This window comes from Euphorbia lathyris, chromosome 9 (assembly GCF_963576675.1).
Source record: "Euphorbia lathyris chromosome 9, ddEupLath1.1, whole genome shotgun sequence".
Classification (NCBI taxonomy): Eukaryota; Viridiplantae; Streptophyta; class Magnoliopsida; order Malpighiales; family Euphorbiaceae; genus Euphorbia; species Euphorbia lathyris.
Window position 1 is genome coordinate 30,311,321 of NC_088918.1, and position 144,179 is coordinate 30,455,499.

General features: G+C 37.2%; 5 protein-coding genes, 1 non-coding gene and 1 pseudogene across 10 annotated transcripts; 4 read left to right on the top strand and 3 right to left on the bottom strand.

The window, feature by feature from the left end:
- Positions 1-1,574: 1,574 nt before the first annotated feature.
- LOC136205931 (probable leucine-rich repeat receptor-like protein kinase At5g63930) lies at positions 1,575-5,600 on the top strand. The gene is made up of 2 exons (XM_065996792.1): positions 1,575-4,916; positions 5,000-5,600. Exons 1-2 carry the CDS (start codon positions 2,003-2,005, stop codon positions 5,434-5,436), a joined length of 3,351 nt encoding a protein of 1,116 aa, XP_065852864.1. The 5' UTR covers positions 1,575-2,002; the 3' UTR covers positions 5,437-5,600.
- A 1,442-nt stretch (positions 5,601-7,042) lies between these two features.
- On the top strand, positions 7,043-11,870 carry LOC136207319 (AP2/ERF and B3 domain-containing transcription factor RAV1-like; annotated as a pseudogene).
- Positions 11,871-17,552: 5,682 nt separating this feature from the next.
- Positions 17,553-17,659, bottom strand: LOC136207715 (small nucleolar RNA R71). Its single transcript, XR_010676844.1, has one exon. It is a non-coding gene; the product is annotated as a small nucleolar RNA R71 (small nucleolar RNA).
- Positions 17,660-34,721: 17,062 nt separating this feature from the next.
- On the top strand, positions 34,722-46,519 carry LOC136206637 (probable UDP-N-acetylglucosamine--peptide N-acetylglucosaminyltransferase SEC). 2 transcript variants are annotated; one of them, XM_065997780.1, is made up of 27 exons: positions 34,723-35,135; positions 36,564-36,709; positions 36,865-36,963; positions 37,082-37,132; positions 37,915-38,031; positions 38,184-38,240; positions 38,708-38,827; positions 39,238-39,300; positions 39,392-39,470; positions 42,100-42,209; positions 42,309-42,362; positions 42,483-42,550; positions 42,659-42,761; positions 42,881-43,083; positions 43,294-43,390; positions 43,540-43,611; positions 43,715-43,791; positions 43,871-44,072; positions 44,161-44,328; positions 44,467-44,577; positions 44,666-44,752; positions 44,865-44,992; positions 45,090-45,172; positions 45,354-45,459; positions 45,559-45,705; positions 45,986-46,106; positions 46,205-46,519. In XM_065997780.1, the coding sequence occupies exons 1-27, from the start codon at positions 35,000-35,002 to the stop codon at positions 46,316-46,318; spliced, it is 2,919 nt and encodes a 972-aa protein (XP_065853852.1). In that variant the 5' UTR covers positions 34,723-34,999; the 3' UTR covers positions 46,319-46,519. The 2 variants fall into 2 exon arrangements, 1 of the variants encoding a protein (XP_065853852.1); XR_010676353.1 differs by lacking the exons at positions 45,559-45,705; positions 45,986-46,106; positions 46,205-46,519 and having other exon boundaries at positions 34,722-35,135; positions 44,865-45,010; positions 45,354-45,369.
- A 21,941-nt stretch (positions 46,520-68,460) lies between these two features.
- LOC136205500 (pentatricopeptide repeat-containing protein At5g18390, mitochondrial) lies at positions 68,461-84,135 on the top strand. Of its 4 annotated transcripts, none has more exons than XM_065996112.1 (2): positions 68,461-70,221; positions 83,856-84,135. In XM_065996112.1, the coding sequence occupies exon 1, from the start codon at positions 68,759-68,761 to the stop codon at positions 70,094-70,096; it is 1,338 nt and encodes a 445-aa protein (XP_065852184.1). In that variant the 5' UTR covers positions 68,461-68,758; the 3' UTR covers positions 70,097-70,221; positions 83,856-84,135. The 4 variants fall into 4 exon arrangements, with proteins under 4 accessions (XP_065852184.1, XP_065852185.1, XP_065852186.1 ...); XM_065996113.1 differs by having other exon boundaries at positions 83,917-84,135; XM_065996114.1 differs by having other exon boundaries at positions 83,922-84,135.
- A 1,112-nt stretch (positions 84,136-85,247) lies between these two features.
- LOC136205501 (germin-like protein subfamily 1 member 13) lies at positions 85,248-86,317 on the bottom strand. The gene is made up of 2 exons (XM_065996116.1): positions 86,113-86,317; positions 85,248-85,993 (listed from the first exon to the last, which is right to left on the bottom strand). Exons 1-2 carry the CDS (start codon positions 86,234-86,236, stop codon positions 85,446-85,448), a joined length of 672 nt encoding a protein of 223 aa, XP_065852188.1. The 5' UTR covers positions 86,237-86,317; the 3' UTR covers positions 85,248-85,445.
- A 25,019-nt stretch (positions 86,318-111,336) lies between these two features.
- Positions 111,337-112,389, bottom strand: LOC136205156 (germin-like protein subfamily 1 member 13). The gene is made up of 2 exons (XM_065995646.1): positions 112,184-112,389; positions 111,337-112,074 (listed from the first exon to the last, which is right to left on the bottom strand). Exons 1-2 carry the CDS (start codon positions 112,305-112,307, stop codon positions 111,527-111,529), a joined length of 672 nt encoding a protein of 223 aa, XP_065851718.1. The 5' UTR covers positions 112,308-112,389; the 3' UTR covers positions 111,337-111,526.
- Positions 112,390-144,179: the final 31,790 nt, after the last annotated feature.

Consider the following 144,179-nt stretch of genomic DNA (forward strand, 5'->3'; position numbering starts at 1 on the left):
AATTGCAATAGATATTGAGTCTATTGACACACTTGTTTGTTCCTCGTCCTACATTAGCCTTGCTCTTCTGTTACATTAGCGATACATATTGCACAAAATCCAATTTTCCACGAGCGAACCAAACACGTTAACATTGACTGCCATGTCATTCGAGAAAGAGTTGCTTTAGACTTAATCCGCTTAACGCCCATTCCCACTACACTGTAAATTGATGTTGTCTTTATACTAAAGCACAACATTCACCACAATTTCAATATATGGTTTCCAAACTTGGCTTGTTCAACTTGTTCCTTGCCAAGTTTAAGGGAGGGTAAAGACATATCTACATTTTCACTTTTCACTAATTTACCTTTTTATTAATCCACCTCATATAACAAACTTCACGTGCACCACTCTCCTTGAAATGCCATGTTAGCCTCATTCATTTTGTCCTTTATATTACTCATATTTTTCTTTCCTCTTGGTTGTAACCGTTTTATTGTAAACAAATATATATTTTGTATGCTTTGCCCTTTGGAATCAATGAAAAAGAACTAAGTTCTCTCTCCATTCATTTATTGGGTCACTTTTTCAAGACCCCTCTTTGGCAACCCACTGCAGGACTAAAATTAGACCCTTTAATCTTAAATTTTGGCTCTAGAGTCAGTAGTTGGAACTGGCTTAAGTGATCGTCCACTAGGGACAGGAGAGTCGGACATACGTCCTTCGTGAAGGGAGTCAGATGTCTCCATAGAAGGAAACTCTATGGGCTACAAGAGAACTCATAATGTTTGCCCGTTCTAGGGCGAGGTTTGAACATAAGGAGACCCTCATGAATGGAATACTGACAGATGCATTGACGAGACGCTTTAAAGGGGGATAGACCCCTTTAGTAGGAGTTGGCTGGCCGAGACTTGGGGAAAGTCGAGGTGCCTCACATGGTTTTAACCTGGCTCGGACCTGACCCCGTGACATTTGGTATTGGATTTAGGGAATTAGAGCATCTCCAATAGCCTCTTAAGTTGGCTCTTAAGTTAAAATTTGAGGATTGAGAATAAAAAATGAGCTTCAACAGTCTCTTAGTGGCTCCTCAAATCACTGAGAGCTTCTCCATCATCTCTATTAATAGAGAGCCTCTCTCCACCTCTTAGTGCCTCCTAACTTCATTTTTTATTTATAATTTATTATTGAGCAATCTCTCTCCTCACACTATTGGTAAATATAACAATAAACAATAATTTAATAATAAAATAATAAATAAGGAGTGCATATAAGGAGTATTGTTGAACATGATATATCTTAGTCACTCGTAAACAACTAAGAGTCAATTATTTATATTATTTTTAGAGAGTATACTAAAAGTCTCTTGAAAATGCTCTTAATCATATCATTTTAAATAAGTTTACGAGGCTTAAAAAGACATTCTCGTTAAATTTAAGAGTCAAATCATTTTTTTTTTTTTAACAAAATGTAGCAAGTTCAATCAAATGATATGTATTAACAAAAAAAAAAAAAAAAGATAAAATAACTTCTGAACATTTAGAAAAAAAAAAAAAAAAAGAAAGAAAGTCTTAGAAGCACTAAATAATGCAGAAATGGAGTAAGGTAGGAGAAAGAATTCCCATGCTTTGTCGGCCATATCTGTTGCTTTTCTCTATATCATCATCCGTATATGATAATATTATATGTTGTTTTAACTCACACATTGCATATCCATTCAATTGAAGTCAAGTAGGAGTTTTCTTAATCATTGCATAGATGACAGAATTGAAACCCTCACTTTCTTATTATTCTTTCAGATGATAAGAGGTAGTTGACATTTGTCATTTACCCATTTCTCAAAATCTCACTCTTTTCTGTGTTTTCCTAATTATATATGCCTTTCAGCTCTTCATTCTCTCTATATGGATATTCAATTCCTTTTCTTCACTTGCCTTCCTTTTCCCTTCTCTCTTGGTATGTAAAAGCCCTTTCCTTTCCTTTCTTTCTTGCTTCTGGTTTATGAATTTTCTAGTTTATAGATATGGGGTCAATCTCATATGGGTTATTTATTCTTGTTTTTCTCCTTTTGATTCATCAATGTTTGGGTGTTAACACAGAGGGTCAATTCCTTTTAGACATAAAAAGCAAATTCATTCATGGCTCTAATCATCTCAGTGATTGGAACCCTAATGATTCTACTCCTTGTGAGTGGACAGGTGTGAATTGCACCTATGATTATTATAATCCAGTGGTTTATTCTCTTAATCTCAGCTTTAAGAATCTTTCTGGCTCTTTATCTCCTAGTATAGGTGGATTGGTTGGATTGATTTATCTTGATCTTTCTTTTAATGGCTTGTCTAAAAATATCCCTAGTGAAATTGGGAATTGTTCTAATCTTCAAATTCTTCGTCTCAACAATAACCTACTTGAAGGTCAGATTCCTGTTGAATTAGTTAAACTTTCCTCTTTGACAATTTTCAATATCTCCAACAATAGAATTTCAGGCCCTTTCCCTGAAAACATTGGTGATCTTTTGTCTTTGTCTCAGTTAATTTGTTACAGTAATAACATCACTGGTTCATTGCCTGCTTCTTTTGGGAACCTGAAAAACTTGACTACTTTTAGGGCTGGGCAGAATTTGATATCAGGAAGCTTCCCTCCTGAGATTGGTGGTTGTGAGAAGTTGCAGGTTCTTGGTCTTGCTCAGAATCAATTGAGTGGAGAGATTCCGAGAGAGCTCGGAATGCTGAAGAATTTGCAGGATATAGTCCTATGGGGTAATCTGCTTTCGGGTTCTATACCGAAAGAGCTAAGCAATTGTACTAATTTGGTGACTCTTGCACTCTATGATAACAATCTTTTTGGGCCTATACCGAAAGAGCTTGGAGACCTTGTGTTTCTGCAGAAGTTATACCTCTACAGGAATCACTTGAATGGAAGCATCCCAAAAGAGATTGGGAATCTGTCTTCTGCTATAGAGATTGATTTCTCTGAGAACATGTTGACTGGAGAGATACCAATCGAATTGGCGAAGATAACCGGACTGCATTTGCTTTATCTTTTCGAAAACAAGCTAACCGGTGTGATCCCAGATGAGCTGACTACTTTGTCAAACTTGACAAGGGTTGATCTCTCAATTAACAATCTCACAGGTACAATTCCTGTTGGATTCCAGTACTTAAAGCAGTTAATCATGTTGCAGCTCTTCAACAACTCGTTGTTCGGTAGCATTCCTCAAGGCCTTGGTGTCTATGGAAAGCTATGGGTAGTTGATTTGTCAAATAACTACCTAACTGGAAACATTCCACCTCATCTTTGCAGAAATGAGTACCTGTTTTTCCTGAACATGGGATCAAATAACCTCACAGGTTATATCCCGACGAGTGTTGTTAACTGCAAGACATTGGCACAGCTATACCTTGCAGAAAATGACCTTATGGGGAACTTTCCAACTGATTTGTGTAAGCTTGTGAATCTATCTAGTCTTGATTTGGAGCAAAACAAGTTTACTGGTCCAATTCCTCCTGAGATTGGATATTGCGGCGGTTTGAAAAGGTTGCATCTTTCGGGTAACTACTTCATTGGTGAATTGCCAAGACAGATTGGTAAACTTTCTCAATTGGTGATCTTTAACGTCTCGTCGAATCTGCTAACTGGAACAATCCCACCTGAGGTCTTCAGCTGCAAGATGCTGCAAAGGCTAGATCTCAGCCGGAACAATTTTGTAGGTGTTCTGCCAAGTGAGATAGGAGGCCTTTACCAATTAGAGCTTCTCAAGCTCTCAGACAATCGGATTTCGGGTGTCATACCTCCGGAGGTAGGCAACTTAAGTCGCCTAACTGAGCTACAAATGGGAGGCAACCTATTTTCGGGTTCCATCCCAGCTGAGTTAGGTGAACTTTCGAGCTTGCAGATTGCATTAAACCTCAGCTACAACAATCTTTCTGGATCAATACCTGAGGAGCTTGGGAATCTTGTGTTACTAGAGTTCCTTTTTCTAGACAACAACCATCTGAGTGGTGAAATTCCAGGCTCTTTAACGAACCTTTCGAGTTTACTCGGATGCAACTTCTCTTACAATGACTTGAGTGGTCCTTTGCCTTCCTTGCCACTCTTTCTTAACACAGCCAACACCAGCTTTCTAGGAAACCAAGGGATTTGTGGTGGACCTCTAGTTAATTGCACTCAATCTCCATCATTTTATCCGTCTTCAGATACAGAAGTTCGAAGAGACCGCTTAGGTAAAATCATTGCTATAATTGCAGCTGTTATTGGCGGGGTTTCGCTCATTTTAATTGCAGTTATTATATACTTCATGAGACGTCCGGTTGAAATAGGTGGTCCATTGCAAGACAGGCCATTCTCCTGTCCAGTTTCGGATATTTACTTTTCTCCAAGGGAAGGTTTCACTTTCCAGGACCTGGTTTCAGCTACCAAAGGCTTCGATGACAGCTTCGTGATAGGAAGAGGAGCTTGTGGAACGGTTTATAGAGCAGTCTTGCCATGTGGTCGCACCATTGCAGTTAAAAGACTAGCATCTAACCGGGAAGGCAGCACCATTGACAATAGCTTCCGGGCTGAAATTTTGACTCTAGGCAAGATTAGGCATCGAAACATTGTGAAGTTACACGGTTTCTGCTACCACCAGGGCTCAAATCTTCTCCTATATGAGTACATGGAGAAAGGTAGTTTGGGAGAACTGCTTCACGGAGGATCATATAGCCTCGATTGGCCTACGAGATTCAAGATCGGCCTTGGATCTGCTCAGGGCCTTGCTTATCTGCATCATGATTGCAAGCCTCGTATATTTCATCGTGACATAAAGTCCAATAACATTCTGCTTGATGACAAGTTTGAAGCTCATGTTGGAGATTTCGGGTTAGCAAAAGTGATTGACATGCCACAATCTAAATCAATGTCTGCAGTTGCTGGTTCTTATGGCTACATTGCCCCCGGTAAGCTTTTCTATAGTTCATTATAGATGCTGCATACTTATGAAATGAGCTTAGATTGTTAATCTTCATTATCTGAATGGCAGAGTATGCGTACACGATGAAAGTGACCGAAAAATGTGACATATACAGCTACGGAGTAGTCCTTCTGGAGTTGCTGACAGGCAGAATGCCAGTGCAGCCTCTAGAGCAAGGTGGTGATCTGGTAAGCTGGGTTAGAAATTACATTCAGGCTCATACATTGTCACCAGGAATGCTTGATCACCGGCTCGATCTAGAAGATGAGAATACTGTCTCTCACATGATTACTGTGATGAAAATAGCTTTACTTTGCACAAGTATGTCTCCTTTCGATCGACCAACTATGCGAGAAGCTGTTTTGATGCTTATCGAATCGAATAAACGAATAGGAAATTTCGAGTCATCCCCGAGTCATAATGCGGATTCAAGTGAAGGAGCACAGTTTGATTCATCCCCAAGTCATCATGCTAATTCAAGTGATGAACTGATTGTACATGTCTAATTAGAGCAGAGGATGGTATTTTTTAGTAGCTAATTCATCCTTAGTATAAGTTACAATAACTATATGTAGTTATCACAAACTTCATAGTATATATATTATATGTGCTTAACCCTCTATCCTCTAGAACTGCAATTCAAACCATCAACTGTAAGAAAAGTTAATGTTAATCAAGCTTGGATCTCACAGACAAATTGAAAGTGTGGTGATTCATTAAAAAAACTTTAAGCTATTGATTTTTCAAAATATAAGAACCAAACCCAATGGATCAAATGGATCATGGACACTCATATTAGCATTAGTTGTGACATGAGCTGATTACAATCTAAAACAAGAGCAGCAAAAGGAGAGCCCGAGTAACAATCTCACAATCAGTAGCAACAAGTAACATTGGATTCGTGTTCAAAATTGGATGGGTTATGGGTTATTACAACCCATCCAACCCATGAAACATACTTTTATGGGTTATAATGTGTTATGAATGTAACGAGGGTACGGAGTGGGTGGTGTTGGGGTAGAAGGTCTAAGCAAAGAGGGTGGGGCAGAAATGAAACTGAATCCCACATCGGGAAATAAGAGAGTTCAATTATCAGAAAAAGAATTTCCTAAAAATTGGTTAACAAGTGAGATTCAAACAAAGATCCTATTTCCTTTTCGTTTAAAACCTTGGCACAGATCGAAAGTAAAATTCCCTCATAAAAGTAAAAAAAAAAAAACAAAAAAAAAAAAAGACTGAGATTTATTAGTAAGTTGAGAATTTCATACATGCATATGTGTTTTAAAACCGTAAGGTCTAAGCCGTTGGATTTAAGTCAAAGCAGACAATGTTTATATGGTAATGGACTAGACTGTTATAATGAAACTCATATTTAATGGTTTATCATAAACCATCCAACAACACATGCCATGTGGTTCTCAATTTTCATTGCTCTCTACCCCTCTTCCCTATAACCGGGAAAGAATTCACGGTTCCCAATGAACGAGGAATTATTAAAATAATAGTTTTATAGAATTATAGGTAAAAAATATTATAATATTAATAAATATGGTAGTTGAAATGGAATAAAGTATTGAGTATACTTTGTAGGGACATAATTATATTAGTGAGTTGGAGAAAAAAATAAGGAGTGGGAATTGAAAATTAGAGAATTGAGAATAGGGAAGGTAAAAATGGAGAATTTGCCTTGAAGATGCTACTAGGTGGGTGTGATTTTTATCTTTACCATAAATATATGTATATTAAAAAATTTGACAATATACATTATTAAGCTAGTGTGAATTAAGAATTGTATTCTTAAATTTTATGTAAACTGTTAATTGAAGTTTTATATCCTTTTCTAAACGAGAAAATGAGAGAGAAAAAAAAGAGAAAAAACGTAATGTCAAGGATAAATATCCTTCTAATACTGAAATTGTTACAACAGATCACAATCTCAACCGGGTGATAAAGCCCAAAATCATTAATATTTATCGTATGTTATTTTTTATTTTTGAAAAGCTTATTTTGTAAAGTTTATCTTTTAGTGTTTGAAAAGTCGTAGAGCTTATCTTGTATTCTCTGTTTATAGTTTTACTATCAATGAAATACTTAAGCTTTCTCAACATCTTTATGGTATCAGAGCTTCGGTTCTCTAAACCTACTGCCACCCCCAACGCCGCTGAGTCCTCCAAACCCCTCACTAAGGTTGCTTTTCACAACTCCATTAAGCTTATCTCTATGAATTATCTTTCATGGAAGATACAAGTTGAGTCTATCATGATTGGTTATGGTTTATTCACGTTTCTTGATGGAACTCATCCCTACCCAACAATCTATGTTAATATCAGCGACTCACCTCTCCCAACCCTTCTATCGTCACTTGGGTTCGGCAAGACAAACTTATTTACGATGCCCTCATTGGTACCTTAAGCTCCACCATTGTTCCTCTCATTGCCCAAGCTTCCATATCTTCCCAGGCATGGACAATCTTAGTGAAAACATATGATAAGGTACCAAATATTGGTATAAACCAGTTGCAGAAACTGGTATAAACTATTCTGGTTCATTTTTAAGGTAAATTACATACATGGTGTACAACCTTTACCCATTTTCACACTTTGGTGTACAACCAAAAATTTATCACACTAAACTGTACAAGCTTCAAGTAACCTCCCACTAAAGTGTACAGCCGGTTTTTGTAACCGGTCAACGCTGGTCAACTATACCACGTTAGCATTTTTCATTTTAGAATTAAAAAAAGTGGGACCCACTCTTTATGGAATGACTAATATAGTCTTATTCCTTATAAAATTACTACAATACCCTCATCTTCTTCCTTCATCCCCTCTCTCCCATTTCTCTCTTTACGTTTTCTCTCTCTACATCTTCTCTCTCACTCCTCTCTCTACAAACCTAAAATTAGCCCTAATCCCTCTCTGGCTTGGGACTTTTAATGGAGAAGATGAAGCTGCCAAAGCTTATGATATTATTACGCAGAGATTCCGTGGTTGTGATGCCATTACTAATTTCAAGCCAACTACTGCTGAAACTGAGGAAGATGAGATTGAAACAACATTTTTGAACTCTCATTCCAAAGCTGAGATTGTTGATATGCTTAGGAAACATACTTATAATGATGAATTGGAGCAGAGCAAAAGAAATTACAGGATCGATGGCCAAAAGAAGTAGAATCGGAATCTCAGTGGTAATAATGTTGGCCTTTCTTCCTCCGATCGAATTCTGAAAGCGCGTGAATAGCTTTTCGAGAAATCGGTACCAAACGACGTCGGAAAACTTAATCGTCTGGTTATACTTAAATAACACGTGAGAAACACATCCCTTTACAAAGTGGAAGCACTAGTACCAAAGGAATTTTACTGAATTTCGAAGATATCACTGGCAAAGTATGTAGATTTCGGTATTCGTATTGGAATAGAAGTTAGAGTTACGTTTTAAGCAAAACCCATGTTTTGATTTCTATGTATATTATAATACCGATTGCTATATCATTAATTAATGGAAAAAACATTTGACCCCTTAATTTGCATTTAGCTTTATTTTAACATGTTAATCTCTTGATGAAAAAAAGAGAGTAGACCCCATTAATGGTAGCTTCATCTTCTTCATTAAAAGTCCCAAGCCAAAGAGGGATTAGGGCTAATTTTAGGTTTGTAGAGAGAGGAGTGAGAGAGAAATGGTAGAGAGGGGAGTGAGAGAGAAGACGTAGAGAGAAATGGGAGAGAGGGGTTGAAGGAAGAAGATGAGGGTATTTTAGTAATTTTATAAGGAATAAGGCTATATTAGTCATTCCATAAAAAGTGGGTCCCACTTTTTTATTCTAAAATGAAAAATGCTGATGTGACATAGTTGACCAATGTTGATCGGTCACAAACACCGGTTGTACACTTTAGTGGGAGGTCACCTGAAGCTTGTACAGTTTAGTGTGATAAATTTTTGGTTGTACACCAAAGTATGAAAATGGATAAAAGGTTGTACACCACGTATGTAGTTTACCCTTCATTTTTATTTTTAGGTAAGTTGTGATTTAGAAACTGGTATAAACTATTCTAGTTCAAATATATTATGATTTTTATTTTTATTTCTATTATATTAACTATTTTACATTTTTTGTTATACAAGAGTCGAGATGGAACATCAAATCTGTGGATGAAACCTATGATTGATTATGATAAGCTTGTGGGGATTTATGCTACTGGCTTGGCTAAGGGATCGAAAGGTAAGGTCCAAGAGATCAAGTCGATATAGATGAAGTTGTTAGCCAAGTTGTTGATGAATTTGGCTCTTAGTCTCAAGCTAACTGTTAAGCCCAAAATATACCTAAAATATCATCAATATTTACATCAGTTTTACTACGAGTTTATGCTGTTTATATCTATTTAGCGTACTTTTGCGTCTGAATATGTCTCTTTCATGCAAGGTACCTAAATATTTGGTAAAATCCAAATAGGAATGAAAAGAGGTCAAAAACGAAGGAAAAACCCTACAAAAGGATCAAAGACGATAAAAATCAAACGCACCGAAACGAAGACGAGGAACGAAGTCAGAGACGGAGAAAAACATCTCGTGTCGCGATCGAGAATCCTCCATTCTCGATCGCGACACGCGTCGCCTAGGCACTTCTCCCTTTCGTTTGAAGGCTGAAAAACTGTTTCTCCATTCTCGACTGAGAATTTACATTCTTGGTAAGTTCAGAAATTCAGGCAGCACAAACATACACTTGTTCGTTTTCAAAGAAACGCGTCCGTTCGATTGGATAAGAACGTCTCTTCGCAGCAGACACGTTCCTTAAACTCGACTCTTCAACATCTATAAATAAAGAGTTGATTTCAGAGTTGATATAATAATTTTTAGAGTTAAGATTTAGTACAGAATTAATGCAGAAATTCTGAGTCAAACGATTCAGAGTTAGAAGTTCGATTTTGTAAAAAGCAATATGATGTACACACATTGTTTATCAAATAATTACAAACACAGTAGCATTTAGATTTAGATTAAGATCAGTTTATATTAGTTTACATTCTGGTAGTTGACGACCCATCTCTATTCCGAAGATTCAGCGAGAAGATTAAGTAGCGGATTCGACCCACGAGCCTGACAAACTCTAACGAGGTTTGAGGAAAGGATTGACGACCCGGAACTCTCATGTTGTTTGAATGCTTCCATGTTTTTTATTCTCTGTAAACTTGTATCAAATTCATACTTCATCTAATAAAGTTCATGCAATTCAATATATATTTATGTAGCACTTCTGGTAAATGATCCGAAGTGAGTTCTGGTGTTTTCATTAAAACGTAGTTAAATTCAATATCTTTACAAGGAAACTTTGTTGAACACTTGGACAAATTCATTCTTAAGGACGATATGATCGTTAAGTCGGCTTATCGGAAATAAGTATAAATTTGGTTAAAGTAGCAATCTAACCCGACCGTATGAGGATTGTCTGCAGTTCAAAGCCCTTTAATTGAAGGAGTTTACGTTATTACATTTTTATAATTTATACAAAGTTTAAAGTTGTTTTCTTTGCTTAATGCAAACGAACACAATTATTCCCTTTAAACACTAAACGTTTCTGTTTTGTAATTCATACTCAAAACAGAATTGATTTCTAACATTCTACATATTCTAACCTAATTCTTATTCTATCAGTTTCAAAACCAATTTCAAATAACGATTATCTATTTATATAAACCTTAAGTCGTATTTAATCTACACATAAATAAGTTTTTGTTGAAAAACGTTTCCTGTGGGATTGATATCTTTTTATTACTACAAGCGAAACCGTGCACTTGCGGAAATCACTCAACACTAACACTACCCCAAGCTCTGATAGGTAATCTCTTAAACGAAAAATTTGTGACAATGATCCACTAGAGGTCAAATTTCTAAATCAATCTCAAGCTTATTAGAAGCAGAAAAAGAGAGTACATTGACTATGAATGCAATTAAAAATGCATTTATACATGATGTTGATGTTAATGAGCAAAGTAATAATAAGAGGAAGATTTGTTTCAAGTAATCTGAGCACTCCTCGGGCTCGTTGCGGAACAAGTTGTGATGGCTACATGTCTTATTGGCCAAGATTTGGCCAAACTGGATCTTGTTTATGGCATGATATATGAGTAAAAATTGATAATTGTTGGACAAAAAATTGGTCCCTCATTGTAGATGGCTGACAAACTGATTTTTTTTTTTTATGACAAACTGATGACTGTCAAAAATCAATTGAAACTTTATTATGACTTCATGGCATCTTTGTGCTTTTGCTGGAGTTGTATCAGTGATTTTTTTAGTATCCAACTTATTGGAATATTAAGTGAATTGCTATTTACTGCGCCCTAATTACTACTTATCGCCCCCGTATTAACATTTTTGCCCTTTTCATATTTTTCTTTCAAAAACTGTTAATGGTTTCTCTCTGCCAATCAAAATTGAAATTCTGAAAATAATTGATGAGATACAAATCGAGAACCCCGGAAATGGATGATTACGAGTCGGAGAAATTAGACGAGGTACAAATTTCAAGAAAATATACGTTATTTCCCACAGGCGGTCAGGGAAAATGCCTTGCCATTGGCCATGCAGTTTCCCTAACCACATGTCCAATGGCCAAGAGGCTAGAAAAAATGCATGGCCAATGGCCAGGTGTTTTTCCTGACCGCCTAAGCATATGGACATGCTAATGTGCAATATTGTCGATTATTTGACTTTTACACTTATTTTAAGTGAAGTTTTAATAATTATTATGATTTTCATTTATGATCAGGTGCCATTAGAAGATTTTGATGGTGACGAGATCGATTATAGTAGCCATTTCTGTACTAATGAGATTTTTCAGACAAGTTCAGGAGCGATCGAGTGGGCCAAAAAAGTTGCCATTAAACATGGTTTCGAGCTGATTATTGCTTCACATAAACACGGGGGAAAACAAAGCTATTGAGATGTTCTTGTGGTGAATAGTACATAGGAGTTTTGAATAGTTTGGATGCGACTTTACGAAGGAATACTAAGAGAAAATCGTTTAAGTGTAAATTCCAGCTAAAAGTCATACAATTGCAAGGTTATACTAGTTGGGGGATCATGGTTTCAGAAGGGGATTAAGGATATGCACAACCATTCATTGGTTGTTTATCGAGAGGGATATCGACACATGAGTGAACTGCGTATTAGACGATTACCGAGCCGGATACTGGTGTATTGATGCATATGTTTATCGCACATCCAGAGTCGATGGAATTACTTCGATCCTATCATTGGTACATTGGCATAGATTCAACATACAAAACGAATAAGTACAAGATGCCTTTTTTCAAAATTATTGGGATGACTCCATGTAACAACAACTTCAAGATAGCTTATGTAATTATGAAAGATGAGACTGAGTCGAGCTATCATTGGGTGATGGAAAGGCTGGGAAATTTGATTGGGTTTGATGTGCACCCGACGACTATTGTCATTGATTAGGAGTTGGGTTTAATGGGGCTGATTAGGGAGATTTTCCCAAAATCACCTCACTTGCTCTGTACTTGGCATATCAACAAGGATGTAGAAGATAGGGTGTACAGAATAATGGGAAAAGATAAGCATTATGCACAGTTATTCAGGAATGGAAAGTGGAAAAAATTATGAAAGCCCCAACTGAAGAGGAATACGAGAAAAATGTGATGCGGATAAGGGATACAATGAGACGGTATCCTCAAATTGTCTCTTATGTTGAGGGGATGTGGTTAGTTCACAATGAGACATTCATTGTTGCATGGATGAAGTATGTCCTACACTTTGGCAACAGATGTACCTGTAGAGTGAAGAGTGAACACGCCCAATTAAAGTAGTGGCTTAACTCCTCCACCGAAGCCCTTGATACAGTTTGGATGAAGGCTCATAAGGAAATTGAGTCAAGACACTGTAGAGGAGTCCTTTACTCCAGTTTTCGATTCAACTACTTGACGTGTCAAGTTTCCCACTACTGTATGAAGTTACTTAGTGAAGAGTATGAGCACATGAAAGGTTTGAGTGTGGAAGTGTATGAACTTTATAGTTGTATGTTGAGAACCACTCACCAGCTTCCTTGTGCATGCAAGATTAGAAAAGTAATAGATTCGGCAACCCCGATCAGTGTTGAATGTATCCACACATTTTGGAATACACTTCTCGTTGGTCATGTTGACACTTCTGATAACGTCAGATTTGATGATGGGTCGAAGGATCACCGGTACTTTCACTCTCTAATTGAGGAGGTCGACAAAAGCGATAAAACATTTGTGTGTAACATATCTCTTTGCATTCACGATCAACTTCACCCAGACCAAAAAAAATACAGTGAACCGGAGCTGAAAACCACAGTAAGAGGACGACCGAAGGGGAGTACATCAACCAAACATCTACGGGTAAATTACATACATGGTGTACAACGCTTGCCCTGTTTCACATTTTAGTGTACAACCTTCAATTTTGCACATAAAAGTGTACAACTTTTTGGTGACCTCCCACTAAAGTGTACAGCCGGTAATTGTGACCGGTCAACTAAAAGTCAATGCGCCACATCATCATTCTTTATCCTACCAATTTAAAAAGTGAGACTCCCTCTTTATTTAATTACTAAAATGTTATTATCTCTTATGTAATTACTAAATTGTCATTGTCTTCTTCCCCATTTTGTGCAACTTCTCTCTCTTTCCCTTTCTCTTTTAAGTCTTCTATTTCTCTCTCTAAATCCTCTGTCTTTAGAAATCAATTGATTCTGGAAGATCCTAAACAACTCAAGAGGAAACCATATTTTTCTATTGCTTGATTGATTTACGAAAATTTGTTGATACACGACACTTTCATGAATTAATATTACTTCTACCATTGTTTTCTGTAAATCTGAAAATAAGAACAACTTCCTCTTTTGTGGATTTTATAGAAAAGAATCTCAGAAAGAGTACGATGTTGTTCATGCTCGGGAAAAAGAAAAGTAAAAAAAAATAATACTAATTTAGTTATATTTCAACTCATAAACTTGCAATCATACAATAATCAAACACATATTGCTAAGGAAATAGCATAACGAACCTGCAAAATCTTTTACATCAATTAAGCTTGAAAAGATACCATCACCTTTTGAGTATTTTGCGGATGACTTTTAAAACTCAATGGAAGCAAGAGATTATTTTCTTGCTCATCCTTCTTAGAGTACTGCTTATCATTAGATTCAATTTATGTTTCATCTGCAATTATTTCTATTTCTTAAATGTTCTCATGAAGTGTATATGAAAATGGGGGTATTGGAATCAATTGATTTAGAGAGAGAAAGAGATGGTTGATTTAGAAAGAGAGAGAGGGGGGGACTTTAGAGAGAGAAAGGGAGAGAGAGGTTGCTCAAAATGAGAAAGAAGATAAGGGCAATTTAGTAATTGTATAAGGAATAATGGTATTTTAGTAATTAAATAAAGAGTGGGTTCCACTTTTTAAATTGGTAGTATAAACAATGATGATGTGACACGATGACTTTTAGTTGACCGGTCATAATTACCGGCTATACACTTTAGTGGGAAGTCACCAAAAGGTTATACACTTTTATGTGCAAAATTGAAGGTTGTACACCAAAGTGTGAAACATGGCAAACGTTGTATACCACATATGTAATTTACCCAAACATCTACTGGGTGTGTGGGAGTACCATAAGAGGGGTCGTAGACGTGCTCGATCATCCAGTTCGTCCCGAAGTTGTGGGCGTAGCTCTTCATCGGCTTCCTATAATGCTACTACAACTTGTAATATTAATTCAGTAATACACATTTACTAATAGTTTGACAATATTAACTTTAATATATTATTAATGCTATAGATGGAAGCGCATCTGATATTTTAGAATACTACCATACTGATAAAATCTCAGAATAATTAAGTCGTTTGTTGAAGGATATCTCGATATGGTAGGTGATGGTAATTGCGGATCCCGTGTTATGGCAGATCGTATATTTAGCGACCAAAATAGTTAGCAGTTAGTAAAAGCGTGCATTGCAAATGATATTCTTGCTAACTATAAACTATATGAGCCAATTTACTTTGACGGGATTGATTTGGCAGTCCAACGGATTGGGTGGGACGGTATGTCTTGTACCGTTGCACATTGGATGGTTGTTTAGGATGACTTGTATCTGATTGTTATGTTATATAATGATGTTGTATTTTTCTTCGGGTACGGGAGTGGAATGAGTTTAATGTCATGTGGTATTATGCTATCGTTGCATGCACCCTTAATTGCTACACGACCAGAAAGGGAGATTGTCATTGCTCATTTAGGTGATACGTACCGACACTATATTCGGCTTGATTTATCTACTGATTTTCCGATACCTCCTATATTGGCTCATTGATCAACATTTTATCATCATAGAGTTTCAAGATAGGACCGTTTGCATGGTACTAGGAGAGCACAATGGGATAGATTAGCTAGCATCAGGTGATTTTAGTAATATTATGATTGTTATTGTATTTGTTTTTATTAATCTTTTAATTGTTATCATCATCGTTTTTATTCATATCGTGATTGTGATCGAACTAAATAGGATTCTAACAATTACGTATTTAACATACTTAAATTCACATTATAATTCATAAAAAAGCCATAAAACTCAAAATATATAATAAAATACATAATCTATTCATAATACAATCTCAAATCATTTGGCTAAATGCCATTCATTTATAATCGCTGCCAACCGTTCCGCACAAGGAGCCACTGTTAGGCATGAAAATGACTACAATTAAACATACTATTTGTGATGAATTAAGGGTGTTTTAGGAGTAATGTTAATTAAAAGAAGGACTTATAAGTGTTTTTATGTAGATTTGAAAAGATTAAGTCGAACAGACTGTAAGCAGTCTGTTTTGCAGAAACCATGAGGAGATGAGCAACCTTTGATCCAGCGGTCAAACGCTGAGTGTCTGATGACGGATAGCGATGTGACAAGCAGCATGTGCGGCAGGAAGGAGCGGCAGGAAAGAGCGGCTAAAGTAACAAGATGACAAGAGTGTTCGACCCTTGAGTGTACAATGGTCAAAATATCTTAACCACTTCTAGTAATCCAGGATCAGTTGAACAATCTATTTTGTTTTGTAATATTTTATTAAATACTTTTGTATCGATTGCTTTTTCCTCCTATTTATAGACATAGTGGAGGGAAAGGAAAGGTACCTTTTTGAGAACTGAAGATAGAAGTTTTTGGTAGAGAGAGAAGCTCTCTAAGAAGATTATGACTCCATTGATGGAGTCCTGTAGGTACAATGCAGACTGTTCACTCGGTAGTATGAGTGAGTAGTCGTTTTGAACTGGTTCGGCCGGTTAGGGCCTGTTATGTAAGTTTTCTATTTTCTTATTTATGAATGAATGTTGATACATTATGATGTGTTTGATAACGTTTTCACTCTATTGCTGTATACATGTATGTTAGTGTTAGATGAATGATAGGGAACTGCTTTCATCTTCACGGAACTTTTTATCAAACGTCCAACCCCGAAGCAGGAATGTTAGGAGGTTGTATCAAGGGTTTTCTTTATTGAAATGTTGTTTCGATCATAATGCAAGAAAGAACCAACCTTAGGGACGCTTACGGTTGTAGTATGTCTTAGAATCTTAAGAACACACGAGAGTTGACTTAAGTGAGCATTAAAGCATAAACCTTGACTTCACTTTACGTCATTCATGAATAAATAGGATGTTTAGAGACTGAAAGTAACATGTTCCGCTTTGCCTAGCCTATTCTACCTTTTATCATTATTAAATACTCTTTTTCATAAGTTGAATAATTGACGTTGATACCATTTCACAATATTTCTCAATATAAAGAATTCCCACACCACGAACACCCTATTCTGCAAGGTTTTTCTAGTAAAACTTGGTCATCAATCCCTGTGGAGACGATACTCTATTTATCACTTTATTACTTGTATCTAGTGCACTTGCTAGAGTCTGTTCAGAGGACAACAAGTTTTTGGCACCGTTGCCGGGGATTGAAAGCAACAAGTTTATCTGAAAATTTCTGTGAAGCCAGAAGTAGTTCTCCTACTGTCTATGCGCAGAGCTGGACCACCAGTTTTTCCTATCGATCTTTAGTTAGAGAGAACGTGTAGACGAAACCAAGCGGGAGCTCGACGAGCAAGACAAAGAGAATGAAAAAGATAAAGAAGGATGGCTGGAAGAGTACCACCAGAACAACCAGTTCAACCACCTCCTGAAGGAGAAGGAGAGAACAATAATCCACCAGTCATGAGAATCAGAGATTACTCCAGACCTACCACTGAGGGACACTCGTCATGTATCATACTGCCTAACAAAGGGAACAACATGTTTGAAGTAAAAGCACCCATGATACAAATGTTGCAAGCAGTAGTGTAATTCAATGGATACCAATCGAAAGATCCAAATGGCCATATCCAGGAGTTCATTACGCTGTGCACCACTTTTAGATCAAACCGAGGAGTCTCCGATGATGTGATAAGGCTGAAGTTATTTCCTTTTTCTCTCAAAGATAAAGCAAAGATCTGGCTAAAGAACCTACAGCCAGGGACCATAGCCACGTGGGAAAAAATGGCCAGTGCTTTTCTAATGAAATACTTTCCACCTGGACAGGCCATCAAACTCAGAAATGAGGTGTCCCATTTCGTGCAAGAAGAGGATGAATCCTTGGCCGAGGCATGGGAAAGGTACAAAGAGCTATTAAGGAGGGTACCAAATCATGGCATCCCCATATGGATGCAAGTACAGAATTTTTACAATGGAGTCACCAACACTTATAAAATCCAGATTGAATCCATTGCGAATGGTAACCCAGAGGATCTTGAACCGCAAGCATTGTACGACCTGATTGAAAAAGTGGTAAGCACAAGTTATAATTGGCATTCAGCCAGGAGTGAAGGAAAAAGAATGGTAGATGGTGACATGGTTTCAAAGCTGACAACCCAAGTGGAACAACTTGTCAGGCAGATCAGTAAGATCAACGTCTCATCTATTCATAGTGAACCACCATTTAATGATATCTGCGATTTTTGTAGAGGACCTCATTTTAACATCAACTGCCCTGGAGTCAAGCAAGGAAAATGTGAGCAGGAACAATGTGACTATGCTGGATACAATCAAAGAAGCCCACCAAATCCTTACTCCAATACATACAACCCAGCTACAAGAAATCATCCAAATTTCAGATGGACTGGATAGCCAAACCAGCAGGAGCAACCTAGATACCAGCAGCAGCAAGGAGGACACTACCAGAGGCAGCCTCAACAGCACTACAAATAGCATGTTCCACCCAAGGAGGATGTAGAACAGGACATGAAGACCATGATGATGCAATTTATGAAGCAGACACAGGCTTCAGTCAAAAATTTGGAGACATAAGTTCATCAATTGGCTGCTTCATCATCAAAAGGAAAAGGAGTGATGCCAAGTAATACCGAACCAAATCCTAAAGGAGATGTCATGGCAATCACTCTACGCTCTGGTAAAGAAACTAATCCTCCTTTGATTCCTAATAAGAGTGTTGAGTGTGTAGGTAGTTCCAGAGTTAAGGAGAAAGGACAGGAACAGTCTGTTCTTGACCTAGAGAAGCCAACCGAGACAGGTCTTACATCTGACCACGATCAGGAGGAACCAGGGAAGAAGTATAATCCACCTCCTCCCTATGTACCACCTATACCCTATCCGACGAGGCTAGTAAACAAAAAGCTTGAAGAGCAAAACTCAAAAGTGCTAGACACCCTAAGAAAGTTGCATATCAACATCCCTTTCATGGAAGCACTTGCCCAGATGCCCACTTATGCAAAATTCTTGAAAGATATTCTGTCCAATAAAAAGAAATTGGAGAACATTTCGATGATCCAACTGAATAGGGATTGCTCTTCAATCCTACAGAACAAGCAGTAGCTCCCAAAAAAGCTAAAGGATCCAGGGAGTTTTTCAATACCATGTTCTATTGGCAATTTAAATATTGAAAATGCATTGTGTGACCTAGGAGCGAGTATAAACCTTATGTCATATTCTGTGTATGTTAAGCTAGGGTTAGGAGAACCACAACCAACTAGAATGTCCATCTAGTTGGCCGATAGGTCTGTATGCTACCCTAGGGGAGTTGTGGAGGATGTGTTAGTCAAAGTAGGAAAATTTATAATGCCTGTTGATTTCATAATAATGGATATTGATGAAGATTTGCATGTTCCCATTATTCTGGGTAGACCGTTCCTAGCAACAGGTAAAGCATTGATAGATGTGGGAGAGGGACAATTGTTTTTAAGAATTAATGGGGAAGAGATCATTTTTAAGATGAATGAGGCTATGAGACGAGCTAACACTAGCGATGACACATGTTATTTCTTAGATGATTTCCAAAGTCTATCTGATTCGCAGGAATAGGGACATGACACATTGGAAGCACTTTTGGGAGAAGAGGTTAATCTCTATGAAGGAACAGGATGTTCCATCGAAACAGAAGCTTCATCAATCCGTCCTAATCAAACTGTTCTCACTCATCAAGAACCTCCCAAAATACCCATTGTGCCATTATCAAAACCTGAACTAAAGCCTTTGCCATTGCACCTTGAATATGCTTTCCTAGAACCACCAAACGGAAGCCCGGTCATTATATCTTCCAAATTAACCCCTGATCAGAAAGCTCAACTCATGGAGGTGTTAAGAAGAAACAAGGATGCACTTGCGTGGAAGATGGATGACATCAAGGGGATTAGTTCAACTATGTGTGTTCATCGGATCCTGATGGAGAAAGACCACAAGCCATGTGTCCAGCCACAATGCAGATTGAACCCACACGTGAAGGAGGTCATGAGGGAAGAAGTAATCAAACTATTAAATGCAGGGATTATTTACCCTATTTCTGCCAGCGTTTGGACAAGCCCTGTTCATGTAGTTCCGAAGAAAGGGGGTACAATAGTTGTTCTAAATGAGAAAAACGAACAGGTCCCCATAAGAACTATAACTGGATGGAGAGTATGCGTGGACTACCGAAAGCTAAACGAAGCAATAAGGAAAGACCATTTTCCCTTGCCATTCATTGATCAGATGCAGGAACGACTAGCGGGCTATGCATTTTACTATTTCCTTGATGGGTACTCGGGGTACAATCAGATTGTCATCCATTCTGATGATCAAGAGAAAACAACCTTTACTTGCCCCTACGGGACTTACGCTTTCAGACGCATGCCTTTTGGGTTGTGCAATGCACCTGCTACGTTTCAAAGATGCATGATGTCTATATTTCATGATATGGTGGAGCGAACTGTGGAAATCTTCATGGATGACTTCTCCGTTTATGGAAATTCATTTGAAAGCTGTCTGAACAACCTAGAGGCCATGTTGGTACGATGTAGAAAGACAAACTTGGTTCTAAACTGGGAAAAATGCCATTTCATAGTCGCCAGAGGAATTGTGCTCGCACATCAGATCTCGGAACAGGGAATGGAGGTAGACAAGGAAAAGGTGGAAGTGATAGAGAAGCTGGTTGTTCCTGCTAATGTGGAAGATGTTAGAAGTTTCCTTGGGCATGCAGGTTTCTACCGAAGATTCATAAAAGACTTCTCAAAGATTGCACTACCGCTTTCAGCTCTGTTACATAAAGATGTGGATTTCACTTTCGGAACAGACTGTATAAAGGCATTTGAGATTTTGAAAGGCAAACTGATCAATTCACCCATTCTAGCCGCACCAAATTGGGAATTGCCCTTTGCAATGATGTGTGATGCGAGCGACACATGCGTCAGAGCTGTTCTTAGGCAAAGAATTGAGAAGAAGTTTAGACCAATCTATTATGCAAGCAAAACGATGAATGAGGCTCAGCAGAATTACACCACAACAGAGAAGGAGCTTATTGCTGTGGTATATGCTTTTGACAAATTTCGTCCATACTTGGTTTTGTCGAAAGTAGTTGTCTACACAGACCACGCTGCCTTGCGCTACCTGTTTGCAAAGAAAGATGCAAAGCCGAGGCTGATACGGTGGTTGCTCTTGCTAAAAGAATTTGACCTCGAGATCAAGGACAAAAAAGGAACAGACAATGTAGTTGCTGATCATCTATTCAGAATTTCTCATACCAATAGCCAGGAACAACCAGAAATCTTGAAGATTTTTCCAGACGAGCGCTTATATTCTCTACAAGTTACTCCATGGTTTGCTGACATTGCCAATTACCTTGCTAGTTCAATTAAACCTCACAGCTTGTCCACTAACCAAAAGAAGAAATTCTATGCTGAAATAAAATATTATTTTTGGGAAGAACCGTATCTTTTCAGGTTGTGTGCAGATCAGATCATTCGTAGATGCATCACCCAAGAGGAAGGACAGGCTGTGCTGAGCCATTGTCACGATCGAGAAGCTGGAAGACATCATAGTGCAAGCAGGACAGCAGCCAATGTGCTCCAATCAGGTTTTTTCTGGCCAACCATTTTCAAAGATGCCAATATGTTCGTAAGTACTTGTAATGAGTGCCAAAGAACAGGTAATATCTCGGCTAGGAATGCCATGCCCCTCAATAACATTGTTGTATGTGAAATATTTGATATATGGGCCATAGACTTCATGGGACCATTCCCTACGTCTTTTGGGCATAAATATATTTTGGTTGCAGTAGACTATGTAAGCAAGTGGGTGGAAGCAATCGCTAGTCCCACTAATGATGCCCATGTGGTTGTAAAATTCTTGAAAAGGCTGTTTGCCCGATTCGGTGTCCCACGAGCTATCATTAGTGACCAAGGAACCCACTTCTGCAATGCCCAGTTTGAAAAGCTGATGGGCAAGCTTGGCGTCACTCATAGAATTGCCACGCCTTATCACCCACAAATAAGTGGGCAGGTTGAGATCTCCAATAGAGAGATCAAAAGAATATTGGAGAAAACGGTGGGCAATTCTAGGAAGGACTGGGCAAACAAGCTTGACGACGCTTTGTGGGCATATAGAACTGCATACAAGACACCCATTGGAATGTCCCCATTTAGATTGTTGTATGGAAAAGCTCGTCATCTTCCAGTAGAGATGGAGCATAGAGCCTTCTGGGCATTAACTTTCCTGAATTTTGAGAAACGGGCTATGGGCGAACAAAGAAGGTTGCAACTATGTGATATGGAGGAGTTCAGGTTGTTTTCGTACGAAAACGCAGTCAATTATAAGGAGAAGACCAAGAAATGGCACGACAGGAAAATACAGGAGAAAGTCTTTCAAGAAGGACAGAGGGTCCTTTTGTACAATTCAAGGCTCAGACTGTTTCCTGGGAAGCTGAAGTCTAGATGGTCGGGACCGTATACAATAAACAAGGTGTTCTACCACAGGGCAATAGAGATTGTCAAGGATGGTCATGAACCTTTCAAGGTCAAAGGACAACGGTTAAAACCATATCTCGAGAATGATCACCAAAGGAACATTGACACGATCCACTTACAGGATCCCCCGAGCCAATAGATTCAAGAACAGGATGTTCGCTGCAAACACCAATTGTAGCAAGCAATGGGGAGTAATCTTACATTTTAGTACCCTAATTTTAATTTTTATCAAATTTTAGGTAGGATTGCTTAGTCGTGTTAAATTAACTCTGTGTTCATATGAGGGTCCGTAAAATAAAAATTTCTTTAATTGTCATCATATTTTTAAGTGCGAGCAAAAATATAAACTTTTACCCTTCCAAAAGGGTAAAGTTTTAATTTTTTCTTGTTAGAAAAAGGGGACTGAAATGATCTTGGGGGGAAAATCAATTGGTAAAAAATGTGAATCGAATCTGTGCGGATAAAGTGAACATCAAATCAAACTGTTCTTAGGCTACTTATTATACTTTGCCTATGCATCTCTCTCGGTAAAATCAAAGTGGGTGGAGTATAGTAAATTCAAAAATCAAAAAAGTAACTGTTCGCTTCCCCCAAGCGTCCTTTCGTCTATCCGCGGCTGTTGCCACAACCACTCATACAGGTGGCGTTCAGAGAAACGTCGTCATAATGACGATTCTGGCAACAGGCCGTTTCACACTTTTTCTACTTAAAGGACGTAGGCTGTATTGCGGACCCTAGTAAAAATTTTCTAAACTCTCTCTCTCACACCGTTCCCCATATTTTGTTTGATAACCATCTTTGGGTGCACATATTTAGTCTCTATCTCAGGATGAGGACTTGAGGCTCTAGAAAGCAAGTGAAAATAGAAGGCGCAAAGAAAGACAAAGCAAAAGGCAAGATGGTTGGCACAAGCACAGTTGCTTTTGTGCCCGATGAGAAACTAGTAAAGAAATTATCCCAGGTCAAAGACGCCGCCGTGCAGCAGTATTATGATGATTTAGCTCAACTGGAGTTTGGGCCTGTGAGAACGATCTGCTGGGAAACTCTGAAAAAGCTTAAACTTGCAGAGCGTGTGAAGAAGCCCATGGAAACAGGCCATTTTGGATGTTTCTTTGAGATGAAGGAGCCCGCTTACAAAGAACTCACCTTAGAGTTTCTGGCTACGTTCAAACATGATCCCGAGATCACTGACCTAGACGAAGAAGGGAAGTTCAGTTTCCGGCTTATGACCCATACCCAGCGGCCATCTTTGAACATATTTAATAGCCTGCTCGGTGCCACGGATGATGATGACTTGGAGTCGGACGGCTACAAAGGGGCTTTCACCAAAACCCCTGACGAGTTTGACCTGACGGCTTTCTAGCGCTCAATCTCTGGCCAACCAAGTTACGACGGTAGTGCCTTAAAAGCATCTAACATTAAGGACTACGCCCTCCGGTACCTGCATAAACTAGTTTCCGGCACCATCTTCGCACGAGAAAATCAAGCCACTATCCCCCACGCAGACCTGACGGCTCTATGGAGTATGATGCATGGGCACATGATGAACTTAGGGTTTTGGTTTGGGGAGAACATTAGCGCTTTTGGGAGAAAAAACTCTTCCGTCATATGCTGTGGCAGCATTGTGACACGAATAGCAGAGGCAATAGGGGTATTTAAGCCTGAAGATCGAAACAGGCTAACTGTGGTGAACCACCCGGACCAAATCGATTTAAGAAGCCTCCAAAGTATGTTGTTCGGGAAGTTGGTGAATGGAAAATGGGTATGGATGCCAGATTTCGTTGAGGCCAAAAGGGTTGAAAGTCGGAAGCGGAAGAACGGGCCTACGGTCTCAGTGTCATCAGAGTCTGAGCAAATTGAACAAGCTAAGAATCTTGGCTTTTTACCAGAAATGCGCAAAGCTCTCCAATGAAGATATCCTCTCCAAGTTCAACGCCCTGTTCGCACAGACCCAAGCTAATCGAGACCAGATCCATGCTCTGGAACATAAAAATGTTGGTCTGCAGAACGAGGTTGATATGCTGAAGCAACTTTGTGTGGAAGAACATGGGCGGGAGAGTCCCTCTGGTGCCTCAATAAAAAGTCCGGTAAGAGCAAAACCTGCTACAGAAACCAATGTCGCTGCCTCCTCGAAAGGGGATGGCACTGCTCCTGCTATGGATAGAGAGGTTGATTCCTCTCTTTCCCTGCTTGTCTGAACATTCCAATTGTTGCTATCTAAGCATCTGGTAACACTTATACACCTTCTTTTCATTTGTGTTAACTCCTTTTATATCATGTTATGATGTTTGTTTTTCCTATGCCGTTTAGTGCTAACATTAGGGACAATGTTCATTTCTAATTTGGGGGTGGGGAAATCACAATAATAATTGCAATATCTATATGCATAACATGATAAAAGAACTATACAAAGCATGACTGTAGTATGAATAATAACTTACCCTTTATGATAAAATCTTATGTTTGTCCTCAATAAATAGGATTGTTTGATGTTTGTTTCATTCTGAGAAACAAGTAGTTCTTTGTTTGTTTAGACCCTACTGTAATTCCTGAGTAAATAGTTTGTGCATATATGTTTGATATGTGTGGTGAAAATCTGGTGATATCTCTTAATTCCTAAGCATTTGAAGTTCCAAAAATTTTTAAGTTTTAAATCAACATTCGCTTGAGGGACCTTTTCGCCTTAATGCATGAAAACCCCAAATAGTGAGAACTTGAGCCTACAATTGCATGTAAAATGCATTGATTCTTTGAAGAGTGGGCTAGTACTTACTATCTTTAGGGAGAATTTGCTTTGGTATGCCCTATCGAAATGGAAAAATTTTGGACAAGCTTTGTGAAGGAAAATAGACAAGCCTAGGCGCAACGGAATTATAAAATTTTATCTATTTCCCTTTTCCAAGATCTGTTAATTGTTATTTTATATAAAGAGGAATAGAATGAAATACCTTTATGACGATCTATCTACCGTTGCAAACGAAGTGCCCAAAACTTCAAAAGAATAGAATCTGTCAACGAATCTGCCCCCTACCCGAACAGACCTTCCAGACCACCGAATGAAAATCCCAACGGTGAAAATAAGGAAGAATATGTCTAGAAGCTCCTGTCCAAAAATCGTGACGATTCGACGGTTCAATCTCCGGGAATCCGCGAAAATGTGAACTGACCTGATGTAGGAGGAGCAAAACGAATTTCTCCTTTTTGTTTGTCTTTTCTTCTTTCATGAGAACAACAAAACAAACAATACAAAAAAGAATAACTAATCAGTAATCAACCTTAATAATAGCAATCGCAATGATTGCCTCTAACAGAAATCAATACGAGATCAAAGAGAGAGTAAGAAATAATGTAGATTAGCCGAGACGAAGACGGAACGGTTCCTCCTCCTTTCTTATTGTGTTAGGCGAAATATGTAGGCTAGGGAGTCTATTTATAGACTTCTCAAAACCCTAATCCTAGTTGTGTTAGGTAATTAATTAATTAGAATCTTATTCGGAATAGGATTACTAATTAGATAATTAAATAAACACTTTATTATTATCTAAATAATAACTAATTATATCTAGATAATATTATTAATCAAATTAATAATTTAATTATTGTTAGGGATAATTAATTAGAGTTTCAATCACATAAAAACTTCTAATTAATATTATCAGATAATACTTTAATTTAATTTATAATCATAATCTAATTATAATTATTAAATCAAATTAATATCCCTATTTAATTAATGAATTTCGGCCCATATATTGTGTCTCACTAATTTACACTTTCGTCATCTGATTCCAAGTCTCATATGCGACCCATTAGGTCCTTTATTGCCACTAGCCGTATATATCATTTGAAATTAATTCATTATGATTAATTCCAACATATATATAATGGAATACCGTCGCGAGCTGTTACTAGCAGAACCTATGATATTCCCCCAGAGCAATTAAGAAGTCAGGTTGATAACTGACGTTAACCTTTCTACATTAGGTACAGTATAATACGATCCTTCATTAACTATATCCTGTCGGTCAATTCCTTATAACCATGGAACGTGTCAAGGTTACATATAACGAAGAGTCCGGTTTTACTTGTACAGGTTGAATTCACTCTAAAAGATAAGTTAAGTGAAATGTTCATTTATACTCTTAACTCTATCACCTTGCAAGGATTTCAGTCAATTCACCACAAGCGGCCATTTGGATATATCTCCCACTTATCGGGAGTGACGAATGCTCAATCTGACATTAACTATTCTGCAATTACTTTGTGTGATACCCAACCCTGCTCTCACACACCCCAGGCTCTCACCTGTTGGATCGTGCTCGCACAGAATCAAAGTATCAGACTCCATAATCCAGAATCACTAATTAACGAATGTTTGAGTCTGAGGATTAGTTATACCTACTAATACCAATGAGATGAACAATTGACACATTAGATAAATCAATCCATTCTGTTATCTCAAGTCGGGTCCCAATCCTAATGAACTCCTTCACCGGATCCATGTAACTGTCTAGATATCTGAATATCTAAAGCTTGTGAGATCAGCTTTCTGTCTCGACAGAAAACACTATTACATGCAAGTCTCAACAGTAATATGTCAACCCCTATAACATATTACTTGACTTGGGTTTACTTTAAGTCTATTGGTCTATTATAAAGTACAGTCTCACTTCATGCTTGTATGAACACTTTATAACTACTTAAATAAACTTAGGGTTACTTTCTTTATGAAAGATTTGTGCCTTTATATATAGTTACATTTTAATGCTATATATCTGATTAAACAAATGATTAAATAAATAATTTATTCATTAATATTTATATCTGTCTATAGGACATAAACCCCAACACTTTGGATGATAAAGGCACTTAGGCACCCAACTTAACCGTTAAAGACATACCCTGTGCATTGCACCCACATATTAGGAAAAACCATTTGAGCCTGCCCTTTTTGTTCGTTAACTTAGCCTTTAAACAACCACATGACCATCACTTTGTTCTAAAAAGAACCATGAATTTGCCTCATGCAAGCTGTGTTTGTTGAAATTCTAACAGGCGGAGGAAATTCGCGCGCTCAATAAGATAAATTTACTTAATTTTGGACAATGATCAGGAGGAAAACAATAAATCATTAAAAATACCTCCTATGTCATGCCACACAATCACTGTGTATGCCCAAACTTTGGAGATTGGTTGTTTAATGGTAGGCGTAAATGAGGAAATTGGGTAAAGCATTTGAAAACAAGTTGTGCAGTAAGGTATGTTAAAGACCAAGGTAGTGTGTTAGGTGCATGAGGTCAAAATTCTTACACTTAAAAAGCCATTCACTTCCACACCCTTACCTTAACCATACATTGCAACCCCGAAAGACCTTTGGACATTGCTTGAAATTTTTTGATCCATAGAAATAGGACCAATAAGCAAATTCGCACCCTATAGGTATATTTACTGAGCTGAGGAGTGAAGTTGCATTCCCTTCCTTATGGCTAAGAAGAGCCATTCGAGAGTGAGTGAAACATCCCTTCCTTAGTGAGGCAATTCAGGTAATCAGGTTGTTCAAATGAAAGTTGAGGTAAAACGTGAAGCTTTGAGGAATTTCTTGAGAAAGGATTCATGAGTTAAATCGGGTATTGTTGTCCTATGATGAGACTCTAGCAAGTGCACTAGGTACAAGTAATAAAGTGATAAGTTAAGTATCGTCTCCACAGGGATTGAGATTCAAATGTATATCAGAAATTGTTGCTAAACAGCGTGTGTGTGTCAAACAAGTTTTCTCCTTTTTAATTTGATTGTGTGATGTTGGTTTCGTAAGATGTAAGAGGGCTGATGCAGTAAGAAATAAAACAACTTGGTAATGATTTAGGAAATAGAACAGGCTCGACACTGCCGAACAGGTTGTGCAAAGCCTTACAACATTCCAATGAACACAAGATAATGCCAATGAAGCCAAAGTATCAGTTTTGACGTGAGCTTGAGTCAACTTTCGTGTGTTCTCAAGCTCCTAAGAATTACTAGAACCTTTAGCGTCCTAAAGATACGTTCTTTCTTGCATTAAGAACAAAACTGCATTTCTGATTAAGAAAACCCTTGACACAACCGTCTAACTGGTCAGCTTCGAGGTTGGGAGATTAATAGAGATATCAGTGAAGATGTAAGCAGTGTCCTAACATCCATCTAACACATGCATAAATGCCGAGGCATGAAAGTTAAATCCTCATCAATCACAGCATTGACAAAATACTAATATTCATTGAAACGATGTAAAACTTACATTACCGGCTCGGCATGGCCTTGCCCATTCAAAATAGACTACTCACTCATTCTGAGCAGTGAGTAAATCAGAGTTCTTGAAACGTTAAAAGACTCCATTAGAGCTCTCCTTCTTTCTTTCTACAGATGGCTATGCTACTTCTAAAATTACTAAAAGTTCCGAACTCCCTATCTTTCCTTTGCTACGCCTACTTAAAGGAGAAAGACATGGGCAAAAATGGTACAACCTTCGTACCTTTCCAGAAAAATAAGTCAACTAAAAACTAAGACAAAATAACTGAAATGATTAAAGATCGTTTGACCCTTGAACACTCAAGGGGTTGATACTTCATGTCATCATGCTTCTTTCGGTGATGCTGCCTCTACACTTCTCCACCCGCTGCTCTGTCTCTGCCTCTGCCACCTCTGATCTGTCGCTGTCCGTCATTGGATAATTCGGCGTTTGACCGCTGGACATAAGAAAGGCTCCACTCCTCTTTGGCCGTAGCGAAACAAGCTGTTTCCAGCGAGTTTAGCATTTATCTTTACTTATCTGCATAAAGACACTAATCAGTCCTTATTCTTTGCAATATAGCCTAAATAACACCCAAATCCCTTAAAAATATTAAGTTAAACTTAGTCAATTTCATGCCTAACAGGTATAACCACATTTTTTTTATCTTAAACTGCAAACTTCTTACCTTATTTTCTTCGGAGCGTTTTTCTTTTGTACCTCCTAAATAATCTGTATTAATCTCTTCTCCTACTTTTTGTTTATTCATCAAACTTCTCTCTTGTATCTTTTCATTCCTAAATTCTTCAAGTTCATTGTTCTATTGTTCATTTTTGTTTACTTGAGGACAAGCAAATATTTAATTTGGGGGTATTTGTTAGGCATGAAAATGACTACAATTAAACATACTATTTCTGATGAATTAAGGGTGTTTTAGGAGTAATGTTACTTAAAAGAAGGACTTATGAGTGTTTTTATGCAGATTTGAAAAGATTAAGTCAAACAGACTGTAAGCAGCCTGTTTTGCAGAAACCATGAGGAGATGAGCAACCTTTGATCCAGCGGTCAAACGCTGAGTGTCTGATGACGGATAGCGACGTGACAAGCAGCAGGTGCGGCAGGAAAGAGCGGCTAAAGTAACAAGATGATAAGAGTGTTCGACCATTGAGTGTTCAAGGGTCAAAATATCTTAACCACACTTCTAGTAATCTAGGATCAGTTGAACAATCTATTTTGTTTTGTAATATTTTATTAAGTACTTTCGTACCGATTGCTTTTTCCTCCTATTTATAGACGTAGTGGACGGAAAGGAAATGTACCTTTTTGAGAACTGAAGATAGAAGTTTTTGGTAGAGAGAAAAGCTCTCTAAGAAGATTATGACTCCATTGATGGAGTCCTGTAGGTACAATGCAGACCGTTCACTCGGTAGTATGAGTGAGTAGTCGTTTTGAACTGGTTCGGCCGGTTAGGGCCTGTTATGTAAGTTTTCTATTTTCTTATTTATGAATGAATGTTGATACATTATGATGTGTTTGATAAAGTTTTCACTCTATTGCTATATGCATGTATGTTAGTGTTAGATGAATGATAGGGAACTGCTTTCATCTTCACGGAAATTTTTATCAAACGTCCAACCCCGAAGCAGGAATGTTAGGAGGTTGTATCAAGGGTTTTCTTTATTGAAATGCTGTTTTGATCATAATGTAAGAAAGAACCAACCTTAGGGACGTTTACGGTTGTAGTATGTCTTAGAATCTTAAGAACACATGGGAGTTGACTTAAGTGAGCATTAAAGCATAAACCTTGACTTCACTTTACGTCATTCATGAATAAATAGGATGTTTAGAGACTAAAAATAACATGTTCCGCTGTGCCTAGCCTGTTCTACCTTTTATCATTATTAAATACTCTTTTTCATAAGTTGAATAATTGACGTTGATACCATTTCACAATATTTCTCAATATAAAGAATTTCCACACCACGAACACCCTATTCTGCAAGGTTTTTCTAGTAAAACTTGGTCATCAATCCCTGTGGAGACGATACTCTATTTATCACTTTATTACTTGTATCTAGTGCACTTACTAGAGTCTGTTCAGAGGACAACAACCACCTCATCCTCATTGACCCGTTTAATCACGTCGATCAAATCTTCGCACAAGTTAGCCATACGACTAACCCACTGCAAAAACCAAACAAAAACAGTTAAGCACAATATATATGATATTAATTTTCAAACATATTTGTGAACTTATATAATAATTAAAAATAACTTACAACTTCACTATTGGAGTGAGAAAGAACCACCAGTGGACGTGGCTGATGTGAGTTCAAAAGACGTGGATGTGAAAAGCGAGTGTACCACGCCGTGTAAGCATCAGCACATGCTCCTGGAAACTCAATGTGCATGTGCCGAGAGAATGTAAGCATACACGCCTCATGGAATGATTGCCAATTATCGTCGACAACCACGTGGGGATGCTCAACCCGATACCGAGAAATCCCATGCATTTACGACTCCATCACATCGTAATATCATATCCATCCCATGTAGGCAGTCCTCGGAGTGGTAGATACCAGATTCAGATCGTAAGGCAACCACATCACCTACACACGTATAAAAGTAAATTAGTATACAAGTAAATTAGTATAGTTTAAATACAATTATGTTATAACTAAATTCAATTTTACCTCTCCTCGGGTCAATCTATCAATACGGGCGCACGATGATCTCAACCAGTCATCTGGCTTATCATGCATAATAGGAGTCCACATGCGAGCTCAAAGTACATCCGCACCAACTGGCAGTCCCTCTCACTGAACTCGAAAGCACATGAAGTACTCATATATCCATGCTTGAACAAGAGTCAGACATCTAGTCATCTACTGACTATCTCCTCTGCTAGCAATACCTAGCTGACGATATAGGTATGCTAGTGCAGTTGAGCCTCATGAGTATAAAGGCACGACCTCTAACCCGTCCTTCACCTCCAGCAATCACGAGGGTCAGATCCGATCGCCACTATTATTTATAAACAAGGCGGAACCTGACATCAACCACATCCACCCGATCGCCTTAGTCTCGGTAATCCGCTTTATCGAACACATCTTAAAACTAGCAAATACTCCACCACCTCTATAACGATGACTCAGCAGCTCCTCCCTACTGACCCTCAACAGCTCCATATATGTTGTCTAAAGCTTATACGATCCCTCATCAGAATTCACCAACTGCCCCTCCACTAGAATGCGTAGAATATGCCACACATCATGCATCATGATGGTCATTTCACCAAAGGGCATGTGAAATGAGGAAGTGTCTGGCTTCCACCGCTCTACAAAAGCGTATATGAGGGGCATATCGATGTGGGAGAACATTGTTGATGGGAGGTGTGATAATCCAGATGCGTCTATCATCTACTGGACCTTTTAGGTCGACTGCTTGTACCATCTAGCCAATTTTTTTACAATCGGCCGATCTAATATGGCACATGAGGAGGCTCCCCATCTGCCCTCTCCATATCACAGCGACAACGTGCCCATTAAAGCTGGGAAACACGCTACCATCTATCGGACCGTCGGGCACCTGCTTTGTAATGAGCCATGCATCGTCCTCAGCATCCCTAGAGTGTTTGTTTCTCCCTGAAATTATATTACACATATAACATATAAATGATTGCAATGTTATAATAAAACAACTAAGGTAAACTAATAACAAAATAAAATAAAAATGTAAATTATTTACCAACTGACGACTCTCTAATAACAAAACGGTCGCCTTTCCCCTTCGTCATCTGACAAAGTGGGATCTTATCCATTTCCTCATGACCCGAGTCATGCATATTGGTCTCATCCATGTCCATGTGAATGCTGACATCATCCATATGCTCCTCACGAGCTATGTGCTCCTCCTCAGCGGCTCTAATATGTTGTCTCGGCTGCTTAGTAAGCCTCTGCTACCTCTGTGCTCTCTTTTCCTTCGAACAGAGGCAGTGATACCACGCCTAGTCATATACCGCTATCCGGAACTCCCGCCTATCTTTAAACTATGAAAATGACAAACCAATCGAATAACGTTAGTTGTTATTTACTCTCATTGAAATCCATTCCTAAACCCTAAGCAATTCGGTTATTATTTACTATAATCCGATTATTATTTACTCTAATTGAGTTGCGTTCTTATTTACTATCAATTTCACTACTTACATCAAATAATTTCACACTAATATTATATTTCTACACACTAATTGATGCAAATTAATGAAAAATAACTACAAATTTAATGCAAAAACAACAATCAGACGCTTCCCAAACTCGGTAGAGGCGTATTTTCAATTTCGGCCACCCTAAAGGGGATCGGATAGAAAATATGCTTCCCCATTGGGGAGGCGTTTTGCTGACCACCTGCCCTAACCGCATGCCTTATTGGCAAACAATTTTAACTTCCGTCTCCCATTCGAGAGATGTTATTTTGTGTTTTGGAAGCAAAAATTTGAAAAAAAGTACCATGCCAGTAATCAGTCAGTTTCCTTTGTCCGACCTCATTTTCTGACATGATTTTCGTCCCGAAATGTAATTTTGAGAGAGATTACAGAGTTGAGAGATTACGAAAGAGAGAATGAGATGTTTTGAGAAATTTATATAAAAGGGCAAAATTGTCCAATAGAGGGTGGTAACTATTAATTTCGGGGCGGTAAATAACAACACCCAATATTAATTATATTAGCTATTATATAATATCATGTTACTCTTTCAATTTACAAGTTAATTTATGTATGTGCTTGTTTTTAAAAATTTAGTACGTGTTCCAAGTATTTTTCAAATTAATTTTAATGTTTGAAAACTTAAGGGCATGTTTGGTTCAGTTGTTAGCTAATAGCTGTTGCGGTTGATGTTAGCTGTTTGCAGTTGCAGTAAGCTGTTAGCTGTTTATTATTAGCGGTTTAATTACTAGTGTTTGGTAAAATTATATTGAACAGTTGCTGTTCGGATTTAAAATGTCTAAAATGGACATGTTTTAAATTAATCAATAATGAAATTATAAAAGGGAAAATGTGAAAAAAACCCATAAAATTGCTTTTGGCTGCCAAGATTAGGGGTATAATTGCATAATTTTAGATGTTAAGGGTAAGATTGCTCATAGCTACAAATGTAGGAGTATTTTTTGCACCTTATCCTATTATAAAATAAAAAATGTGTTACGCAAATTAATAAAAATAATCTATATAAAAAATAAAAAATTTATTGAACGCAATAAAACTTTGTTCTTCCGGTAATTATGTTGTAGAAATATAAATAATGTTAAAGAATAAACATGTTTTGTGGAAATAAAAAGGATAATTTTGTCAATAACATATAACTATAAACACTGTTTATGAAAAGCTCCAAATAGGAGCTTTTCGTGAAACGCTCCAAAACGCTGCAGTTTCCAGAGAAAATGCTAAACGCTGCGGTTATATAAACCTAACCAAACGCTATATTTCCTGCGGTTTGGGGTGAAACGCTAAACGCTCCTCCGAAAAGCTGAAACAAACACCCTCTAAGTTTGTTCATATATTATTGTTAAATCTATTTAAATTTGAATAAAGATAATATAATAAAGTGTATTAATTTATCTCGATTCCTATCATACTTACTAAACATGGAATTATTATTTTATTTTTATCCTTATCCCAACCTTTTATCATTATCCCATTACTTTCAAATACCAAACGTGGAATGAAATAATACGTAATATTAATTTGTAAGCATATGGAAAAAAAAAAAATTGTTTGCTTCTCCTATCCTTTATAAAGTCAACCGACAAATATTATAAGCCATGCTATCCTGAATCCTCCTCACTTGCCTTTTCTTTTTCTTAACATCGTCTCAAAGACAATAACTATAGAGAAGATAAAATTGGTTAAAAAAAAAAAAGATAAAATAGATTTGGTCAAAAAAAAATAAAATAAAAAAGAAGATAAAATAGATAATCACATAAAAAAATATTTTTAATTTACTAAGAATTTATAAATAGGGTAAAAAAAAGAAAAGGGAAAGAATTCTAAGAGAAAAAGACAAAAGAGACAGCTCATTAAAGAAGCTAAACATAGATACGTGTCAGGAGGAAACGAATCTCTAGAATCCAAAAACCATCAACAACCAGATCATCTCCGTACACTTCAACGGTCCAGATTTCTCCTCACCTTTCTCCACCTCATATAATTTACGCTTTGTTTCCTTCCAGTCCTAACTAAACAACAAATCTTCCATTTTTCTATTCAAAGTTCATATAAAAAAAAAAAAACACGAAGCAGCAAAATCTCGAAAGAAACCTTAATTGTAATCAAGTTAGGGTTTTTCTTAATCGAGGACACTGCTTCTTTTTTCTTCTAGAATTTCCCAGTGGTGATTTCGTTTCTTACGCGTTTGGATCTGATCTGGGATTGTGTTCGTTTCATGACTAGCCTTCGGCCAGGAAGTGGTTGATTCTGTGGAGTTTGATTGTTTTACGAGATCAAGATGATTTCGTTGCAGAACGGACCACGGGGTCAGCTCGGAATCGGTAGGGAGGATGCTGGCTTTCAGGTGAAGCTTGAGCCTTCGTCGTCTTCGTTGAGTCTCGTGTCATTTAAGGGCCATGATTCTCATCAAGAAGGTAAGTTTGAAGCCGATCATCTTTATTTATTTAATTATCTGATGCGTATCATGGTGTTCTCATTTTAAGGTTATTGTTTTACTAGATTTAGGAATATTGAGGATTGTTTTTTTTTTTTTTTTTTTTTTTTTCTAGTTGGGCTTACTCTTTTTTTTTTCCTGAAAAAAATAAATTACCTGCCCGTTGTTTGGTTTGATTTAAATAGTCCAAACTTCGGGGTTTAGATCCTTTTTCTTCTTCCCAGACTTTCGAAGTGTTGGTTGGTTGGTTTAGGTACCAGTCTGAAAATACAATCATGTGTAGAGTAAAATTTTGGATCGTGATTGTTTTCTTCCCCAATTACGTTAGAACTTTTGGGCTTCAGGTTGGTGGCGTAAGGAATCTCTCTCTCTCCCCCAGGGTAATTTGGGGCGGAGGTAGCTCAAGTGCTGATGTGTATGCAGCTGACGTTATACATTTGGTTATGGAAATGAAACTTTGGCTCGATGTCAATGAGTAGTCTTAATTGAAGTTATAAACTTTTATTTCACTAACATGTGTTCTCAACATCTTTGTGGTGATTTCTTTTTCCCAATGAGTTGAGCCTTTGAATTTGGACTTCTAAACTGCATTTTTTTAATATAATAAAATAGCTCTACAATCCTTACTATCTTTTTATGTTGATAAAGTATGATATCTCTAATTTACTTGATTGGAGGAAATGCATGATGCAAATTATAATTGCACTTGGTCTGGATTGTTTCTCATTTGGGTGCTACGAGAATAGTGGATCTATGTTGCATGGAAACTGAAATGGAAATGGATACTGGGAAACGTAATTTCTGAAAAACATAGGAAACGGAAACGTGGGGGAAACGTGTAAATATTAAGAATATAGGGACATATTTATAAATATTAAAATATAATAATACATTGAAAAAAACAAGACTGAAGAACAAGAGGAAGAAAGTCCAAGATCAACCGAGATTCAAGAGACAAAGATTATAGGAGAAAGAAATATGGGCAAGTTCTGTAAATTGAAGGATACAAGGAAGTAATTATCTCTTAAATAGGAAGTTTCAATTTCCTAATCTTAGATTGAATAGGAATTGCAAAATAGAAAGTTTGAATTTCCATAATTTTAATTGAAATAGGTAGGAAAACCGTTTAAAATTTGAGACGCCTTTTATATTTTGGGTAGTTACGGAAACGTGCCCGAAAAATTTTGTATAAGTTTCCTGAGAGTTGTGGGAAACGCATGTCATGAAGAGTTTCCGTGCTTCATAGTAGTGGATATATTTTACTGATGTTGTCCATTTTTGATCGGATGAAAAAAACTATTATTTACTGTTTCATACTAGACAGGCTGGACTATGCAATAATAAAAAATGGTGTATATTTATCAATTAAAAGAATCACGGAATGATGTGATTCAATCTTATAATGCAGTTGATGAAGACATGCATTTGGCCCTGTCTCATCAGATGTACAAGGCTGGGAATTATAAACAAGCACTAGAACATAGCAATGCTGTTTATGACAGGAGTCCATTGCGTACTGATAACCTTCTTCTGCTGGGTGCTATTTATTACCAGGTTTTCTTTAGTTGTCTCAAAAACTTGATACTTCTACTGTATAGTAATTCGTAATATTTTCACTTCAGATACTTGTCCCATTTTAATTGTTTGAATAACTTGAAATATTCTAATTTGATTTTTTTTTTTCTTTTTTTTTTTGTGTGCCTTTGTAGTTGCATGATTATGATATGTGCATTGCAAAAAATGAAGAAGCTCTACGGTTTGAGCCACATTTTGCTGAGTGTTATGGAAATATGGCAAATGCTTGGAAGGTATTACTATCTATAACAATGCCTTTGAGCCTTGATTAAGTGATTTTTTAACTTTTCACCTTAGTGAAACTGTTAAATGCTATTGGTACTGACTGTTTATTTATTTCATTTAATGCAGGAAAAGGGTGATATTGATCTTGCAATTCGTTACTATTTGATTGCGATTGAGGTATGTATGCAGATGTGCGTCTTATGTTATTAGGAAGTGTCTTCCCTAAGCCTCCAGAGAAGTTTATCCTCTTCCTTGTCAACCATAATTCTGATGTATGCAGAGGAGATTCGTTGTCAACGGACCTTGTTTTTATCATGATAAGCTGGTGTTAGTTCCTTCATGTTGATATGCTATCTATATTTTATTGGCCATAGAACTATAGAAGCCCAACTGGCAAATACACTGTTGATTATGTGATGTTCTTTGTTAACCCAATGGTATTTTAGGTTCCCTATGTGCCAGAAACATTAATTGTAGAAAACTATTGCAGTAGTTGCCTAAGATTAAGAAAGGAGAACTGTGGACCTCATCAAATAAATATTAAGAAACATATTGAATATAATTCCTGCTAAATGAGAGCTTCCCCTTTTATTTTGGATGGGGTTTATTTGTGAGAAGAGAGCAGTAGAAGAAAGTTACTAGAAGCACCTTATTGTAACCTGTGATTTATTGTTAATATTGGATAAGCAACAACTTTGTTTGCAGAGCCATTTCTTTTAGAGCACACACTACCGAGCCACAACTTTTGGGGCCAATTGCTAAACATAGGTTTATAATTTTAGCCCTACAGATTCAGACATTGGAAGTGTAGATTTAATGATATTACCATCAAGTTTCCTCAGATAAATCATGTTGTATAATAGATAAGCAATTTATGTTAATTGTTATTCTCTGTTGCTGTAATTGCACTTCTAACCCTTCTCTGAGATGTTACAAACTTTCTTTACTGATAATTGCAGCTTCGACCTAACTTCGCTGATGCTTGGTCAAATCTGGCTAGTGCCTACATGCGAAAAGGAAGGCTTAATGAGGCAGCTCAATGCTGTAGACAAGCACTGGCACTGAATCCTCTATTGGTATTTTTGCTTTATCTTGCTCATTTATTGATTATTGAGTTTTCGATCACTTAAATTGATCCAAGCTAAAAAAGTAAAAAGAACAAATATATCTTTTTCTTTTCAAGGTTTGAATGAAATTAGTTAGTGATGGCTTATGACAATGCATGTAGGTTGATGCTCATAGCAATCTTGGGAACCTAATGAAGGCACAAGGGATGGTGCAAGATGTAAGTACCAATAAATGAATGCCATGTCTATTTAGCGAATGCGAATACTATGTAGAGTTCATTATGGTGCTGATTGGTTTTCAGCTACCTTGCCCCATGCAAATTGGTAGGCTTAGGATACTGGCGGATCACTTCCCTTCCAATCATGGTTGAAGGAGTGGTCCATAAGAATATCTGGCTCTGCAGTTAGAGTTTATCTACTACTAGATTCACCTGGCCCAGACCTTCTCCTTTCTGAACAATGGAAGGAAGACATTCTTTCGATATATATAGAGTTTTGTAGTGTGCGTCTCTCCTTTTCCAGTGAAGTTACTGATTTACATAATTCATGTGTGGAACTGTGTCTAAAATCACAGTTCGATACAGATATCAAGTTGTTATCTACAGGCCAGGGCTCAGATGATGGTTGGTCTTGTTGTAACTTCCATGTGCAACCTCCAAATTGTCAGAACTAACCTTTTGTGCAGGCATACAGTTGTTACCTTGAGGCTTTACGCATACAACCCACATTTGCTATTGCATGGTCAAATCTTGCTGGTCTCTTTTTGGAGTCTGGTGATCTTAATAGAGCTCTTCAGTATTATAAGGTATGCTTAATTTGATTGTGTTATTGTTTTTCTGTGCCCTTATTTTTTCTGTCCCAGCCATGTTAAAAATAAGTTTCAATCATATTTAGCTGTCCAATTCCATCATTTTTATGATTTAATATATGCTGCAACTTTGTCTTCGATAAAGTGCTATTCTTTCATGACCCGGTATCAAATCTGATATTCATTAACGTCCTAGAGATTGCTCACAATTTAACTCTTAAGAGAAAGGACACCGATCGGTATGCTTTCATCTGGATTTTTTTAGTTCAGCATGTTATTATTTTCTTGTTCTGTTACAGGAGGTTTCGTGGAAGGAAGTTTTCATAGTCATAATTTGTTATTGCTTGCACTTTCCAATGAATTTGTTGTGAATATTTCTGAACTTCGTTTCATCATGGAACTTCCAGGAAGCTGTAAAACTCAAGCCTACATTTCCTGATGCCTACCTAAACCTTGGAAATGTTTATAGGGTAAGCTGTCACAGCTTTGGTCCATCTGGTAGTATAGCGGCATCTTGTTGTATTATAGAAAAATGAGATTGTTCCTTTTCCTGTTTCCCAGGCTCTGGGAATGCCTCAAGAGGCTATTATGTGTTATCAGAGAGCTGTTCAGACACGGCCAAACTATGCAGTAGCTTTCGGTAAGTTTCTAGCGGTGCTTAACCGCGTTTGTATTCTAAGATGTACAACATTTTTCTTAGTTATGTTGAACCAAACTAATTGCTGTTTGTAAAGTTTCTTATATTCACTTTAACATACTCTTGCTTATGTACTCTGTATACATGATATGGATAGTATTGCAGACACATACTATTTACTATGGTTTAACCTCACTTGTAGGTGTCATCATCGCACTAAACAGATTAATATGGATAGTAATACTATTTAGTAGGGTGTAACTGAAGGAAAATAGGCAAACGTTTGACAGCGGAAATATAAAAATTTTAATCTATTTCCTTTAAACCAAGATTCGTTAATCTTTATTTCATATAAAGAGGGATAGAAGGAAATACCTTTCTGAAGAACTATCTACTGTTAGTAGCGAAGTGCCCTCAACTCTAGATCCGAGTTCACGAGCACAAGACAAAAACACAAGATCAAATCAATTAGAATTCAACCAATGAATAGCAACCAAAATAGATTGCCTCTAATTAATCAACACAAGATCAAGGATAAAGTGAAAGAGATAGAATCAATTGAATGGAAGCAAGCGGTGGAAATCTCGTCCTCAACAGTGGGGGTCGAAATTTCTCTCTCCTCGGAAGGACTAGGGTTGGCTGAAATTCTCAGTAGCAGGGGGTATATATAGCCTCTCGTATCTACCCTAGTTAGATAGAATTAGGTTATTGCATAAGAGTTATATTCGGAATAATACTCTTATTATTATTATCTATGTAAATAGAAAGATAATAATAACTTATTAATAGGATAATTATTAGAAGCAATTTAATCTCAATAAACCTCCTAACTTATTTATCCTATAATTAATTTAATTCATAATTATAATCTAATTATAATTGTTTCATAATTATAATCTAATTATAATTGTCTGAAATTAAATTAATTCCTTATGTGTCCCTACACATGAAAATCGCCCCCCTCTATAATTGGGCCTTAGTGGACTCAGTTGGGCTTCCGTCAATTAATTAACATCTGTTTTTCTTTTGGGTTCCAAGTCTTATGTGTGACCCATTAGGTTCTTATTGCTTCTAGCCGTATACAACCATTAAATTAATTTCTCAAAATTACATTCAATCTTTGTATAACGGAATGAGTACGCGAACTGTGATTGGCAGATCCGAAACATTCCTCCAGAGCTATAAGAAGACAGGTTGATTCCGTCGTTGACCTTTCCGTATTAGTTAAAGTATAATTCGATCCTTTATCAACTACATCCTTGAACAGAATCTTATGACTATGGATTATGTCAAGTCACATATAGCGAGACGTTCGTTTTACTTGTACAGGCCGAGTTAACTCCAATTAGATAGGTTAAGTGAAATCTCCATTTCAAGTCTCAATCTATCACCTTGCAAGGATTTAGAGTCAATCTTCCACGAGCGATCCTTGGATGTATCTCCCATTTATCAGGAGTGACAAATGCTCAATCCAATGTTAACTATCCTGCAATTACTTCCTGTGATACCCAACGTCTGCCGTACACACCCCAGAGTCATCCCTGTTATGGATCGTGTTACAATAGGATCAAAGCATCACATTCCATAATCTAGAATCACTAATTAACATTCTTTTGAGTCTTAGGTTTACTTATACCTATTAATACCAATGAGATGAACAGGTGACAAGGATAAATCTACCCATCCTGTTATCTCAAGTCGGGCCCCCAATCCTAATGAACCCTTTCACTGGATTCATGTAACTGTCGATATCTACATATCTGAAGCTTGTGAGATCAGCTCTCTGTCTCGACAGAAAACATTGTTACATGCACGTCTTAACAGTGTTATGTCAATCCCTATTCAAAACATATCACTTGACTTGGGGTGGTTTTAAGTTTATTAGTTTATTATAATGTTTTGTCTCACTTCATGCTTGTATGAACACTTTATAATCACTTTAAATAAACTTATCTTTAAAAGTGGTTGCCTTTATACAGTTATGAAATCATATCTGATTAAAACAAATGTCATTTACAGTAGGTTTATATCCTTGAACAATTGTCTATAGGACACTAAACTCCAACAGTAACTTCACTTGTAGGTGTCATCATCACAATAAATATATAACATGGTTAGTATTGCCGACACATACTCCCTCCATTCTCAAATAAGTGTCGTTTTAGAATTTTCACACAAATTAAGAAACACAATTAATGTACACTTAAATTAATAAATTTACATGGATTAACTAAATAAAAATTCTCTCTCCTATAATGATTGGAGAAGAAACTTTGAAAGCTTAAAAAACACATAAATCAAGACAAAATTTAAATGCTTAGACCAAAAAACTATACTAAATTTTATTGAAAAACGAAAACGACACTTAAAAAAGAACAAAAACAATTATCTAAAACGACACTTATTTGAGAATGGAGGGAGTATTATTTACTAGGGTGTAACTTCAGTTGTAGGTGTCATCATCACAATAAAAATATTAACATGGAAAAAGGCTCATGAGCATGTTCAAGGTCTTTGATAGGCTTGGACTTGCTTCTTTGCTATTGAATTACTGAAACATCTCCTTTTATTTCTTATTTTTGGTTAAAAACGTTGTAGTTATGACTTGAAAATCTGGTTCAATGTGGTACAGGAAATTTGGCGAGTACACACTATGAACGAGGGCAACTGGATTTAGCAATTATTCATTATAAACAAGCAATTGCTTGTGATGGAAGATTTTTAGAGGCTTACAATAATTTGGTTGGTTTACATTTTCTTCACTTGGTGCTTCTGCTTCAGTGTTCTTATGGGTTAGAAGCAACTTATCTTTACTTCTTGATGTACTCTCCTACTTGATAGGGTAATGCACTAAAAGATATAGGCAGAGTGGATGAAGCAGTCCAATGTTATAATGTAAGTCCACATTTTATAATTGCTGTTATAATTATTTCTTTGTTAATATTCATGCCTGCTTATTAAATTGCATCTATAAAATTCCATACTTCACTCATCTCTTTCTCTGTCCGTATGTAGCAATGCTTGACATTACATCCGGGCCACCCACAGGCACTCACCAACCTTGGCAACATATATATGGAATGGTATATGATGTTGAATTTTTTATGTTATCATGAAGAATTGTCCATTTATTTTCAATTAGATATGATTCTGAATATTGAAACTTACATGGGATGGATTTGAATATGCAGGAACATGGCAGGTACTGCTGCCTCATATTATAAGGCTACATTGGCTGTCACAACTGGACTATCTGCTCCATTTAATAATCTTGCTGTTATCTATAAACAACAGGTGAGGGCATCTTTCTTCTATTTAAGTTTCTGACTAGTTCCTATATATCATGCAATTTTTTTCTCAGTATCTCAAGGCATCCTTGCTGAATTTCTTTGTGCTTGTTTTTTTCATGGCAGGGGAACTATGCAGATGCTATATCTTGTTACAATGAGGTTCTCCGCATTGATCCGCTGGCAGCCGATGGACTTGTAAACAGGGGGAACACTTACAAGGAGATTGGTAGAGTAAGCGAAGCAATTCAGGACTATATACGGGCTATCACTATTCGACCAACTATGGCTGAAGCTCATGCTAATTTGGCTTCAGCTTATAAAGACAGGTATTATGTTATTCTGGTATAGTTATCCGACTTTGTGCTATGGGGGTGATCTTAAATCTGGATTGTATGCCCCCTTTTTCTTTATGTAAGGAAGGCTAGGTATTAACTAGTAAAAAAGCTGTACCTGCTGCGATATGGAGAACTGTTCTTTTTCAGCTGTAGTATAGATTTGTATGTGTTAAATTATTAAATAGATTGTATGAAATGCAGTGGACTTGTGGAGGCTGCTGTAAAGAGCTATAGGCAGGCATTGCTTCTTCGTGCAGACTTTCCTGAAGCAACTTGCAACCTTTTGCATACATTACAGGTAATATATGCTGCATAATTCTAATTTTTGTTTTTGAATTTGAGACTAGAGTTTGTTGAAGTTGGTTTTATGAGTTCAGGAGGAATGAAGAAGTTTCATGTGGAGAAGCATTTTGTTAAACTGATGCATTTTGAGGTTTCTTTTTGCAGTGTGTGTGTAGTTGGGAGGATCGTGAGAAGATGTTCACAGAAGTTGAAGGGATTATCCGGAGGCAGATTAGTGTAAATTCTGATTTTTGCATTTTCCTTGCTTTAATTGTTAGATGTCATTGCTTATATTCTAGTTACATGCAGCTAATTTCCTCGTGTTATTTTATGATTTCAGATGTCTGTTCTTCCAAGTGTGCAGCCTTTTCATGCTATTGCATATCCCATTGATCCCATGCTAGCGCTTGAAATCAGGTTAGTTTTCATCTTGGGTTGTGATTAGTCAGTATGAGCCAAGCCTTACCATCCTCACTCTGCCTTTTTTGTCATTAAGCCGCAAGTATGCAGCTCATTGCTCCATAATTGCATCTCGTTTTGGACTTGCTCCATTCAACCATCCTGCACCAGTTCCAATTAGGCGTGATGGTGGAAGTGAGAGACTTCGGATTGGTTATGTGAGCAGTGACTTTGGCAATCATCCTTTGTCACACCTTATGGGATCTATATTTGGCATGCATAACAGAGAAAATGTCGAGGTTGGTAAATTTAGTAAATTTCTTTTGCCTCTTCTGCACATTCATTTTGCTTCCTGTGATTGGATGTTGGATCTAATTATGCATGCAGGTTTTCTGCTATGCATTGAGTCAAAATGATGGTACTGAATGGAGACAGCGAATTCAATCTGAAGCTGAGCACTTTGTTGAAGTTTCTGCCATGTCAGCAGATATGATTGCCAAACTGATCAACGAGGATAAGATACAGATTCTCATCAATCTTAATGGTTATACTAAGGTGCATATACTTGAACTTCCCCTATCTCAGGCATTTTACAGTTTTTGATGTTTTACATTGTTTGTCTATTATTATATTTATTTGTCAAGTGGGTAGTTGGGTATGTCCAATCTTCCTAACAGTATCCTGATCTTGCAGGGTGCCAGAAATGAAATATTTGCAATGCAGCCAGCACCCATACAGGTGTCATACATGGGATTTCCTGGAACCACAGGGGCAACATACATAGACTACTTGGTCACTGATGAGGTGGCCAATTGATGTGGAACTTATATTGAACTTATTTCACTATTGTTCGTGTGTCTTTGTTTCTGATACATGTGCTCTTTGCTTTCAGTTCGTGTCGCCAACACGTTATGCACATATTTATTCTGAAAAGCTTGTGCACATGCCTCATTGCTACTTTGTCAATGACTATAAGCAGGTTAGTTGTGGTAAAATTGTGAAAGGAGATTAATTTCTATTTCTTGTGGGTTTTGAATTATTCTTCTATAACTCTTCTGATGTTTGTATCTGCAACTGTTATTGTTTGTTAGAAAAATCTGGATGTCTTGGATCCGCACTGCCAACATAAGCGATCAGATTATGGTCTTCCAGAAGATAGATTTATATTTGCATGCTTTAACCAGTTGTACAAGATGGATCCTGAAATCTTTAATACATGGTACCGTAAAGAATAAAGGTGGTCCTACATTAATGTTGTGTGTGTGACGTGATTTCTTCAGGTATCTGACTGTGCTATCTCTATCTGGATGTTGTAGGTGCAACATTCTCAAACGTGTACCCAACAGTGCACTTTGGCTCCTTAAGTTCCCAGCTGCAGGGGAAATGAGACTCCGCGCATGTACGCGAATATTAGTTTCTATCAATATTGTAGAATTTACATCTTATGAAGAAATTCTTGATGTTAACTATAACAATGTTAACTGAAAAAGATGCAGTCTTTTATTTATTTATAAAAGGACCCTTTTGAGTGTGCTTTGCAGCCTGGTATCAACTCTGCATTTGCATATTTTTTTTTTCAGATGCTGTTGCACAAGGGGTGCAGCCAGAGCAAATTATTTTCACTGATGTTGCCATGAAACAAGAGCATATCAGACGTAGTGCTTTGGCAGATCTATTCCTTGACACGTAAATATTCTTTTTTTCATAATCAACTAGTGTTTGGTTTTCATTCAGAATTCAGTTGATATTGCTTTAAGTACTGATAGTTGGATTTTTCTCTTATAGGCCATTATGTAATGCGCATACTACTGGGACAGATATTCTATGGGCAGGTTTACCAATGATAACACTGCCCCTCGAGAAAATGGCTACAAGAGTTGCTGGATCCCTGTCTCTTGCCACCGGGCTTGGGGATGAGATGATTGTTAATAGGTAAGTGTTTCTCTATGCATATTGAGGGGATGCTGGCTGGTTTAACTAGTGCAAATATTGGGGTACTTGCACTTTTTGTTGAGTCAACTGCTGTAAGAGTATTTAATACATGGAATGGAACAAAAATAAGTTCATATGTAGACAGTACACAATTTACATGCTCAAACATTCACCCTCAGCTCAAACGAGACCTTCTATGCAGTGAAATAACTTTCTCTTGAACTCTGTTTAAATTTTATAAGAATATTATTATTGAGTTGTTTATTCTGCTTTGTGCTAGTATGAGGGAATACGAGGAGAAAGCAGTGTCTCTGGCATTGAATCGGCCAAAACTCCAGGCGCTCACAGATAAACTGAAGGCAGTCCGTATGACTTGCCCTCTATTTGACACCACTCGTTGGGTAAACTCATTTAAGCATTACAGTATGAGTTCATGTATGCCTTGCCTAATGAAATGCTTGTGTTGGACTTAGTTTTTTATGGCGATGCATACGTGCAGGTTCAAAATCTGGAGCGAGCGTATTTCAAAATGTGGAATATCCATTGCTCAGGCAAGCAGCCTGGCCACTTTAAGGTGACTGAGGATGATTTGGAATTCCCGTATGATAGGTAATAGAAGGGTGAGTAAGACGGCATTGTAGATAGGAGCAAGAGAGAACAATAGAAGAAGTATTTAGGGTTTAAAAAATGTTAGTGATAAAATTACTCAGATAATGCGATTGTGATGTCTTGGTCTATCATAATGTTAATACATCTGTCTCTTTAACTAACCATTATCTGGTTGGAGAATGAAATCAAAATGATTTTAATCTTACTTTTCCTTGTGATTCGATTTAAAGAGACAGTAGCTGTCTAATTATCCGACTCAGATTAGCAGTACTAATGCAAGACAGCAAGAGTAAAGATTAACACGTTTTCTTTGTTAGGGTTAGAGTTGTCATAAAGATTAACACGTTTTCTTTGTTAGGGTTAGTGTCATATAGAGCTAGAGGTGGCAATTATCGGGTTAGTGTCAAAATGAGTCAACCCTAATCCAACTCAAGAACTTTCGTGTTATGATCGTGTTAACTTAATCGGGTTACTGTCGATTTGGTGTCGTGTTTCTGGGTCACATTTTTATTATATACATGGATTAATGGTGACTTTTAAAAACATAGGAGGATATGGTATGCTAACCATAAAAAATTCTTCTAAAAGCATTTCCAACAATCACCTTAAGAGGTTATTTTTACTTTGTCAAAACAGTAAGTTAAAATTTGAAGAGAGTTAAAAAAATCAGATCCAATATTGGCTTCCCACTCTTAAATCACTATTTAGATTATATTTAGAGTGTATTAGGGGTCTTTTTCAGATTCTCTAACATGTTGAGAGGTCATGTAATTTGTTTATAGCAACATAGGAGGTTGAGTTTTATTTGCAAGTAATAATTGTGATTTTATTGTCTTGCAAAAAATGACAGAATACATAGAGGTATTAAAATAGGTCTATGGTTTTTGAAAAGTATCAATTTAAGCAATTATCGGGGTTGTGTCGTGTCAAATTTAGGTTAGTGTTAAATGAGTCAATCCTGAACCAACTCAAGAACTTTCGTGTAATAATTATGTTAATCGGGCTAGTGTTGATTTGGTGGTGTGTTTTCGGGTCACATATATTATACATGGATTAATGGAGTTTTTTAAAAACATTGGAGGATATGGTACTGTGTTTAAATATTTTATGTCTTTTGGGATTAATATGTTAAGGATAACCATAAAAAATTCTTCTTAAGAGCATCTCCAACAACTTTTGAGGAACTCTTAAGAGTATCTCCAACAACTCTTGAGGAACTCTTAAGAGTTACAGCTCCAATATCTTTTTAGTGGCTCATCAAATCACTAAGAGTCGTTTATTTTTTTATATTAACAGAACCTCTGTTTCCATTTATAGTGTTTTCTTAATTTATTTATTTTATTAATGTCTTAGTCGCTTTTAAATCATTAAGAGTCCATCATTTATATTAGAGAATGTACTAGGAGTCTTTTGGAGATTTTCTAACATGTTGATGGGTCATGTAATGTGTTCATAGTGACATAAGAGGTGAGTTTTATTTGCAAGTAATAATTGTGGTTTTATTATCTCGTAAAAAATGACAATACAACTAGGGATGGCAACGGGTAGGGTACGCGCGGGTAGTGCTAATTCCAAATCCTTATCCGTTTATTTTTTAATTACCCGTACCCGTCCCATTATCCTAATAGGTATATTTTTGCAACCCATACCCTTTTCATTTAATTCGCGGGTACCCACGGGTATCCTTACCCATTAAGAATCAATAAATAAAATAAAAAATATTACAAATTTAGCAAAAGTATAAATTTAATAAATCATTTATCTAATAATTGAACAAATTGAACCTTAATCAATAAGAATAAGTAGCTTAATGGTATCACTTAATGGTTGGTTGGGGTTTAAAATCTTAAATATTATATCTAACAAAAATAATATTTTTAATATATAAAAGAGGTACCCGATACCCTAATGGGTAATTATTTTGATCTCATATCCTTTTATACAGGGTACGAGTAGTTCCATTAGGGTCGGATAGTGTCGGGTACCTGCGGGTACTACCCGTTGCCATCTCCAAATACAACAATAAATTTAAGGAAAAGGTACTAAAATAGGTCTTTGCTTGAACCGAAGAGAGCGATGCCAACATCATTAGCTAGGAGCCTCTGATCCCGCATGATAGGTATATTGTTTTTGGGGAAATATCAATTTGGGTTTCACTTATAAAATAACAACAAATATATGTTTAACCTTAAAAAAATTACTAATTTAGGTTTTGATAACGGAACGTGATACGCCATTCACATTACTCATCTGTTAAGCTCTGATTTCTTAACGGAATAGTATGTCATGTTCCGTTATTGAAGCCTACATTGGTACTTTTTTAAATAATTAAGCTATTGGTACTATTTTTAAATATTAAACTCATTTTGATATCTTATCCCTAAATTTAAATATTTGTGTTTTTTTATATCATTTTCAGGCTAATACATCAACTCTACTCCAATTAAAAAAATTACGAGTCAATTTCGTGTCAAAACTCCAATTAAAAAAATTACGAGTCAATCTGAAAATGATACATTATTTATTAAGCTAAACTCAAACACAAAATGTGCCGAATCGTGCATATTACCTATAGAGCCTTGTTGAATCCCTTCACTTATGAGATTTCCAGAATTAAACAAGATTTGACGAGTGGATATTGCCATAAAAGAAAAAAACACCTGTAGTGATGAATATGTATTTTTATAATTTTCTAGGATGGTGCCATAAAAGAATATGGTGAACTTGAATATTTTTTCAAGTTCATTTGAGAAAAAAAAAAAAGAGGCAAAAGTAATTTTATTTTTAAACAAAGAGTAAGATTTCCTCCAACAAAGTCCTATTGTTAGATGAGTTGTTGCTAAATTATGGTAAGGTAGAGTAAATTATGGTAATGGAGTATGAAGGTATTTGTAAAGAAGGTAAGGTAAGTGACTTTTAGAAGAAGGGGTAAGGTAAAGTATATAAAGGTATTTGTAAACAAGGTAATTGTAAGTGACTTCTAAGGTAGGGTAAAGTAATTGAAGGTATTCATAAACAAGGTAGGGTAAGTGACTTCTAAAAAAAGAGAGCAGGTAATTTTTGTTAGAGTAAATTCCAAAAAAAACCTCTGTGGTTTCATGTTATTCCAAAAAAACCCTTGTAGTTTGTTAATACAAAAAAAGGACCGTGGTTTGCGCCGTTACCCGAAAAACGGAAAATGACTTAACACCGTTAAAGTGTTGACGTGGCACATGGGTAAGGTTGGAAATTCGAATTTTTTTTTTATTTTTTTCCCTCTCTCTCCTCCTTCTTCTTCCTTCTTCCTCTTCCTTCTTCTCTCCTCCTCCTCCTTCTTCTTCTTCTTCTTCTTCTTCTTCCTCCTTATTTTTCCTTTTTTTTTTCTTTTTTTTAAGTTTCCGGAAATCTGGAAATTTCCAGAAATCCGGACTGGAAAATTTCAGTGTCCGAAATTAAAAAAATAAAAGAAAAGAGGAAAAAAAAGAAAAAGGAAGAAGAAAGAAGAAGGAGAGAAGAAGGAGGAGGAGAGAGAGAGGGAAAAAAAATAAAAAAAAATCGAATTTCCAACCTTACCCCTGTGCCACGTCAGCACTTTAACGATGTTAAGTCATTTTCCGTTTTTCGGGTAACGGCGCAAACCCCAGTCCTTTTTTTTTTGTATTAACAAACCACAAGAGTTTTTTTGGAATAACATGAAACCACATGTTTTTTTTTGGAATTTACCCTTTTTGTTAGGTAACCTTTCTCTAAGGTAACTTTATATGTAATTTAGCTGATTTTTTTTTAAATTCTTGCCACGTCATAATTTTTTATATGTAGTATGTATAAACCACAATAGTTATTGATTTTGTCTGTTCAAATAAAATGAAATCTGGTTTTTTGTTCGATCAGTTGGATTAAGTATAAAAATAATAGTCTCTCCTGTTGGAGTGGTTAAGTCTTCTCTTCTGAGAAGTTTTTTCGTAGTTCTTTTAATGAGTGTCCTGAGCTGGAACTGTCGTGGGCTAGGCAACCCACGCACAGTTAGCGTATTGAAGGATCTTGTAAGGATCCATAGGCCTATGGTTACGTTTTTAATGGAAACTATGATCAAAGAAGACAAGATGAGAGCGGTTGGCAGGAAAATTGGGTATGGAGGGTTTTAAAGAAGCTGTGGAGGACTCTGGCCTAACTACAGTTAGTATGATTGGTCATCCATTCACTTGGGAGGTAGGGCGAGGTTCAGACAGGTGGATTGAAGAAAGACTAGATCGGGCTTTTGTTAATATCAGGTGGAAAGAGACCTTCGCGGAAACTAATTCGAGGAATCTTGTTACTGTCTCGTCGGATCACTCGGCAATCCTCTTGGAATGTAAGGTTTGGATACAAGGCTCTAGTATTAAATGCTTTAGATTCAAAAATGCTTGGTTACGGGAGCAAGCTTGTGCGACAATTGTGAACGAAGCGTGGAAGTCGGCCGTAGATGGCAATATTACAAAAAAAATCGATGTGTGTTCAGAGGCTCTCAAGAAGTGGAGTTCGACCTTAGAATTGAATTTCAGTCGGTTATTAAATGCCTTTCGAGTTCAGATGCAAGAGGTTAAGGGGAGACGTGAAGCTTATGGTGTGGATAGGTTCAAACAAGCTGCAAAAGCATATGCTGAGACGCTAAGGAAGCAGGAGGACTTCTGGAAACAACCGGCCAAATTGTTATGGTTACAAGATGGAGATTCTAATTCTAAATATTTCCACGCATATGCTACGGATAGAAGGAAAAAGAACAGTTTCTCACAACTTAGAGATTCGGATGGAAATTGGCGAACGAAGGGCAACGGGCTAGACGATCTGTTAGTAGATTATTTCAGCGATATTTTTACAAGCCAAGGAAACAATGATGCAGCTCTACTCCCATTTATACAAGTAAGAGTAACAAGAGAGCAGAATGATCAGCTATCTCAAAGGTTTTCTAAGGAGGAAGTAAAAGAGGCTTGTTTTTCCATGCATCCGGATAAAAGTCCGGGTCCTGACGGGCTGAATCCGGCATTTTATCAACATTTTTGGAACATAGTAGGGGATGATGTGTGCGAGGTATGTTTCTCTATTCTCGGGACTGGAAAACTCCCACAAAAGTTGAATGATACCCTGATCGTTCTTATTCCGAAGATTAGTAATCCTGAACAAGTTTCAGATTTACGGCCTATAGCACTATGCAATGTCCTACTCAAAATCCTCTCAAAAATGTTGGCGAATCGTCTCAAAGCAATCCTTCCATCCATTATCTCAAGTACTCAAAGTGCGTTTATTAAAGGAAGATTGATTTCCGATAACATTATTGTGGCCCATGAGACAATTCATAAACTCCGTGGACTAAAATATGGTAAACATGGTACGGCTGCCCTAAAACTAGATATGAGTAAAGCCTACGATAGAATCGAATGGGGTTTTCTAGAGAATATGTTACGGAAATTAGGATTCAGAGACAGATGGATTCAATGGATAATGTTGTTGGTGTCTACTGTGTCCTATATGGTAGTTCAAGATGGTAGAGAAATTGGCCCGATAATTCCAAAGAGAGGTCTGAGATAAGGAGATCCCATCTCCCCGTTCCTGTTTCTGATCTGTGCTGAGGGGCTTTCGGCACTGCTAGCTGCAAAGGAACAAGCAGGTCGAATTCACAGCTCTCAGGTATCACGTAATGCTCCTAAGGTGTCACACCTCTTCTTCGCCGATGATAGCTATTTATTCTTCCCGGCTAATGCGAATGAGGCAAAGGAGGTTCAAGCCTGTCTAAAATGTTACGAACAGGCATCAGGTCAGTGTGTCAACTTTCAGAAATCCTCCATATTTTTTAGTGGCAATACGAAGATTGATGCTAGATCAGCGGTGTGTAATGAACTTGGAGTATCTGAAGTCAATGACATGGGCTTTTATCTAGGAGCACCGATTGTTGTAGGAAGAAGCAAAATGCAAACATTTGGCTTCTTAAAAGATAGATCATGGAAACGCATTAATAATTGGAAAGAGAAATACCTGTCACGTGCCGAAAAGGAAGTCCTTATCAAATCTGTGCTTCAATCGATCCCAACCTATCTGATGAGCATCTTCCTCATGCCAAAGGAATTCTGTGACGACTTCAATAAAATGCTGAACAGGTTTTGGTGGAACTCATCAGGATCATCATCTTCTGGGCTTCATTGGAAATCTTGGGAGAACCTTTGCTGGCCTAAATCAAGCGGAGGACTCGGGTTCAGAAATACCCACCTATTCAACCTTGCCTTACTTGCAAAACAAAGTTGGAGGATATTGCAGAATCCGGATTCACTGGTGACTCAAATACTTAAGGCTTGGTATTTTCCTAACTCTGATTTTTTGCAGGCTCCTTTGGGTCATAACCCTTCCTTTGTGTGGAGGAGCATCCTGGCGGGACGTGAATTACTTGTGATGGGTCTCCGAAGGAAAATTGGGAATGGTGAAACAAACGCAATCTGGAGCTCCCCGTGGCTTCTTGATGATTCCCTCCCTCTCCCTACCAGCCCTCTCGATACCACACTGCCTACTGGTCTGGTGAAGGATCTGCTAAATGAAAATGGCGCTTGGAACCTTGATCTCATCAGTAGAATCTTTAATAGAAGGGATGTCCAATTGATCTGTTCAATTCCAGCGCGAAGGAGGCAGCGTGAGGATGACTGGTTCTGGCCTAACGAAAAGTCCGGTAATTACTCAGTAAAGAGTGGTTATCTCAAAGCACTTGGATCCCGCCCTTCTAACATGGAAAATCTCTCTATGATTAACTGGAACTTAATCTGGAATTTACAGGTGGCCCCAAAACTTAAAAACTATTTATGGAGGATCTGCACAAGCTGCTTACCGACTATGAGTAACCTGGCTTCCCGGCGAAGCTCCCTCCCAAACTGTTGTCCAATATGCAACGCTTATGGGGAAGACGATCTTCATGTGTTTATCAGCTGTCCGCAAGCCTACCGAGTGTGGCAAATCTTCTTTCAGGCCAATAGGGTATCAACGGTCACAGATCTCATCTTCTGGCTTTCAAATTGCATCGGAGGGGCGTCAGGGACGGGAAATGAAGTAGCGATGCTTTGCTGGAGTATTTGGAAAGCGCGGAACGATAAGGTTTGGAATAACAAGGAACAAACACCAGAGGAAATCCACCGTATGGCCTTATCGGAATTGCGCGACTGGAGAGAAGCTCAAATCGTCAATCTAAAACACCCCCAGCCACAGTCGGTCGTAATCGCAAAATGGAAGAAACCGTCGGAAGGAAGCTATGTGTGCAATATTGACGCAGATGTGGATGACCAGAATAAATTCAGCTCCTATGGCGGTAAGAGAGGCTCTGTCATGGATTAAGGATTTTAACCTCAGCCATGTGGAGGTCCAATCAGACTGTCTCATGGTTATTAGTTCCATACATCAGCAAAAACGTCAATTATCTTATTTATCAGATGTAGTGAATGATTGTTGTGATTTGTTAAGAGCCTTGAACTCATGTTCAGTCTCATATGTAAAACGTTCAACGAATTTAGCAGCTAATAGCTTAGCTAAGGCTGTTACATCTAGATCTGTTCGTGGTGAGTGGGCCTGTCCACCACCGATTATTTTTGACATTCTCGCTTTTGATCTTAGTTAATAAAGTTTACCTTATTTCAAAAAAAAAACCACAATAGTTTTATTTTTTTTTCATATAAATTTAATATGTGGATAAAAAAAATGTTTAATCACATATGAAGTATGTGTCACGTTTCAAAAATTGTGTTATGTGAGAAAAATTAGTGAATTAGTTATTTTCACATTTAAAATAGGTTAAATGTCAATTGTGTAAATATCTCAGAGACAAATGTTACCAAATGATATCATACAAGTGGACAAGACTATTTGTATATTTAGGAAGTTGTTATATATATGTATATAGAAGAGATCCGGTGTGATAGATTTATTTTGGTGTGACAAGCCTTATTGTATGATAAGGATCAATTTTGTAATTAATCAGATGGAGTAGCAAATTTGTAAATAAAAGGAAAGAAAAACTTATTTATTTCTTTTCTTTAAAATGCATTTTCTTCACTTTCTCAATCTTGTTTTTCAAAAATTTTTATACCGTTGGACTCGTCTTAATTAGACGGTCATTTTAAGATCCCATAAGCTCAGGTAAAAAAAATTCCGGTGAACAGAATCCGGCGATCTGTTTTTCTGTGAGAAACAAATGTCCAGAAAATTTTTAAAAATTTTCAAAAAAATGTAAAACATCATTCTGAGAAATTTTAATTCTTAACTCAAAGTGAGATTCCTTACGTTTTAGTCCCAAATCAACGGAATCCGGCGATTAGGTGGGCGTTTTCCGGTGAGAAAATAGAAAGTGCCCAAAAAATTCTCAAAACATTCCAGAAAATGTAAAACATTATTCTGAGGAACTTTAATTCTTGGGTCAAAGCAAGATTTCTTACGATTTAGTCACAATAAAAAAGTTTCTTAATTTTATCCATTTTACATGCTTCAACAATTTATTGGGTCAAAACCGTAAGGAATCTTGTTTCGAGCCAAGAATTAAAGTTTCTTAAAATGATGTTTTACATGTTTTAGATTTTTTTGATAATTTTCTGGACACTTTTTGGTCATACCTTTCAGCACTATGTGTTGGAATATTTTGTTGGAATAATATAAGTATTCTGTTGGAACAATATATGTATTCTGTTGGAAAAATTGATACACTGATTTGAAACAATTGGTACAGAGATTTATTTTGTTGGAAGAATATAAGAATTAGAATTATTTTCTAAATAATATAATTAATATAAATTTGAAGATACTATATTAAATACTAAAAAAACAAAAATGAAATTGAAGAAATAGATAATAAAATTGATTTGAAACAGTTGGTAAACTTATTTTTTTTTATGTTGGAACAATATAAGTATTATGCTGGACTGATATAACTATTTTATTGAAAAAATTGGTACACTGATTTATTCTGTTGGAACAATATAAGTATTATGTTGGAGCAAATGATACATTGATTTGGAACAATTTCGTACACTGTCGGAACAATGTAAGTAGGACAAAAAATATGTCCAGAAAATTATCAAAAAATTTCAAAACATGTAAAACATTATTTTAAGAAACTTTAATTCTTGGCTCAAAGCGAGATTGCTTACGGTTTTGATCAACAAATTGTTGAAGCAGGTAAAATAGATAAAATTAAGGAAAAAGTTTTATTGGGACTAAACCGTAAGAAATCCCACTTTGATCCAAGAATTAAAGTTTCTTAGAATAACGTTTTACATTTTCTGAAATTTTTTGAGAATTTTCAGGGTACTTTTTTTCTTACCGGAAAACGCTACCCGGATTCCGTTCACCGGAATTTTTTTTACCTGAACTTCAGGGATCTCCAATTGACCGTCTAATTTAAACGAGTCTAATAGTATAAAATTTTTCGAAAAACGAGGTTAGAAAGGTCGGGAAAATGTATTTTAAAAAAAGAAATAAAACAATTTTCTCTATCATATTTTTCCTTTTATTTACAAATTTGTCACCTTGCCATTTTCAATTATCATCAAAACTATACAGTTTTGTTATGTCACACAATAAGCTCATTGCCACACCAGAACCCCTTGTCGCACTGGATCTCACTCATATATATATATATATATATATATATATATTAGTGGTTGAATCCTATGTAACTGTACAAGAGTAAAATTAAAAGGGGGCTAGAGTATGGTTAACTCGTTCCGATGCCTAAGGTTTTTTAGAAAGATTTGAGGATGATCACAACAACAGTAAATCAAAGCTGTAATTTAAGCTTTATGAGATGAATGAAGTAGTGTACATTAAGTAACGTCTTACTCTATTTATAATGTGATCGAGTTGTAGAAGACAGTTATAAGTGGAGCATGCTACGTGTCACCTATTAATAGGCGAACGTTTGTCCGTATATTACGTCTATTGGGACACAATCAAGACCCTAAGACTTTGTCATACTGAGCATATTCATGTGCTCTCTTTCTCGAGTGGTGGTTTGGGCTTTGTAAATGCCATTGGGGTGTGTTTGTCGTTCTTCAGGACGGGCAAGCATTGGCTTGAGGAGACGTTGTACTTGCTAATTTAATGTGAGGGTTAGTTTTGATATTTTAGGGATTTTTGAAAATTAAGGGATTCATAAGGAGGTTATGCGGGCTCCTATCAATTGATTTGACCATCATTTAGTTTGCTCTTAACTGTGCAACTTCTGCCCGCTGAGTGGAGGAGTTGGAGAGAGTTGAGCCAAGCCTAGACGAGCGTTAATCTTGTTGAAGAGTTGAAGAAGGATGAGACTTGAGTGGTCGAAACTGAGACTCGAGCAACTGAAGCTGAGACTTGAGCAGCTGAAGCCGAGACTAGAGCAAAGGTAGTTACTCTTTTGGCTGCTCGGGTTCGGCAAGCTAAGGAAGCTATTTTTTTCCGAGAGCAAGAGGCTTTGGGTTGTCTTGCCCATATGGCTAACTTAGAGGGAAGGTTGCATGGTGTTGAGAAGCCTATGTCTTCTCTATCCAACATCGTGTGGCGGAAGGACGATGAGGTTTACCAATTGAAGGAGGAGGCCATCAACGGTCGTGCTAAAATTTCCTGGTTATAGGCAAACCTGAAGGAAGAGAGTAAGAACCATGTTTGGTGGGAGAAGGCTCACTCCATTGTCCAGAATCATGAACATAAGTTGGAAGGGGGCTTGCACATATAGAGTCATTCACTTGTGGATGCCTAGCAGGCTCTGGATTATGAGCTTCTACTTTCACAATCTCTCCAGTGCTCTGTATCTCAGATTGAGAAGAGGTTATTGGTTGTTGAAAAGTCTATACAGAAATTCATGAATGATATGGACTTTCGGACTTCTGCTGTAGTGGAAGTTGAGAGTGAGTTGGGTTACCGTCGTCTAAACCGATATCAAACTTTTTTCCTTCAGAGTCTGTGCGAGAAGTATCCGGATGTCGACTTCTAGTTCTAGGTGAATTTTTTCCCTTTAGCCGGCTATGAGCCGTGATGAGTTTCTTGATGCGAGTGAATTTCCTTCCCCTGAGCTTCATCATCTGACTGATGATGAACTAGACGACAATGACCTTCTTGTAGAGTAGTTTTGTTTTTCATTTTTATGTGTAAAGAAATTTTATACTTAAATATGTGGAGTACTTACATGTGTTACTCTTGTCAATGTTTGATTGAACGTGTCAAGTTTTTACTTCGATATTATTTTACTCGAATAGACATAGATGCGACCATTGGAGAGATCGAAGTCGTTTATGTGTTAAAAAAGGTGTTTATTAGAGTTTGTTCGATATGATATTACGATCGAAATCCTTATAGCATGCATAAGATTGACCTTTAATATAATCTAAGGGAACTTTAAACAATTACATTAATGCCGAAGTAAAAATAAAGAAATGATGTAATTATTATTATTTATTTTCGACTATTTGTGTAGATACTAGGGGTAGGCACGGTTCGGTTAGTCGATCCATTATAATATTTTTATACCTAACTGATTATCGATTTTTAAGACATTAAACCTTAAACTAGTCCAAGTATATCAGTTAATCGTATCAATGTTTAACTGTTATTTTCGGTTAACGATTTTTAACCATATCTTAATGGTTAATAAAAAAACAACGGGTAACCATTTTTTTTATCCAAACCTAAATATAATGGTTAACAAAAAAACAAGAGTTAATCATTTTTTTATCCAAATCTAAATATAATGGTTAACCAAAATAACGGTTAATCATATTTTTTTTATCTAAATATCTTAATCCAAATTATTGCTCAATACACATCATTTTAAATATAAAAAATTAATTCACACAACATGATTAAAGTTAATATTCAACGACAACTTAATTAGATAAATATTAATATCATAATTAATATCCAAACATAATTAAACATATAACAAGAAATTAATTTTGTTCATAGTACATATTCTTTGCTTTTTACCTTTTTAAATTTTGGGTCCTGATATTTACAGCCCCAAGGGCTGTAAATAAAACCTCACAAATTACTATATTTAGTGTTAATTTAGTTTTTCAAGATAATCTTATAATAAAATTTATTAATACTTAAAAATTAAATTATTAAATACTCATAAAAACTAGTAAACTAATTATATTTCCAATACAAATAAATGCTTTAGAATTAAGATTTTATTTTATTTTATTGAAAATATATGGAGAATTAATGCTTATATACAACCTTAAAGGTTGTATATATCATTTGCCTTAAATTTTGGATAGAAAGGTCCTATTCTTTGTTTTTTACTTTTTCAAGTTTTTGATACAGAAATTCACGCCTAAAAATCTACGACCACATATAGTTTACTCCTAACCATTTTTAAGTTTTTTTTTTTGTTTACACCTAACCATTATAATTTATATTAGTTAAATATTTTTAATTGGAACTAGGAAGAAAGTCCCAGAACAGTGAATCCCAACTAGGTTGGCACCCACAGTGACTCCAAGACCCTCGAACCTACTTTATTAAAAAAGAAAGAAAAAATAAGAGTTCGTACAAGAGAGCGAAAGAGAACCAAACTAAACGAACCAATAAACAATACGGTCATTTAGATTCTCACTAATAAACTCTAAGCAGGCCGTAGGGGGTAAGTCCCACCAACAAGGCTCATGACTTAAACACCCCAACTTATCCAGACAGTCAGCCACCTTGTTCCCTTCCCGATATATGTGCGAGATGGCCACCTGCATCTGGTCAATTTTACTCAAACAATCCTCCCAGTCCCATCTTAAAATCCATGGAACCTTCATCGAACGGGAGCGCATCATCGAAACCACGTAGACGGAGTCACTCTGTAGCCATAGGCGGAACCAACCTTTATCAAACGCGAACTGAACTGTAGCAATTGCGGCTTTTAACTCGGCCAGATGGGCAAATAGAAGCACCGAAGGGGAAGTGAAGGCCCCAATCGGTCTCCCAGAGTTATCTCGAAAAATACCGCCATAGCCCGCCGTGCCGCTCATAACCGAGGCATCAGTGTTCGTCTTGATCCACCCCTCTATCGGTCGTTGCCAGCGAACATGGAGGATTTGAGGAGATCGCAACCGCCATGGGGAAATTGATAAATTTGTAAGGACCCGATGCTCGACATAAGAATTCCACACAGTAACGTTATTTAAACCATCAGCTTGTTTAATATGAGACCACAGGAAGCGAAAAAGCCACGAAGATGGACGGATTAACACCGTCATGAATAAACTCATTCCGGATTTTCCAGATCGTCCAAATAACATAGATCACTGCGCTCTGCCATAGTGCGGTGACTTGGGAGCTGAATATCATCTGTAAGGCATCTATCACCCGATCCTGTAGTGTATCCGTGTCTGGTAACCGTCTACTAAAAAACTGCCCGATAGCCTCCCAAAGCGAATCCGCAAAACCACAAGCAACAAAAATATGATCGGGGGATTCAATGTGTGAAAAACAGAAACAGCAACGCGAGGCCAAGGTAATTCCCCTTTCATGAAGTTCCTCATGTGTCGGAAGATGTTGATGGAACACCCGCCAGACGACAAGAGAATAGGAAGGCGAGATATGAGGCTTCCATATAAGGCGAACAGGGTGAGTTCCCGGAGGAGGGAGAAGCCACCTAAAGAACAGCGCAACCGAAAAAACACCATCAGCCGCCGGCTTCCATAAGCACAGATCAGTGTTTGTTTTGCTGATTCGCGTTTCCTGAACTGCCGAGATGATCTCAGGGGGAAGCAACGGGAGATCATCCCATCTGTTTTGGTTACGGAACTGGTGAACAGCTTCAACACGCTGCATACGGTCTGCATTATTTAAACCCATGCGATTCGCCACTTTAGGAAGAATCCATTCGGTATTCCAGAAGTTGAGTTGAGAATTCTCACCAATAATCCCATTGAAATTTTTTTTGAAGCTGAACATAGGCCGATTTGATCGAACCCCAAATTGAAGAGCAAGAAATTAGCCTAGATAGACCAGCCTGGTTCAGAAAACGTGTTCGCAGGAGGTTAAAACAAAGCGACGATTCAGCCAAGACTCCCCAGGCAATTTTACCAATAAGTGCCATGTTCATGACCTCTAATTTTTTCAGACCCAGACCACCTTCAGACATTGTTTTTGTGCATAGATCCCAGGTTGGGGTGACCAATTTCCTATCTACCGTTGAACCAGACCAAATAAATTTTTTCATTTACGAGTGAGGTCCTTCAAGAGAAGCCGCGACCATTTGTAAATAATGAGCAAATGGATGATATGCTGATTACCGTTTTTACCAGCGTCAATCTTCCCGCCATTGAGAGAGCATTACCTTTCCATCTTGCGAAACCGTCTTCCGCTTTGTCAGCTAATTTCTTTAAATGAGCCATTTTAGGGGCTCCACAAAACAACAGGACCCCCAAATACATGAAAGGTAACTGACCCAAACGTATCCTTGTGGTCTCTACCAGCTGCCGACTTCTTCTAACTGTGTTATGTTTCCCCACAAATAGTTCTGATTTACTCCAACTGACTCTCTATCCAGATATGGAGCCATAACAATCAAATGCCGAAGTAATAGTCCTGACATTAGCCAGGGTCGCCCTGCAAAATAACAAGATGTCATCTGCGTATAAGAGGTGTGTGGGCATATGACAAGAGGCCGAATAAGTCATGGGCATCAGCTTTCCCTTATCCTGCAGTTGAGATAATAAATGGCTAAGGAAATCTTCCGCTAAGCTGAAGAGGATTGGAGATAATGGATCCCCTTAGTGGACACCGCGGGAACAACTAAAGTAACCAGAGACCCCTAAAGGCGTCATGATAAAGATGCGTGCAGATGACAAAATGTTTAGCACCCAGGCCCTGAATTGAAAAGAGAAACTAAAAGAGTCAAGGACCTCTAGGAGGAAATTCCCATCAATAGTATCAAAGGCCTTGGTAATATCAATCTTCATGCTCATATTTCCCCCAAAGCATTTCTTCTGAAGAGAGTTAACCCCTTCAGAGGCCACAGTAATGCATTGGTGTATGCTGCGCCCCTTTATGAATCCAAACTGATTGGGAGTCACTATTTCACTAGCCACCGGTGAGAGCCAGCCAGCCAGAAGCTTGGAGATAATTTTAAAGACAAAATTACTCATTACAATCGGTCTAAATTGTTCAATCCTCAGGCCCCCCTCCACCCTGGGATTAAGTCCATGATACTCGAGTTTAAACCCGTGGAAATCAGACCAGTATGAAAAAATCTAAGCACAGCTTTACAGACATCAGAAGCCACCATGTCCCAAAATGTTTAGAAGAACATACCAGTGAATCCGTCAGGGCCTGGAGCACTTAAAGGATTCATCGACATTACCACTTGCTTAATCTCAGTAGGAGACAGAACACGAGTGAACGACCTATTCATATCATCAGTTACCAGATGAGGAATTACCTCGTGTACCGCTGATAAATCGGCCGGATCAATACTAGGATTCGCAAATAACTGCGCGTAGAAATTCGTGATATGCTCGACCATCTCTGTTTCATCCATGCAAAGGTTTCCCTCTATCATCAAAGCCTTAATCCCAGTCGCTGACTTACGCTGAGACGCCATACGGTGAAAAAATTTGTTGTTTCTATCACCAAGTGCCAACCAGTTAATTCTGCTCTTCTCTTTAAGGAATGTTTCTTTTTGTAACAAATGGGAATCCATAAGAGTGTGTGCCTGTATCTCCTACTCATGAAATTCTGTAGTAAAGCCATTGGTAGAGATTTCCGTTGAATATTTGCCAATTTTGATTCACTAGTTGCAATATTACTATCAAGGAGACTAACAACCTCCTTATTCCACGTCCTCAAAATTGACCGAAGCCCCCTGAGCTTATGATAAATCGTTTGCATAGACCCCAAATCCGGATGAATCCCATTCCATTAGTTTAGAATAACCTCCTTGAGGCCGTGGTGGGAAATCCACATTGATTGGAACCCAAATCGAGCTTTCCCAGCTTCCTTTTGACCAAATCACACCAGCAACGGGTGGTGATCCGAATGATGGCGTGTCAAAACCATGTAATTAATCGACTAGTAGTCCGTGAATTCCCCAGAAACCAATACTCTATCCAGTATACTGTCAATTTTGGCATGAGCCTGTTTTCCATTAGTCCAAGTGTAAAATGGACCAGTAGCCTGGACTTTTCTCCATTCTCTAGTGTCATAAAAGGCCCTGAAATCTCTACACGATCGGGGAAGCAGGAGGGTTACCAGTTTTTTCATGTGCCCCAAGAACGGCGTTAAAGTCACTTACAAGCATCCACATGCCCGGGTTCGCTACCTGCAATTGATTGATCTCATTGAAAGCATAACTCTTCTATTAGCCCATATACTCCCATACACAAAACACAAATACTGTAATCTATCCTGGATTAGGCAAGTGATGAGGATGAACTGCTCGTGATAGGAATGAATGAGAACAGGATAAGTTACTGACATGTCCTTAAACAACCAAAGAGTCTTTCTTTCCCGTTGATTAGTACCTAGGAAAACCATCCCCAAACGGTCCCAAAATCTCTGGTTTATAACATCAATCTCAATCATGGGTTCCGCAAGGCAAAGAAAATCCGTTTTATGATTCTGACATAATTAGATAAAAAAAACTCTAGGTACCTGTATTGAAGATACCTCTGCAGTTCCAATATAAAGCTGTCATTTAAAACGAGCAGACATCTTACTGACCCTCTTCACACGGGTTGTCTGACTCTCGGTTGGGCTAGCACGATTCCCTCATTTTTTCTTAGAAATCATAGTCTCCCAGTTCTGATTTTCTGCTTCCATTTCGTTCGCCCAGCTGTTAATAGAGGTATTGTAAGTTCCTGCTGGCTTATCAGAGATGTGGATGTTGGAGTTGCTTAGCGACGGTGGCCTTTCCAGCACCTCATCGCCAGATTGTTCCGGATTGTTGAAGTTCATATCTGAATTGGTGCCAATTTCTTTCAGCGGTGTGTTCAGATCCTGAATAATTCTATTAGTGGCCTCAGGGACTGCTACCCAAGTTTTATCCGCCTCCCCAACGCCCTCACGACTCAGTTTGGGAGAAGCTGGCGATGTTTTCTGTATTTCCGCAGGTTTCTTAGGTTGAGGAACCTGGGGCTTCATATTTCTTTTACATTCATAGGCCATATGCCCGATGTTCGAGCATACCTTACAAAAGCTGGGAAGCTTCTCATAAACCACATCAATCCAGAATTGCTTGCCCTCCCTTTCGATTCCTAGAGTAGTCGGGAGCTCCACAACAAGATCAACATCCACTAGCATTCTTGTATACTGGCCAAAATCTCCCTCTAGCGTGGCTTTATCCAATCTAATTAGACCACCCAAACCCCTCGCAATATCAATTAATATTTGTGCATCCTAGTATTCCCAAGGTAGAGCATAGAGGAGAATCCATACATGGGCCTACGTTGTTTTTTCTGCAAACAGATCAAAATCCGCTTTCCATGGCTGGAGACGAAAGGTCCCTAGCTTGACGTTAATGATGCCTTTACTGGTCGCTGCAGCTTTCACATTTCTGGAAATTAGTATTGCCTGATAAAAACCTCTTCCAATTGAAATCAGCCTCTAGGGTTCTATTAATCCCCAAATAGCTATAAGAGTTTGTTTGAGTTCCCCAACCATCCTCGGTGCGTCACCTTTTGAAATAATTAATCGGCCAATTAAAGAGTGTTCGCACAGAGGAAGTCGTCTATCATAGGCAGCCTGAGAAATTTTGACAGAATGAATACCCCCGATATCTGAAACCGTCGCGGATGAATCTTAAATCGAGATGATGTTTTTCGCCAGTATGGAGGAGAACGAATGCTTGCCCCAATGCTTTAGAGCCGCGGTTTCCAGTGGAGGATTACATCAGAATTTTGGATTGAAGAGAACTCCGATGTCGACATGGTCATCCAAAGGAGAGAAGGAAGGGACCGACATCCTAATCGGTGGAAAGCAGAGCCGGCGATCGGTCGTGAACGAGTATCGGCGGAACTAGGTCAAAGTTACGGCGGTGGCGCTAGAAAGCGTCATTCTCCCCTTACTAGTATTCAATATTAGTTTTTAGTATTTTTTTAAAGCACATTAATTAATAAGTAAAGTAGAATGTAATATATAATAATAATAATATAAATGGCCTGTTAACCGAAACAGTTGGCTTTTGAAAATACAAAACCTAAACCTAAACCGTTACAATCAATATATATATATAAAGCTAAACCACATCCATTGGTTTGGGTATTGTTTGGTCAATTGTTTTGCCCACCTATAGCTGATAGGAAGTTAAAATAACAATTACAGTAAAAATCTTTTTTTTGAGGAGTATGAGATGGTTGGGAAGGATCTTCGTTGGTAGAAATTTCTAAGTGTGTTGTGTTCCAAGTCTGGGGGATTGGTGTGTCATCCAACTCCTTCAGCTTATATGTGTGCAAGTTTATACATTATATTATTTGGTACAAGCCTTCCCACAGAGCTCCTAGTTTGCCTTGCCTTTTTTAGATTGCGATGGCTCGATGTTGCACATTACGAGGTCATCTAAGAAGAATTTCTATGACTTGATGATGCATCTCAAGTTAATGCTGAAAGACTTACTAAAGGATAAGTGTATCACATCATTATCAAGTAATAATCTGGAGAAGTCCATGTATCGAATCCACCTGATTTATGCCACAAGTATTGATCTACTCAAATTCTAATCGTTATTTAAGTGGTGAAAATTCGGATTTTCTTTTACTATACTAATTCTGAAGTCTAATTGCTAATTCTAATCTCAATTCTAAAAAATGATCCAAACCAACTATTATTCCCTATGAATGAAAATGAAAGTGGTACGATAATAAGAAAATTGAAGTAATAATCAAAGCTTAATTATGAACTGACTATTGATGCATAAATGGATTAGAGGTTAAACCAACTTATCCTACAATTGTTCTTAGCACATGATTCTTTAATCGGGACGCAGCTAACTCAAGTGCTTCCGAAACTAGGGACCGTTTACCTTGGTGTGGTCAATACTTACAATTTCAGGTATGAATTAAGACTCATCTATATGAACTCAAGTTAATATTCATATTTATAAAAAACTCAACCAACAATCCAAACATTTACCAATATTAGAATCATAAAAAGGAGAATGAAATTAAATTAAATTCAAATTAAAGATGAACAAAGTGATAATGTTTACAACCAATTTAAATCCGGAAAGATCTTACAAATTAATTAAGGACAAATGAGAAGAAAATTTGCCTTTGGATCGTGGTCTCAATCGGAGGATGAACCTTGATCTCTGGTGAAATAAATGGAACATGCAAGCTTGAATGACAGATGGCAATGGAGGAATTGACGACTGCTCTCAAGGGGAGGGGTAAAAATAATAACTAACTCTAGATGCCTTGGAATGAACAACCCAATGTCTTTAAATAGAAAATAAATGGTACTGTAATAGTTATAAACATTATATAATGATTTATATATTTGAAAAATACAGGAACTGGTTAAATTTGGCAGAAAACTAGGCCAACTTGTCAAGTTAGAAATTCCAACTCATTGAGGTGGATGGAATCAAGTGGGAATGTACTTTCGGATAGCCAACTCGGTGAGTTGGAATTTCCAGCTCGTCGAGCTGGAGGGAAATAACTAGAAGCTTCGCATTTTAATTGGCTAGCTCGACGACTGGTATTTCCAACTCGGTGAGGTGGCATGCACCCTACCCGTGCTCGCAAAATCCACTATAATCTTCAGTCAAACATTCCTGGATCTGATTAATTACTTAAAAATTTGTCAAATCTTCACTAAATCACATTAATTTTTTACCTAATCATCAATTAACTTATACCAAATCCTTCTCTATCTATACCAAGTAAAATGATATATTTTGGTAAGTTAATTCCATCTAAATCAAATATGAAAATCAATTTATTAAAACCAACAAAATACTTGACAAAGTGAGAAATACTAGAGAAATGCGATATATAACTAAAAACTTAAAATTGACAAAACAAAGATTAAGTTGATTTAAGTTCAATACAAAGACAATGAAAGACACGAAATAATCCCGAAAACCATAATAAAAGACAGGATAAAATATCCCTATCAAACCTCCTCACATTTTAAGCTTTATTTTAAAGGATGAGAAACAGAGAAATACAGAGAAGGAAAACACAAAGGAGAGAAGATTACTATATATTCATTGGTAATTCTCAAGCACTTGTTACAAGCTTAAAAGTAGTCGTTACACCTCAAGGAGTGTGCCTAACAGTTTCAACATAGACTAACAAGTGTCTTGTCTAATCTCTCTCCCATAAGGTCTGCTTGGATGCAGGTTTGAGAAGGTTAATTAAGGGTTTTGCTATTCGTCGCCCCTATTTTCCTTACCGTCGCCTCCTGTTTGACATTTTTGCCCTTTTCATTTTTCATTCAAAAAAGTGAAATTCTCTCAACCACGAAGAACAAAACGAAGAAAAATCATGCCTCCAAAACAAGGAAAAATAATTGAACATCTAAGTTTCGTATTTACCAATAATCTGAAATTTAACGAATTTAACTTAAAACAGAATTTTTTTTTCGTTGAATTTGCACTAAACGGGTAGCCCATACGGTCCGGTCCATGGACCGATAGCATGAACTACCCTATTTCACCTAGGCAAAACGGGTGGGCTACCCGTTTTGCCTAGGCAAAATAGGGTAGCCTACCCGTTTTGCCTAGGTGAAAACGGGTAGGCTACCCGTTTTCCTTTAGGGAAAATAGATTTATTTATTTTAATTATAATAAATATTAATTATAGATAAATTACGTATTAACACGTGCAATACATAATTTACGTATTTTTTTTATTTCCAATCAATAATTTATATATACGTTTTTTCTATCCAGTCAATACATAATTTACGTATAATTAAATTTATGTTCTAAAAGGTAAATAAATATAATTTACCAAATAAAAATTAATTGGACACTTATTTTTTATTTCCAATCAATACATAATTTATCTATAATTAATATTTATTATAATTAAAAAAATAAATAAATAAACCCATTTTTTCTAAAGCAAAACGGGTAGACTACCATATTTTGCCTAGGCAAAACGGGTAGCCCATCCTATTTTGCCTGGCAAAATAGGGTAGCCTACCCGTTTTGCCTAGGTGAAATAGGGTAGTTCATGCTATCGGTCAATGGACCGGACCGTATGGACTACCCGTTTAGTGCAAATTCAACGAAAAAAAATTCTGTTTCAAGTTAAATTCGTTAAATTTCAGATTATTGGTAAATACGAAACTTAGATGTTCAATTATTTTCCTTGTTTTGGAGGCATGATTTTTCTTCGTTTTGTTTTTCGTGGTTGAAAGAATTTCACTTTTTTGAATGAAAAATGAAAAGGGCAAAAATGTCAAACAGGAGGCGACGGTAAGGAAAATAGGGGCGACGAATAGCAATCCACTTAATTAAAGGGTGGAGAAGGAAAGTGAGTTAGTATGAGGTAGAGTTAGTAGAGTAATCTTGGTTGCTTAAGTTAAGGTTATTTAAGTTAACCTCGAGATCCTACCACCATGTTGATAAGATTGAAATTGAGGTTATTTTAATTTTTTTTAACTTTCATTTAACATCCATTTAACCTTAAGAAAAAACCCACCCTTATTAAACTCATTTCCAAACATGGTTAACTAAAAAAACTTCCTTTAGGCATTGTTTGGATACAGTGTAATTAAAGTAATATAATGTAAGTGAAGTGTATGAAATAACTTGTTGTATTTAGATGAAAGTTAAGGTAAATGATGGTTTAATAATTTAATTATATATAAAATTACTCTTATATACTTTCATAAGAAAAAGACACGTACCATACTTCCCCTCCAATTTGGGTTGTAAGAAAAATTATCCAAAATCCAACTCAGCTAGCCTAGCCTCACTTGCCATGCTCTTCAATTACACATCAAAACGAATAAAGTTAACTAATTACACTTACCCTCAACTGCTTTCAAATACTATGTACAAACAATTTAACCTCTTCTACCCCTAACTAACTCACAAAAAATGAAAAAGGTATACTAAGGATGCTTTCAATCTCCACCGTAGAATTCTAATAACCCTAAAGATAACGGTGAATGAGCAAATTCTACATACTCAATGTGATCAAAACTGTTAACCACCATTCCTCATTTTTACAAATAACACCTTGGACTTCAATTCGAGACTCCTCCTTCCGAGAAGTCCCGATTCCATTTTCATTTGTATTCGAAATTCATTTCCCAAATCGATATGTCGGCCATCTCGAATTGCATATCCGGCAGGCATTTAGCAAGTCGGACTTTACTGCCTACCGCCTTCTATCTCCAGTGAACCAGACCAGTCAGCTTTCAACAATCCACTTCGTTGCAATTTAATCATCTTGTTCGTTCAGCTCCACACCGCGTCCTCGTTATTAAGGTTAGATTTTAATGACAGGTTTCTTGTATTCTCAATTTCAATAGAAACGCAATGCTTCGTTCCATTAGAATATTCACCACCAACCTCCACCGTCTCCACCACCTTCGAACCCTGACTTCCTCCGTCACCACAACCACCAAAAAAGACTCCTACTTTGCCTTGATACATCACATAACTAATATAGTCCGCCGCGACATCTACCCAGAACGCACTCTCAATCGACTTAATCTCCCTGTCACTTCCGAGCTTGTCTTCCGTGTGCTACGTGCTTGCTCTCACTCCCCTTCTGAATCCCTCCGCTTCTTCACTTGGGCTCGTGCCCACTACACCCCCACCTCCGTTGAATACGAAGAACTTATTAAAACCCTTGCCCGAGCTAAACGCTATTCTTCAATGTGGAAACTAATTACCCAATTGAAAGATCAGAACCCCCAATTCAGTATCTCTAATGATTCCGTGTGTTCTATAATTCAAGAGTATGGAAAACATGGTTTGATTGATCAAGCTGTTGAGGTTTTCAATAAATGCAAGTCTTTGAATTGTGAACAAAACATTGATGTTTACAATGCTTTGCTTTTTGCTCTTTGTGAAGTGAAAATGTTCCATGGAGCTTATGCTTTGATTAGGAGGATGATTAGGAAAGGCTTGGTTCCTGATAAAAGGACTTACGCTGTTCTTGTTAATGGCTGGTGCACCAGTGGGAAAATGAAAGAGGCACAGGCCTTTTTAGAGGAAATGAGTAACAAGGGGTTTAATCCTCCTGTGAGAGGGAGAGATTTGTTGATTGAGGGGTTGTTGAATGCAGGCTACTTAGAGTCTGCAAAGGAAATGGTTAGGAAGATGACTAAAGAGGGCTTTGTACCAGATATTAATACATTTAATTGTTTGATAGAAACAATTTGTAAAGTTGGGGAGATTGATTTTTGTATTGATATGTATCATAGCGCCTGTAAGTTGGGGCTTTGTCCTGATATAAATACTTACAAGATCTTGATTCCGGCTGCTTCGAAGTTGGAAAAGATTGATGAGGCTTTTCGGTTATTGCATAATTCGATTGAGGATGGACACAAACCATTTCCTAGTTTGTATGCTCCAATAATTAAGGGGTTGTGTAGAAGAGGGCAATTTGATGATGCCTTTTGTTTCTTTAGTGAAATGAAGGTGAAGGGACACCCTCCTAATAGGCCAGTATATACCATGCTGATCACTATGTGTGGACGTGGAGGGAAATATGTTGAAGCAGCCAATTATTTAGCTGAGATGACTGAAATGGGTTTGTCTCCTATTTCAAGGTGCTTTGATATGGTTACTGATGGATTGAAAAATTGTGGAAAACATGATCTGGCTAAGAAGATAGAACAGCTGGAAGTGTCTTTTCACAGTGTGTGAGTGTAGCAGTTGATGTGATGCAATTTGTCCATTATGAGTGGATGGTTTCTGGTAGAAATCAACAGCATTTAACTCATGGAAGACATAACTGCTGCCTAAGCATTGATGCTGGAGAAATGGAAAAGGTAAGATACCTGTGTTTTATTCTTTGATTTAAAGTTGGATGTTATAGTTTTGTTATTTCAACATCTAGAAAAATGTATAAGATTTTAGCGTAAATCTTCCTAAAATCTATCCTTTAATGAGTGTGATATTTCTTGGCTAAACTTAGTGCCTTAGCTTTTCATTTTGATTTAATTTTTGGAAAGTTGCCTTTGCCATCAAACACAATGAATGTATCATTTTCCATCAAACACAATAAATTTAACATGTGCTGGGTGTCACGGGGGTAATCCTAGGCCCGGCCTAAGCCCCGTGTGGCGCCTCGACTTCCCCAAGTCTCGGCCAGCCAACTCCTACCGAAGGGTCCCGTCAATACCTCTGTCGGTATTCCATCCCGGAAGGGTCTCCCTGTGGGGCAAGCCTCACCCTAGAATGGGCTCGCACTATGGGGCACTCATCGGCCCCCATAATGTCCGTAGGGTTCCACCCTACGGAGACATCCACCTTCCTTCCCGAAGGACGTATGCCCGACTCTCCTAGTCTCTGGTAGACTAGGGCGGATCACTTAGGCCAGTACCGATTACTGACCCCGGGGGCGGCGGAGATCCATACGCCAGGGTAGTCCCTGTCCCCCTATAGTGTTTCTTATGCCAACTCGGATCCTCCCGTCCGCGTACGTTGATATGCTCCATACACCACACAGCTTGTCAATAGGGTTGAGTTTGCCTATGGCCAAACTCCCCCCTTACACTCTCCCCCACTTAGAGGATCAACGTCCCTGTTGATCGGGTTTTGCTTCTTCTGACGAAAGCTTCCCCTTTTGGCTTGAGTGTCACTACTGTTTCACTAAGCTGTCGGCCTGCTTCCACTGATCTCCGCTTGCCTTTGAACTTTACTTGAGTTTCTACATTGCTCGCTTTTCTCTAAGGATGGCTTGAACTTCAACCATCCTTTACTTGAGTTTTCACATTGTTCGCTTGTCATTAGAGATGGTTTCAACTCCGACCATTACTTTTCTATTTTTGTAACCTGCGACTTGAACATCTTCGACTGAAGATCTTTTCTTGCGCTGCAATTATAAGCTTTATTCGTTGACGCTAGCAGAAGTACTTTTCAAAGGGTTGTGAAGCTTTTTGACAAATTCCTTTCAGATCAACTAGTGTTTCCATCCGAGCACTCTTCCTCCACGGAACATCCTCTGATACTCTTGTTCCACGGATCACCCTTTAAGTCTTCTTATACCAAGGATACTAGTCCTCCACGGGACATCCTCTGATACACTTTCTTCACGGATCATCCTCCGAGTCTTCTTCCTGTTCCAAGGGTCTTCTTCCGAGTTCCCATATTCCTTCACCACATCTCATCATGTACATCTCATCGTACACTAGAGGGTCTTCCTCTAAGTATTCTAACTCTTCCGTAATATACCATAGTATACCTTAATATACTATGATACACCATAGGGAGGATTTGCATAGGGCCTACTTGAACTCTCCCCCACTTAGAGGATCAATATACCATAAGGAGGGTTCGCATCACTTGAACTCTCTCCCACTTAGAGGATTAATATACCATAAGGAGGGTTCACATAGGGCCTACTTGCACTCTCTCCCACTTAGAGGATCAACGTCTCTGTTGATCGAGGAGGTTTTGGAACTTCGTCGAAGACCATTGATGTCGATGAGCCAAGCAAGAAGTCGCTAATCCTTGCTTCGATTTCAACATGTTCATCTTAGCACTTGTTGACCATTTCCTGTCTTTCACAATTTGTACCTTGCAAGATGGATCACAAGGAAACCACAGTTTCGTAATATGAAAATGTGAATATTGGTAGCCGAGCACTTTTAGTTAAGCCTACCCACATTCACAACGGAAGCAAAATATAAGACAATAATATTACCATCCTTAATCACAATAGAGGGATAAGAACTCTTACACGATTTTGCAAGTATTCAAATACTTGATTTACCAAAGGATTGATATTGATATACCAACTGTGTAGCCGGCATCCTCTCGTTGTCGTTTATGGTTGAGGAGGAAACATGCGGTAAGATTGGACTTGTTTGCTGACGGTTCAAGCCTTGCTTCGTTTCCTGCCTCCTTTTGTATTGGACTTCTGCCTCTATTGTCACCATTGTTGGGTTGTTTCGCCTTCTCCCTCGAGATGAGTTTGAAGTTGATGGTGAAACTCGGAATTACAACTCTGGAGTTTTTCCATTGATGATCTTACCACCTGCCTCCGTCAATTCTTTGGTTGGGTTCAAACTTTACCGATCATTGCTTTCATAGGATCTGATAGGATCTCCTGGTTGTCTTACGTTTCAGCTCACTAGTAGAATGCCCCTTATTTGGTTGGACATGTCCACAGTTTACTAAAACCTTTACTTGTTACTTGTCAATCGTTGGACTCATTTGCTTAATGCGCTCGCCTGACTCGAGCTTCATATAGCTCAAATACCTGCATGAAACACATATGGTACAAAAATATGTCCTGCATGGGATATATTCTACACCAAAACCATGTTCTGCAAGACTTTGCGTCCTACACAAAACACGTCTTGTCTAGAACGTATCATGTTTGTTGTTAAGACTTCTCGCCTTCGTCAAGCTTGTTGGGGTTTCCACACACAAAATCACATTCATTTTCCTCTTGAGGCTCCGCACTTTCTCAAGTTTATTGGAGTACCTGCACAGAAAACATGTCCTTTTTGTACATGAGTTTGTTTTGGGCGTCCCCTCCACAGAGCTCATTGACGGTTGTCGAATCCACCAAAAATAAAATATAACTTCACAGCCCTCAGGCTTGCACAAGGGTAAACAAAGGTCGTACCCAAAGGACTAATACTGATTTAATTTGTAAATATAACCAAGCAAATAAATAAAAAGTAAAAAGGGGATTGGAATAGATGTTTGCTAAATTAACAAAAGTAATGAAGTTGAGTTGTAATTGAATAAAATGATTAATTAGAATTTCAGCTAAGGGATTCTCAGGCAAGGAATTTAGTTAGTCTTGATCATTGACAGAAATGATATTTCTTCTAAATTGCATATCAGACTAGTTTGGTGTATTCTTCCTAAATAATGAATTAACCAAGTAAGACTGTAGTTAACTCCTAATTAACGAATAACCTTACCTCAGCGGCTAAGATTCAACCCGTTAACAGCATTATGAATTAGAAGAACCTAATCTAAGCCAACCGATTCTCAGCGATATCGATTCAGAAACTTAATTACTCATTCACTTGATGTGATAAAGTCGAAAATAGATGTATTAATGTCACATGGAGAGTTCTCAATTTGTCAATCTGATTATCCCCAAATACAATCTAGATTTCAACTTTATAGCATCAATTACTACTAACTCAGATTTAACTAAATAATGACTCGTTGATTATCTAGTTTAATCAGACAGCCATATGCCATTTTAATCAAATGAACAATCGGCCGTATCATTCAAAAGCAAACTAACAATTGAGATAAAATCTCTAAACACAGTGAATAAACAAATGATATGAATAAAGAGAAAATACTAGAAAAGAAACGATCTCACAATACTTGAAGATTCCTGCCTTTGAATTATCCCTTAACCGAAATAAAGAGTTTAGCTATGAATAGCCATAAAGAACAAAATAAATGTTTCTGAGTTTTCCAGTCTGAAGAACGATAGAAAAATGTACGTCCAGTCTAGGCAAGAAGAGAGAAGATAATCTAATCTCAAACCTAATGTTTTTGTAGAGAAAATATATCCCTAAAAATTAGCTAACAAAATAGTATCTTTCCCCATCACAAATCTTTTCTAATCTTCTCATATCCCTTATTTTATGCCTTCTTCTTTGAGTAGGAAAGAGTCCTGATCAATCTAAACATCATCAGTTCGGAAGTCTTAGTCTTGGGCAAGACTAACTCCAGTTCGTTTCAGCTCCTTTGATTCAGTTCATCTTGGGCAAGACTAACTCCATTTCGTTTCAGCTCCAAAGTTTCTTCAAATTAAGTCCAATTCTGCTCCTTTTAATCATTTGAGTCCTGTGGAGACAAATCATACCAAAACAAGCAATAATATCCGAAATAACACTAAATTAATTAAGTAATCTAGCACCAAAGTGGACATTTGAACGTTGAATTGGACACTTATCAAACACCCCACACTTACCCAATGCTTGTCCCTAAGCATATTAGATCATGTCAACAATTCTTTACTCTTATGATTTCGTGTTTACCAACCTTTCCCGATCCCCCCTCATAATGTAAAGATTATCAGCCATCAACTCTTAAAGCCAAGACATTATTCATGTTTAAACATACAATGTAACCACTTGAAAAATCTCAGCAAACAAGCTTTTGACCATGTACATAAGGTATGAATTAAAATCAACAACACCCTCACGGAAATCGCTCATTGCACTCAAGTGTTTAGGCTATAATTAATTTCAAGAAATCACTCAAGTCGCAACCTAGAATGAAATTACCATAAGCTTGCCAATATATCAAATCTCCACCACTTAGTATGAATTCAAGACACTAAATCAAAGGGACTTAAAACAGGGTGTAGCGTAGGCTGGGGTTAAGGTTTGGAAAGGAAATGAGGGAGAAAGGGAAATCGAGAGTAATAAAAATGTACATTTACTCTGAAAATGGCCAAAATGGAATCAAGACACGATTATTTACAAATGACTCACAATTCTTAAACTTCAGAATGAATGAATGTTTAAGACAAACTTAAACAACTATAGACATACTGAAATGAATAAGTTAACGAAACATTTTTTTTTCTTTTTTTTTTCTTTTTGCTTTTGTTTTTTTCTTTTTTTTTGTGCCTCTGATTTTTTCTTTTTTCTCTTTTTTTTTCTTTGAGGCTTTTTTTTTTGTTTCTTTTTTTTTCTAAAGATAATATTTCAAACTAGAATAAGGAAGCTACTACTTTCCAAGCTAATGTCCATTTAGACACCTTTTGAAGCACAACCACATATAAGCAACAGGCTTGTGCTAAATCCTCATACTTTGATGAACTTGTGGTTAATTCGAATACGGAGATTGCTTGAAGCAACAGCTAAACACATAAATAAGCAAGAGAATGTACAGACTCTGATGGCTAGAACATCCCTGGCCAAGGGATTTGAATAGGGGTATGTCAAGAATGGGGAAAGGCTCAAATGTGGCTAACTAAGGGCTGGTACTGTTATTTTTTGTTAGTCTTGGGCAAGACTAAGGGTTCAAAGTTTATTTGAGATGGCTAACAGAAAAAAAAACCTATTGCCCTTATCATTTTTAATGCTTGAATACATCAATGTGGTCTCGAAATGCATAACATGGCAAGTTCTAGAATTTCAAACTAGAATTGGACAACACTCAGAAAAATATAGAACAAAGTGTAATGTTTTTGTTCTTGCATTCAGGCTCAAAAAATTTCCAAAAATTGGGGTAAATTGGTGTTGTTTCATTCAAAACGTCTGTCATGTAATGGGAAATTAATCAAGTGGTTCATATGCATGCTCAAGACAATTGTGCAACCCTGACCTTTTGAAATTGACAGCTTTACTCAAAACAAGACTAAGGGGTTTCAGTGCTAAGTTGGCAACCTAGTTTCAACCGAGTGCAAAACTGAGAGCTAGCATTGTTATTTCTAGGGACAAAACAAAGGGTGGACACCCCACACTATTGCAGACAAAAATAGACAGAAATTTTGGAAAGAACAGGCAATAAATGAGGCAATGAAACAATATATCTCCATGAAAGTTAGACAAAATCAAAACAAACAAACAAAACATACTTCTATATCAAAAACCCCTCCCCCACTTTATCCTCGCACTGTCTCAGTGCGGAATTCACACAATTAGGGGCGAAGGGCAGCAAACAGGAGAAAAATAAAGTGAAAGAGAAATTGTGCTTACTGCCCTTTTTGGAGGAGTGAACCTCGTGTCTCATCTTTCTATGGGAAGGTTTGAAAAAAGTTCACATACTCAAAGTAAGCCTCTTGATTTGCACGTATTTCCTTGATCTCATTTAACATTCCTGTATCAGAAAAACAAAGATTGCCCTCTTCGGCGTAACAAATGCATATTTTTCAAAACTTCTATATTAAGAGGTGGTGTGGTACAGGCTATGTGTCTATCAGTTTGTGCAACATTCACAAAGATTCACAGCCAAAGACGTGATCAAATATCCCAAATATAAATACTTGGGTCATCGTATCCTTATTTCTAACTGCGTAATTAATGGCCAAGAAAGGATGCATCAAACAAACAACAGGATTGAGAAAATAACGAGCTTTGGTCTTAGATGGCTTGAACTTGGGTGCAGACTCAAGTGTAAAATCCTTAAAAAAAATATATATGTTCATCAAAATCACATATGCATCAGATTTCACAAATCAGGAATACAGGAATACACCAATCTCAATGCAAAACTCGGTTATGGACCAGTGATGGTCTTGATTTATCAACCTAAAATGAAAACACTCAAAACCTATATCCAATTTTCACGAATCATACTGAAACTCAAAGATTCTATAAAATTCATGTATCATCTCATCAAAGATGGGATAATTCATGGCAAAGAAGTTCTCCCAAACTGTTCCACTAACAAATTTATCAAAATTAGATTTCAAAAGGCTTGGTTTTCAGAGACACATACCTGGCTTGGTGGATTGAGTCTGCAAATCCGATTGACGCTGCTGTGAAGTTGCAAGATGTCGCGAATTAAAGGTTGTGGCTTGAAGGATGCGATTGAAAGATGAAATTGAAATGGGAATTTAAAGGAAGTGGCTGTGGTGTTCCAATTTGTGGAAAATTGAGGGAGTGAAGAAAAAAGAAAAATGAATGGGATGGTGGGTGAAGTGAATGGCGGGTGAATTGTGAGGGTGAAAGAAAGAAAATTGAAGTGGCGGTGGTGGATGGTGTGGGTTTTTAAGAAATTAGGAAAAGAAGAAAGGGAAAAGAAGTGGTGATGTGAGGCGAGTTTGTGAGGGAGACTGAAGAAAGTGGAGTGGCAGTGGTATGAGTGCCGTCGACGGATCGAAAGAAATTGGAAATTGAAGGAGGTGAGGATTGTGAGATAGTGGGACGGTAGGGTAATGCTAGGTTTATTTAATTGTGTTTTTTTTCTTTTTTTACCCCTCACTTCTCTATTTTTCATACTAAACACTTTTGGACTTCCATTAACTTCATAACTCATCTTTTTGGGCCTTTATTCCTCCATTCTTTTCTTTTCTTCACACCTGAAAATCAAAACTCAACAATTGAAGCCTTTGGGGAAGATGATGTTAGTTAATTTAGTTGTTGCAAATAAAAATAAATAAATAAATAAATCAAATGAAAATGAAATTATGAACATCAGTCTTGGGCAAGACTAAAACTGGGCTGCCTCCCAATAGCGCCTCTAGTTAGCGTCTTTGGCTAGACGTTCTTGAGCTCTAAGGCTAGTCTCCTGGATCAAGATATTGCACTTCTTCGAGGACTCCAATTGGGATATTCTCATAAAACGGCTTAAGTCGGTGGCCATTTACTTTTTGCACATTCCCATTCTTCAAGCTCTGAGTTTCCACTGCACCATCAATATTCATGTCACACTGCTTAATCGCCCATAAGGCTCTGTGTTCTGGTTTTGGTGCCTGCAAAATAGAAGGTAATGGGCGTTGATTAACACGAGAAATTGTTTTAACATCAGAATTTTCCGGTTTTGATTTCAGCACTGCCATTTTTGGCATGACTTCCTGCACATCTTCTCTAAGCTCCACGTCCTTCTCCTTTATTTCATCATACACATTCAGACTTTCCTCAACAACCACCTGCAATTTATCTTCCCTAAAAATCTCAAAAACTTGCTGAGTTATTGGTTCGACAACATCTATACCACAAACAGAATGCACTTCATTAGGAAATTTTATGGTATCATAAACATCAAATTGAACAATTTTACCATCAAACTCCATAGTCAGTGTTCCTTTGTGAACATCAATTTTTGTCCGAGCTGTTGTTAGGAATGGTCTACCTAACAGGATTTCAGATGAATCTGAAGGGTGATCTTCATCTTCCATGTCTATGACATAGAAATCAGCTGGGAAAATTAAACCATCAACCTGCACTAAAACATCTTCCAACAACCCTTCGGGGTAAATAATAGATCGATTAGCAAGTTGAAGTACTACTCCCGTTTCCTCAAGAGGTCCAGCATTTAAAGACAAATAAATAGACATAGGCATGATATTTATAGAAGCTCCTAAATCACACATTGTCCTCTTAATACTAGTGTTCCCAATTTGACAAGAAATTGCAAACATACCTTTATCCTTACACTTTTGGGGCATTTTCCCTTGGAGTACAACAGACACATTCTCAGCCATGACAATCTTTTCATATCCAATTTGTTTTATCTTGTTAGCACACAATTCTTTGAGAAATTTAGCATATCGAGGGATTTGTCTAATAGCATCAAGTAAAGGAATATTTACCTCGACCTTGCGGAACGTCTCAAAGATATCTTTTTCTTCTTTTTCCTTTTTAGTCTTGGTCAGACGATCAGGGAAGGGTGGTCTAATCACCAAAGGCGTGTGTTGATTCATGGTTTTCTCTCCAGACGACTTACCTACTGCATCTTCCTTTTCTATTACCTCTTCTCTACTCGTGGACTCTCCCGACACAGCTTGTTCAGATTCAGGAACAGATGTAGTCTTGGGCAAGGCTAAATCTTTTCCGCTGCGAAGTGAGATTGCACTCACATTTTGCCTCGGATTCGCCTCAGTTTGCGAAGGTAACTTCCCTTGGGACTGTATTGCACTCAAAGTGGTTGCTATCTGACTCATTTGTTTTTCCAAGTTTTGGAAGTTCGCTTGAACGTTGGCATTGACCTTGCTTTGCTCTTCCTGGAATTTCAGCAAGTTAGACACAACAGACTGATCAATAAAACTAGACGCCATACCTGAACTTGGATCCGTTTGAATTGGTCTATATTGTTGGGGTCTTTGGTACTGTTGGGGAATGTTTGGTTGAACCACATTACTTTGCGGCTTGTAGCTGAGGTACGGATGATCCCGCAGTCCAGGATTATATGTATTCGAGTATGGATCATACTTCCTTGGGGGATGTCCCTGATATCCGAGCACGACACTGATCTGTTCCGGTGTACCTTCGTGCAATGTGGGACATTCATCTGTGGCATGTCCAATAACTGTGCAAATCCCACACGCCTTAGCTTGAACTGCTGTTCCTACAACCAGATTTTGAACAAGAGATGTCAGTGCATTAAGTTTCTCCTCAATGGATGAGGTGTTTACCTCGTATGCTTTCCGTGGAGGCTCTTGTTGTTTCCCAAATTGTTGGGAAGTTGCTGCCATACTTTTGATCAGCTCTTTAGCTGCAGTTGGCGTTTTATCAAAGAGGCTTCCCCCACTAGCAGCATCTATCATCTTTCTTTCCATGCCTAACATTCCCTCATAAAAATATTGAATCAAGGAATGTTCAGTTATCCCATGTTGGGGGCAGCTTGCACACAGCCTTTTGAACCTCTCCCAATAATCATGGAGTGTTTCAACATCCTTTTGCTTGATGCCGCTGATCTCTCTACGGATCATCGCTGCACGTGATGCTGGAAAATACTTTTCTAAGAATGCTTGAGCCATGCCAGTCCATGTTGTGATGGATCCGGAGGGCAGGTTGAGAAACCAATCTTTAGCTGCATCCTGCAAAGAAAAAGGAAAAACTCTTAATTTCACTTGTTCCTCAGTAATTCCTTGCGGACTCATACCTGAACAGATAGCATGAAACTCTTTTAGATGATTATGCGGGTTTTCACTTTCCATCCCATGAAATTTAGGCAAGTAATGAATCAGTCCCGACTTAAGCTCAAATGCCGCATCCAGGTTTGGATATGTGACGCATAAGGGTTGTTGATCAGCTTGAGGTGCATGAAGTTGCCTCAATGTTCGTTCCGCCATCGTTTCTACTTCAGATGGTTCACTTTCCTCGCTGGAAATTTCCTCTTCTTCACTAGAACTGGAAGTTTCAGCCCCTTGTAATTTTTGCAACCTCACTTCTTTACGAAATCTTCTTGCTAGCAATTCAATTTCTGATTCAAAAAGCAGTTGCTTTGAAGTTTCTGACCTGGTCATAAATGGCTTTAAATCAAGTTAGATTAGTCCCCGGCAACGGCGCCAAAATTTGACGGTTGTCGAATCCACCAAAAATAAAATATAACTTCACAGCCCTCAGGCTTGCACAAGGGTAAGCAAAGGTCGTACCCAAAGGACTAATACTGATCTAATTTGTAAATATAACCAAACAAATAAATAAAAAGTAAAAAGGGGGATTGGAATAGATGTTTGCTAAATTAACAAAAGTAATGAAGTTGAGTTGTAATTGAATAAAATGATTAATTAGAATTTCAGTTAAGGGATTCTCAGGCAAGGAATTTAGTTAGTCTTGATCATTGACAGAAATGATATTTCTTCTAAATTGCATATCAGACTAGTTTGGTGTATTCTTCCTAAATAATGAATTAACCAAGTAAGACTGTAGTTAACTCCTAATTAACGAATAACCTTACCTCAGCGGCTAAGATTCAACCCGTTAACAGCATTATGAATTAGAAGAACCTAATCTAAGCCAACCGATTCTCAGCGATATCGATTCAGAAACTTAATTACTGATGTGATAAAGTCGAAAATAGATGTATTAATGTCACATGGAGAGTTCTCAATTTGTCAATCTGATTATCCCCAAATACAATCTAGATTTCAACTTTATAGCATCAATTGCTACTAACTCAGATTTAACTAAATAATGACTCGTTGATTATCTAGTTTAATCAGACAGCCATATGCCAGTTTAATCAAATGAACAATCGGCCGTATCATTCAAAAGCAAACTAACAATTGAGATAAAATCTCTAAACACAGTGAATAAACAAATGATATGAATAAAGAGAAAATACTAGAAAAGAAACGATCTCACAATACTTGAAGATTCCTGCCTTTGAATTATCCCTTAACCGAAATAAAGAGTTTAGCTATGAATAGCCATAAAGAACAAAATAAATGTTTCTGAGTTTTCCAGTCTGAAGAACGATAGATAAATGTACGTCCAGTCTAGGCAAGAAGAGAGAAGATAATCTAATCTCAAACCTAATGTTTTTGTAGAGAAAATATATCCCTAAAAATTAGCTAACAAAATAATATCTTTCCCCATCACAAATCTTTTCTAATCTTCTCATATCCCTTATTTTATGCCTTCTTCTTTGAGTAGGAAAGAGTCCTGATCAATCTAAACATCATCAGTTCGGAAGTCTTAGTCTTGGGCAAGACTAACTCCAGTTCGTTTCAGCTCCTTTGATTCAGTTCATCTTGGGCAAGACTAACTCCATTTCGTTTCAGCTCCAAAGTTTCTTCAAATTAAGTCCAATTCTGCTCCTTTTAATCATTTGAGTCCTGTGGAGACAAATCATACCAAAACAAGCAATAATATCCGAAATAACACTAAATTAATTAAGTAATCTAGCACCAAAGTGGACATTTGAACGTTGAATTGGACACTTATCACTCATTACAAACAAGGGTAAAACCTATGAATTATCTCAGGCGCCCCTGCCGGATTTGTATTTAGCCTTCATGGCCTCGGCCCGTGCCGGATTTGTATTTAGTCTTCATGGTCTCGGCCCCTGCCGGATTTGTATTTAGCCTTCATGGCCTCGGCTTCTGCCGGATTTGTATTTAGCCGTCATGGCCTCGGCCCCTGCCGGATTTGTATATTCGAGTGATCTCTTTTCATTGCTCTTTTTTTTTTTTTTTTTTTGTATGGACTTGCAACCATAATCCTTGCTCAATTTCATCCTGTGACCATCTATGGGTCAGATGACAATTTCACAAATAGATTTTTTTTTTTTCTTTTTCCACGACCTTCTATGGTCAAATGAATCTTCCGTCATTTCATCTTCGCAAGGCCTTTTATGGCCACAGAACCATTTCATTGGGTTGTTCTCACCCGATAATCCCAATTATATCCGCTGTCTATCCTTTGCCACGATAGACTTGGGCCAATATATCTATTGTTGCCCACCATTTCTCGCATAAGGGTCTATTTCCGTATGATGGACAATGTCCATGTAATCCGACGGTAACTCTATAATGAGTTTTCCTTTATTCTTGAGTAGGCACACACAATGGAATTCAACAATCCATTCATGTCCTTCCCCTGATCCTTCAAATTCCACATGAGTTTTCTCGACTCATGGAAGAAAAAAAGTAATGTCTAACCGAATTAGAATGATTCATGCACAAATTACGCCTCAATAATTTGGCTATGATAACCATCTATTCGCTAGATCATCCCCACGCTACTTCACACGAGTTCCGAATTCCGAATATTCCTTACGCATTCTCCCCCCGTTAAAGGGATTGAATCACCCGCAATCCCATCGCCTACTACCGTAGGGGAGTATGCATTCACTTTCTAGCATTCACATGCGTTAGTGATCTTAGTTCCCTTTTGCTATTTCCGCATTCCCACACACTGGGTAATATTTCGCCACACTGCCCTGGTAAACCATGGGCTTTTATCAATCCGAGAAGCATCATAAAATATTCTCGGAAAAGCATCATAAATTTCCGTCCGTCAATTCTTTGGGGAAATTTAGGATCTTTAGTATCGCAAGTCCGCATCTCCAAGGTCTCGCTTAGTTAGAGATATGTTCGCTCACACCACGATGAACTCGATTAGTTAAAGCAACGTTGGCTCACACCACGAAGAACTCGTTTAGTTAAAGCACTATTGGTTTATACTACGAAGAACTCGCTTAGTTAAAGCTGGCACACTCTCTTCAGGGAGAACTCTTTTAGTTGAAGCTTACTTGCCCACCTCGCAAAGGTCTTGCTCAGTTTAAGAGACTACTACATACTTCACAAGGCCTTTGATTAGTTCTGGCTCTGATACCAAATGTCACGGGGGTAATCCTAGGCCCGGCCTAAGCCCCGTGTGGCGCCTCGACTTCCCCAAGTCTCGGCCAGCCAACTCCTACCGAAGGGTCCCGTCAATACCTCTGTCGGTATTCCGTCCCGGAAGGGTCTCCCTGTGGGGCAAGCCTCACCCTAGAATGGGCTCGCACTATGGGGCACTCACCGGCCCCCATAATGTCCGTAGGGTTCCACCCTACGGAGACATCCGCCTTCCTTCCCGAAGGACGTATGCCCGACTCTCCTAGTCTACTAGGGTGGATCACTTAGGCCAGTACCGATTACTGACCCCGGGGGCGGCGGAGATCCATACGCCAGGGTAGTCCCTGTCCCCCTATAATGTTTTTTATACCAACTCGGATCCTCCCGTCCGCGTACGTTGATATGCTCCATACACCACACAGCTTGTCAATAGGGTTGAGTTTGCCTATGGCCAAACTCCCCCCCTTACACTGGGTATGTTGAGCTCTGAAAAGAAGGTAAGCATAGGCTGTCACAAGCTTGACCTTTGTTTTCTCTCTGAAATTTTTGCCCTCCAACACTTGATGACTCTGATTTGTTTTCATATCAGATGATTGTCAGCAAATGAAGACGACTTCCAGAAAAGGAAAAAGAAAATCTTTGGACTAGATATAAGAAAACTAAGTTTATCTAGAAGCTTCCGAGCTGAATTTCTAAAATGTAAATTTGTTGATATGATATGTGATGATCTTTCTACAGAAATGAGTAAAGCTTTTCTTAATGAGGGACATGGAATGAACATACCACTATTCTTATTCAGGACAGCACATGCAGAAAAAACATCTGTTTTTGGAGAGTGGAGACTACAGAATGAGCCAAAGCAACAAGGAAAATCTATAAGGAATTAAGAACCTTAAACATGAATATGTTCCTATTGAATTCATAGATATCTTTTGAAAGAGCTTCAGATGAATGTCTTCAAGCTTTTATCCTGCTTATATGATACAAAACTTATTTATTCACGATCTTCATTTGAATCTTCACTTAGCACCAGATATTATCAACATTTTACAAGGCTGCCTGCTTGTATGAATACAAAACTTGTATATTCATCTGAATTTTCACTTAGCACCAAAAAATTTATGAGGATCTTACAATTTCAACAACTCTTTGCAATGTAGTCAAAAGGACAGCAGATAGATATTGAAATTTTGTTCCACTTTAGAAAACAGAACTGCTGGAAATGAATAGGAAGACCATTAGCTCTATTCGAATATTTCATTCATACAACATCCAACATCAATGTAAACTAACATAATTGGAACATCTTTATGTCTTATCTGCTCATAATCACTAGGAACATTAAAGAACATAAGATGACTAGTTCATAGTTGCAGAGGAGGAGGCGGAGGCAAAGTATAAGCCAACCATAAGAATAGAGAGGGTAGAAGAAAATTAATGCTTTTCATTTGATATATCTTAGCTTAATGCTTAGGTGACAATAAGGTGAAATGTCTTGGGTGATTGCATTACTATATATAATTATACATAACCCTGTCAACACTTTTATGCTTGCATCACTGTGTTGATGACATGGAAATTAATCACTACACCGACAGACACCCCTAACTTAAAGGGCGGCCCGGTCGCATTACGCGTCCCCGCTGAGCGAGGGTCCGGGGAGGGGTCCCACCACAAGGGTGTATTGGGAGCAAGCCTTCCCTTGCCAATTTAATTAGCAAGAGGCCGCTCCTAAGACTCGAACCCGTGACCTCAGGTCACACGGCAACAACGTTTTTACCGTTGCGCCAAGGCTCGCTACACCGACAGACACCCCTAACTTAGAGAGGGAAAATTTATGCTTGTTGCTAACTAATCTTGTATTGTTATGGTGATATCCAATATGTCATTTAAGTTATTTATCTACTTAAATCTGGGAATATTAAACCCATGGTCCCTCATCTTTGGCTTAGTTTCTTTATGGCCCCTAAACTTCAAAACTGGACCTAAAAATTCCTGAACTTTGCCATTTACTAACATAAAAGTCCCTTATAAAAGTAAACAACCTCAAAATGACATGTGAAGACCTTGGCCATGGGTGTAATTTACCCAAGCAATCAATACTTTTCCATCACTGTAATATGTAAAGAATTAAGAGTTAAAGATTGGTAACTGAAAGCTCTTAGTTACCATTTTTTTGAAAATAAAGTGGCAGGAGTTAAATACCTGACTTGCCATTGTACATATAATATATAGAAGAATTACATCTCTTATTAGTTCATGCATTATTATTGTGTTAAAGAGGTACTCTTTGTATTTAGTAATGCACGCTTATGTATTATGTCTAGTCTAGTTGACATTGGCAAACTTGTCCTGGAGATCCTTAACCACATCTTGATCCAACATAAAGGCTTTAGCAAGAATATCAGGATTAATGGGTGGATTAGGACCAAAGACAGCATTAGCAATAGTAATAACACCTGGATTTTGGCTGCTTAAACCAGCAAAAGCAACACCTTTAGTTTTAGCAATATTGAACTGGAAGTGAATTAGTCCAATTGGGAATACAAAAACATCTCCTGGGTATAGTGTTTTAGTGAAGAGCTTATTAGGATTAGATGTGACGAAACCAACAAGGAGAGTTCCTTCAATCACAACAAGGATTTCAGTGGCACGAGGGTGAGTATGAGGAGGGTTTAATCCACCATTTGGGGCATAGTCAAGCCTAGCCAATGATATACCAAGTGTGTTAAGTCCTGCTATTTGATCAACATTTAATAATGTTACATTTACTCCGTTTGCATTATTTGTATCTCTTGGTATGTTCAGTCCAGCAAAGAAGAAATCTTCTGCTACTGTCTCATTTGGGTTCTTGCAGAACTTTCCATTCACAAAAACTGCATTCATTAATATATATCTTCCAAATTAATATCCATGGATCGATGTATATACCATAAGAAGATATGATTCTGAAAAAAATAAAAGAAATTAAATAGAGAAGTTGAGAAATACATACCAGCATTCTTGGGCTCAGCTATGGCTACACAGAAATCCTGGAGGGGGCTAGGATCATAAGCAGATGCCAAAGACGAAGCCAATGCTAATATAGCTAAAGGTACAAGGAATTTAACACTTTTCATTTTCTTTTCTTTCCCTTGAGTGAGATAATTTAAGAGACGCCTCAAGCTTAATTATATCTAAAGATGTCTCAAGTGTGAGAAGCTTAATTATATCCCATGAGTATTTATAGGTGATTTTTTTTTTGAAATGTACAGTGCCAATTACTCGACACAATAAATTGATAGAAAACATATTATTTATTAAATTTAGTTTTTTACCTAATTGTCTTAGCTCACCGCTGCATTGCTCATGGAATAAGTCTTGTTTACTCAATTTCTAGTGAATTCAGAGTTTTGAACGAGTTATTAAAAACTAGAGCGATTCAAACCTTTTGAATTTAGCTTAAGTATAGGCCTGACTAGTTGGAGATGTTGGGCAGTGAAACACTGTCACGTTCATAAGATGTCGGTGGCGGAGATGCGTATGTTGAGATAAATGTGTGGTCATACGAGAAAGGATCGGGTGAGTAATGAAATAATTATGACAAAAGTAGGGGTTACATCTATTGAGAATAAAATGAGGGAAAACCGACTAAGGTGGTTTGGCCATGTAAGACAAAGAGCGCTTGATACGCCGGTTAGGAGGACTGAAGAGTGGCAAAGGGATATAATGGTGAGGGGTAGGGGAAGACCTAAGCAAACTTGGAAGAGGGTGATCGAGAGTGATATGAGTTTATTGTGGATTGAGGAAAATATGGTAGTGGATAGGAGGGAGTGGAGGGAGAGAATTTGTGTCGCCGACACGACTTGATTTCTGGGTTTTATATAATGGTTCATGTTAGCCGATCCCGAATCATTTCGGGATTAAGGTTTTGTTGTTGTTGTAAAGACCTAACTAGTTGGGAGGTCAATATCAGATTAGCAATGTAATTAATTAAAAGGTGGTCTTGTAATGGCAGTAAAGTAATCAGCTGTTATAAAAATAGGTAGAGCTAATAATGGTATATACCATTTGCTGACATTTCTTGTTCCTTCAATTATATTTAGATTTTCCATGAAGACTTGCCTTCATTAATTTATACGTATTCTTTTATTTCATAGTAAGTTTTTCTTCTAATTCGTGATTGGCTTTGTTCACTGCATTGCTCCTTCTTGGAATAGGTCATGTTTTCTAAATCTCTAGTGAATAGAGAGTTTTGATTGACTTGTTAACTGGATTAAATGTACCGTTGGTCACTCAATTTCAATTTTTCTCAATAAAATCACTCAATTTTGGGTTTTGTCTCAATTAGGTCACTCCGCCGGTTTCAATGATTAAAAGGGATAAGAATGACGACATGCGTGACACATCAGCATAAGTCAACTCAGATTTCTGATTGAAACGAAACATGAAATCCATATATATGCCACCTGTCAACCACACGTCGGTTAATTTTATGGAAAAAACAAACTTAATTTTTTTTCATGAAAATGATCGACACGTAACTGTCCCATGTCATTTCGGTCAAAAATCTTAGTTGACTCATTGTTGTCCTGTCAGTCATGGCATCGTTCTAATGCCTTTTAACCACTAAAATTATCGGAGTGACTTAATTGAGATAAAACTCAAAGTTTAGTGATTTTATTGAGACAAATTGAAATTGAGTGACTATTTTGAGACAACCATACGGTGCATTTAACTCCTTGTTAACTAAAAGGTGGTCTTGTTAATTAAGAGTTCTGTTGCAAAGTTGCATTGTTTCTCCGAAATCTTGCATTAATCTTGTATTAACCAATAAAACTACAACTATATATATATATATATATATATAGGAGCAGAAGACAAATCCTAGTTACTCTTAACAAGTTTGGTTGACTTCTTTGAGCTTGCCAACCTAACCAAGTTGGGATGTTCAAGCTGCTATTCCTTTTCCTTTTCGGTTTCTATTCTTCAATAAAAATACACGTCTGTCATGATGTACAAGTACGATGGGAGAAGGAATTACAATCCTTGTGGTGACACTAGTAACATTAAAATCGTGGACTCCTTATCACTCTTAGAGCTGTAATTGAACCGAACCGAGCTTTGGTCTGTTCAGGCTCTGCTCGTTAGAAAATTGACGAGCTCGAGCTCAACATTCTGTTCGTGAGCTTGTTAACAAGTTTTGCTCATGAGTACTCGTTAATTCAGTTCATGAACTTTGCTCGTGAACAACTTATTAATTATGTTCATTAATTATATTGGTTTGAGATTTCTTTAATACAAAACTACATAGTTTTGAAACCTATAAAACTGAAATTTACACAAAACTATGTTGTTTTTACATTTCTCCCATTATAGAAATATTATTAAAAAAATAATCTAACCAAGTTTGCTTATAAGCATGCTCATGAACATAATAATCGAGCTTGTTCATGAACCTATAATCGAGCCTGTTCACGAGCAGAGTTTCGCCGTGCTTAAGCTCATCTCGTTTATAAATCGAGTCGAACACATCGAGTTTTTCTCAAGCCGAACGTCGAACCGCTCATGAGCGTTTTGACTCATATACAACCTTAATCATTCCTTTGAAGCTGAACAGGTCATGAACAAACTATCAGCTTGTCTCGTAATCACTGAAAACGAAATCGGCCAAATGGTTTCCTAAAAACATCAACCATCCAACCGCGGAAATATAATGAACCACTAGCGTCTCTGATCATACTTTGTCTTGAATAAAAGAAATATCAACCTTTAAGTGCTTGCTTTGATTATAAAAGACCAGATTGTCACACCATAAAATTGGCGGTGACACTAATGAGAATCTGATTTCTTATAGTAACATTTGCACCCAGCTGATTTCAGATGTAGCCGATGTGATTGCATGATATTCAACTTAAGTAAAGGAACATAATAAAGTTCGTTGAAAAACTGAATAACAATTTGTTGATTTCCGACCACCTTTACATAAGCGATCCTTACAATACTCATGTACTGTGTAGTAGGATCAACAAACGATTTCCATCATTAGTTTTCAAATTTTTACTCTTCAAATTTTGAGTCAAATTTGTTGGACTAGTAACATCTTTGCATTCTGTCTAATGAGCTTCAATTCTGAAAAAGTAGTGCAAGGCCCCCAAATTCCAAATAACAAATGTAGCTTCGAGAAAAAAGTATCAATTTATTTATCAAAGATGCATTAGTGCTTGTAACTAACAAATCATCTACATAAATTAGATAATAAAGTTTGATTTTTCTGAAAAAAAAGTAATAAAGTGAATTATCCGTTTCAGATCCTTTGATAATGAACAATACTAATTTAGAAGTTAGTTTTTCATGCCACATCTTGGCAGATTGTTTTAACTCGAAGAAAGATTTGTGCAATTTGCACACAATATGAAGTTGGGATGAATTAATAAAGTCAGGAGGATGCGCCATCTTCATGCAAATCGTCATGAAGGAAAACATTAGAAACGTCCATTTGGAGAACATTATAACTGAAAGAAGATGTTAGTGACAAAATCAATTGAATAGTTGTTGGCTTTACTATCGGACTGAAAGTATTAATATCAATCCTGAGTCTTTAGTGGAACCCTTTTATGACTAGACGACCTTTATGTCTTTCATTTTTGGGACAATTATAAAACTAGCACATTTTAAGGTGTTAGTTTTCTTTTATAACTCATTTTGAAAAATTCACCAAAACTAACACATTTCATTAACTAAATTGCAACCTTGCCCTCCTCTCTAACACTCCGCTCCCCGCTCTCTAACATTCGAACTTCCATCTCTCTAACCTAACACCCCACTATCCCTCTCTCTAACTTTCCGGCGATTCATTGCCCGATTCTGTACATTTCATCCGGCGAATCTCTGTTACTACGAGTGGACATGGCAAGAATACGAAGCTCAGACAACGAATCGAATTCAGAAGGAAGGACGAAAAAGAGGGTAAATAAATTGACTTTACATTTGCGATTCTCTCTTATATTGTATTTACATTTGCTGGGTTCTTGTATTGTATGTACATTTGTTGGGTTTGAGAAGGAATCTTTCGTTTCGTTTTCTTCTTCTAGTATTAGGGTTTATCTGGGTTCATTTGGGTTCGTCTGGTGTTAGGAAATCGTTCGGTATGGCCGAAATCAGTCGATATGTATGTTCTATCGACAACCTAATTGTAGATAATACATAGATATAGACAGCCTAATTGTTGATGGAACGTCTATATGCCGATAAAACATAGATATCGATGATATATGCCGATAGAACATAGATATCGACTACCTAATTGTCGATAGAACATAGATACCGACGACCTAATTGTCGATATCTCTCTTATTTTAGCCTATGTTAGCTCATTCTAGCTCAACGTTTTCATTAGCTTAATTGTATGTTAGCTGATGATATATCAACAATAAATTTCAGCATGATCGTGGACACAAGAGGAAGAGAGAAGAGCATGCCTCTTCTTCCAAGAAAGCCAAGGAGGGCTTTGAATATAAATACAAAAAAGCATTTAGAACGGAAAGCGTCATCACAGTTAGGTGTAACCTAGATGCAGCAAAACATATAAAGGACTGTTTAACACCAAACCAAGTAAATCTATTTAGGAAGAGTTGCTTCGGGCAGTATTGTGATATTACCAATATAGTATTTGCGGGAGTCTTCTGTCATACCCTTTTAATAAGGGAGATCATATGTGAAGACCTCAAACCCAGGGAGCTTTGCTTCAAAGTTAGAGGTGTTGAGTTGAGGTTTGGGGATTGGGAGTTTGGACTCCTAAGTGGGTTACGGTTTGGAGACATAGATGCATTTACTGAAAGGTTTAGTGCGCTAAATAAGCCGGATAGATTTAGGAAGAAGTTTTTTTCACACAACCGTACACCAACCTTTAGAGACGTGGACACAATTATGAAGCAAACTGTTTAGAAGAATGAATCTGATCAGGATGCAGTTTCATTTGCCATGTTGTACTTTGTCATTGGTTGTGTGTTGGATAACACTGCCACGAAACAAGTTTTTCCTTGGGTTTTGGAACTTACTGAATTTCCAACATTGTTTAATGAGTTCCCGTGGGGTGTTGTGGCCTAGGATGTGACCTACAGGTCTCTTGTCAATGGGATGATTGGTGGAAAAGGCCGAATTGATCAGTTACGTGCTTATAGGGATGGTTTGAGGAATAACCGTGTCTCATTCAACCTATATGGTTTTTCACACGTATTTCAGGTATGATGTGTGTATATTCTATATAATAGAAATGTTAGTAATAGGCATAAATAATGAATTGGAACTTTATTGCAGGCTTGGTTGTTGGAAGTATGAGATGCCACCAACAAATGGTTCGAGAAAAAAGGCACTCGCATCCCACGATGGCTACGATGGAAAAAGACCGGTATCCCTACATTGACCAAAGTTATACCCATTTTTGACGTAAGTTGACCAAACATTGAGCCTATATCGACACTATTATGCTATATATTTGATTGACTTGTTTATTTGTACATGTGTATTTTTAGTCGGGTAAACAACCAAATGCCACAAAACTTACAGCTGAAGATAGGGAGAAAGAAAGCTCCTGGTATCAACCTCTAGTAGACCATGTGGATGGCCGGCCGTGTAATTATGACCAATTGTTTACCGGTTTGGAAAAGGGGCAAGAGGAGCAAAAGGATGAAGGCATGGAAGAGGAGGGACATGAGGAATTGGGTACATATGAAGGAGGAGAGGTTGATGTAGAGGATGATAGTGAATCTGAGACTGATAATGAAGAAGGCAAGTATGAGGACAGTGAAACTGAAAATGATGAAAATACCTTCATTGTCTCTCCTAGAATACCTGTTTAGAAGAAGAAAAAATCTGGTTTGGAACGACTACTGAGGAGGATGTTTGCTGAGCATGAGAAGAAAATGAATGACAAGTTTGCTGAGCAAGAGAAGATAATAAATGACAAGTTTGCTGAGCAAGAGAAGATAATAAATGAACAGTTTGGTCAGCAAGAGAGGAAAATGAATGAACATTTGTCTGCCTTTGTAAATAGATTGTCCGTTGTAGAACGTGATGTGCAGGAACTGAAGGCACAACAGGATGTGGAACGTTGGATGTATGAGGGGGTGGTGCATATGTATGAGAGTGAGAAGAAAGAGATGGATAAGCATGAAAAGGAGAGGGAGGAAAGGGAGAAGAAAGAAGATGAGGAGAAGGAGAGGAATAGGGAGAGGGAGGAGAGGGAGATGAATAGGGAGAGGGAGAGGGTGGATAGGGAGGAGAAGGAGAAGAAAGAGCAAGAGGAGCGGGAGAAGAAAGAGCAGGAGAAGGAGAAGAAAGATGAGGATGAGAGGGAGAGGGAGAGGGAGAGGGAGAAGAGGGAGAAACAACAAAAGGAGATGGAAATGGATAGGGAGAGGAGAGTGAAAGAGATGGAGAGGCAAATTGTTCCTACAACTGCTGTTATAATGATTGATGTAAGTTTGTTTTTAATGTTTAACCTGGTGCTTTTAACATAGAATATCGATATAATGTGTTTCTACTTAGTTTGCTATTTTAACAGGATGAGAGCCATACCGACCATGATGCTGACATAGATCATGGGACAACTTACTCTTCTGGTTAACCAGGTTCTCCAATCATCTTTACCTGCGCGTGAAGACAAAGGAGAAATAGAAGATTTGACTATTAAGGTTAAACATGAGGAGGAAGGGAAGGGAAAAAGAGGAGGAAGAGGAGGTGGAAGAGGGGGAAGAAGAGGGGGAGGAAGAGGGGGAGGAAGGGATGGTAAAAGTAAGGAGGAAGTTGAAGTGAAAGGGAGACCCAAACGAGAAAGGAAAGTTGGGAAAGACCTCCAGTCACCATTCACTGATCCTCAGATGAATTATCATTTTGTTGATGATGATGATCAGTATCCGATAGAACAACCCGATGGTCGCGATCGTATAAAAGGACACCTCCTACAGGCCTATGATGACTGGAAGAAGAATATGCCCCGTGATCTGTTGAGGCAGTTAGGTGGAACTGAATGGGGATAAACTGTATCGTGGTTTGAAGATGCAGAGATAACTGGAAAGTACATAGACAGCCAAGTAAGATACTGCTCACTTTGTATGTTTTGGTGTATATAATCCAAGTGAATGAGGCGTCGATATCCCATTCATATCGACGCATTACTCACTGTGATGCGTCGAAACCCATTCATATCGACGCATAATTCACTTGGATTCGTCGATATAACATTCATATCGACGCATAATTCACTTGGATTCGTCGATATAACATTCATATCGACGCATAATTCACTATGATGCGTCGATATAGTCATTTGGGTCCTTACTAATATGTGTCTCTACCTATTTTTGTCTGTGTTACAGCTCGTAAATGCATTTTTGTGGTTATTGAAGCAAAAAAACGTCCATCAGAGTCCAGATTGGACTGCCATCGACTCAAATTTCTTTGGATTCATGGAGATGGCAAATTTGACCAAGAATCATGACAAACCCAGAAAATGGGAACAAGCCAAGTTGTTTGTAGAGCGAATCAATGGGATGAAAGATTTTCGAACTCGTCCTTGGTATGAGGTTAAACATGTGCTAATACCTATCAACTACAAAGGAGAACACTGGCTACTCGGGGTGTTCTATGTGGAAGAGATGAGGATGAAGTTCTATGATAGTCTGGAGTCAAATGCCTCCAACGAATCAATAGACAAATGGCTAGAACCCCGGTTTCGTATTATGACAAGAGCAATGGAAGAGGCCGATTATTGGAAGAAAAGTGGGAGGCCTGATAATGGTAATCGATTGATAAGGTGGGAGAGGGCTCGCAGGTGCCCACAACAGCTCCGCAAATCCAATGATTGTGGTATCTTCCTATGCATTTTTGCTCAGCATTATGTTGAAAAAGGGCCATTTTATACGGACTATCGCTTCTCCGGGTCTGATGGACGTTTCTACCGGTTGCGGGTGTGCTTGGAACTCTTCAACCAATGCTTGTTCAACCAGAATGATCTAATTGCCAGGGCTAATTTGCTTGGATTGTAAAAGTTTGTAAATTGTAAAAGTTTGTAAGCTGCAAACGTTTGTTGGTAAATTATTAATGTAAACTGTTAATGTTGATAAACTATTATTGTTGGTAAACTGTTAATGTTGGTAAACTGTTAATATTTATAAACTGTTAATGTTGATAAACTGTTATTGTCGATATACACTTGATATCGACCCAGATCGGCAAGTATGTAGTCGATATTTACCCCATATCGGCAATTATCGATCAGGATGTACATCACATTGTTGTAAAAACATTAAATACATAAACTCCTGATTGCGAAGAAATAAAATCTCAATCCCAAATTATCATTACAAAATATATACAATCTCAATCACAAATTATCAATACAAAATATATTAGAGCACACTATTTTCCAACTGAGCTCTTAGAGCAGCTTGCTTCGCTCGATATTGTAGGTGGAAGCCGTGATGGAACTCGTAACATACTAGTATAATTCGCTCGATTATAACCAGTATTCTCGCACTTGGTACATCTTGTTGGAGTTACCTCCTCGCCCCTCGATGGTATTCGGTTTTGACTTCTCGGACGACCCACTCTAGGTGCAGCCTTTTTAGGAGGAAACACCTTCATAGGAGTCTCACAAATGTTCCATTCAGACTGGTGGCCTAGTGGATGTATGGGCTCAATGTATGACAATCGTACAGTCTCATTTTTGTAGTAACGATGCACCCACGATCGTCATATATCGGCCAATATGTCTACGATGCACTCTCGTGATAGCTGTCGATATTGATCATATATCGACAGATATCGACGGAAGATCAAGAGACGTTTTTCTAGAATGAGCTGTTAATGAGCATTAAATGCAGTTAATAATCACTTTGACTGTCACTCTTTTTCGAATATCACTCTATCAATTAAAGATGAGTCTTGTCTGTTGAGATTCCCCATGAACATTATGGTTCTTTCTCCTATAAATACACGCTTTGTCTGTTCATAGTTATTCATTCTAGTAAACTCTTAAAGACTCTAGAGCCAAAAATGGAAGCGCCACCTCCACCACCTCCTCTGCTTGAATTCGAAGCACTAATAGCTTCATTCAGCAGTTCGTTCCGTGAAGGGGATACGGACGAAATAATCCGCTTCATGAGGGGCATGGCGAACACCATGTCTTTCGCTGCAGAAGCCATGACTGACCATCTGGAGTCAGTTCAGGAAGAAAACAGGCGGCTGAAGAGGATAATTAGGCGCCTCAAAAGGCAGTTGGAGAAGTCCAATAGGGACTACGCTGACGCCCTTTTGGGTCCTGAGTATCTCAATGTTTAGTTTGTGTATTTTTTGTTTTTAATGTTTATGTACTTTTGTTAGTATGTGTTTTGTGTTTATGTCTCTTTTGTTTATGTGTTTTGTGTTTGTGTCTCTTATGTTTTGTGCACTTTTTTATTGTGTTTTTGTTCGTTTTTTTAATGTTTTATGTACTTTTTTCTTTATTATAATATAAAAAATATTGTTCTTATCTATGTTTTATGTGTTTTGTGTTTGAATCTTATGATTTAGAATAGAAAATCACATTTAACTGAGGTCGATATATGTCGATATCAAATTCAATTTCGACAAATATCGACGCAGATATGTCTGTCGATATTCATAAAATATCGACGGATATCGACCCTTCTGGGAAAAAATCGCAGAGTGATGTTCCAAACCAAAATGCATCTTCCTACAACAATGTCACTATTTTTAGGGATTTGCACGACCAGGAATAACATGAAAAGGCAACAACAACAATATACATTGGGTTTTAGAGAAACAAAATGCTACATCTTAACCATGAATGGACGAAGCTTTAAATATTTTAAATAAATGGAACTAAAAACAAATGAAAAACTTACATGATTGTATAAAATCTTGAAGCACAAAGTGTGGGTTGGATTGATTGTTGTTCGTAGTCTGTAAATTGATTTGTTCTTTAGAGAGAGAGAGAGAGAGAAAGCGAGAAAAAGAGAAAGACGGGAGAAAGACAACGTTATAATAAGGTTAGAGACAAGGGTAAGGTTGGAATTTAGTTAATGAAATGTGTTAGTTTTGGTGAGTTTTTCAAAATGAGTTAGAAAAGAAAACTAACACCTTAAAAGGTGCTAGTTTTGTAATTGTCCCTTCATTTTTCTCATCTGCTATTGTTTTTGCTTTAAACACCCATTTCAATCAATTAAATTTGCACTGGGAGGTAAAGTAACCAAGCTCAATGTACCATTTTGCACCGGTCATTATATTCATCCCCCATTGCTTGCCAAGTGTGGAAATTTTACTGTCCAAAGATATGTTACGAGTTCGGGAGGAACCATATATAACAGTAGTTTTAGCTTAGAGATACATGCTTTTGATCTTGTAACCATATGATGCTGATTCAGTTGGATTCAATTATAGGCAGCGACTGAAATATCAAGGGGAAGGTAATCACCGATTTACGAAATATTGTTTGGTGTGAATCATGGATACTAGTCACCTTTCTTATAAAGCGTTTCAAACAGAAAATCCTGTTCTTTAAAGATAAAACGATGCGAGACATAATATTTCGCAGAAACATAATGATCATATCAGTACCTTTTATGTAAGTTGCTATATCCCGAAAAGACACATCTAACTAGGTATAATCGGCATGGATTCAAATAAGACATTATAAAGAATATCAAAATTCAGAGTAGTAGGCAATATATTAATGAGATAGACAGCTGTATAAAATGAAAATGACAAAAAAGATGCGGGTAATTATCAATGATTCAACATGCACTACAAAAAAGATGGGCTTTAACAGCCTTTTTTTTTATTGTGGCTCTAACTAAAACCAAGCCCATTTCCAAAATCTATCCTACCCTTCAAACAAAAATAGAATCAGTAACTGTTCATCTCCTGCTTAACTATTCTCTCTAATGGCGATTGAATGCCCCCTCTCCTCTCAGCCGCCACAGTTCATCAAGCTGGCAACCGCCAACACCGACACCGACATCACACCTCCACCTCTACCTCCCCTTTATCTATCCTTTGTAGAAAAAATGGCTCTCTTTTAAGAATGTCATAGTGTTAGCCTAAAGGGAAGAAGAGGAAAAGATGTATATGAGTTGTTCAAAGTCCCACATTGGAAAGTTATACTTTTTGGGGGAGTTTGGAAGACTATATATTTGGGCTTGGGTTTTAGCCTTAAGGCACCCCGTAACAAGTCTCCTCTAATTTCTAAGGCTTTGTTGTTTTCTCCTCCTTTCTCTATTGTAATTGCTCATTTGCAATAATATTTAGTAGTGTCCGGGGACGTAGGCAATATTGGCCGAACCTCGTTAAATTCTGGTGTTTTCTTTATTTGTTTTATACTTTAGCTTTCAATCTGCTAGTCGTTTCCGCAACAATTGGTATCAGAGCATTGGTTTAGAAAGTTAGTAGGCTATGTGCACCGCAGTTAGACTGATCGGTCGGTACATAAGAAAAGTTTCTTTTCTCGGGGTTTCATTGGTTTTAAAAACTTAGTATGCTCTGTGCGCCGCAGCTAGACTGATCGGTCGGCACATCAGAAAAGTTTTTTTTGGTTTCATTGACAATTTAGCAAATTGAAAGGTAGTGTTTAAAACACTCATTTGGAAAAATCTTAGATAATATATTGTCTTAAGTGCTTAGGAAAATTCTGTCAAAAGGACAATAATCGCCTAAGAAAGCTGGTACTTAAGTGAGACCGTTTGTGACTCCACCAGTGGCCTGGGAATTTTTCTAGTGAAGTTACTTAAGACAATTTATTATTGGTGATTTTTCAAATTGAGCTGAGATGACAACTGATGAAACATCACATGGTCTTACATCGGTAAAGACATATATTCTGTCAAGAATAGGCGTGTCAAACAGCAGAATTGCTGTGGAGATCTTTGATGGTACTGGTCATTTTGGCATTTGGCAAAGCGAAGTTTTGGATGCTTTGTTTCAACAAGGTCTAGATATTGCCATTGAAGGAGAGAAACCAGAAGATGTTGATGAGAAGGATTGGAAAACAATAAACCGTTTGGCGTGTGGTATAATTCGATCATGCCTTTCCAGAGAGCAGAAATATGCATTCAGTAAGGAAACTTCTACAAGTGTTTTGTGGAAGGCATTGGAGGACAAGTTCTTGAGGAAAAGCAGTCAAAATAAGCTTCATATGAAGAAAAGGTTGTTCAGGTTCTCATATGTTCCTGGTACGACGATGAATGATCACATCATGAGCTTCAATAAGCTTGTTGCCGACTTGATGAACTTGGACGTGACTTTTGGAGATGAAGATTTGGCACTGATGTTGTTAGGATCGCTTCCTGAGGAGTTTGAATTTCTTGAAACGACTTTACTTCATGGAAAGGCCGAGGTGTCTCTTAAAGAAGTGTGTGCTGCATTGTATAGCTACGAATTAAGAAAGAAAGATAAGAAAGAAAGTAGCAGTGGCGCAGCAAAAGCACTAGTCATGAGAGGCCGTTCCCAGAAGAAGAGTAAAGGCAAGAAGGAGAGGTCAAAATCTAGAGTTGGCAAAGATGAATGTGCCTTTTGTCGAGAGAAAGGGCACTGGAAAAAAGATTGCCCCAAGCCGAAGAACAAATCTGGTAAAGGGAAGGCTGTTGTAGATTCAAATGTTGCCGAGTATGATGATAAATCAGACTTTTCATTGGCTACCATGGCATCATCAAGTGGGTTGCAAGCATGGATTCTAGACACGGGTTGTAGCCACCATATGTGTCCTAATCGAGAGTGGTTCTTTGATTTCAAGGAAATAGATGGTGGAGTTGTTCACACAGCAAATGACAGTCCTTGTAAGACAGCTGGAATTGGTTCAATTCACTTGAGGAATCATGATGGAGCAACCAAAACTTTGAGAGATGTTAGATACGTGCTGAGCTTGATGAAGAATCTTATTTCAGTGGGAGTCTTGAGCAAAAAGGGTTTCACTATTGTTATCAAAGAAGATTCCATGAAGGTCATCTCTGGCGCACTTGTGGTAATGAAGGGAGTTCAAAGGAGCAACAACTTGTACTATTATGATGGTAGTACAATTACTGGAGCAGCAGCAACGGTTTCCAGTGATGATAAAGAGCTAGAAGCAACCAGATTGTGACATATGCGGTTGGGGCATGCAGGCGAAAAGTCCTTGAAAGCTTTGGCCAGTCAAGGGTTATTGAATGGAGTTCGGATCTGCAAGTTAGATCTTTGTCAGCATTGTATCAAAGGGAAGCAGACAAGAGTGAAGTGTGGCACTGCAATCCATAATACCAAGGGTATTTTGGACTATGTTCACTCAAATGTATGGGGACCTTCCAAAACAGTTTCGTTGGGGGGTAAATCCTATGATGTTACCTTTGTTGATGATTTCTCTAGAAGAGTGTGGGTGTAAACTATGAAGTCGAAGGATGAAGTGTTGGGAATTTTTCTTATGTGGAAAAAGATGATGGAGACTCAGACAGGAAGGAAGATCAAATGTCTCCGATCAGATAATGGTGGAGAGTACAAAAGTGACCCTTTCATGAAAGTTTGTCAAGATGAAGGAATTGTCCGACACTTCACAATAAGAAATACACCACAACAGAATGGGGTGGCAGAACGGATGAATCGAACTCTACTGGAGAAAGTTCGATGTATGTTGTCCAATGCTGGTTTGGGCAGACAGTTCTGGGCTGAGGCTGTAACATACGCTAGCCATCTCATTAATCGGTTACCATCATCTTCTATCAACGGCAAGACACCTTTAGAGGTGTGGCATGGAAAACCAGCTAAAGATTATAATTCCTTACGCGTGTTTGGTTCCACTGCATACTACCACGTTAAGGAATCAAAGTTGGATCCGAGAGCAAAAGAAGCGGTATTTATGGGAATTTCCTCTAGAGTCAAAGGATATCGCTTATGGTGCCGTGAGTCTAAGAAGATAATCTTTAGCAGGGATGTTACCTTTGATGAATCCACCATATTGAAGAAGGTAGAAGATAAGCAAGCAGATGGTACTCCACAGCAGGTGAAGGATACTTCCAAACAGGTTGAGTTTGAAGGAGGTAGAAAAATTGATCCAGCAATGGAATCTGATAGTCGTACTTTAGAAGGATCAGATGAAGAATGTGAGGTTCCAGCACAAGAATCGCCACAACAAGAGATTCCAATTGCATTGAGAAAGCCACATAGAAATAGAAAAAAGCCCGCTCGCTATGAAGATACAGTGGCTTGTGCATCTTCAGTTGAAGAAATTCCTACCTCTTATTCTGAAGCTGTACAAAGTTCAGAAGATGAAAGATGGAGAAATGCTATGGATGAGGAGATGCAGTCCCTTGAAAAAAAATCAGACATGGAAGCTAGCAAGTCTACCAAAGGGAAAGAAGGCAATTGGATGCAAATGGGTGTTTGCAATAAAGGAGGGATTTCCTAACAAGTCCAGTGTTCGCTACAAGGCAAGGTTGGTGGCTAAAGGCTACGCTCAAAAGGAGGGAATTGATTACAATGAAGTATTTTCTCCAGTTGTAAAACACACCTCCATAAGAATATTGTTGGCTTTGGTAGCACAGTTTGATTTGGAACTAGTTCAATTGGATGTAAAGACTGCGTTTTTACATGGGGACTTGGAGGAGGAAATCTATATGACTCAGCTAGAGGGATACAAGGTTCCTGGTAAGGAAAACTTAGTGTGCAAGTTGAGCAAATCATTGTATGGATTGAAGCAATCTCCAAGGCAGTGGTATAAGAGATTTGATAAGTTCATGATGGGGCAGAAGTACACCAGAAGCAAGTACGATCACTGTGTATATTTACGCAAGCTACAAGATGGATCATTTGTCTATCTTCTGCTTTATGTTGATGATATGTTGATTGCGTCAAAAAATAAAGGAGAGATAGAAAAATTGAAGGGTCAACTAAATCAAGAATTCGAAATGAAAGATTTAGGTGAGGCCAAGAAGATTCTCGGTATGGAGATAAGCAGAGATAGGAAATTGGGGAGACTTTGTTTGACTCAAAAGCAATATCTGAAGAAAGTACTAAGACATTTTGGCATGGATGAGAAGACAAAATCAGTTAGTACTCCACTTGCTCCTCATTTCAAACTTAGTGCAACTCTATCTCCAGAAAGTGATGAAGAACGAGAACATATGTCAAATGTTCCATATGCGAATGCAGTTGGTAGCTTGATGTATGCGATGGTGTGTACGAGGCCCGACATTTCACAAGCAGTTGGAGTTGTGAGTAAGTATATGTATAATCCTGGTAAAGGACATTGACAAGCTGTGAAATGGATTCTACGGTATATCCAACATACTGTGGATGTTGGTTTGGTGTTTGAGCGGGATGTGAAAGTCGGCCAATACGTAGTGGGATATTGTGATTCAGACTATGCCAGTAATTTGGATAATCGACGATCAACTACTGGTTATTTGTTTACCATAGCAAAGGCACCAATTAGTTGGAGGTCTACCTTACAGTCAACAGTTTCTTTGTGTACGATAGAGGCAGAGTATATGGCAGTTACAGAAGCTGTTAAGGAGGCAATTTGGCTTCAAGGGTTGCTAAAAGAGTTGGGAATTGGACAGAAGCATGTCAAAGTGCATTGTGACAGTCAAAGTGCTATTTACTTAGCAAAGAACCAAGCCTATCATGCAAGGACGAAGCATATCGATGTTCGTTATCATTTTGTAAGGGAAATTCTTGAAGCGGGTCAAATACAGCTTCAGAAGATTCCGATCGCTGACAATCCTGCAGATATGGCAACAAAGGTGGTAACATCAATCAAGTTTCAACATTGTTTGGACTTGATTAATGTCATCTCTACTTGAAGTTGCAATTTGAAGACACTACTGAGTATGAGAAAGGATGGAGAGATAGGTTGGTTGATGTTTCTTAGAAGATCGCCAAGGTGAAGATTGTAGAAAAAATGGCTCTCTTTTAAGAATGTCATAGTGTTAGCCTAAAGGGAAGAAGAGGAAAAGGTGTATATTAGTTGTTCAAAGTCCCACATTGGAAAATTATACTTTTTGGGGGAGTTTGGAAGGCTATATATTTGGGCTTGGGTTTTAGGCTTAAGGCATCCCACAACAAGTCTCCTTTAATTTCTAAGGCTTTGTTGTTTTCTCCTCCTTTCTCTATTGTAATTGCTCATTTGCAATAATATTTAGTAGTGTCCGAGGACGTAGGCAATATTGGCCGAACCTCGTTAAATTCTGGTGTTTTCTCTATTTGTTTTATGCTTTAGCTTTCAGTTTGCTAGTCGTTTCCGCAACATCCTTATCATCTTGAACTCGATAGAAATCCTCTCTCTATCTTGATTGTCTCTATGCTTCTAAGGATTCACGGTGCCGACAGCGACCAACATAGGCGTTGCGCCTCCATTTTTGCCTCCCCCCTCCCCCAAGACATTTTTCTGTCTCCTATTCTCTCCAACTCTCTAATATTGGGCAATTCAGAGGAACCCTAATTTTCGTAGCGATTAGAACTAGTTTCATTATGCACGAATACGACATCGTTGCCAAGTCCAAGGTACAAAAAACTTGCATTTCGTGAGCTTAATTTGAACATTGTGCTTGTTTTATGGTAATTTGATTATGGTTTTGCTTGGTGGATATGAAATTAGTGGAAGTCGAAGTTCTGTCTGTATAAACTGAAAGTGAAGTCGGAAGACAATATTGAGTCATCTGACGAAATTGCTTCCCCGATTAATTCATCTTGTGAAGAAAGTGATGAAAATGAGGGAAGTGAAAAAGGGTACCTACATGATGATATGCCAGAATTAGTTAGTAGCAGCCTATTGTTGTCAAGATGTTTGTCTCAAGAGTTGGGTGATGTTTATCCTTAATTTTGTCTCAATAGTTATTAGTTGGGAAATCTATTTTGTTTCTACTAGTATTGATTTTTCCACTTAAATCGATAGCACTTCTTTAGTTGCTTGAAAATTAGATGGATTTGATTCTATATGTTTTTCTTTATCAAATGCGCATTTTGCTTCAAGTATTCAACTTAGGATGTTGTTTTCGATTGATATGCTATCTATACTTGATATGTGTATTGCTTGTATCTATACGCAATAAGTGTATTGCTTGTGATTTTCTTTTGTGTGCTTGCAGGACTTGCAATCATAGACCAATGGCAGGAGTTAGAATGATGTCTATAATACATCAAGTGCATTTTGCTTCAAGTATTCAAAAGGGAGCACAATATTGGCTGCTAGAGGTTGTTATGTTGCAGCATTGGCACTCAGAGGCAATGCCATTAGTATCGAGCTTTCCAATGGGGACAGATGGGGCATCTGCAACTTAGAAACAAGAGAGAATCCCGTGTTATGTTTTTATTTTGATATTGAAATGACATTAGTGTTGCAATATCGAGGTAGTGATATTGAAATGACATACTCCATTAAATTTAGTTTCTTGTTTAATTTTAGAATCATGTATTGAATTTAGTAATATATTGAAAGCTGATTTTTTTTATATTATATGTTCTTTTTGAATTGATTTGCATATTTAAATTTGATTAATTAATAAACAATTACTGTAGGTAGGAAATTGGAATATAAAAAGTAGGGATAAGTACACAAAAAAATGCCTGTGGTTTACACGTTTTACAAACTCGAACCTGTGGTTTTTTTTTACAAAAAGAGGTCTGTGCTAAACGCCGTTAGCAAACAAAGGCAAAATTGAATAACGGTGTTAAAATTCAAAGAGAAAAGAGTTAATTTGGTCCTTATATTTATTTTATAAATTAACCCCTCTAATTATCTAATTATCACAAATAAACCCCAAAATCAAAAATAAAAATAAAAAATACCATCTTCTCCATCCCTTTTAATTTTTGATTTTCATTCTTCTTCTTCTTCTTTCTTCTTCTTTTTTTTTTAATTTTTTTTTGAAATTCCCGTTCTTCAACGTCTGGAATTTCCAGACGTTAAAGAACGTCTGGAATTTCCAGACGTTGAAGAACGTCTAGAATGTCTGGAATTTCCAGATTCCGGACATTCTTCAACGTCTGGAATTTCCAGACGTTGAAGAACGTCTGGAATTTCTAGACGTTGAAGAACGTCTGGAATTTCCAGACATGACTCATCATCACGTTTGGAAATTCCAGACGTTCTTCAATGGGAATTTCAAAAAAAAAATAAAAAAAGAAGAAAAAGAAAGGAGAAGAGAAGAAGAAGAAGAAGAGGAGGAGAGAGATAAGAGAGAGAAAGAAGAATGAAAATCAAAAATTAAAAAGGGATGAAGAAGATGATATTTTTTATTTTTGATTTTGGGGTTTATTTGTGATCATTAGATAATTAGGGGCGTTAATTTATAAAATAAATAAATATAAGGACCAAATTAAGTCTTTTCTTTTTGAATTTTAACACCGTTAGTCAATTTTGCTTCTATTTGCTAACAGCGTTTAGCACAGACCTCTTTTTGTAAAAAAAAAAAATCACAGGTTTGAGTTTGTAAAACGTGTAAACCACATGCATTTTTTGTGTATTTATCCCTAAAAAGTAATATATATACTAAATAATGCATAAATTATGTAGGGGCGTTTATGTAGCGGCGGTTTTAACCGCCCCTAGAGTTAAAAGAGAGATTCTAAAATTAGATACATGGGCGGTTTAAACCGCCTCTACAAATTCGTCGCTAATTTTTACTCTACCCCGTCGATGATGATTTTCGTCGCTAATTCGTAACTCCGGTTCCCTTTGGCGACAGATTTAAGGCGGTTTGTAAAACCGCCCCTAGACCTTGTAGGGGCGGTTAAAACCGCCCCTATAAGCGAAAAAAAACTGCCTCTATAGGCAGTTTTTGTTGTAGTGATGGCAAGATCGATTTCAACAGTATGCCTGTGTTTGCATTCTGCGGAACTATTTTGTTCAAGAATATATAGATAAGCACCTTTTAAAAATACCATTATCAGCAAGATATAATTAGTAAGGCACTACAAAAAAATGGGCCTATGCCAACACTTTTAAAAAGTGTCATGGGCTGTCAGCCAAAAAGCCCAAAATATATAATCTGAGTTAGAGCTCTCCTCATCCCACAGTTATAAATCCACTTTTTAATATTAAATAATAAATCAAATCCCTAGAAATTATATACGCATCTAGATCGATTATTTTAGCTGAGAAATCAAATCCAGCCTTCCACTCTCAAACGCGCACCGTTCGCCGTCGTTCTCATGTACAGAATCACCACCATTTCCTCGAGGTACTGAACTGTCTTTTTCTGCTCCTATTTCTTAGAGAGAGGTTTCCAACGAAATTTCTAGGTCTATTACGATCGGCGGATTGCCTGCAATTTTGAAATTAATTTTGGCTTTATGAGATTAATTTTGAAATTTTTATTAGTTGTTGGCCTTGCTTTTAGCTTACCTGCAATTTCTCATGAATGTATAGTATATTTGCCTCCAATTGGTAAGTCACTAAGTCTCTGATCTTATTATGTTTATTATGTTGTGTCATCCTAGTTTGTTAGTTTGGGTTTTTAGTTTGTTGTGCTATTGTTTTATTCAATAGTTTCTTGTGTTGAAAAGCAATGTGAGGTGAATGGAGATACATTTGTTTTTGGGGGCTTGTTTCATCGAAAAAGAAAAATGAACCAGACTAATGACACTTTCCAAATTCAAGTGACAATTTCCAGAAACTTGTCAATGCTTTTAGTCAGTAAATAATGACACTTATTAGCATAAATTAACTTCAATTTCATGTGTTTAGAACCTAATTGATTTAAAGTAATTTTGTTTGGGATTTATCTAACTTTTCCCTTTTCATATTGGTGTTTAAGCAGATAGCTCATTCATGAAAATGCACATGGTATGGAAGCTTGGGAACTTGTAAGTTATACCTCACTCTTTAACTGTTTTTTTTTTTTGGTCTAAATTGGAAATGCATGTAACTCCACTGAAGCTACCTCACCTTAAGATACTGTAAGAATGCTTCCAACTATTATCATTTTTACTTTTAAGCTCTGGAATTCTCATTTAACATGTCTACATTGTTTAGGACTCCAACTACAATCTCTCTTAAACAGGTTTTTCGTTGTTCAGCTTTCAGACTTTGGACTTGCTGTAACTTCTAGAATTGAGAACAAAAACATAAAGCTCTTAGGAACTTTGTGTTATGTTGCCCCATAGTACTTTTTGGAAGGTATGCTCATATTCTGTACAACTCTCTATGTAGCTATGCAACCTAGTAGTGTTTCAAAATCCAGCTACATTTACAGTTCTCTCTCTTTTTCCAGGTATACTAACTGTGAAAAGTGACGTCTATGCTTTTGGAGTTGTCCTGCTTGGTCTCCTTACATGAAGAAGACCGGTGAAAAAGATATCACAAGAGAACTCTGAGACATGGGTAACTTCCATTTAGGCCATGCCCCAACTTAATTTAATTGTGCAAACCTTTTTTAACATGTAGGCCTTGCCCCAACTTACTGACAGAGCAAAGCTTCCAAACATTGTGGACCCTGTTATAAAAAGATATACTTTTGATGAAAATTCTGGAAATGCTTGCCTTGTCCATGAGGCACCTGCATATTATTAGTCGGATAACCTTTGTTTCTATCGTAGTGGTTCTACTTAGTATAATCTTGTATTGAAATACTTTTTTGGCGGTGACAGATGCAGCGGCAAAGGTAGGAGCGCATTGGATGACCGAGGAGAGGCTGTCCCAGCTGTAGACCAACAACCAATACAGCAGCTTTAGCTCTCTGTCTTCCTCTCTGTATGTCCCTTTCTTCTTCCAGTTTGTTCTTTCCTTTATTTTATCTGATATTTACTTATTATCACATGGGTGAATCAACAGACAACAGGACAGAAGAGCCAGAGCTTTATGAAAATTATCCAATCAGCTAAGGGTTGTAGTCAGGATGATAATTTAGACCATGAGGATGGGTAAGTTTCTCTTAACTACTCATTGTATATTCATAGACAAGTCTAATTCTAGGCAAGTCTTTTTGAATTGATTGATAAGAGTATATCGGAATCCAGATTCACAAGGGTTTGTGTTTTCTGCGGAAGCAGTACTGGAAACAAGGATTGTTACAGAGATGCTGTCATTGAACTTGTTTTTACCTTAAATTCTTGGGTATGCCAATGCCTATCCTATTTTCAGCCACTTTCACTTGTTCTAACTTTTGTCTGTCTGGTTTACCATTTGCAGGATCATACCCCGGATTCTGATGAGCAAAGAGGTGCAAAATCTCAATCAGTCTTGAGTTGAGTACATTTTGTTGGTTTGAACTAGTATTGATATATGTATGTGTGGAAAACCCAGATAACAGGTGATTCAGGGAAATCGCGAAAGAATAAGCAACACGGTATGTAGATTCAGATGATCAAGCTTATATCTCAGGTGGTTGGAATGAGTTCCCTGTTGCTAATGATCTTAACCCGGGGGACACTTCCTTTTTCGAGTTCATCGAAAAGGGGGAAAGGCCTGCACTCAAAATGTGTGGTAAGTTAACCTTTCTGAGAAGTCCTTGTTCTGCAAAATCAATGTATTTGAACTCACTGTGGAGCAATTTGACGTTTCTGAATATCTTCGCTTCAAAGAAGAACTTGTAGATGGGCCATAAGCATTCTGTTTTTTTCCCTGGTTCTAGTAACATTCAGGGGACACATATATATGATAGTAGAACTCACTGCTTTCATACTTTATTGTTTACGTTATGCTTTTCCTGAATGATGCTTTAGGTCCGATGATCCCTATGTACTTGAGCTTGATTTTGAACCTATATGTGATTTCCTTCGACCACACAAACATAAAGGCCATGTAAGTTTTGCAATGAAAAGAAACTTGTTTAAGAGTGTGTTTGCTTGTAAAAGTTTAATCTTCAATCCTGTTAGATTCATAAATTACCATATGTTGCTTTTAGCTTCAAATTCCAATTAGAATAAGCACTGAATTAAGTTAAATGTGCAGTCCTTGATGCTGAACGATCGGATTCAGACTATATCTCGACTTCAGTCTACCCTTGCTAAGGCAGAATAATGTATTTTTAAGCTTCCGCGTGATAATTTTTGCAGATAATTTTTTGGTATACATCATTTTATTGTATAAGCTTATTGCGTTAATTTACAGGTGGTTTATATACTGGATCAAGTACGTGCCTTAGAGAATGAAATGCTTCTTAGAATACAGCAGCGGGGCCTGGATGTCAAACCCAGGATTCTGATTGTAAGTATATATGCTTAGCTTAGGTTCAGTGTCTCCAAACATTTCCTTTTCGAGTAGTGTCGAATTCTTGAATGCTTTTCTCCATATAAATGCATTTTGGTTTCACTTTTCAAGGTGACCAGGCTAATTCCTGATGCAAAAGGGACGACATGCAATCAGCGGAATGGAAGTGCAAACAAAGATGGATAAAAGTGGTGAAGTTTTTATTAGATATGGCTGGACTGAATTTGCTAAAAAAATGGGATAAAAGTGGGAGATGCCTTTATGTTAGAACTGGTTAAAGGAGAACCGAAAACACACGGTGTGATGAATTATTACGGAATGTCTTATGTGGTTCTTAATTTTAGTTCTAATTTTTGCAATATTAATGTCAAGACGAGTGTATAATTGTTGATTGTATGAGTGTATAATTGTTGATTGTATAAATAGATTGTTGAATGACAATATATGGTTATGTTTGCTACTCAATGCATTGAAATATATTCTCAAAAATCATTTTTTTTTATCATTGACCAGAAATTCCCCATAACATAAATGGTATCTGAAAAACTAGAATTTTCACTTTATTCTGCTTCAATCAACTTTCCGTCCTCCTCTATTCCTTCGTCATGCGTGCCAAAGGGTTCTACTTCAAGTCTAACTCAAACATCGAAAGATATGTGTGAAAATGTTTACATTTCTTATCGTTGAAAGACTAGGATTCAACTCGGAGTGAATTAAATGTCCTGGAAAAAAGAAGAGACTCCGTCTTACCTTTAGATCCGACCTGCCAACATACATTGTGGGAGAAGACTCTTCCCCATCATCAGCCAATTAAGCGGCTCATAGGCAATCTACTTAGGTGAGGTTGTTATCAGATATCCCTTCTTGCCACAAGGGTCAACACATAAACCATTCTTAAACTTCGTTATTCTTCTGACGTCATCCACCTTTCGGGACCGGATCCCAAGTTCTCCATTGATCATCTGACATGGTTAAATCTTATCAGAGCATATCTAAGAAAACTGCTCTTGCCTCTACCCCTATACCTTTTTCTCCTAATGGTAATACGACAAAGCAATTCCGAGTATGAGATTAGGCAGGCTAGAAAGCCTGCGAATCTACTACTATGACAAGGTTAAGCAAGTCGTATAATGTTTTTTCGTTCGCCAGTAAAAAACGCACAGCAGAAAATCGTTCATAAAAAACAATTAGCGACAGACAAATCCCGTCGGTAAAACTATGAAGTTGTGAATTACCGACGAATTTCCGACAATGTCCGTCGCTAATGTATTTCTTTTAATGTTCAAAAATCAGTTCTAGCGGCGGTTTAAACCGCATCTAGAAAAATGTCGCTATAAAAAACCCTACCCCGACGTATGAGAAAAACCGTCGGTAATGTAGCAACAGTGGCAATTACAATACTTTTGCGACACTTACAAAAACCGTCGGTAAACAATATAGCGACGGTTTAAACCGTCGGTACAGGAGAAAAAAACCGTCGCTAAAAACCTTTTTTTTTGTAGTATATTCTCTCATACTATTAAACTTGAATGATTTATAGGTAGTCCAAAATATTTTTCAACCACCTTTCTGAATTTGACAAACGTATCAAAGACCTTGAATTTCTGTTTGAGAAAATAAATTAATGAATATTTGACATAATGATAAAAAATAGGACATAGTAAGAATAACAATGATGTGACTTGATTTAAATAGGACCTTATACATATGAACAAATTAATTCAAGAGGTTGAGAAGCAACAATATTAGATCGCACAATGGTTAATGTGTAAATTTTACTTAATAAACAAATCTCACAAAAGGAGGAAATTTTATTATCAAAGTAAAATGTAACATTTTAATTTAGGACTAATTACTTATCTAGTCCATTTGAAGGGGTCATTAACATATTTGATACACTTCCTTTTTATCTTATCAAATTAAACATTTTCATCCACTTTGGACAAAAATATTCTTATTTCAATTCACCTTCTTCCTCATACTCTCAACGTCTTCTTCGCCATCAAAGAGAGTCACAGCCAAAACTAAAAGTAGAGATGAAATATTTGTATGAATGTCCTTTGAATTTGGTGATCTCAGGAATATGTGTGATGAATTCGGTTTCGTTAGTGATTTTGAGATTATTGAAGTATTCTAAATTTGGAAAGTAAACACAAAACAGATGAAGCTTTCCAGTAGAAATGGTATGTTTTTAGCTTATACGTCTGCTTTTCTCGCTGGTCTTGAATCTTTCTTTATCTGTAACTGTATGGTTTCAATTTCCTCCATTTTCCTCCACTTTTGTTGCATATGTGACAAATTTCGCCACAAATACGACAACAGTTGTCACATCTGCAATAGGAGCAATTTTGTCGCAGATGTGACAAATTTCGTTGCAGATGCAACAACTGTTGTCACATTTGTGACGAAATTCATCGCATATGTGACAAGAGCAACTATCGATGCGGCAAAAATGGAGGAAATCGGAAATGACGGGTTCAATGAGAAAACATTCAACTAACCAACTTCGTACTTGAATAACGTGTATGTAAAATGAAGAAAGAATACTTATATGAACTTGAATAATGTATGAATATGCTTAAACATTGGGTTGAATTATTGAATTTTGTTGTAAGAATTTGAAAGAAATGAAAAGAAGGAGGTTGGAGAAGGTTAGGGTATTTTTATCCATAATGGATGAAAGTGTCTAATTTGGTAAAATGAAAGGGAAGTGTGTCAAATATGTTAATGGATCTCCTCAAATGGGCTAGATTAGTAATTAGCCCTTAAATTTAACAATTTCCTAACTGATGGCGATATCCAATATGTCATTTAAGTTATTTATCTACTTAAATCTGGGAATATTACACCCATAGTCCCTCATCTTTGGCTTAGTTTCTTTATGGCCCCTAAACTTCAGAACTGGACCTAAAAATTTGTGAACTTTGCCATTTACTAACATAAAAGTCCCTTATAAAAGTAAACAACCTCAAAATGACATATGAAGACCTTGGCCATAGGTGTAATTTATCCAAGCAATCAATACTTTTCCATCACTGTAATATGTAAAGAATTAAGAGTTAAAGATTGGTAACTGAAAGCTCTTAGGTACCATTTTTTTTGAAATAAAGTGGCAGGAGTTAAATACCTGACTTGCCATTGTACATATAATATATAGAAGAATTACATCTCTTATTAGTTCATGCATTATTATTGTGTTAAAAAAGTACTCTTTGTATTGAGTAGAAATGAACGCTTATTATGTATTATGTCTAGTCTAGTTGACATTGGCAAACTTGTCCTGGAGATCCTTAACCACATCTTGATCCAACATAAAGGCTTTAGCAAGAATATCAGGATTAATGGGTGGATTAGGACCAAAGACAGCATTAGCAATAGTAATAACACCTGGATTTTGGCTGTTAAAACCAGCAAAAGCAACACCTTTAGTCTTAGCAATATTGAACTGGAAGTGAATTAGTCCAATTGGGAATACAAAAACATCTCCTGGGTAAAGTGTTTTAGTGAAGAGCTTATTAGGATTAGATGTGACGAAACCAACAAGGAGAGTTCCTTCAATCACAACAAGGATTTCAGTGGCACGAGGGTGAGTATGAGGAGGGTTTAATCCACCATTTGGTGCATAGTCAAGCCTAGCCAATGATATACCAAGTGTGTTAAGTCCTGCTATTTGATCAACATTTAATAACGTTACATTTACTCCGTTTGCATTATTTGTATCTCTTGGTACATTCAGTCCACCAAAGAAGAAATCTTCTGCCACTGTCTCATTTGGGTTCTTGCAGAACTTCCCATTCACAAAAACTGCATTCATTAATATATATTCCAAATTAACATTCATGGATCAATGTATATTACCATAAGAAGATATGATTCTGAAAAGAATGAAATAGAGAAGTTGAGAAATTAATACCAGCATTCTTGGGCTCAGCTATGGCTACACAGAAATCCTGGAGGGGGCTAGGATCATAAGCAGATGCCAAAGAGGAAGCCAATGCTAATATAGCTAAAGGTACAAGGAATTTAACACTTTTCATTTTTTTTTCTTTCCCTTGATCGAGATAATTTAAGAGATGCCTTAAGCTTAATTATATCTAAAGATGTCTCAAGTGTGAGAAGCCTAATTGTATCCCATGAGTATTTATAGGTGAATTTTTTTGAAATGTCCAGTGCCAATTACTCAACACAATAAATTGATAGAAAACATATTATTTATTAAACTTATTTTTTTTCCTAATTAGCTTAGCTCACTGCTGCATTGCTCTCTTATGGAATAAGTCTTGTTTACTCAATTTCTAGTGAATTCAGAGTTTTGAACGAGTTATTAAAAACTAGAGCGATTCAAACCTTTTGAATTTAGCTAAAGTATAGGCATAACTAGTTGGGAGTTCAATATCAGATTAGCTAATATATCCATGAAGGAAATTAAAATAAAAAAGCAATGTAAATTAATTAAGAGGTGGTCTTATAATGGTAGTAAAGTAATCAGAGTTGTTATAAAGATAGGTAGAGCTGATAATGGTATATACCGTTTTGCTGACATTTCTTGTTCCTTCAATTATATTTAGATTTTCCATGAAGACTTACCTTCATTAATTTATACGTATCCTTTTATTTCATAATAAGTTTTTCTTCCAATTCGTAATTTGATAATAAATTTTTCTTCCAATTCGAAATTGGCTTGGCTCACTATATTGCTCCTTGGAACAAGTCATGTTTCCTCAATCTCTAAGTGAATAGAGAGTTTTCAATGACTTGTTAACTAAGAGTTTTGATAGAATAGAGAGTTGGGAAGAGTAAACAAGGGAAGGGAAGGGAAGCATTAACCTTATTTTGTTTGGAAAGAAGGTAAGGGTTCATAAGAGTTCATAAATTATTAAATTATTGTTATATTCACCGATAGCGAGATACTTTTTAATAATAAATTATTATTAAAAAATAAAATAAAGAAACACTAAAATTGGAGATGCTTTTAGTGATTTGAGGAGTCACTAAGAGGCTTGGAGCTGATTTTTAACTTTATCTCTTCAAATTTTAACTTAAGTGTCAAACTAAGAGGCGGTTGGAGATGTTCTAATCCTAGTTAATCTTAAGAAGTTTAGTTGGCTTTTCTGGAGATGCCAACCTAATTAGGATGTTCAGGTTGCTATTCCTTTTCGGCTTCTATTCTTCAATAAAAAAAAACAAGTGTAATCGTGATGTTCAAGCACAATAGTAGAAGGAATTACAATACTTGTGGTGACAATAATAACTATTAAAATTGTGGATTCCTTATTACCCTCCTCAAGCATGTTGTGAACAACTATGGCCTTGTCCCATAGCAACTGAAAATGAGATCACGAGATACCAAAGAGCTAAAATTTATGTCTGAGAAAATAAATCCATCAATATTTGGTATAATAATCAAAATATCATATAGTAAGAATACCCATGATGTGACTTGATTCAAGGACCTTATACATATGAACAAATAAATTAATTCAAGAGGAAAATATATTATCAGAGGAAAATATAATATTGGAATTTAACAATTCAAGTACTAGTGCATGACCTAAACAAGCATGATATCAAGTAAAAGTTGCTAAATTTATTCGAACCGATACTGAGACTAAACTGGAAGATAATAGAGTCTATATTTGCACTCCTCACTTGAGGAGTATTTTCTTCATTTCCAAATCTTTAATAACAAATGAATCAATAAAAAATTCAACATATATATTATTAGAGACAGTAAGAGAACAAATAAAAATCAAATTCTGAGAGGTAGATGGAACATGACAAAACGTTTCTAAAATCAAGAGTTTTATTGTTTAGAGGACAATTAAACGAACCAACAAAGTGTATAGCGAGTTTAGAACCATTACAAATAATAACTTTCTTAACACCCTGGTATTCATAATGAATTGTTAGACTTTCCATGTTCGATTATGAGATTATGTGCTCCATAGTCCACGGTTGATAGGATAGATTGGAATTGAGGCAATATTGGACTAGTGTGGACAAATTGTTGGGGAATGAACATGCAAAGAGTTAAAAAAAAAGTATAGAATTGAAGCAATATTGGCCTATGGTGTGGACAAATTGTTGGGGAATGAACATGCAAAGAGTTTAAAAAAGCATAAAAGAAAAATAAAATGTTTCTTTTTCTTCTGAACCCATGAATCATGTTATTCCCATTAATTGATATATCCAAATGAATCATGATCGTGGAAAGTGTCAAATCCCATATATGAGGGGTAAATTACATCTATGGCCATTACACTTTTAAACTTTTTAACATAAAAGCCAATTCAATTGTTAACCAACCATTATCATCACTAACTCCACTTTGAACATGTAAATACCTTCTCTCTCATTCCTATCAATTTCCACTATTCCTATTTTACCCATTTATTCTCCCTCTCTTATTCTTTTGATCATTGTTCACCTCATGCTCTCATCATTGGAGCTATCTTTTTATGGTTGATTTGATTACTAATGTAAAATAAGCTCCAACCATGGTCCTATACCTTTTAACTTTCCACACCAGAATATTGTAACCTAAATAGCCATATCCACCTGGAAAACTGGAATGATAAATGTAGGAACTTATTCAATTCTTCTTCTGAATGTTAAAATTCCCGAGTCCATGTACTCATGTGCTTTTTTTCTTAAACTAGTCACACTTCTTAATTGAGTGATTTAGGTTTGCCCCATAATATAGGCAATTTACGATCCTTTTTCCTTGAGTCATAAAATCTATCTGACATATAGTCCAATATAATTTCTCCATTGGAATAATAATACTACTTTCTTGGGTTATGTACTCGTACCAATCATCATCCATGATTGCGTTAATTAGTACTAGTGCTACCTCTATGACCTGCTGGGAGAGGGTTGTTCTTTATATATGGCTTATAACTCGTTTGGTTAAATTTAAACCACCCCACCTTGACTAATATTTGTACGTTCCTTTTAAAAGCAAGGCACCCTTCTATTGAATGCCCTGCGGATCCACTATGATACTCATGTTTTTCATTTAGGTCGTACCTTTTCAGATATCCCGAAGTTAAAAGTGCCATATGAGTGACCACGGCTTGCCTACTTTGCTGAAGCTATAGAAACAATTCTACACATGTAATTGGTATGAGGTCAATTAGTTCAAACTACCTTTTACATCCGTCCCTTTAATTTTCAAAATTGTTCTCCATAGGAACATTAGCCATGTAATTGTCTCGAGGCATAGTACGTCTGCAAGTGGGTATTTCCCGAGTGAAGTCTATCATGTGTGTCTCTTCTTTCTTCTTAAGACCATTTCCGTTTTTCTTGCTTCATGATTTGTCTTTATAAATGGCCTCTAACTTTCCACTTCTGAAAGCCACTTTTACCCTCTTGCATGCCCAAATAAAATTTGAGAATTGTCGCACTCCTCAGAATATTTGTTTTCAAAACTAGAACATACATGAGAGATAAATTGATGATATTCGTTCTCCATTTTAATAAGTATGTGGCCATTGTCCATAACTGGAACTTTTGGTTTGTCACCGCAAGAAATATTTCCTTTGGTAGATTCATTAAAATTATAGAAAAAATCTTTATTTTCCATTATGTGATTGCTTGCTCTTAAATTAAGATACCAATACTCCTTACTCCTTTCTTCATCTCCACTATATGTGAGCAACAAAGTTGATGTCCATCTTTATAAGAATTGGTTTTACACTCCGCTACATAGTGACTAATTCTTGACAATTATAACATCACACATGACCTTTGTCAAGTCAACCTCGTCCTCTCGAATTCCAATGTTGTAAATTTGTTGCTTTGTAAAATTTCAGCCTCTATAGCCTCTTTTATTACCTCCATGATTCGAGCCACAACCTCTGCCTCTTGCTCTTCCTATTTCATATTCGTCTAGAAACTGTTTATTTTCATCTTTTTCATTTAAATGCAACTTTGCTTGCAAAGCTTGAGTCACAAGTTCTTCTATTATCTTTAATTTCTCCTCATGGGCTTGTAGTGCACCCAAGAGTTGATCTAATATCATCGTCTCCATATCCTTCTATTCTTCGATAGCAGTCACCACACATAATCAAATTTTAGAGTCAAGGAGCTAATGATTTTTTTCTACCACAAGAACATCACTGTCTCTCCATATCTCTTCAACTGATCGGCAATCGCTCGCTAAGGTACTAGTAAAGTCCTCAATCGATTCTGACTTCTCTTCATCTTGATTTTCTCATACCCACCACTAAAGGTTTGCAAACGCACCTGATCACCTTATATTTTCCCTTTAAAGAATTCTCAAGAATGTACACTTCCTTCACTTTGGTTGCAGTACATGTTCTCATCCAAACACATATGGATAAGTGACAATGCTTATTGGTCTTTGATTTCTTTTACTTCTTCAAATTCTCCCTTGTGCAATCGTGGATTGCTCCTCATTTTCTGATTGCGCATATCCATTTTCTATCATGTCCCACACATTTTGGGATCTCAATAGAGCCTTCATTCTAATGCACCGGTTGTCATACTACAAGAAAACAGACTTTTTGTGGGGAAAATTGTTCACACAGAAGATCAAAAATTCGCCACTAAAGGTCTTTTGTGGGAAAAAAAAATCGCCACACGTTCGCCACTGTTAGAGCAACGTTAAAGGTATGTGTGATGAAAAATCTTTTCGCCACAATTGATATACATCTGTGGCGAAATATTATTTCCCCACAAAATAGTGTATCTATTGTGGCGAAATCCCATTTCGTCAGAATTGGTTTTTATGACGAAAATAATCACCACTGTTATATACCAACTCACCATAAAAAATAATATTGAAGTGGCTCTATGCGCAATTTTTGTGGAGAAAATTTCCCCACTAATATTTCTATTATTCTGTGGGGATTTATCGTCACAAATATGAATGCGTTTTGTGGGGAAACTTTCCCCACTAATTTTGCTAATATTTTAATTTTAATGCAGAAACTGAAATCCCTTCGAAACAAAATTGCTTTTTATAAAGATATTCAATTCCAACTATTATATTTACTTTTAATTATTTAGATATTCATTACTAAATATTATATTTCGATATACTTACAATTAAAACTAACAATAATCATTAATAATTCTGTATTTTACAAAAAAGCATTCAAAATTAAACCTTATAAACATAGAAATAATATAATACTGCAATGTTAACAAAAATATCACTGAAGATTTACAAATATCGTTTGCTCTTGTAGTTGGAGACCCTTCAAAGAATTGTCAAGTGCCAAGTGAAGGTACTTACCAACTGAAGCAAAAGTATAGCCAATATTTTTTAAACCAAACTAAATAATAAGAAAATGTCAACATTTAGTGTCAATAAGGAAAAAACTTCTTCATGCGAGATATAAGTTTAAATCTTTTGCTCAGCCTCAAACTGCTGTTGAATATCAATTTTTAATGCTTGACCGGGATGAAATTTTAACACTGCTCATTTTTGTAAGCAACGTTCACCTGTAAGTATAACAATCACCAACATTATTAGGGAAAAAACTCAAAAAAATATGCAAAATTACTACTCAATCAACCGTATTTTCATTAAACTCGAGAACTTAATCGAATAGAATCAGAAAACTTAAAATATAAGTAACATGATTGATCATAGTTAATTAATTGCATGGTTATAACAAACTAGATTTGTAGATTGCAAAATAAATTGATTCAAAAATAATAACAGGATTACATAAGAATGCTAAATATAGTCATATTCCCCAACCTGGCACAATGTATTAACGCAGACAATTAACAAAAAATTAACCGATGAACAAATTAAATACAACAGAGCAGTTAAATTCAACTAACATGTCCAAGGAAAATGTAAAGTAGAATAAAATAAAAGCATTGAAGATTTGCTGTCTGTTTTACACAAGGCACCTAACGTGTGCTGTGTTAAAGAGAGGATAAATTGCATAAACTGTCTTTGCGTTTTGCTGTCTGTTTCACAAAGGTTATTGAGCAAGATAGACTAAAAATCCAATGACTTTCGTTAAAGATAAAGAATCATTGAGCTTATACAAACGTAAAACCACAAAGCAAACAACAGCAACTTACAACTAATGATTTGGAAAAAGAAAAGATGCAAAGACATACAGCAACTCTGCAGCAACTTGTGCTGCTAGAACCCACCGAGACTCTTAGAACAACTCTCTAATAGTCCACCAATGGCTTCACTGTTTAAAGAAAACAAATATTGTCGTTGAAATAAGTTACTGGTGTATAATTGAAGCGAAATATACTATATTTGCTGAAAACAAAAACCTTATTATTGCAGCTATAAATTTGGAACAGAATTCAAACATTACATATTTGCAGTGGTAATCTAATACAATGCAAACACAAAATATTCTTGCGAAATTCATAAAAAGAAAAAAATATCTCTGTTTTTATATAGTTGTAATTAGATCGAGAGCCTTCTACATAATCAAATGTTTCACTATAAATATGCAGAAAAAAACGTAATTCTTGCCAAATGCATTGGATTGAGAAATAGAGATATAATTGAAGAGATTCAGCTAGAATTTTTTGCAAACAACTGCTATGCATTTTATATATTATCCCCTGTTAGGAATAATTGAAATTACGATAAACGAAAATAAGCAAAACACACAAGAATTGGTTACCCAGTTCGCCACTCAATATGAATGACTACGTCTGGGGGCACTACCAAGCCAGGATATTTACTATAATGAATGAGATGCGGATTACAGAGAAAGAGGTTACATTTATACTCCAGAAGAAGTTGGATCGCTGCAGTTGGGCCCATCGCTTCAGTTGGGCCTATATATATTAGTCTCCATAAGCCCAACAATCTCCCACCTGGAGACTAAATCCGTCATCTGATGGTAGTGCCATGTCTTTAACTTAATTACCAAGGCCAGCTGAAGCCATACATAGCTTCAGCTTCTCTAAGGTTACAACCTTAGTCAACATGTCTGTAGGATTCTCTGTGCCTGGAATCTTCATCAACTGCAATATCTTCCTGTCCAAGAGATGCCGTATGTAGTGATACTCCAACTCTATGTGCTTTGTTCTTGAGTGAAAGGCGGGATTCTTTGCCAAATGAATGGCACTCTGACTGTCGCTGTACAGAATAGGATCCTTCTGCTCCTTTCCCAACTCACACAAGAAATTCTGCAACCATACCATCTCCTTACTAGCCTCAGTCACTGCAACGTACTCAGCTTCTACAGTAGACAAAGCCACCACCTTCTGCAGCTTTGAAGCCCAAGAGACAGCAGTACCACCCAATGTGAAGACATATCCGGTTGTACTTCTTCCCTTGTCAAGGTCACTAGATGCCAAATCTGCATCCATATATCCTGTCAACATAACTTTCTTGCCCTCAAAACATACATGTTCAGTGGTTCCCTTCAGGTATCTCAAAATCCACTTTACTGCTTCCCAATGCTTCTTACCAGGGTCTCCCATGAAACGACTAACAACTCCCACAGTATGTGCAATATCCAGCCTTGTGCACACCATTGCATACATCAAGCTGCCAATTGCTGAGGTATACGGAGTTCTCTCCATCTGGACTCGCTCTTCTCTGCTCTTGGGTGAGTCATGTTTAGATAGCTTGAAATGGCTACCCAAAGGAACCGTAGCTGGCTTGGAATCTTGCATGCCGAATCTAATCAAGACCTTCTTGATATACTCAGCTTGTGAGAGATACAACTTTCCAGCCTTCCTATCTCTTTCAATCCTCATGCCCAGAATCTGCTTAGCTTCTCCGAGATCTTTCATAGCAAACCGCTCAGATAACTGCTTCTTCAGTTTTCTCACTTCTCGAGCACTCGACCCTGCAATCAGCATATCATCAATATATAATAGTAAAATTATGTAGCCTTTATTCAATTTCCTGAAGTAACAACAATGATCGGCTTTACTCCTCACGAACTCAATTTCGTGCATGAATTCGTCAAATTTCTTGTACCACTGTCTTGGAGCTTGTTTCAGACCATACAAGCTCTTGTTCAACTTGCACACAAGCTCAGCATTATCAGACTCATAGCCCTGAGGTTGCTTTATATAGATGTCTTCATCTAAGTCCCCATGAAGAAATGCCGTTTTTACATCCATTTGCTGCAGCTCCAAATCTTCTGCAGCTACCATACTCAACACTAAACGAATAGTAGTCAGCTTCACCACTGGAGTAAAAACGTCAGTATAATCTATGCCGTACCTCTGCTGAAAGCCTTTCACGACCAGCCTTGCCTTGTAGCGTTTGCTACCATCAGCCTCTTCTTTGATTCTGAAAATCCACCTGTTTTGTAGAGCCTTCTTACCCTTTGGAAGCTCAACAAGTTCCCAAGTGCCATTGGTCATCAAGGAATCCATCTCATCTTCTATTGCAAGCCTCCACTTGCTCGCATCCTCTCCACGAGATGCTTCCAAGTAGCTTTCTGGTTCACCACTATCTGTCAACAGCATGTAGTTGCTTGTAGGCGTGTACCTGTCAGGTGCTCTACGCTCTCTAGTGGATCTGCGCAGTGTAACCGGTGGAGTTTGGGGTTCTTCTACCTCCTCCACAACTGCCTCCTCCACAACTGTCTCCTCCACAACTACCTCCTTGCTCCCACCAGAATTCGTGATGTCTAGGTCCACGACCTCTAGTCCTGCATCACCAGTATCAGATGCGCCCAGACTATCCTTGTACATTATCTGCTCATTGAAAACAACATCCCGACTGCGAATAATCTTCCTGTTCTGACTGTCCCAGAACCGATATCCGAAATCATCACCACCGTATCCAATAAACGTGCACTTAATAGACTTCGCATCCAACTTACTTCTCTCAAGGGGAGCAATATGAACATATGAATCACATCCAAATACTCGTAGAAAGGATAGATTTACCTGTTTGCCACTCCAAGCCTCTTCAGGAATACCACTCTCCAAGGGACTTGATGGCCCTCTGTTGATGAAGAATGCTGCAGTGTTAACTGCTTCTGCCCAGAACGTCTTCGAAAGTCCGCACTTCAGCCTCATGCTTCTAGCGCGCTCACACAGAGTTCTGTTCATTCGTTCTGCAACTCCGTTCTCCTGAGGAGTTCCTTTCAGAGTCTTCTCCATGCGAATTCCATTCTCAGCACAGAATTCCTTGAATTCTGTAAGCTCATACTCTCCACCATTGTCAGACCTCAAGCACTTTACCTTCAAACCTGTCTCATTCTCAACCAGGGCCTTCCATTTTCGAAAGGAATCAAAAGCATCAGATTTCTTTCTCAGAAAATAGATCCACACTTTCCTAGTGGAGTCGTCAATGAGGGTCATATAATACAAAGCTCCACCAAGAGATTTCACAGGTGCAGGACCCCATAGATCGCTATGAACTAACTCCAACTTCTCTTTCTTCAAAGTTCTGCCACCCTTAGAGAAACTGACTCTTTTCTGCTTCCCAAAAATGCAATCCTCACACAGCCCAAGATCAGCAGATTTCAGACCCGGCAACAGACCCTTTGAACACAGCAGTTTCATCCCCTTTTCACTCATGTGACCAAGATGACAGTGCCACAAATCTGCATTGACATTCTCCCTCACGACATCAATGCTATTGAAAACGTTGTCTGTTAAGTACAACGATCCAACCTTCTCACCACGGGCAACCACCAGGGCTCCTTTGGTCATTTTCCAAGCACCACCTGCAAAGATTACACAATAACCTTCATCATCCATTTGCCCAATTGACAACAGATTTCTCTTTAGGCCATGAACATGCTTTACTCCAGACAGCTTTATCACAGATCCATTCGGAGATTTGATCGAAACATCTCCCTTCCCTACAATCTCCAAGGGCTCATCATCAGCAAGATAAACCTTTCCGAATTTCCCAGGGGTATAGTTTTCCATCAAATCTGCACTACTACATGAATGAAATGAAGCTCCTGAGTCTAATACCCAAGACTCCAAAGGACTTCTTACAATCAATACCAGGGCTTCTGCTGCTGTTTCTGCAGTTGAATTGCTCAGAATCAACGCATCACCAAAATCCTCACTGGCTGAATTCACTGACTTCTCCTTCTGCGGTGCCTTGCATTCACTCTTGTAATGACCATTCTCATTACAATTCCAGCACTTGATGTGGCTCTTGTCCTTCACAGGTTTCCCTCTCCCCTTGGACTTAGACCTGCCACGATTCTGCTTTGACCTGCAATCTGACCTGCCCCGATTCTCTGCATTCAAGGCTGATCCAGATGTGGAACCTGACTCTTTCCTGCGAATCTCCTCGCTTATAATCAAGTCTCTGACATCATCAAACCTAAGTTTTTCTTTCCCTGCTGAAGCACTTAGGGCAGTAACCGTGCCGCTCCAACTCTCTGGTAAAGAAGATAACAGAATTAGGGCTAATACCTCTTCGTCGAAATCAATATCTACAGAACTTAATTGAGTGATTGTCATATTAAAATCATTCAGGTGCGTCGCCACTGCTATATTCTCCGTCATCTGCAGATTAAACATTTGCCGCATCAAATGAACTTTATTTGCCACGGAAGGCTTCTCGTACAACGAACTCAAGATCTCCAACATCTCCTTCGTGGTCTTTGCCTTCACCGTGTGATGCGCCACGTTTCTGGACAGCGGCAGGCGAATCACGCTCATCGCTTTTCTGTCCAACAACTTCCACTCTTCATCATACATATCCTCTGGCTGCTCACCCAGAGGCTGGTACAGATCTTTACCGTACAGGTAATCCTCGATCTGCATCTTCCAGAAACCGAAATCCGAACCATCGAATTTCTCCACAGGGGTTTTTCCATCTCCCATCATAATTACCCTCGCTCTGATACCAGTTGTTAGGAATAATTGAAATTACGATAAACGAAAATAAGCAAAACACACAAGAATTGGTTACCCAGTTCGCCACTCAATATGAATGACTACGTCTGGGGGCACAAGAGTTGGATCGCTGCAGTTGGGCCCATCGCTTCAGTTGGGCCTATATATATTAGTCTCCATAAGCCCAACATCCCTGATGAACAGAGGGCCAAAAGCAAATCAGGATTTGAAGAAGGACAAGTTATTATACAAATCTGAAGAAGAAATCAGAGATATACCATAAGTGAAAGTGTAGAGTAGGGATTGAGATTCTACTATGACCTCCAGAATGTTGAACAGGGTGAGAGAGATTTGGGCATTCATGTGTGGTTCACCTGATATATATATATATATATATATATATATATATATATATTTACCATTTGTTCCCGATTTTTCCCTTGACTGACTCTGTTCACCGGATTCACTACCATCCACCCCCTTCTTCTCCTTCTTCTTCGAGTTGTTGCTGTTCGAACGCCCTCTTCTCCTTCTTCCCCTACTGTTGTTTGATAGCTTCTCCTTCTTCTTCGGAATCAGAGAAGAGTTTCTCTCTAGTTTCCGATTTTGAAGAGAGAAAGGAGGAAGGAATAGAGAGAGATTCGATCGGAAACGGGACAGCCATGGAAGGCAGTTGAGCTTTGGCTTGGTGAGATGGCAAGGAAGAAAAGAAAATGAGGAAGAACGGAGAAGGTCGGCTGATACAAACGAGCAAAAACCCTAAAATTCAAAATTTATACCCATATTTCCGAATTAACCCTTCTATTTCGTCCATTTTAATTAACCCCCATTAGTCATTGTTTGTTTCAACTGAGTCCCTCTGAATTACATATTGCCTCCTCCGCTTTCACTACAAAAAAAGGGTCTACTACGACGCTAAATTTTATGGTTTAACGACGCTTTTTGACGTCTCTAAATGCTTACCCACGCTTCTCAAAGCGTCGTCACAAGCGTCATTAAATCGCGTGTCGTTAATTTTAACGACACATAAAACATTGTGTGGGTAAAATCAGTCTGACGACATACTGCATACAAGCACCGTCATGCTTCCAATGCTTATATTTTTAGTGTCGTGATTTTATTTTATTTATTTTTTTTAATTTCAGAAATTTCCACTACGTTTGATAAAACGTCGCAAAATAAACGACATATAATATTTGTTATGTCGTCATTTCGTTTCAGAAACTATTAACATCTTCTTCAATACCACAACACTTTAATTTAATTGTGTCTCCAAATTAACGACATTTAGACAAAAAAAAATATCTTCATTTAGCTACATAAAAATCAATTACGTCCCAAATATAACGACATTTTACAGCTAAAATATCGTCTTTAAATTGTGACGCTTTCATATTATTATGTCCTTAATATAACATCATTTTTATAAATAAGCGTCTTGAAGCGACCAAAAAGCTCACGACACAAATGACTATTTTCTGACACATTTTCAATGAGGTTAAATTATATATAAAAAAATAAAATTGAATGTAGCTAGACAATCAGTATAAACTGAATCAGAATATTATTAATAATTATCCAAACAAATATATCAATAATTATTTAAAATAACTTAACTATTATTTATCATGTATCTATATAGGAAAAAAATTCAAAAAGAATATGTGATTATCACTTTTTTTGCTTAGCTAAACTGCAAACATCAGCTGTCTCAAAAAAAAAAAACTGCAAACATCAGCTACTTGCTTCTCCTCTATGTTGATGCAAATTCTTCTTCTGTCACTTCTCTTTGTAAACTTCATATTAATCCAGAGCTTTCAAATTTAGAGCAATTTATCACTTTCTGATAGTACTCAACAAACAAAGATAAACAGATTAGCAAAAGAAATTTCAACTATCATCATCTAATGGGGGCTACAATGGGCTCTAATTTGGTACAATATTTCTCTTAACTTTTTAAGCTAGCACAAATAGCACCAAGAATGATATTACAACAGCAACAATGAATTAGAGGACTCTCTGTATAAATTAATTTGGAGGCATAATAATAAGAGAGCACAAATCTAACATATGTAGCTCTCAACCAAGTAAACTAGCGAAAAGAATATCTAGCCTACCCAATAGTGAAAAACAGATTGGACATAAAATCACTTTAGGGAACCTCTTTTTATCACTTATCACAACTAACCAACTAAAGAATTAGACCACTATATTAAAAATTACCTTCGGTAGGTAGTCCATTTTCCATCCGTGATTGTGACCAAACCCGGTAAATCTTCACATACAACATGATCTCTAAAGATGCTCTCAGTGTTCTTCGCTGATGGATCCATTACCAATGGATGAATGCCAATCCATGCTGAAAGTACATCTGTATATCGTACCTACAGATTATGTATTTGGTTCAGTATCAAGAACCAAACCAAGCACAAAACAAATGGAAAACTGAGCTAAATCATAATAAATATATGCTCTCAATGTTCTGTCTATATATTTGTAGTTGCATATGCATATATCAAATCACTCTTTTGGCATTTGCAATCACGCCATCTGCTGATCATAAATGTACAGTAGGCAAATCGTCATCAGTTTGAAACCTATTCATAGCATCATAAACATAGACTGCTAACCAAGGAAGTTTGCAAAAATTGGACATTACTTGGTTCAAACAAGGACATCTTAGAGAAAATGATGCACAAAAAAGATGGACACCTTAGTTATGAAATAATGGAATTGTAAACTCAAAAAAAATTGATTAATATAACACATAGTAACTGATCAATGCAAGAGCAATATATAATTTTCAGGGTAGAGCATTAGCATAACGAAATAACTAATTAACACTTGGGTGAAAAGTGAAAAGCACACTTGTACATCGTATCTACAGATTATGTCTTTTGTTCAGTATCGAGAACCAAACCAAGCACAAAACAAATGGAAAACTGAGCCAAATCACAATAAATATCTGCTCTCAATGTTCTGTCTACATAATTGTAGTTGCATATGCACACATCAAATCACTCTTTTGGCATTTGCAATTACGCCATCTGCTGATCATAAATGTACACAGTAGGCAAATAGTCATCAATTTGAAACCTATTCATAGCATCATAAACATAGACTGTTAACCAAGGAAATTTGCAAAAATTGGACATGACTTGGATCAAACAAGGACATCTCAGAGTAAATCAAGTTCATATTTTTGCATGCAGCTAGTTCTTTTATATGGAGGATTGCGTTCCATAATTTTCCATTTTATACTCATGCTGTAATTGACAATAATATCTCTAAATGAAGTTTTATGTTTCATTAAAAAGAAAAACTAGTAATTGACTAGTCCAGTTATATGAAAAAAGGGAATGATGCATAAAATGGAATTGTGACTTGATATTTAAAATGGCTCAACAATTGAACTTAAGTCGGGATGGGAAAAAATTCCTTCCAAAAGAAGGCATAATTAGTTTTATTATAGAAATTATGTTTCAAATGGAAAATTTAAAACAAAAATGTACCATGTCCCAAGTCAAAAGTCACGTTCTTCAACATCCTCTCGGACCCAATTTAGCGGCTCATTAAGATTAACAGTTGAAGTCATATTATGGGGCATACATTGAGTGTATGCATCCTCATCTTCAAGTTGTGTAGAAGCACCCATATCATATAGATCTCTTGGTTTTGTATGGACCACTTGAAACCAATCTTTATGCTTTGGATCTTGTACATAAAAAACTTGTTTTGCTTGAGATGAGAAAACAAAAGGATTATCTTCCAAATGATCATGTTGACGGCTGTATAAGTTGAGAACTCAGCTCGGCTCAACTCAGCTCAGCACAGCTCAGCTCAGCATAGCTCAACTTAGTTTTTTTGTACTCTGCTATATAAGCTGTATTTATCTTCAATAATATTCATTCGGTTTTATCCATTTTCATTCTCTCAACTAATTCAATATGGTATCAGAGCAAAAGGTTGAGGAATTCATGCTTTTTTAATGGTAAAGCATTCATATTCCTATCTACGTGCATTACAGACAGAATTCGAAGATGAGAGACTTGAAGATGATTTCTCTGATTCATCAGTAGAATCGACCGAAGGAAATCAAGACGATCAATCTGATTCTTCAGTAGAATCGATCGAAGAAAATCCAACAGCATCGCATCAGAGATTCGAGATGAGTCAAATTCTAGATCCGTTTCGCTCAACACTACAAACAGAAAATCCTGGTTTGATTCTGGTTCCTACGCTTCTCAACACTAGGAATTACATCTCATGGAGTTATGCGATGATTCGAGCTCTTCGGGCTAAGAGAAAACTTGATTACATCTTAAAGGAAGATTTCGAACCAAAGGAAGATACGCCGGAGCATATTCGGTGGGAAGAAGAAGACAGCCTTGTGTCCTCCTGGATCTGCAATTGTATTTCAAAGGAGTTTGCTGAAGGTTTTCTCTACACTACTTCTGCATATGCTTTGTGGAAAAATATCAAACAACGCTTCGGTGCGAACAATGGAATCCTCTTTTTCCGTCTGAAACAAGAGGTAAACAATATTATTCAAGGTTCAATGTCAGTCACTTCTTATTTCACAAAGCAAAGAAAAGTCTGGGATGAAATGGCAACATTGAGGCCTATTCCTTCTTGTAGTTGTGGAGTTCAGAAGTACTGTAACGAAGATCAATTGATGCTGTTTCTTGGTGGCTTAAATAATGAGTTTGAGCATGTTAAGAATCAGATCTTATTGATCGATCCTTATCCAGAGTTAAATACAGCTTTCTCTATGGTTGTACGTGTTGAGAAACAAACTGACTCAGAGAACACAGTAGAATTTTCTACTACAACTGTTAATGCAGTTCATACTCGCAATGTTGATTCTCTTAAGAAGAAAACTGCTCTTGCGAAGGCAGATAAGCAATGTTCACATTGCAAGAAAGGAGGTCATGTCAAGGAAGAATGCTTCAAAATTGTTGGCTATCCGGAATGGTTCAAGTCAAACTATAAAGGAAAGAAGCCTCAAGCAGCTTGTGTAGCCTATGAGATTGATTCTCCATGTGAAGTGCAAAATGACAAGCTCACTGAAGGCTCTTCTTCAGGAATGTTTGATAAAGGATTCTTTGAGATGATGCAGAGGAAAATGCACAAATATTTCAGCGGCAAAGGCACGGGAGGCACAGGAGCTACTAGAACTGATTTCTCTGCTTTTGCTAAGGGAGATTGCAGTGGTATTGTACACTCTCATGCTCTCTCAATTAATTCTAATACTGTTAAAACTAGTGATAACCAAACATGGATTGTTGATTCTGGAGCTAGTGCTCACATGTGCAACAACAAAAATTTGTTTTCTAGCATTCAGAGCCTAAGAATGCCTAGAAAAGTTTATTTGCCAGATGGATCAACACAAGCTGTTACACATTTTGGAGTTGTTGATATCAACTCACAATTACAGCTGAAGAATGTGTTGTACATTCCTACCTTTCAGTATAATTTACTGTCAGTAGGAAAAATAGTTGAAGAGAATCAACTATGTGCTAAATTCCTTGTTGGAAAATGTGTATTGCAGGCCCTGGATTCTGATTTGGTCATAGCTATTGGAGAACAAACAAGTGGCTTATACCAACTACAACAATTGGGAGTAGCTAGTAAGAAAGATATTTCTCATAGCTTTATTACTAATGTTGTTTTACAAAATAATGATGAAAATGATATGGTGCTTTGGCACAATAGACTAGGTCATATTTCATCTAGCAAAATAGCTCATATCAAAGATTTGTCATGTAAACAAACTGATCTTGTTTGTGATACTTGCCACAAGGCTAAACAGCATAGATTTTCTTTTTCTAAGAGTGAAATAAAATCTGTAAAGTCTTTTGAACTCTTACATCTAGATGTTTGGGGTCCCTACAAACAAACATCTATCACAGGAGCTAGATATATGCTGACAATTGTGGATGATTACTCTAGAATTACATGGATCTTTTTGTTTGCTAACAAAGATCAAGTTCCTTCATTAATTCAAAGATTTTTACATCTGGTCAAGACACAATTTGATGCTGGAGTTTGCACCATACGAACAGATAATGGCACTGAATTTACTGGTCGACAAACTCAACAAATATTGCAGAATTTTGGTGTTGTTCATCAAAGATCCTGCATTAACACCCCGCAACAGAATGGTGTGGTGGAATGGAAGCATAGATTTTTAGCTGAAACTGCTAGATCCTTGCTTTTCCAGGCAGGTTTGTCAAACAAATTTTGGGGAGACGCTATGTTGCATGCAACCTACCTTATCAATCTTATGCCGACTAAAGTCTTGAATTGGCAAAGTCCTTATAGCAAATTTTATGATAAAGATCCTAATTACAAAGATCTCAAGAGTTTTGGTTGTCTCTGTTATATTACAGATACACAAACTCATAAGGATAAATTTGCAGCTTGATCCTATAAGGGTTTATATTTAGGATTCTCACCTGGTCAAAAGGGTAGTAAGGTGTATAACTTGGAAACACATAAGATTGGAGTTTCTCGTGATGTTAAGTTCTATGAATCCATGTTTCCTGGAGATAATACCAGGAATCAGACAGCAGATGCCCTTGTTCCTCCTTCTGAAACCGCTGTCTTACCTTCAGATATCTCTTTTGCACCTATACATTTACCCCCCACTACTTCACCTACCAATACACCCTCAGTTAATGTCTCTGAAAATTCACATGCTCCTTCCTCTCCAACAATAATGCAAACTCTGACACCCACAAATGATACTCCTCCTACTTTTCCTGTTTCTGCAGAACCACCAACACCTGTAATATCACCTGTAAGACACACAACCAGAATTTCTAAACCTCCAGCTTGGATGCAGGATTTTGTTGTCAATCATGTTGACCAATCTTTGATTTGTACTGATGATCATTCAGCCTACTTGACAGAGATCATCAAAGTCAATGAACCAAACACTTTTGCAGAGGCCAATGCTCATCCTGCATGGCAGGAAGCAATGAAAAAGGAGTTGCAAGCTTTAGAGGATAATGAAACTTGGATTCTAACTAAGTTACCTGAGGACAAACAGACTGTTACTTCAAGGTGGATTTTCAGAGTTAAATACAATGCTGATGGAAGTGTTGAAAGGTATAAAGCAAGGTTGGTGGCCAGGGGTTTTGATCAGAAATTTGGTGTTGATTATACAGAGATTTTTTCTCCAGTTACAAAGACAGTGACAGTAAGATTGTTCATTGCTGTAGCTGCTGCAAATGGTTGGCCAATAGAGCAAGTGGACGTGAACAATGCTTATCTTCATGGTTATGTAGATGAAGATATATATATGGCTCCACCAGCAGGTTACACAAAGGCACAACCAGGTCAAGTTTGTAAATTGACTAAATCCTTATACGGGCTGAAGCAAGCAGGCAGACAATGGTATAAGGCTTTTACTTCTGTTTTGAAGAATTTGGGCTTCACTAAATCCGTACATGATTATTGTCTATTCACTAGACAATCAAATGGACATTTTACTGCCATTGTCATCTATGTGGATGATATGCTGCTGACAGGTTCTTCACAGCAACAAATAAAAGAAATTAAAGCTGCTTTACATCAGGAATTTACCATTAAAGATCTTGGTACTGCCAAGTATTTTCTTGGAGTGGAGTTACACAGGTCTGAAGATGGCATTTTGCTTTCACAAAGCAAATATATTACCGACTTGCTGATTGATACTGGTTTAGAGAACTGTACATCTGTTTCCATCCCTCTTCCAAGTGGAATACAATTAGATGATCCAGATGCTAATACTTCATCTCCTGCAATTCATGATATTAACAAATACAGGAGGATCATTGACACGCTTTTGTACTTAGGATTCACTCGTCCTGACTTGGCTTTCATTACACAACAACTTAGTCAATATATGAATGCTCCTACAGAGATGCATTGGGATGCAGCTATTCATGTGCTTAAGTATCTAAAAGGCACAAAACAGTTAGGCTTGTTTTATTCAGCTCAGAATACTTTTGTTTTGTCTGCTTTCTGTGATTCAGATTGGGACAGGTGTCAAACTACAAGACGTTCAGTGACTGGGTATTGTATTTTGCTCGGTAATAGTCTCATTTCATGGAAGTCCAAGAAACAACCTACAGTGAGCAAGTCCTCAGCTGAGGCTGAATATCGAGCCATGGCAACTACAACTTGTGAGTTAAAATGGCTTAGTTACCTGCTACCAGAAATTCAGATTTCTGTAAGCCTACCTATTCAACTTCGATGTGACAATCAAGCTGCTATTGCCATAGCTGCTAACCCAGTATTCCACGAAAAGGTTAAACATATCGACATTGATTGCCATATAGTGCGGGAGCTTTTGCAACAAGGATTTATCTCCACGCCCTATGTACCTTCACATGAGCAGTTAGCAGACTTGTTAACTAAGAACCTTACTGGTGCTCAAATGCATACAGCTTTATCCAAGTTAGGTTTGATGATATATGCTCACCCAACTTGAGGGACGGGTGTTGACAGCTGTATAAGTTGACAACTCAGCTCGGCTCAACTCAGCTCAGCATAGCTCAACTTAGTTTTTTTGTACTCTGCTATATAAGCTGTATTTCTCTTCAATAATATTCATTCGGTTTTATCCATTTTCATTCTCTCAACTAATTCAATAGATCACCTCTATGGATTAACCTAGAAAAATTAACCAAAGTGCAACCATTTTCATCCTTTTTGACACCCCTCGAACTAACATCTACCCAATCACATCTAAACATCACAATTCTAATTTTTTTATAATAATCCAACTCTATTATGTCATTAAGAACCCCGTAATAAGAAATCCCTTCCACCTCCACAACCACACCACTGTTTTGAGTTTTTCGAAGTTTTTCACGATTTTTTATGTGGAATCTAAAACCATTTATTATAAAACCACTGAATTGTCTGATTACACTGTTTGGTCCTCTAGCAATGGTTACTATTTCTTCTGAAGTATTGCTCTCTGTCATTTTTTTCACCTAACATATCATATAAAACATGAAAAAATAACTTCAATTTTATATTTGACGTGAATATGTTAATCCAACATTCATCTACCATAATTCAAAAGTAAATTACCTGGTTCATAAGCCACTCCGCAAACTTTTCTAAAAGCCACTTCTGCTCAATGCGTTGTGTAGATCTTTGGGGACAATATATTCTTCGTTGATTAGCCAAAAATTCACTACTCATAATTTTAAAAATCACTAACAAGTAATTTGAATTTATAAGAATTAAAATGAAATCAGATAAAACAAACCTCCTATATGGACTTATTTGATCATAATGAAACAACACATAACGATGGATTTGTGCAAATGGCATGTCATTAAGAATCGCACTTTCTATTTTACCTAGTATTCGTCCCCCAGATGAGAACATATACTTTTCAACATTATCAACACGATCGAAATTTCTTTGTGGGCGATTGAAAGTTGTTTCCACCCCTTGAAGATATCGTGAACAAAACGCCAAACATTCTTCTGCAACACAACCTTCCGCATTCGAACCCTCTGGATGTGCTCTATTTCAGACATTTAATTTGAACCGAACCAAGTCCCTTATGATTTTATAATTCATAAATAACATTATAATTAGTAATTTGCAAAAATTAATATGACAATAAGTAGGAATATAACATGTAAAATCTAACCTTTCAATCGAAAACATCCATCTATAATGCACAGGACCTCCAAGTTTTGCTTCTGCAACTAAATGTATTGTCAAGTGAACCATGGCAGTAAAGAAGCTCAGCAGAAATGTCTTCTCCAATCGACAAAGTGTTTCAACAACCTTTGATTCTAAAAGGTCAAGTTCATTTAAATCAAGAGTTTTGCTGCATAGTGCCTTAAAAAAAGAGCATAACTCAGTCACAACAACAAGTACTTGACGAGGCAAAGAAGATCTTAAAGCAATAGGAAAAATGTCTTGCATAAGAACATGACAATCATGACTTTTGAGATTAATAATCTTGCGCTCTTTCAAGTTCACACATCTTGAAATATTTGAAGCATAGCCATTCGGGACCTTCATAATTTTCAAAATGGTCAAGAATATTGAGATTGAGATTGGAACCTTCCAATGTTGCAGAACGGTCAGCAACAATGTTGGTAGCTCTCTCCTAATATATTAACCAATTTCCAATTAATATAAGTATAAATTGAGCACTTAGAAAATTGAATCATAATCACTACTTTATAACAATTTACCACAAGTTCTTGCGTTTGATTATTAATGAAACTTCCATCTTGTCTCTTGTGCGTAATTCCAAAAAACTCAATTTGTCCAGGTTGTTTTCCATGAACTACCTCCTATGATAAAATTTAATTAATAGTTCAGTAAACAAATGCATAGCAACTCAATGAATACATAATTAAAATACGAACTCACATATTCATTTTTCTTTCTTGCAAAACTCTTCGATCCAGTGGTATGCAATGTATTATTTTTGGATCGTGCTTCCTTGCCTTTTTCCAAAAGCTTCTGAAAAACAGTTATAACTAATAAATTGGATTCCAATAAAAAATTATAAACTAAATAGTATATTGGTACTATGCTTTGAAAAATGACCTGCGATTTTTCAGAAAACCAATATTGCATAAGCTTCATCCATTGATCTGGAAATACTCCTGTTGGAACATTGTTCTCTATTGCTTCTTTCGTCTTTTCGGGTTGAAAGTGCTTGTTTTTCAAGTCATGCTTGAACTCTCTCCATTTATGACCAATCGAGGCTAATACCCATTTTTGCACATTTTCAGTATCAGGAAGCTGAAAATATTTCTGAAAAAAAGATCAATACCATATGACATTTAATTACTTCTTCAATTCATTTTAACAACTATTGAGTAAGCTGCCTAAAGTAAAATAAATATATGGTGCAAAATCTTGTTGTAAGACTTTAGAGGAAAATCATCTAAAGGATCAAAATGGAAATGAGAATATTACTTTTTAGGTTATTTTAGTTCAATTCATACCTTAGTCAAGTTGATGATGTCCTCCTTACAGTTACGGGGCATTTTTCTCCAATCTATATATTCAATGGAGCAAAATTCTTTCCTTCGTGCTACAGTACCCAACTATCCTCCCAAAACACGAGCTCCCTCTTTAATAGGTTGGCCTAGATTGTTGCAATGAACAATAATCCTATGTCCATCGGGCAATGTCCAAACATCTTTAGCATTAGTACTCCCACGTTTTCTACGAATCATACCTTGCTCATCTATAACAATAGAATACACAATATTATTATAAGAAATTTGAAATTTATTACTGAACAAATAATTGATACAAAAACAGAAAACAACATATAAAATCTTACCTGTTATTTCTATATCAATGCCACCTTCATTGATTGTCAAGTGTTCTTGCTCGGGATTATCATTTGACTCAGAATTATTGGGTGTTTGTATCCCATTCAATTCATTATCACTAGGTGGCTGAGTACTGTCACTATCTAAATTCAAATTGTTTTCCATTTCATTTGCTTCACTTTCACTTTCACTTTCACTTTCAGTACTGATATGAATGCCTCTCAATCTTTTCCTTGCCATGTAGCCTTTTTGAAATAAACTTTAGTCTCTGAAAAAAAAACAAAAGGTAAAAAAGACACCAAATAAGTAATGGAAAAAAAACACCTGGTACAAGACATGATAGAATTAGGAATTGTATAAAAGATTCTGAGAAGTGGAGTTGATAATGTGCACAAGAAATCTGAGACATGATGTATAAATGCATTCTGTTAAGGAAAGACAAGAGGGAAAATTGGAGTTGCATTCTGTTGGGGAAAAAAGAGGGAAAAAAGAGAGGGAAAATGGAGCTCAGTCGTGGAAAAAAGATAGAAGGAAAATCATAGATATTTTATTTTAAAAGAAAAGGTAAATTATAGATAAATCAGCTAATTTTGAAGGGATTTAAAATAAAAAGTTAATTAAAAATATTTATGCACATGAGAACCACGACACCTCACAGACTTAACTAATTAAATTAGAAAATCTAAATAACTAAACCCAAATGAATTAAAATTAATAATTATTGAGGGACATTCTAGCTCAAATTAATAATTTAGTGGTTCTAGTAGCATTTTTCCCTTTTATCCTTTTTTGTACTGTCAGTTTTTCCCTTATGCTAGACACATGTAGGCTGCAGAATAGGTGAGGTTGTTTTCCTATTTTGTTTGCTTATGTACACTGTCCTTTATAGCTGGGTATTTTGCTTTGCAATGATTATGATGGAATAAAGAACTTTTGAGCCCTATTCTCCTTCTCTCTGAAATTCTTCTGTGTTGAAATCATATCTGAGTATTATTTACTCATCATGGTATCAGAGCATCAGGACAATACGAAGAATAAGAGAATTTTTCATTAAATTCATCATCAATTTTTTCATCCTTCTCCTTCTTTGATTATCGTTCTTTTCTCCCTTCTATTGAGTCCTTTCTTTTTTGCTGTTCTCCTCTTCATCCTTCACCATGGCAAATGGTGGAAATACAAAAATTACTTATCAAGAGATGTTAAATCCCTTGTTTCTTCATCCATTTGATGGTGTTGGTTCTCTTCTTGTTGATAAGCTACAAGGATCTTCTGATTACAGAGCTTGTCGTAGATCTATGGAGATTAATCTTGCTTCAAAATGAAAACTTGGGTTTGTTACAGGCGCAGTGAAGAAATCCACCGATGATAAGGCAAAAGCTGAGATGTGGGAAACATGTAACAACATGGTGATAGCCTGGTTGACCCACAACGTTTCTCCTACAATCAAAAAGTCGGTAATGTTCATGACCTCTGCTCAAGAAATTTGGATTAACCTAGAAAAACGTTTTTCTCTCACTAATGGATCTAGGAAATACAAATTGAGCAAAGAACTTTTTGAGGAAAAACAGAATAGCATGAGTATCAATGAATATTATACTGCTATAAAATCTGTATGGGAGGAACTGGACTCTTTAAACCTCTTGCCTGTTATAACTGAGTCAACTGCAGAAATAAAAACTTTGCTTGCTGCGATTGAACTTCAGCATGATGAAGCTAAGTTATTTCAGTTTCTTAATGGATTGAATGATACGTATAATGCTCAAAGGAGTCAGTTGTTGATGCAGAGTCCACTTCCCACCGTGGAAACTGCATCAGCAGCATTACAACAAGAAGAGGCACAAAGAGAGGTTTTAAACTATGCTAAGGGTGACAATGAAGCTTCTGCTATGTACAGCAGGAGTCAAGGTGATAAAACGCAGGTTTGTAATGCATGTGGAGGCAAAGGGCACAGTGCTGATAGGTGCTGGACTGTTGTAGGATACCCAAAATGGCACTCGAAGAGCAAAAATAAATCCAAAACTGCAACAAATACCATTCCAGCACTTAACCCTTCTAATTCTAGATGGAATCCAAGTTCTTCTGGATCCAAAACTTATCCTAATTCACCCAGAACTGCAGCAGCAGTTCAAACTAATGGTGTCTCAGATCAAGCGGGGTTGTTGTTTAGCCCTCAACAATTAGAGCAATTAGCAAAGTTAATGCCAAAATTGCAGATGCATCAATATAAAGGGTCAGAGACCGATGAAGAACTTGACAACCATTTTTCTGGAATGGTATCATGCTTCTCTGCAGCAGAAATGATTGGTGAATGGATCATAGACTCTGGAGCCTCAGATCACATGACACCCCACTTACACAACCTTGAGCAACCTGTTGTCACCCTAAATACACCTAAAATTAATCTCCCTGATGGCCACACTGCTGCTATATCTCACACAGGCAGTCTAGTTTTATCTGTTGGTTTGAAGCTGCATAATGTTCTCTGTGTGCCCTACTTTAAGCATAACTTGCTTTCTGTGCAGAAATTGATCCAAGACTCTCATTGTGAGGTATCCTTTTTTCCTTCTCATTGTTTAATAGTTGACTGTGCAACTAAGAAAGTGATTGGGATAGGTAAAGCCAAAAATGGGTTATATTATCTACTGAATCATAACAATACTTCTTTACTTCAAGATTTATTATCTCAGAAGAAAAAACCTGTTTGTTTAACTGCTGATTCCACCATGCAATCAGACAGTTTAGACCTAAGGCATCACAGGTTAGGTCATGCCCCAATGGCCAAACTTCGATATATTCCCTGTGTCAAAAATCTGGTTCATAAACAATCCAAGTTGTGTCTCACTTGTCCTCTCTCAAAATTCACCAAACTTCCATTTCCCTTGAGCAAATCACATGTTGTTGCACCTTTTGAACTTGTTCATATTGACATTTGGGGACCCTATAAAGTGCAAACCAGGGGTAAATATAGACACTTTCTCACAATTGTAGATGATCATTCTCGAACTACATGGGTCTACTTATTACAGTACAAGTCTGAATCATTGTCTGTGTTGGAAAGTTTCATCCAATATGTTAAAAATCATTTTAATGCTCATGTTAAGTATTTGAGATCTGACAATGCTTTGGAGTTTGATGATGCACAATGCAGAGCTCTCTTTTCACTTCATGGAGTCATCCATCAAACTTCTTGTGTTAAGAGACCTCAGCAAAATGCTAGAGTGGAGAGAAAGCATAGACACATCCTTGAAGTGGCAAGGGCTCTTCGATTTCAAGCAGGCCTACCTCTTTCCTACTGGGGAGACTGTGTCTTAATAGCAGTCCATCTTATTAGCAGGCTCCCCACTCCTATTCTTGATTACAAGACTCCCTATGAAATCCTCCATAAAACTCTTCCCTCATACACAGTATTTAGATGTTTATCATTTGCCTATAACCCTGATTTTTCTTCAGATAAATTTTCTCCCAAAGGAGTCCCATGTGTGTTTCTAGGATACCCATCCACTCAGAAGGGATATAGACTCTTAAACTTCCTCACTTCACAAATTTTCATCTCAAGAGATGTGCTCTTCCATGAATCTATCTTTCCCTTCCATTCTAGCTCCTCTTCCTCTTATATGCATCCTGTTCCAACCCTTGAATCTACCACTCCACAAACTGATATGTTTGATGACATTTACTTGTCTCAATACATTGATTCTAACGAACTTACAACAAGATCACCAAATCCTCAGCTCATCAATTCATCTTCACCTTCCTCACCTGCATTACCTGCTGTTACTTTACCAAATTCAGCATCCCCATCTCAAAGCTCTCCTGAAAATTCTATACCTCCTGCTCCCAAATGTCCTTCTCCTATTCCTCTATGAAGATCTCTTCGAACCCACACAGCTCCAACATGGTTGAAAGACTTCAATACTCCACCTATTTCAAATTTGGCTTCCACTAACATTGCTCCAGCATTCCATTGCTTTATGACTGTGCTCACTGACACTTGTGATCCAGTATACTTCAAGGATGCAGTTGCTCTTGATCATTGGGTCAAAGCCATGAATGTTGAACTTGATGCTGTAGAATCTAATGACACTTGGGAAGTTACTATTTTGCCTGCAGGAAAAACAGCTATTGGATGCAAATGGTTGTATAAAACCAAGTACAACCCAGATGGAACCATTGAAAGACATAAAGCAAGGTTGGTCATCTTAGGGTGCAAACAGAAATATGGAGAGGATTATGCTGAAACCTTTGCTCCTGTTGCAAAGATGACAACTGTGCGTGCTCTATTAGCAGATGCTACAATTGGTGATTGGCATACACTGCAAATGGATGTTACTAATGCATTTTTGCACGATGATCTCCTTGAGAATGTTTATATGCAGATGCCACAGGGATATACACATCTTGGCTGCAGGGTTGTCACACAAACTGATCCTTCTCTCTTGATCAAAACCAAATCATCCTTTGTTTGTAAGCTTAAAAAATCGCTCTATGGTCTTAAACAGGCCCCTAGGCAATGGTTTTCCAAACTCTCTACCTCTCTTCTATCATTGGGATATGTTCAATCAAAGTCGGACTATAGTCTGTTTGTGCATCACACTGAGGATACAATTACAGTGGTATTAGTCTACGTTGATGACCTGCTTATCATAGGAAACTGCATGTCTTCCATTGATCACTTGAAAATCATATTGTCTCAAATGTTTCACATGAAAGATCTTGGTCCTGTACGATATTTTTTAGGTCTGGAAATTGACAGATCAGTTTCAGGATTCTTTATATCCCAGAAGAAATATGCTCATGATATCCTCAAGGAATTTGGTATGCTGCATGCTAAGCCACTGAAGTTACCTATGGAAGGGAATGTCAAGTTTACACCTGATCAAGGAGACTTCCTACCTGATCCATCTCTGTATCAAAGACTCATTGGCAAACTGATTTATCTAACCATCACTAGGCCGGACATTGCATTTCCTGTTCAACTTCTAACTCAGTTCCTCCATAAGCCTACTACTGTTCATATACAGGCTGCAAAGCGCATTTTAAGGTATTTAGGAGGAACATTGTCTCAAGGGATCCTCCTAGCCTCTTCTTCTGCAGCTCAACTCACTGCATACTGCGACAGTGACTGGGCTATCTGCCCAATATCAAGGAGATCAACTACCGGTTACTGCATATTCCTTGGAACCTCTCATGTTTCTTGGAAAGCAAAGAAGCAATCAGTTGTTGCTAGATCGTCTGCTGAAGCGGAATACAGGGCGATGGCTCTTACTACTTGTGAAATTGTGTGGCTTACTGCTTTACTTCGAGACCTTGGCCTTAAGCATTTACCTCCCACTATCCTTCATTGTGATAATCAAGCAGCTATCTCAATTGCTACAAATCCTGTGCTCCATGAACGCACAAAACATATCGAAATTGATTGTCATTATGTTCGTGATCAAGTCAATGCTGGTACTGTGGTTCCTTCCCATGTATCCTCATCTGATCAAGTTGCTGATTTGCTTACAAAAGCCCTGCCAGTTAAAGACCATCCCCGCCATGTTCACAAGCTGGGAGTTTCACCAACGTCTCACTCACAGCTTGAGGGGGAGTATTGAGGGACATTCTAGCTCAAATTAATAATTTAGTGGTTCTAGTAGCATTTTTCCCTTTTATCCTTTTTTGTACTGTCAGTTTTTCCCTTATGCTAGACACGTGTAGGCTGCAGAATAGGTGAGGTTGTTTTCCTATTTTGTTTGCTTATGTACACTGTCCTTTATAGCTGGGTATTTTGCTTTGCAATGATTATGATGGAATAAAGAACTTTTGAGCCCTATTCTCCTTCTCTCTGAAATTCTTCTGTGTTGAAATCATATCTGAGTATTATTTACTCATCAATAATACACATATCTGGAAAAACTTGGTACAGTTCCTTTCCATCTTCTTCTTTTTCCCTTCGGCTTGGGCTTGACGGAACACCGCCGGAGTTTTATCGTCAGAAAACTTTCGACTGAACCTATTCTGAAACTTTAGCTCTTCCGTAATGTTTGAATTTGACAAAAACAGGTGATGTTGAGATTTCATCTGGGCATTTAATCGAAAATCATCTATCATTTGATCTGAAAGATTAATGTTTGGATCTAGAAATTAAAAGTTCATTGAAGGTGAAGAGTAAAAAGAAAAAAAAAAAAAGTAGTTGAAGGTAGAGAGTCGGTCACAGCTGTAGTGGGTTTTAATGGTTTTGTAGTTTACAATGCAGATTCATTTGGATTTAGGTAATCTTATAAAATTAGTTTTTTTGTTACAATATTAATAGAATACTACTACTGTTTTGAAAAGTGGATAGAATACTACAGTTGATGGAATACTACTGTTAAACACAAAATAAAAAATAGTATTGTATATTATTATGTATTATATATTACTTACTATTTAGAAAGAAAATAAAGTACCTACAAAAATGGAAAAAATGAATAGTTATGTATATATTATTTCTTTTATCTTTATAAATTGGGATAATATGCAAATATATCCTAATATTGATATTTATGAGTAATTTTATTCTCAACGTTTAAATGGTACAATTTTAATTCTAATGTTAGCAATCAAGAGCAATTTTATTTTTAATGTTGGCAGTTCGGCTCAATGTGAAAAATATTATACGAACAAAACTAAAAATGTCTTCAAATAAAAAGAAAATACTTTAACACTTTTTGCTGACACAAAATTTAACGATGCTTTTTTTTTCAAATGTGTAGTTAAATTTTTAAAAATTCCATCACAAGAATTAAAAGCGTCATTATATTATTATACAAGTCGACATAAATTAAGAAGCGTGATTAAATATTAAACACGGGGATGATAAAAAAATTATATTTAAATAAAAAAAATACTGAGACACTTTTTTACGATGCAAATTTTAAATTGTCTTTAATTTTAAAAAAATGGCGATGTTTTTTCTAAAAGCGTCTTTATATTCTTAAGAATGTCAACATATAATAAAAGGTGTCATTAAGTGACAATACGGACCAACACAAATACAAAAGCGTGGTTAATTTTTCAAATATAAAGACATGTCAAAAAGCGTCGCTAAACAAGTGTCGTAATAGACCATTTTTTTGTAGTGTTTGTTTAATTTCTTACTGTTATCCCTATATGTTTTTATTTATTTTAATTAACCCCTTTGCAAAAAAAATTATCTAACTCCAAAGCATTTTAATTCGTTTTAATTAGATCCTTCATTTTATAATTTAGTCCAATTATTATTTATTTCATCAATCTAATCCTTCTCGCGACATGCATATTTTATCAAGTTTAGTATTAATTTTATTTTGTAAATTCACGTATACATAATCCGTTTAATTCGTTAATCTGAAAAATATAAATTAATTAGTTAAAGTCTTAACGTGTCGCTTCACATATTTTTATATGCGTATGAATTCTTTAATATGATAATATTTACTAATTTTTTGATTATTTATTAGATTGCTCGGTTCGAGACTCGTTAGACACCTTTTATTAGGTGAATAATCTCCTAATTAAAGTTTTCTCCATACACTAGGACTCGAACTCGAGATCTCTAGTTTAAGAGACTTGAGATCCTTAACCACTTAAATCAAACTTAATTGATATTTACTAATTATTTTAAGTTTATAATAATAACAAAGTATATAAAAAAATAAAGTAAACACCCGTACTTTAAAAAAATATTAATTAAGATAAGTATCTTCAATGGAGATTTTTTAAACTCTCCACTAATATTTTATATTTTGTGGATAATTTTAATTATCCTCACTAATATATTATATTTTTAGTGGCGAATATCCAATTCCCCATAAATATTTAAAATTTTGTGGCGAAATTTTAAGCTCCTCCACAAATATGTTAAAGTTTGTGGCGAAATTGTGAATTCCCCGGAAATATGTCTTATTTTGTGGCGAATTGATAAATCCATTCATCATGATTCTGATTTTCAAGCTCTGGCGAATACATAATTGTTCGATTGGGGGGGCTGATTTTTACACACCACGTGTAATTTTTTTTTTGCTAAATCCGTGTCTAATAGAAAAAATTCGGATTCAAAAAGGGCGTAATAGGCCAAAAAATTAGAAATTTAGGTTTAAAAATGGTCTAACAGGCCAAAAAATTAGAAATTTGGATTTAGAGATGACCTAACAGGAAAAAAAAATGAAATTTTGGATTTAGAGATGACGTGAGCCAATTTTGGGGTGCTAATTCAGCACCCGATCTAAATTTCTTGAAAACAGGAGGGCCGGAACACCACAACACCTTAAATTCCGTGGAGACAGGGGGGCCGAAACTACTCGTGACCATGGTGGTTCCGGCGATCGGATGGGCCAGGCCCTGCCGGGGCCCTCCCTGTCTCCGCCCCTGGATACCAGATTGTTGAATCGAAAAATAAAGTTTTAGAGGTATAGAGGAAGAGTATAATTCGTGGAAAGTTCTCATGTTCTACTTTTTATATTCATGTACATATATATTACAAATAAGACCCTTAGAAAACAACACAACTCTTACGAAACAGAAGTGACTCTTGGAAAACAACACAACTATTAGGAAATACAAAATTATTTTTAGTTTTATCTAAGAGTGATGAAGTGGAGCGGGCCTTAAACTATTTGGAGAAAGCGGACCCGAAACTGAGATTTTGAAGATAAAACGGGTTGTTAGAATTTAGCGATTTCGGACCCTAATTTTGTTGGATTCGGCCCATTGAATCAAACCCATCGGTCTATAGACCTATGGTGGACGTGTTTTTTAGCCATCCGAGGTCGTTTAGGGCCTCAAATCGGCCTTTTTGTGTTTTAGCGCACTTTTCTTATTTTTGTTGTTTTCCTTTTCCTTTTAGGTTTCAGATTAGTTTTTTATTTTGTCAGCCTATATAAAGGCTCGACCTCCACCTTATGTAAGGAAGTTATTGATAAATAAGAATTTCAGAGTTTATTCTCTTTCTTCCAATTTTCGTTAGTCGTGCGCGATTCAACGATAGTTGACGGTTTTAAGCTTTGTCCGTGCACGAGTAAGTGTTTAGAACGAAAGTCTGTTTATTTCCGCTGCATCAGTTGGTATCAGAGCCTAAAGCGTTATCGTCATGCCGCCCAAAAGAAGAGTGGTGGATGAGATTAACGCGCGAGAGGATCAACAACAGCTGGAACAAAGGATTGGACAGCGGGTTGAGCAAGCGATAGGGCAACGATTCGAACAGCGATTCGATGACATCGTGGATCAGCTGACACGGAGGTTGGGTGACATGTTCGCAACTCACGGACAACGAAACCCTAATCCGCAGTATCATCATCAGCAAAGGAATCCGTTCGCTGCTGATTTTGACGAAGAAGGGACTGATGAGGAGTATTATGAAGAAGTCAGGAGGCCTCGTCCACCACGTAATGTGGGAGATGATAGGCGTTGGGAGGCTGGAATGAGGACGGAGATTCCTGAGTTTCGAGGTTCCCTTCAACCTGAAGAGTTCCTTGATTGGTTGACCACTGTGGAAGAAATCCTAGAGTTTAAGGGTGTTCCTGAAAACAAAAGGGTGCCTTTAGTCGCTACTCGGCTCAGAGATAGGGCAATGGCGTGGTGGCAGCAGTTGAAGCAAACTAGGGTTCGACTGGGCAAGTCGAAAATTACAAGTTGGGAGAAGATGAAGAAGCAGTTGCGGGCGACGTTCCTGCCATACAATTACCAGCGTATTATGTACTAGAGGTTGCAGAATCTGCGGCAAGGGAGTCGTTCAGTTGATGAATATACGACCGACTTTTACCAGCTCATTGCTCGGAACGAGGTACATGAGACAAAAGA

Coding starts and splice junctions, on each gene's coding strand:
- LOC136205500 (XM_065996112.1), top strand. CDS start 68,759: ATGCTTCGTTCCATTAGAATATTCACCACCAACCTCCACCGTCTCCAC.
- LOC136206637 (XM_065997780.1), top strand. CDS start 35,000: ATGATTTCGTTGCAGAACGGACCACGGGGTCAGCTCGGAATCGGTAGG. Junction 42,210..42,308: donor TAGAGGCTTACAATAATTTG/GTTGGTTTACAT, acceptor CCTACTTGATAG/GGTAATGCACTAAAAGATAT. Junction 45,173..45,353: donor GGAAATGAGACTCCGCGCAT/GTACGCGAATAT, acceptor TTTTTTTTTCAG/ATGCTGTTGCACAAGGGGTG.
- LOC136205156 (XM_065995646.1), bottom strand. CDS start 112,307: ATGAAAAGTGTTAAATTCCTTGTACCTTTAGCTATATTAGCATTGGCT. Junction 112,075..112,183: donor AGCTGAGCCCAAGAATGCTG/GTATTAATTTCT, acceptor TAATGAATGCAG/TTTTTGTGAATGGGAAGTTC.
- LOC136205501 (XM_065996116.1), bottom strand. CDS start 86,236: ATGAAAAGTGTTAAATTCCTTGTACCTTTAGCTATATTAGCATTGGCT. Junction 85,994..86,112: donor AGCTGAGCCCAAGAATGCTG/GTATGTATTTCT, acceptor TAATGAATGCAG/TTTTTGTGAATGGAAAGTTC.
- LOC136205931 (XM_065996792.1), top strand. CDS start 2,003: ATGGGGTCAATCTCATATGGGTTATTTATTCTTGTTTTTCTCCTTTTG. Junction 4,917..4,999: donor TTATGGCTACATTGCCCCCG/GTAAGCTTTTCT, acceptor TCTGAATGGCAG/AGTATGCGTACACGATGAAA.